We start from the raw sequence: 144,179 nt of genomic DNA on the forward strand, positions 1-144,179 counted from the left end.
TATGTATTCAATTTGTTTCAATAATACCCAGGAGTAGAGAAGAAGATTTTCAAAGAAATAATGCACTTTCACTATATGATCTATATAGCCCCGCCCTAACACCAGAACCCCTGACCCTGGGGCCATGAATTTCACAATTTTGGTAGAGTCACTCTTGCTCATCATAACTATGTATTCAATTTGTTTCAATAATACCAAGGAGTAGAGAAGAAGATTCTCAAAGAAATAATGCACTTTCACTATATGTTCTATATAGCCCCGCCCTAACACCAGAACCCCTGACCCTGGGGCCATGAATTTCACAATTTTGGTAGAGTCACCCTTGCTCATCATAACTATGTATTCAATTTGTTTCAATAATACCAAGGAGTAGAGAAGAAGATTTTCAAAGAAATAATGCACTTTCACTATATGATCTATATATCCCCGCCCTAACACCAGAACCCCTGACCCTGGGGCCATGAATATCACAATTTTGGTAGAGGGTTCAATGCTTATTACAATCATGCCAACAGTTTGACTGCTTGATGTCCAGGAGTAAAGAAGAAGATTTTTAAAGATTGCATTAATTTTGATGGTTTTGGCCCCACCCCTCAGGCTCCAGGGGGGCAGGGGCCACGAATTTCACAATTTTTGTTCCCCTTCACCCATAGATGCTATATGCCAAAATTGGTTGAAATTGGTTCACTGGTTCCAGAGAAGAAGCTGAAAATGTTCAAAAGTTTACGACCGACGAACGACGCACGACGACGGACGAAAAGAGATAGCAATAGGTCACCTGAGTGACTCAGGTGACCTAAAAAATCGATGTTTGACCGCAGAGTGAGATATTGGACTTGTGAACGAGATATTGGACCGCTTACGTCATACTGTGGGCGGGATTAGCTAAATTTTATTTGCATTCGTTGGTATGGAAGCCAGCAAAATATCCATGTATAACAAAATAAATAAATAAATAAATAAATAAATAAATAAATGAAAGGTTTAACGAAACATTTATTGACTGTGTTCTCGGGCAAAATGCGTTTTGTCGACCCCTCGAAACAAACTGTTTGCCTTCAGCCTAACAGCCTCAGGCAAACAGTTGGGTTTTTGGGTCGGACAAAACGCATGCTGCCCTCGAACCCAGTCGATAAATGTGTGATTTACCCTAAAAATCATGTAGTATTACAGCATGTGTTTCTATCTATTGGACCTATTATGTTCCGAACACACAATAAAAATCGTACAATAGATACGTCACAGTGGCTATTAGTTAAAACTGTTATCTTAATCTTTTTTAATCACCTTTTCATATTAGGATATTTTACTGATTATATATAGATGTTTAAGGCCAACTAACAACTTAACTATATGATAAATGGGATGACTTCCGAATCTACTTTTCCATCGTCAACCTCTTACATGTATTCGTACTTATGTAGTAATATTCCACTATCGCCTACTGTTTATTTCTCCCAGGTAATTCGCTCTGCATGAGTACGATCAACTTTTAAACAGAGTTGATGTTGCAGGCTTTCAACGGTCTCAATCAAAGCCAGTGTTTCGAAAAATTCTGGGTCATTGTAATGATCTTCTTAGCAAATAATTTTCATTTTCATTTTTTTTTTGTATTTTTAAGGTTAAACATTTTGTAATTTTAAAAAATCTTGATAACTTAAGGAGGGATTCTCTTCTGCTTTCTGACTAGATGAAATATTTAAAGTATATGTGCTTATATGTCTTATATATTTAGATGTATGAAATTGTACAACTTTAAATAGAAATGGTAAACTGATTTTGAAATCTAGCATGGACTATGTTTTTGGCGGAACGGCGGCGTATGAAAATATCTCCTTTTCTGCTTCTCAAAATTACTATAGAACAATGAATTTAGTTAAAACTTTTAAACAATCAAAGACTTGAAGAAATTTTCAAATGTAGGTAAAATTAATAATAATGGACTAAATTTTTAAAATATATCAAATAAATATGATTTTCCAAACAAACTACAATTTTATTAGGTTTTAAAAGCTTCCAATCTAAGTATACATTTAGAATTGAGCAAAAAATCAATTAAAGTGTTTTTCTCTCTTAGTAAACGGTCAAAACTTTTTGTTTTTGTATCATTTTGTATCTTTATCTAACTTCTTTACCATATGTGAAAATAAGAAAAGTTTAAATATACGACGCATAGAAAAATAACTAATATATCCTAAAAATTTAAGAAAAATAGAGGAAAATCGAATTAGCCAATATCTATTTTAGTTAAATTATTTATGTCAGTATGGTTGTATCATCTGATAGACCCTATACGGTAATATCTTTTTATGCAAAAAGAAAAACATTTAATCTTTTGAAATAGAAGTAGGCATCGAATGATTGGCAACAGTAATTTTTATTCTTAATGTCAAGGAAAAATATAATGACCTTGACCTGACCTTGCTTCTAAAATAAAACGGTCAATTTGAAATTTAATCTAATTGATACCATCACTTGGTGATAATGTCTTCATGAATCTATAAAAATTTCATTAATTTTTAAATACAAGAAATATGAGAAGAATCCCTCCTTAACACACTTAATTTACAAAAATCCACAAAGGTCATAACTTTATAATTACGGAATAGAATGCAATAGTACAATGCCTTTGAAGCCTAGGAAAAAAATAATTTGTTCGGACGATTAGATATACATATGTTTTGACAAATAAAATAATATTTCTGACAAGTTTGTTTCTCGTTCGAACTAACAGAATATTTTTATAGATAAAAAATTTCTTCTTTTGGACGAATTAAATACATTCGCGAGTTAGAGGAAAGTATATTAAATCATTTTAGTCTGGAATTGTTCTGACGGGCTGATATTTTCTAGGATGGACAATTTAGCGAACTACATATTTGTTCGAACAGGCCCCAAGACCATAAACTGAGAACAGACTTAAGTCAAAATTTCAAATCAGTATAACTTTTGAAATAATTTTGATAAGGAAACGGAATTTTCATCATATGTTAATATTTGAAAATTATACAAACCTGCAAATTTTTAAGCACACATGTTAAATAAAACTCAAGTTACTCAAAATCAAGATTTTGACTTAAGTCTGTTCTCAGTTTATGCATGGTCTCGAGGCCAGATTTCATGCTTCTTTGGACAAAATTTATCAAAGACAGCATCCAGAAAATCAAAGATGGTACATGGTATAACACAAGTGCACGCTGGGGACAAAATGGTTATGGATATTTGATAAGTTTCTTGTTGACTCTATTTCTTTGCGGTTTCTGGGGTTTCATGAAAGTTTTACTTGCAGTTCAGTTAAAATTGCTTGCACCCCAACTTTTGTTTGCCTTAATTATACAATGGATAAATAATAATTGCTTGTTTTTTTTTCGGTTTGTGTGAAAATGTAACAAAGTATATAAAACATCAGGTAATTCTTCTTTTCGTGAAATCACAAATTTTCATGGGGGTTTAATTATCGTTGTTTTCAAGGTATGAAGACTCTAACGAAATGTTAAATTTTCCATATACATGTATAACTATTCAACAATTTTTCATCAATGAAATTAAGTCCCCACGAACCAATGTTTTTCCTCAAACCACGAAAATTTGACCCCACGAAAATACATTATTTTACAGTATTTATATTGTGCAATACTTATGCTATAGTCCAAAAAACAACACGAATGTTCACTGTTAAAATCATTGACTTTACATATAATGATACATGCACTCAAACACAACTTGATTAACCGGTAAATAGACACTATACACAACTCTCTCTCGCTCTCTCTCTCTGGAAAATACAAGGAAAATTATTCCAAAAAAAAATTCTTTGAAATGATACGTTTGTAAAATCAACATAGTGTAGATTGAAGTCCATTATAATATTGTCAATTCATCATAAAAGACAGATCATTTTATTCGAAAGATTAAATGAGACCAACATGGGATACATGTAGCTGTTTCCTCAATTTACATTACTGAACATTTCAGCCCACGGGCCTCTTGATTTAAAATTCTTAATCTTTTTGTTTTAAAAAATTTTTATTCATTGCTAACAAAAAAATACCACAGTAAACTATAGTTAACTATAGTTAATCAAAGTTTCAAAAATTTTACTATAGTAAATCAAAGTTTCAAAGTTTTCACTACAGCAAATCAAAGATCAAAGTTTCTTCTATAGTAAATCAAAGTTTCAAAGTTTTTACAATAGTTAATCAAAGTTTCAAAGTTTTTACTATAGTTAATCAAAGTTTCAAAGTTTTTACTATAGTTAATCAAAGTTTCAAAGTTTTTACTATAGTTAATCAAAGTTTCAAAGTTTTTACTATAGTTTATTAACTTATTAAAGTATATTAATAATTTATTGCTTATTGTTTATTTTTTTTTTTTTGGGGGGGGGGGGAGGGGGGGGGTTCGGAGTGGAGTTTGTTGTATATCTTAATTTAAATTTGCAAACTAGTTAATTCAAATGAAATATTTATATTCATAAATTAAGAAAATACATATTTAATGAAGTTGATGGAGCAAGTATTTTGGTTCTAAATGACTCAAATATCATTTTGTAGTATATTAGTTTCCTTTCTTCATAAAAAAAGTTACACTACATCAGCATTAAATTTTAATACATTTGAATAAATGTTGCAGATCTATTTGTCTACCGGCGCGAGAGACAACCTCACATTAAAATTCATTTTTTTATACTTTAATTTTTTAGGGGAGGGGTCTGGTTTATAAAAAGTTCTCAGAAATTTTTTTATGAATTTTGACCGTGAAATATCATAAATTGTCAAGAATGGGAATCCAAAACATAAAATAAATCAAAATTTCAAAGTTTTAGCTACGGTAGATCAAATTTCACAGTTTTTACTAAATTAATCAAAGTTTCAAAGTTTTCTCTATAGTTAATCAAAGTTTAAGACTTTTTACTATAGTGAAGCAAAGTTTCAAAGTTTTCACTATAGTAAGTCAAAGTATAAAAGTTTTTACTATAGTAAATCAAAGTTTCAATGTTTTACTGTAGTAAATCAAAGTTTCAAAGTTGTTATTATAGTAAATCAATTTCAAAAGTTTTTGCTATTAAAATCAAAGTTTTAAAGTTTTTACTTTGATACTATAGTTAACGATAGTAATGTAAATAATATACGATACTAATTTTGTTGTACTACATGCGCATTTCGACAAATTATGTCTCTTCAGTGATGCTCATGCCGAAACGTTGGAAATCCAAAATATTTTTTAAAAAAAACTTTGAAGAGCTGAAAAAGTGGGATGCCAAAGACTGGAGCCAAATATGTCGAAGGATCAGAGCTATGTCTGAGGGAGATAATCCTTAATTTTGAAATAAATTTCTAAATTTTACCACAGCAATTAAAAATATATATCCGTATTTTCAAGCCCGTACCGAAGTATTTAGATACTGGGGTGTAGAGACCCTCGGGGACTAACAGTCCACCAGCAGAGGCCTCGACCCTGGGGTCATAATGTAATAATATACGGTACCAATTTGGATGACCAGATGCAATTTCATACAACTATATTCAATCTTAATTCTTAATCTTTTTCAACCAAAAAGGGAAATACTGTGGAATCATCATTGTCGCCGGGGACCAATGTATGTAGATTTCGTGGGTCATCCTTACCCTCGAATTTATATCCCTACGAACGTTTATTTTGTAAACATAATAATTCAATGAACCTACCGTATAAACGAGTAACCCATGAAATTACGCCTACACGAACAACTAATTTTGCTTGCCCGCGAACATTGACCCCATCGAATTAAAATGATTCCAAACTACATGTATATCCCTAGTGAACTACTCTACAGTGGAGTCATTTTTCTAAGGGGGCCATTTTCCTTCATATAGGGTATGCAGATTTTAAAGATAATGCCACTTTTCCACAGCAAAAGGGGCATATTTCGACGTCGAATAATGCCCTCGGATTCTTTTTTGTTAAATGACCCACAGCCATTATTTTACGGGGGTCATTATTCGACTTTACACCGGCGTAAAATAAGGCTTGGGGTAAAAAGCTGAGTGGAGTTATGTGGACTATATTGGAATGGTGTCTGTATTGTAATAATTCAGAAAGTTGAAAAACAAATCGATTTCTCTTACATGCAGTCTCTCCCCTGCAATTTCATTTTGGATTCGTGTATAAAGAGTGGAACAAGAATCTAAAAGTTACGTGGAGTATATTGGAGTGGTCCATGTAGGCGAAAACCTGTCCACTTCTCTATAAAAGAATACTGTTTATAATTTTTAGCTGTGTGTCGTCTTGCACATTGTTATAAGACCTGAATAAGGCGTACAGGTGAGGAGGACACTCAGCTGAGATTATACGATAGCCAGAACGTAAGGCATGAATAAGGCAGTTGGTTATTGAGAGAAGTTGGCATACCACTGAGTGGGAGAATTGAGAGAAATTTATGGGAAATACCCAGTGACCAGAGTTACTGATTTTCAAATTGAGAAGAAACCTTTTATAATTGTATTAAACTTTTATATATCATATTTTGGTCAACAAAAACCTGAGTTATAACAGGTTAACGAGCCCTGAACGTAACGCCTCTGTGATATAAGACGTATCACCAAACATTAGCTCGGTCTGTATTGCACGGTACAAACTGAATACTGTCATATTTCATACAAACATACCTATTGCATACAAAAGTGTGAAATGCAGTACAGGATTGTACAGTGCTGAATTTAGGAGTTCTTTGAAAGTTTAAGAATTCATGATGTTTTGAAGTTGAATGGAAATCTTGGGTTATTTTAACTTAAGATTATTGCTTACAATATTCACCAGTAGGGAAAAAATAATTTGCAAAGACAAGGATTCTTATGAAATGATTTATAATTTATAAATTTGTTCTTCTGTCTGAAATAAGTGTTTGAGTTTAACATTTTATAAAATGGCGATAAAATCTGGAACCTTTTGGCCTGGAAGGCATGATATAGAAATCTAAATTCTAAAAGTTGCTTTTCTTTAAATAAAATTTCCTTCTTATAATTTTGAGGAAGCGCAAATGCATTTTTTACATAGAAATATCAAATCAATTAAGAACGAATTGGCATTTTAAACAAAATGAAGGGACAAACATCAACATTAACAGGCCAAGAACTAGTTCCGAAATTGAATGAGCTTAAAAAATCTGCAATTCATCCGAGTCATTCGATCAAAGAATTTTAAATTCAATTGAAGATTTTGTTAATTTCTTCAATATGCATTTTAAATAAAAAACATCTGGATAGCTTAATGGTAAAGCGACCGAAATACTTGTGTTTCGGTAGATCTTGGTTCGAATCCTAGTCCAGATTTCTTTTCTGTATATTTCTGTATCAAGTCAATCAGTGAAGGCATTTTGAGGACAAATGATTCTTTATTTTCCAATGTAAATTATAAAAAAGAAAAATGTCTAATACAACGCAACCATTGAAAAAACTTAATGTTTGCTCTACACTGCGTAAAAGCGTATGTAAAATGAGTCATATCTGCAATACATTTTCTTTAAAATTTTAAATGTTAAGATACAAAAGTGATTAGTTAATTTTTCAACAAATAAACAAAACACCAGAAAACAAAACACATTTGGTACAAATATAGTAATAGATGTTTATTGTTCAACCTCTTTATTTTAGATGCTGACAGACACTAGCTCACCAGACGATTAGGGACTTTGCATCTTAGATACAAGGATTTTAGTTGATAGAATTAGTTGACGATTATTCTAACTAAAAAATTAGCCTAAAATCTTATCAATATTTCCACATTTTTTATCCCCGCGTTTGACATGGGAAAAAGTATTAGAACATAAACACGCTAAAGAATGTCTATGTAGTATGATGTAAATTTCATGTAATGAACTTTTAAGTCTTCATGACGTCTTCATAACGTTTCTGGACTCACTCTGACTCTTGACTCATTGTCTGAACCTTGAACTGACATAAATGACCCAACATTTGATCATTCAATGTTTATTCATTTCTTTCTCCGTCAAACACGTGCCTTGAAAATTCCTCGTGCAGAGGAATTTTTAAGGTTAATTTGACCTTGACCTTAGGAACTAAAAAACAACCATCCTCTCTAAAAAGTGGTTCTAATAAATTGTAGATATCCTTTGCTTAGATCCCAGAAGGCGGTATTCTAGACCAAGCATGTCGTCTTGCGTTCTTACATCGCTTTATAGCTAACATTCTGGTATCAGCTACTAACGACAGAAAACAAAGATCAAAATCTTCTTCTGTGATTTTTGATTGGCTAATTCCCACTTGGTACAAAAACTGACGTCACTCCTTCTCTGTCGTTAGTGCACGTCGTACTATACTTGTTACCAGGGGGAAAACTGCATCTAAAATATGAACGATTTTAATTTCAATGGATTTATGAACGTCCTAGACAATAGAAATATTTTTAACAACACAACTAAATACCATAAAGTATACTTGTGTACAACTTGCCTGCAACATAGATTGAATTGATTCTTGGTGTTGAAAATCGTTGCATTGTTACCATTCAATCTCGAATAAACAAGAAAGATCAGCAGCAAAACAAACGTAACAGCGATCGCTACACCTCCAAACATTAGAAGAGACGATTCTATAAAAGTTAATGAAAAAGTTAAAAATGTTCTTATGATTTAACGCATAATTCACATATTCAAGACAAATTAGATTTATACTACCTATACAAATATGTTCGTCTTCTTCCTTTCTTGGTAAAATGTTAGAAGCATTGGTAACACCTTAAATTTAGAACAAATTATTTTGAAATAAATTTAATTCTATAAAGATTCATTTTAATATTTTTAAAAAAAGTATTTTACATACCTCTTTGTCTTTGATACAGTTTACACTGAATTTGGCATTGGTCGGGTGGATTTCTACCGAGACATAAATCTCTCGAGCAATATCCACAGGTTTCATCCTCTGTACAAAATTGCAAAATTCCTTTGCATTCTACAAATCCACATTGGAAAGTGTAACTAATGCCGCTAAAATCAATAGTAGAGATGGATGTATCTGTTTTCTTTGTCACAACCACTGATACACATACAAGAAAATTTGCTGTTGAAAAATGTCCCGCCATTTTCTTGTGGCTTTTGCACAGTCTTCTATAAATAGTAAGCGGACTTCCCGGTTTATTACATATGCACACTTAACTTTTTTTTTCCTTTTTGCCCGTTCTTGACTTTAAATAAAGTTTTGTCACTTTATAGTAGAAGTAGTCTTGATTTTATGCTTCTAATTGAAAAGTATACTACAGCTTAATGCTTACTTCTAGAATATATATATTTATGTATATATCAATGAAATTTCTCAAATCTAAAATTAGCTGATCACCCCATATTTACTGGCTAGTTGCCATACCTTTAACAGTGTTTAATCAATATATTACGCAACTTGTGCAGAATAGAGACACCGTAGTTTGAATCGGTAATGTTCAATTGAAGGGACGATTAAGTAAAAATTTAATATTGTGACTATGAAAATGTAAAAAAAAAAAAATTATAAGGGCCACACTAGTGTATTATCTTGATTTCTAATTACAATTTATTAATTTAAAAGGATGATGTGCCATACGGCCCGCGGTAAATTGACAAAAAATTAAGTATCTAAATTTTACTCTAATTTTTGCATGCACTTAATCACTGATATGTGTACCCTCATGGGATACTACTTTGACGGAAAATAGAAACATTATTTGGAAGATATATGTCTTTATTTTGAGTAGGGATACTATGTTTACATCCAATTCCCATTGAATTTATGCCCCGCCCCATTCTTTGAAGCCCTTAAAATGTACGAGCGCAAGTAGGTACATTTTTCTCCTTTGGCTGGTCACTTTATTTTATTGAAATCTACCTATATGTGAAAGGAGAAAAATGTACCTAACTGCGCTCACATGTTGTGTTTTAAAAATTGTGAAATCTAGGTGGCCTGTCCCATTATAAACAGATCCACGAAACAATTTTTTCTGACGTAAGAATAAATTCATATATGCTAACTGGGGCAACGGCGTGACTTTCTAACCGATCAATCAGCTAAATGAGTTGCATTACGAGTGAGTACCACGATTTTATGCTTGAAAAAAAAAACGGCATTTTTTTACTTGCTTTCCGATTGACACTTTTTATGCATTTCAGTCACAGATTAGACACGAATCAGCAATTTCCCTTCTCATAATTACAAAGAATTGATTTTTAAACTTACATTGTATAATTTCATAGTTTTGTAAGGCGGCATGTATATTCCCGAGTATCAGTGGATACTAGTTTCATGTGCATTTCTTGGCCCAAAACGATAAACACTGAGGTTCCATGTATATTATCATGTATTTAAAAAGCCTTTGCTGACCATTAAAAGTTTTTAAAAGTAGTAGAGATATTGTGTAAATTGACCTAAACCACGTGTCTGTGATAAAATGTAAACAGTAGTAAACCAGCATGTTTGTTGTTCAGTTATCGGACTGGACAATTGTTCTCTGTAAGCGACTATGGGCGAAATAATAACAATAGCCATATATATTTCTCGGACTTGCGTATCCCTCCATTGTACATAAACACGCCTTTTCTCTATTCATAATCAGATCGAGACCACTAGATTTTCTGACGTCAGCATAAATGCATGTAAATTAGCTATCTATTTACTTTACCGATTGTTGAATGAGTCGCAGTGCATTATGGGCTACTACAAGTATCAATACAAACTCAGTTGTGTTGAAAAATGAAGGGCAACTTGAATTGTTCCTTGGGAACTCATTTTCAATTCTTTTTTTGATATTCATGAAAGAAATATTGAAAATGATGTATAATCTTTAATTTCTATGCTCACATTCATAAAATTTGCTTTGTGAAGCCTTATATCAACTTGTACTACATCGGAGTAAACCATTGTTCAAAGAGACGTAGGTGCTATTGTGTAGATAAAGCACTGAGTGTGTTTTTTCACGTGATATACATGAACATAGTTTTAGACAGCAGTATAAAGTGCGCAATTATTATTTTACTCCTCAATATCATCAAAATGTTTTTATGTACACGCAAACGTCAAAGCGTTCGTCCTACGGTATTTGAGGCAACTGTTAATCATCTAAAACAACTCAAATATCAAATGTGAGCATGGAACAGTGTCTTTGGAATAAAATCTTTCAATTTCAGCCTTATAAAGTAAAAAAGAAGCAGCACGGTTTTTTCGGTGACCAAGTAAATATTATGCAGTAAACCGACGAAAACCACATGTCGCTATTGAATCATAAACACGTAGTAGACCGTCATGCTTTGCGACTCATTCAAATGATTGGAGAATGGGTTTGACGAAAACGTTGAAAAGTACCGACCTGCGAAAGGTGGTATATTTTTGACAATATGGAATCCTGATTGGGCCATTCACTATCGCACTGGAGCATTGACTAAAGGGTGGAAGGCGCGATAATGTGATAGTGCGATGAAAATGATGGCGCGAACCTCGATGGTGCAGTGATGTGATAGTGAACTACATATGGCTCTATCTGGATTCCATAAGGACATGCGAATATTTTTTTTTCTGATGTTGGAAAACATGATGTCATTCGCACAAAAGATTGTCCTTTTATTCGTCTCTCTGTACAAAATATATACAAGGAATTCATTTGTAGTTTTATGGTGAATATCATGATGCGGTTAATCGATTTATTCAATGTAGTTTTTTGTCCCTTGCAAGATTATTTTCACGTGTACATACTAGAGGGCAATGGGCCACAAGTCTCAAATGAGTCACTTTGGCCCTGCTGTCCTGCTGTTCTGCATCAGTTTTTTTTCCAAATTAATATACACGTATTCCCATGTAAAATTTCGATCGTTTTTTGTGGCCCCATCCTATATACTTGGGCCGTAATTTGATCAAAAATGAATAAACACTACCAGAGGATGCTTCCACTTTAATATGATTCATCATAGATTTGTTGTTCTTTAGTAGGGGAGTTTTAAAGATTTTTTCCCTCCGTAATCCCTATCGTGGCCCCACCCTACCACCGGGGACCATGATCTGAATAATTAACAATCTACATTACATTAAGAAGCTTCCAATAGTTTCAGCTTTACTGGTCTAGCCATATATTTTAATTTAATAATTTTAATGTAAATTTTGATTCCCAATTGTGGCTCCACTCTACCACCGGGGACTATGATCTGAACAATTAACAATCTACACTACCTTAGAAAGTTTTCACATAACGCAGTACAGTTAAGGTGCCAAATGGAAATATCGGCGAATTTTTTAGATAGAAAATACATTCTTTACAAGGATGGACGTTTCATTTTAGGACTTAACTATTATCGGACAGATGCAATGTGGTTGAAAACTACATGTTGAGGACGATTAGATTTCTTATTCAGACTTGTCACGTGATGTGGCAGTCACGTGATTTGAGCAAATTGAGGTCGTCTATAAATTCTAATATTGCAAGGGCATAACCAAGTTAAAAATCTAAGTTTAACATATAATTATTTTCAACACTCTTTGTAGTCTGTGAAAAGTGCTGCGAACCTATATAGATTCTACTATCTAATTGCTAAAAATACATTTGTTAGACCATATGTTGAATATTTTGCTGGTCAATTACCTTAAATATAGATATAATTAATTCATTTGCAAGATTTCAACAGGTTCGCAGCACTTTTCAAATATCTTCATACTTCTTGAGTTTATGTGCAAAAGCTCGTCATAATTCATTGAGGGTATGCCCTTGCAATATATCGATTTATTACTACCCCTCTATTACCCTTCAATGAATCTGCATACAAATATACGACAGTATCGCTTGTCTAGGGAATGTACGGGAAGTATATGAATAAAATCATAAAATAGACATCGCATCCAAGTTAATGGCCTCTTATATATCTACAATTCATATCTTATTTAATTACAAAATACATTAATATAACTTGATCCGCCTCTCACTGCATACAAACTGCGTCAAATTTTACGATATGACGTCACATTGACAAGTGCATTGCGATCAGTGAATTATTGATATATTGCTGTGTGGGATTTAACCAACGACAAAAATGCATGCACTAGTTAGTATTGATGTAGTTTAAAGCTATTCAACAGTTTAAAATAGCAAATCATTTCATTTTGTGGTAATTTGAAGAACTTGTATTTTTGTGTGATGTCATAGTAAGCATTTCCCGTATAATTTAGGCCCCGCCTCCTTACTGCAGCCTTAACTGTGCTGCGAAGTTTCATCTTTTCTGGTCCAGTGGTTCTTGAGAAGAAGATGCTTAAAAACTTTACCTATATATTTCAATGTAAAGCTTTGATTCCCTGTTGTGGCACCACCCTACCCTCAGTGGACATGATGTGAACAATTTAAGAGCCATTCTCTGTAATGACTTTAACTTTTATATAGGAGCTGTGGCACGCATAGTCTCAGAATTTCTCCAAACTCTCTATGATAAAAGTCTTTGATACTGTAAACTCAAATCAGGCAAAAACTGGTTGCTACGTGTCATGATTACCATAGCAACATGTCCTAAAGTTTGAAAAATGGCATTTTTCAACATGTTCAGAGTCCCACAGTTAACGTTTGCAGCAAAGCAAAAAGCAAAGTGGGAATGACTGTTTCTGAAAATTGAAGGCCTGATGTCTTAAATGCATGATAAACATGTTTGGTAAATCAACTATTACATACGTTACTATGGAAACAAAGTATTCAAAATTAATAATTTGTTCATTTAATTTTATAAAGTCATACACTTAAGAATAAAAACAATTATAGGTTGAAATGCAAGAAATAATAGACAAGAGATCCTTGTAACGTATACCAAGGACGAAATATGATATTTCTTATAAGTTGGCAATGGTTGCCATGGTTTTAATACCACAAAGGGATTTTAAATTTACTCTCTTAGTATTTTAATCTGATCCTATCTTTTTACAAAGCATATTTCTATATAACTGATGATCAATTTTTAAAGGCATTGGTGTGACCCTAATTTTCACATTTCAAAAAATTCAAATTCGGTTCTTTAAATAGAGCGTTGCTATGGAAATAAGCCGAAAAAATATGCATAAAAATCTGAAAAATATTCTGTTTCCTTGGATACGTACCCTTGTATGTAGATTCCCAAAACTTTTATGATTGATATATATGAACAACTAACCTGACTTTCAATTTTGACTACCACCCAATCTCTAACTGGATGCAAAAAGCTGGCAAATAGGATTTAATATTGAAATAAAATTAACGAAATCGAACATTTTCCCTTCTTGGTAACCATAGCAACAGTGTTGTATTTTTCAACAAACTTTATCAATATATGATATTCAACTTTAGTTCTACCAGATAAGTACTATTCAAGGTGAGTCAAATCATATGTTCCTTGATTAAAAGGTAAGTAAATTCCTAAAGCAGTAAGAAAATATCACTTTAAGCAACTGGTACGTTGTTTCCATGGTTCCACTGCAAAGTAACAATTAATCCCAATTTTTCTTATGTTGTCGGTGTTGCAAGGTCCTAAGGATGTATATGTGCCAGTCACGAATTTTATTGTTTTTCCTCAAGCTAGTAGCATTAACCCAATCTTAGCAACGAATTTTGCATCGTTACACTGTGTTACCATGGCAACCATGAAAGTTATTTTTAGAATAATATAGCCAATACCTTTTTACTTAAGGTCAAATATTTTTATCGTTTTTCTTCAATTGTTGATTGAGTTTGATCATGTAACGTCTATCATTAGTGAATATTGAGCGTTTTTCAGCATTTTTCAGCATCTAAAATGTATTCCAAATGTACCCATGGTTACCACTCACTTAGAGATAAATTCTAAATAGTTTCTTCACAGCATAAGTTGCAACAAGGTGTCATGTTTTTGTGAGAATAGTTTGTTTGTTTTTCTTAGTCTTTATTAAGGTAGAACCTATGTCGGAAAAGTCTTTGTCACAAGATTTTCAAACTTTTCAAAATGATAAATTAGCACTCGCTTATCAATCAGTTAAAAACATATGGTATGTTTCCTTGTTATTAAATGTAGTGCAGCCTGTGCAACTTGGAATGATAATTTTACACTGCGACTACACATTTTCAGCCATTTTTATGGGCACTGGTCATAAAAAGAATATAGAAAATCACAAAAATACTTCTTTAAACATCGCCGTTTATAGACTTTATAAACTGAACCGTATTAAGGAATAATATTCAAGAATAAATTCTTTTCTATTCAATTGACACAAAAGATTAAGACCACATTTCAACGAATATAGGCAAATGTGCTCAATATTTTTTTGAATTAATTTACCACATAAATTTGTAAATATTTTTCAAAAGTCTTTGTCAGAATGTTTTCAATTTTTAATATGATGAAGAACATACCCAAATAATTACAAAAAGTGATTAAAATATATACCTTTCACCAAAATCGAATGAGAGATACTCTATTTATCTATAGTTCTTTTGTTGACCCTTTTGCACTTACACAGGATTTAATTTTTAAATGACTGTTTTGGGGTTACGTTCAGATTTACAAAGTGAATATTTATCAAAAAATGTAATTTTTGTTATTTAAAGATAATATTTTAGGAAAACATTATTTTTATACACCAATCATTATGAATAATTAACAAATAATTATGAAAGGGAATGCACGTCATTTCATGATAGACATTACAAAATTTACACACAATTTTTAACAGATCTTTGACACAGTTACATTTCATCAAGATATTGTACTATTTAGATTTCCAAGGATTTTTGATTTCCTTCAAAATAGTTGCTTGCCATTCACATTATCACAGTTGTGTAACTTCATTACATGAGACAGTCTTGGAGAAAGTACGGGAAAAAGTAACATTAAATTAATTATGACGTCATAATGGATCTAGCACCAAGAAGACGGTCTAAACTCATTTACTCGATATGACGTCATACGACGTAGGTTCTACGTTAAGGCTTAATAAAGATTCAAAGTAGCTGAAAATCTCAATTTTTTCAACTTTTCTGGCTGTTACCATGGCAACCAAGACACATAGCAACGAAATTTTATTTGATATATGTTTGTGGTGTTAAGTTGTAATAATGGGCAAAGTTTCATCAAAATCGGTGACCATGCGTGGCAAGAAGTTTAAGTGGTTACAGAGAATCGCTATTAAAATCTACAATACCTCAGAAAGCTAAAAACACATATTTTCTGTATTTCATATTTTGCTAAGAAGTGAACAAAACAGGATTTTACAATGTACCAACACATTGCCAGATCGAGAAGCATGGAGGGCCCGCAGGTTTCATCCCCCTTCCCCCTCTATTTGTAGTTTTTTTCGAATATTATAATGTTTTAGTATTTTATATTAGTATTTAGTATTTATTATTAAAATAGAAATATTATATTTAACAGAAAACCTAGTATTGAACAAAATACATATTATTTTTTTATCATATTACGGTTCAGTCTACGATGGATCGTAGGTCCTCCCCCTCCCACCCCAACCTTTGAAATTGCTCGATCTGTCTCTATAATGTCTGAAAGTATGACGTAGCATTCTGGAAAAAAAACCCACTAAGATCGATAGCCTCTCTAATATATGATCACAAACTCGTTTGTCAAAGTTTTGAGAAACTGTTGCAATTAAAATGCAGTTTTATTTTCTGTCTGGTTTAAGTTCACTATAATGTGAAATCACTGGTCCAAAACTTTGGCAGGCCCACAATGTAAACTGATCAGTGAACAAACAATATATGGAATTTTCTTCACAGTTTGTGAGTTTCCTCTCTACTGCTTTTATTACGTCGGAAAAAACCTTAACTCTGTCCCTAACTCTTAACTCTAGCCCAATCCTGAGCCTTAGCCTCAGTCTAACCCATACCAACCCATTTAATTCTATAATAATTTAATTCTGGTTGTAACGCTGTATTTGATTGGATAAAAAATTTACTTTATATCGTATAAAATGGGTTGCCTACGTCACAATGACTTGCGTCAAAAACATATCGATCCGCCTGACGTTACATTCAAATTTTGTACAAATTAAAATCATTTTTTAAGGACAATCATCTTTTTTTCTTACACTAAATGAATGAAAATTAAATTATAAGGAATGAATTTAATAGCTACCCAATTTATACGGTATAAACTGGGTTGGAACAGTTTACGCTTTTTTATAAACCGCATCGCGGTTTATAAAGCGTAAACTGCCCCAACGCAGTTTATACCGTATAAAATGGGTAGCTATTAAATTCATTCCTTAAGGTCAAGATCTATTAAATGAAAGGTGCCTTCAGATTTCTGAAATTTGAGAAACAAGTTCTTTCAATGATCCTTTACAAATATAGCTTGGCGAAATTAGGTGTATTGGGGCATAATTTTTCGGTAAACTCAACGAAAAATGATACTTTAAACTGTTATTTTCAATGAAAGATGAAGGAAGTCAAGTATAAATATGGGAGTTTCTTTCTTCTCAGAAAAAAATGTATCAATATTGCCTACAGTCTCTCGAAAAAACAGTTTTTCATATCTTCTTGACCTCTTCTTTAAAATGATATTAATTTGAATATAGGTATCGGGGTTAATTTTGACATGATTTCAAATTGAATTCCATGAAAATGTTTCATTTTCTACGTAATTCTATAATAGCCGTAAAGTGCGGGAAAAATTAAGTTTAAATCAATTATGACGTCATAAAGGATCTAGACACCAAAAAGACAGTCTAAACTCATTTACTAGATCTTGACCTTAAATAACAAGGAACGTAAGTCTCAAAGGTTAAACTATGCGTTTTATTTTGACGTCACAAACGTTGAACGCCGTGGAAGTGCAACGTCATAAGCGAAAATCAAAATTCACGCTCACTTTGAAAAGATTGATTGATTGTATGTTGTTTAACGTCCTATTTGAGAATTTTTCACTCATATAAAGACCATATACCGCTGAAGGGCTTCAAATTTTGACCTTTACTCGGCACTCAGGGCCATTGAGCAGTGAGGGATCTTTATCGTACCAACGCCTGCCGTGACAGGGCCTCGGTTTTTAAGGTCTCATCCGAAGGACCCGCAACTTTCACTTCAAAGTGCCGAGCGCATGGCGAAGGAACAGTTGCTATCCATTTTTTTTTATAGAAAAGAAGCTGTTGCAATGGCTCTTCCATTAATTGTAATTCACACGAAGAATAATACAAGGATTTTGAAATAAAAATCACATTTGCAGTCAAGGCAAGGAATTAAAAATGTAAATATAAACATTAAATCATTATTTTTTTACTCAATTTGTTTGCACACACCGTTGCAGTTATGAGACTATATCTTTTCAAAAATAATGATTCAATGCATGTTTACCGGTTACAAATTGCCATTCCTAGAATATAACCTTTATATAAGATGAGGTCAATCTTAGATATTTATAGACCCTAAAAAAACATACCATTAAATAGAAATTTTATATTTAACAGAAAATTTAGTATTGAACAAATAAATATGATTTTTTAAATCTTTTTAGGGTACAGTCCACGATGGATACTAGATCCTCTGTGGGGACCCATCCCCTGTCCCATCCTTGAAATTGCTTGATCTAGTTGTTTCTGTAATATCTGAAAGTATAACGTAGCATTCTAAAAAAACACTCGGGAGTGGAAAGCATATCTACCATCAATAAGGCCATGGGTTAACATCGATAGCCTCTCTTAAATATGGTCAAAACTCAATTGTCAAAGTTTTGAGAGATTGTTGCAAACCTATTTTTGTATTTATATGAATCAGAATTTATTCAAAATCGTGTACATGAGAGAAGAAAACACTTGCTGTGGCCTTTAATTCGACATTTAGATATATCGACGACGTATTTCTCAATAGTTACTTCCACTCATATGTCGACTCTATATATCCCAGTGAGCTTGAAATAAAAGATACCCCAGAGTCTGACACATCTGTTTCATATTTGGATATTCTACTAGAAAAAGACGTTTTGGTAACCTTACAACCAAGCTTTATGATAAATGTGATTTCAACTTTTCTATCGTCAACTTCCCCTACTTATGTAGCAATATACCCTTATCACCTGCATATGGGGTTTATGTCTCCCAGCTGATTCGATACGCAAGAGCATTCTCTACGTACGAACAATTCTTAAAACGAAGCAAGCTACTGACAAACAAGTTGATGAATCAAGAATATCAACTGTCTCGTTTAAAGTCATCATTTGGCATGTTTTGTGGTCGATACAATGACCTTGTCAGCAAATACAATCTATCATGTCAAATGCTGACATTTTTCATACTGATTGATAGGCCATTAATCAAACACTGAATTGTCTACGGATTTTTCCATTTTTTTTCGACCATGACAAGGAGAACACGGCGGGTGTGACAGTTCAGCAGGGGATGCTCCTCCGTGGCACCTGATCCCACCTCTGATGCTTTATAGGTCTGTGTTTGCTCTGCTCCTAATTTGTGTTGTTTGAATGGACTTTTGAGCATGAATACTGTTCGTTATCTCCATATTTCATTGCAACAATATGCAGTGCTTTCCTTTAACAATGGCAGCGAATATATTATTAGGTCTCCATTATGCAAAATCACTGGTCCGGAACTTTTGCAGGCCCACAATGTAAACTGATCAGTGAGCGAACAATAATGTCTGAGGATTTAATTTCAACATTCTTTCTACCACTCTTGTGTATATATATGTAATATTTCCCAACATAAGAAAAACTAGAAATATATTCATAGGACATGAATGCCCCGCCGAGGGTATATTAGTAATACAAAATGAAAAATTGTATAAGTGTATGAAACTTGATGAGGATCTTTAAAGTTGAAATTGAAATCTAAAAGATGCATATAGATAAATTTTTACCAAATTATGTATTAGTGCATAAGCTTACATAAATATATCTTAAATGGTTTCTCTAAAATTAAGCACAATGTAAATTTAAGAAAAGTGAGGTCAAGGTCACAGGAAAGTTCAAGGTCAACCGTTTTTGATGCAGTTGAATATTTCTCACAAATACGTATCAGCATATTAAGTTTGATAAAAATATTTTGAATGGTTTATTTAAAACTGAGCTAAACACTAATTTAAAATAAATGAAGTTAAGGTTAAAATAAAGGTCAAGGTCAAAAAAGTTTGATCCAGTTGAAAAGGTTACATCAGTATGTATAAGCATATGAAGTTTGATAAAAAATATTATGAATGATTTCTTTAAAACTGAGTTAAACACAAATTGAGAGAAGTGAGGTCAAGGTCAAAGGAAAGGTCAAGGTCCGAAAATATTGATGCAGTTGAATAGCTTACACCAGTATGTATCAGCATATGAAGTTTGACTCTAATTTAAGAAAAGTGAGGTCAAAGGAAAGATCAAGGTCAAAAAATGTTGATGCAGTTGAATAGCTATCATCAGTATGTATCACCATATGATGTTGACAACACTATATTGAATGGTTTCTTTAAAACTGAGTAAAACACTAATTTAAGAAAAAGTGAGGTCAAGGTCAGAGGAAAGGTGAAGGTCAAAAAATATTGATGCAGTTGAATAGCTCTCATCAGTATGTATCAGCATATGAAGTTTGATAAAAATATCTTGAATGATTTCATTAAAACTGAGCAAAACACTGATTTAAGAAAAGTGAGGTCAAGGTCAAAAAATGTTGATGCAGTTGAAAAGCTTACATCAGTATGTATCAACATATGAAGTTTGATTTCACTATCTTGAATTGTATCTTAAAAACTGAGCTAAACACTAATTTAAGAAAAGTGAGGTCAAGGTCAAAGGAAAGGTCAAGGTCAAAAATGTTGATGCAGTTGAATAGCTTACATCAATATCTATCAACATAAGAAGTTTGATTACACTATCTTGAATGGTATCTTTAAAACAGATCTAAACACTAATTTAAGAAAAGTGAGGTCAAGGCCAAAGGAAAAGTCAAGGTAAAAAAATGTTGATGCAGCTGCATAGCCCTCATCAATATCTATCAGCATATGAAGTTTGATAAAAATATCTTGGATAGTTTCTTTGAAACTGAGCTTTGAACAGAGCTAAACGCAAAGTTTGACGGAAGGACAGACGGAAGGACGGAAGACGGAATTAAATGATAAACGGCCATATTCATGGCGGGGCATAAAAATAATTATTTGTGTGTCTTAAACATACCGCCATAGGAACGCCTTTAAAATAAAATTCTTTTTTAGAGAAGAGGCAAGATGTTCACGAGAATTGCATTTGTGTAGTTGCAAACAGGGTCAATGTATCGACCATAGAAGTTGCAAAATATTAATTTTAAGGACCCTCTATACACCGATGAAAAATGTTTTTGAACTTTGAGAAAATTATAGAGCGTAAAGGAGGTTATTTTGAAATTAACTAACCCATTTTTAATATAGGGAGCGTGCCTTTTTTATTCAGGAAAAATGTTCAAAGACAATGAAGTAATAATGAAGAAAAATTGCCTTTGCTTACTCAAATGGATAAAATACATGTAAATAAAGTTTTCAAATACTCTATTTTGGTCTAATAAAATGTTTAGAATACTTAGATTTATTTCAAATTATGTAATACAGTTCAGATTACAATTTATTCTATCCATATGTCAAATGTTGGGTCAGTCTAATTACACAAAAGTACCCTGAAAATAGGGTGCAGTGTAGAGAGGGTCCTTAATCGAGATTGTTAATATCTTTTTATCATCGACTTATTTGTCAATAACATGCCTCGTATTAGAAAATGTTCGTGCATGGAACATGCCTTTGCAAATCGAAGCAAAGGAGACATAAAATCTCTATGCAGATGAGAATGATATATTCCTACATAAATTACAGAAGTTGACGATAGAAAAGTTGAATGCTTCGAGTTTATCATTAGGGTCAGACGATACGTTCCTCAAATGTCTGTTTTGTATACCTTTGAATTATTTGGAAAATATTCAAAATTTTAATTACCTTCTGATTTCTAAACTGGTTTCTAATTGTCTTAAAAAAATGAAACACCAAAAACATGTGTTATTGGCTAATTAAGTTTTTTCCCAAGGGATTTTATAGGAAAAACATCCTCTGGTATCTTGCACAAATGCCTGGTAAGGTATCTCAATTTTTTGCGAGTAAACATGTTAAAGTAGCAATACTTCAATGACAAAATCTTAGAAAAAATTATATACTATTGAGGAACGTATCGTCTGTCCTTAAGTTAAGTTGTAAATTTCCAAACAATGTCTTTCTCTACTAAAATATCCAAATATGAATCAGATGTGTCTCCGACTCTGTAGTGTCTTTTATTTCGAGTTCAATTGGATATATCGAATCAAAGCAAGGATGGAAATGAATATTGTCAATTGATAGAACATCGGCGATATTCTAGCTACATGTAATATCGTTAATTGATAGAACATCGTCGATATTCTAGCTACATGTAATATCGTTAATTGATAGAACATCGTCAATATTCTAGCTACATGTAATATCGTTAATTGATAGAACATCGTCGGTATTCTAGCTACATGTAGTATCTACATGCCAATGTAAAAATGAAGGCAAGAAACTTCTTTTCATGTAGAATTTTTCAAATAAACCCTGCTTCATAAGAATACAAATCAGGTAATACCCATGTGAATTCCAACATATTTTAGGAAGACCTAGTCTCCGAAAGCTACATAAATATTGTCAATGAAAACTCAAGCATCATTTTAATATCAAACCGGAGTACTTATTTGTAGAATCAGACTTTTTTAGGACTAAAAAAGTTTGAATATGAAAATGACAAGGTATGCAACTTACGAGTTCCATTTTTATTGAAGAAAAAGTTGTCCATGGTGTCAAAAAGCCTGGTCTATAATTTATCGTGGTGAATGGTTTATCATGTGTTGAAAATTAAACTTGTACGTTTTGATGCTACATGTACCGACTTAGAAAATTGCGGTTTCAAACTTTCTAAAATTTAATTCGAGTTTTTGAGTATCCACATTTGATTAACATATAATTAACGTCTCAAATATGTTATTGTACAGTACTCCTGAAGTTTCTCCTTCGTTGCTGTTAATATTTTCCTGAGGCGTAAAAAAGAGGCTTGATAGAACATTTTGCTAGAATCCGCTATGTCTATGAAGTTTAGGAATCCAGTATACGTATGTAATTTGAATTCAATTTGGTTGTTGAGAATATTTTTAAAATATTTAAAACCGACACATGCTTTTGAAGAGTTTCCTTTTTAGAAAGTGAAACATGGGTACAAGTTATTGCAATAAAGAACCAAACAACTTACAAAGACTATGTTGTCACCGGCTTTGTCAGCTGGGACTAGTACATTTTGATCATGCATGTAATCCATTTTTTTCTCTTCTGAATCATTGAAGACAGAAGAATAGATGGTTTTCATTCTGGCCCTCAACCGTTTAATAAGAAATTTCTACATACCTCTCATACGTTCAATCCATTCTGACAAAATGTCAAGGTCTCTCCATTCATATTTGACAGATCGTCTGGCATAATCTTCGACAAAAAATGTAGTCACCAGTTGAAGGATCGGAATTCTCTAAAATTTGCTTTTTTTTTTTCTTTTTTACATAACAATGTGATTGTAGATCCTCATGTATAATTGACGCTCCACCAGTAATGACGTGTCCAGTAGGACTATAGGGAGAAGAACATGATCACGTAGAAGGATTATTTATCTTTTTAAATATGATTTTATTTTTATTTTTTTTGGGGGGGGGGGGGTATATATTTGGTTTGAAAGCAAAAATCAATGAATATTTGTAAACACAAGGTGTGGGCTTCAACTTAAAGCCTGGACTGCAAGGTAGTCCGAAATAGCTGATATTTTCCGGGCGTTTTTCACGATTTTGATATTCACTGAATATTTGTAAAAAATACAAGATGTGCACTTCAACTTAAAGACTGGACTGCAAGTAGTCCGAAATAGCTGATATTTTCCGGGCGTTTTTCACGATTTTAATATTTTACGTGCCTGGAAAACATCAGATATTTCAAACAAGACTGCAGATTGAAAACTTCAATCAAGATACATTCAAGTTATGACCTGGACATACAGACAGGTAAGGCAAAAAGGTAATCAGGCGAAAATCAAACATCTACTCTTATCAATGATCTGCATTTTTGCGCTCATTATCAAGTTTATAAACAGCTTCAAAGACTTTGATATATACATGTAATAGAATATTCAGTTTAGCAACAGTTTATTTATAAATCATTGAAATATTTAAACAAGTACAAAAAGAATAACAACACTTGTAAATATTGCACAAAATTACAATTAATATACAAATGGAAAAGTAACTATGTATCACAACTTTTCAATAGTTGTATGTGCATTGCATTGTAATAACACCCCTCCCCTCACCCACGTTTGGTTTTGTTCCACCAGTATTTCAGTTCTCCCACGAAGAATATCACATTTTCCCCAATACTCTGTTATAGTGCTGCTTGATTTCACCACTCCCACCCCTATCTTTTTCAAATCTTAACTGTTTAATTTGTAATGACATTTGTCAGCAATGTTATGCATTGATTTGACTTTTAATTTTGTCTGTGTCTCTTTTTCTTGCCTTACTAGAATTATTCAATCTGTTAAATGCAATGTGGATGGCTTGGATAATATTGGGGCGAAAAAAAAGTTATGCATAAAAATAACTGTACAAAAACTACTGATCTATATATATTGTTTTCGTTACCTGTTGATGAATTGGCAGAGCTTTTACATATATGATAAATGTATCAATTATATTATTATAACAAATGTGCATTATCAAATAATGCTTTGCATAAAAGAAAATTATACAAATTCATATGATATACACAGTTACCTGTTCCATTCGTATATGATCAAAAAACTCATATAAAACAATATTCGTTAACAACACTGTCAAGGTTTGCAAAATCTTAAATAAAGTGCAAAATACAGTAATAACACAACCATAACCCAATGAAGAGATATATTTTACAAGGTACTTCTATATTGTTGCTAGTTCAAGAACAGTTTCATTCTGTGCATTAATGGTATGTCTAGAAAGTACCATATTTATATTTCAAACATCTTCCGATTCTCGGTTTGATTGTCGGACTTGAATACAAATATGATATCTCACTTCATTTGAAAAGGCTATAAGCAAAAGCTACAAAGATTCAACATTTTCAAATATAGAAAGTACCAGTAATGTGAAAAATCTCTCATTTTATACTACCTAGCTTGCATTAACATCGCATATTTTAATTCGATCTCTACAGGTTTTATTTTCGCCTCTGAACTGCATAACAAACCTGTGAAATTAACACTTTAGGGAAACCAATTTCAATAAATCATTAAAGAATAAAAATCTGAAGCCTAACGAGGTGAAATCATATTTGGCCATGAAAATGCACAAATAACTGTGAGCAAAATCAAAGGCATATATGGTAATCTGTTATTGTTTGAATGCAAGCTAGTTCAAAACTAGATCATTATAACTCATGAGCTGCTTGGCTTGATTGAATACAATATTCAAATACACAACTTGATTGCACTGTTTAAAATACAAAATTGATTTTATTATAACACAGGTGTAAATGGAAATTGGAATCTAAAAAGTATACTAAGCAAACTCATTGATTTTGATTTTTTTTAAATTCTCTCATTTCTTTCAAACTTTTCTGCACTTTGTAGTACATTGTGTACTAGAATCATATCACAAAATTCATTGGTTTAATGACTGTTACATCAGATGCATCACTTGAATTCTCCGGCAAATGGAATGGGTTGAGAACGGTTTGTCCATCTTTCATTCATTGTTTTGTATGCTGTAGGTAGCTTCTCAAAGTCATAAAAAGCAAGGTTATCAAGCAACTCAAACACACCAGCATTTACAGCCACCTGAAAATACATCAGTTGTTGGTCTATAGTAAAGAAAAATTACTAAATCTTATAGTGAAAGTTAATAAAATTACATTCATCCCTATATTTTCTTGTACAGAGTTTAAAAATTCCAAGTTATCAATTTTAAAATGAATAAAACATCACAAAATAAAATTAATAATATATCATAAAATGTATGCAACGTATGACCCTCCCTTTATTTACAATGAAAAAGATCCAAAGATTGAAAAGAGGAAGTCTGCTTATTGTAGCTAGAAATAATATAAATACTGTATACAGGGTTATTTTCAGCCCATGTTATTTTTGCCCTATCACACTTGCAAACAATTTTTCCACATTTTAAATTTGCCCAAAACAGTTGAGTTTAGAAATAATGCTATCTTCTTTAAATTCACCGTTTCAAATTTGCCCACTTCGACCAAGGCAAAAGGGGCAAAAATAACATGGGGACGAAAATTTCCCTATATATAGTATATGTGTACACCAAACAATATAAAGTTATGTACAAGTAAGTTGGGTACCTCTCTCATCCACTGGGAAAATGTTCGCCGCCATTTGATTTTCTTGTCATATCTTAGATACATGTTAAACAGGATCAGGTAAATATAGCGCTCCAGTGCCTCCAGACTTTGTCTCTTCAACTGTTGCTTTTCTATTTCTGACTTTGCTTTAGTTATCTGGACAAAAGTTTTATAATCTTACTCAATTGAAACTATGTTTGAATGTTTATCCAAAATGTTCAATTATGAAAATTTTCATCCTAATAGGCTTTTTTAAGTGTTGGAAGGAAAAAAATTTAACTCGTTCCTTATTTTTCAAAATAAAAAATTTAGTTTTCAAAAATACCTTATTGTATGTTACAAATATCACTTCTCGAATATGAAAATGCATGGGCGACATGGTTTCAAAACACTCGTCTAAAATGAAGTCCACTTCCCTTTTAACTTGTTGACCATTTGGCAGCAACCGTACAAGCTTTTGAACAATCTGAGAACCAAATTCATGATACATTTTATTACTGTTTAGTCTTAGCTAGACAAAGAAAGATAACTCTTTGATTAAATCTTAAAAGAATCTGGGGGGATAAGACGAGCCATGTGCCCATGCCCATTTTTCGGCTATGCAAGAACATTTATTGGAAAAAATCTCTCAATTGTTCGAATTTACTTAAGCATTTTAATGTTTACCGTAGTTTTCAAAATGATATTTATATACTAAACAAGCTAAACAGTTGACTTTCATTTACTGACACAAATGTCTAACATGGGTAAGGACTTCTATTAATTAATCTGCATATTGAGTGTTTACACTTATTGTGGAGATATTATAATAATGTTAACATCGTATATAATGATAATGGTGATCTAGAAGCGCTTTTATTTAAAATAAATAAAACGGGAATAAAAGTATTCAAATATCTATTATAATTTTTATCCGGCATTTTAAATAATTTACTGTAAATAAGTTCATTACTACATGTATATATTTTATTTCCAGTGAAAAATATGTTATTCCTATAGACATTTTTTATAAAGTAAAACAAAATTAAAACCAAAAAATTCAAAAAAAAAAAAAAAAATCAGAGCATGACTCGAACACTTTCCTCAATAAACGTCCCTTTAAAGAGCTCATCGCTAACCACTAGACCACGGAGTCACACTAACATTTCCATTTAAATAGCATACAGTTCTCTATATTTAGCAAGCGTTTTTGGACTTAGAATTTTTTAAGACCACGGTGAAAATTTAAGTAAGTTAACTTAATTTTTATGTAGAGTGGGTCTTCATACCAAATTTTTGCAAGTGTAAAAAGCAACATCTTTCCATTGCCTTTCATTAATCGTTCTCAAAAAAATGGTACTATGACCCACTCTATTTAAAAAATGTAGTTATATCATCCAATTTATGTCAGTTTCTGTGAAAATTGAGCGTGATGCCATTTTGTTGTGTTAATCAGAATCATTTTCGCTGTTACAGTATTCAGGTTTTGTCAAATTTATATGCAAATGGTAATAAGCATTACATTAATTCAACAAAAAGTGAAATTTTTGTAAAATGAATTTATTGATTTTTTATCGATCGTTATGTAGGCATATGACTCGGCTTATCCCCCCAGTTTCTTTAATACCATAAAGTCTCCTTTGGTATACTGGGCATTTGGACATGAAACTCTCTCTTGCTCTCCAAGATTTGCTCCTTTTGGAAAACCCTGATAATGAAACATTTTGATAAATTCATTAAATATTTTATAAGAGATTATCAACATATATTTTCATAAACATAGAAGTGGATCTGTAGTAAATTTTGTTGATCATGTTCCTTATAATTATTTGAAGTCAAACTGAAAAATACATCTTCTATAACTTGGTTCCAGTAAATTTTGCACTGTAAAGTTACAAAGCTTCTTTTCAATATTTTTCAATATTTCAAATGAGACTTAAGACCATCAGACGAGGCATGATATAGTGCACCTTTGCATTTGCAACTCTCGTTCATCTCATTTTGAGAATTTCCAGCTTCCACGAAATTTTTATATGACTATATATTGAATAGGGTTACTTTCAATTTCAAAGTAATTTCGAAAATGCCCATGAAACTATTTCAGATGGCAGATCAAAGAAATTTTATCCCCACGAAAATTTGTGCTTCTACAGTATTATTAACATATATGACATATTTAATGGTGAATCTTACAAAGTTTGCTTTTATATAGTTTTGGTATATATATTATTGTATTGTTCATTATAATTATGTATTAACTGTGTTAGTGTTGGTATATATGGAAAAAGTTGAACAAACCAAAAGTCTCTGACGAGACTGTAGCTCTACTGGTTTGTACTTAAAGTAGCACGTGGACTTGAAACTTTGCAACAGCAATATACAAAGAATAATGATCCTTGGTGTAGTCTCTTTTTGTTTTATTGAGATTTTTGTATTATTAAGATTTATTGCAATCAGACTAAAACTGTAGAAGGAGTAGCCTTTTAAAAGAATTTTACAGAAATTTCAATTTTAGTAACCATGACATCATTCAACAAAATCAAAAAACAATAAAGACAATTTGGTATCATAGTGTACTCTACTTGTGTGCCAAGTTATACTGAAATCAGAGCAAAACTGTAGGAGGACTAGCATTTTGAAAGTATTTCAAGGAAATTTCTATTTTTAGTAACAATGGCAACACCGTTCATCGAAATCAAAAACCGATATACAGAATTATGTATCTTAGAATAGTCTACTTGTGAGCCAAGTTACACTGAAATCAGACCAAAACTGTAGGAGGAGTAGGGTTTTAAAAGAGTTTCACAGAAATTTCTATATTTATTAACCATGGCAACACCGTTCATCGAAATCAAAAATCGATACACAGAATTATGTATCTTAGTGTAGTCTACTTGTGTGCCAAGTTATACTGAAATCAGAGCAAAACTGTAGGAGGAGTAGCGTTTTGAAAATATTTCAAGGAAATTTCTATTTTTAGTAACCATGGCAACACTGTTCAAAGAAATCAAAAACCAATACACAGAATTATGTATCTTAGTGTAGTCTACTTGTGTGCTAAGTTATATTGAAATCAGACCAAAAATGTAGGAGGACTAGCATTTTGAAAGTACTTCCCAGAAATCTCTATTTCTAGTAACCATGGCAACACCATTCATCGAAATCAAAAACGGATACACAGAATTATGTATCTTAGTGTAGTCTACTTGTGTGCCAAGTTATATTGAAATCAGACTAAAACTGTACGAGGAGTAGCATTTTGAAAAATTGTTTACAGACGGACAGACAGCTAGACAGTTAGACGGACGGACGACGGACACATTACTATCGCATAAGCTCTTCTGGTCTCTGACCAGTAGAGCTAAAAAAGGGGGAAATACTTCACCAATACAGAAAGTCTGAAAAGTTGCAAACTTTATTCTTTATGTATAATTTACTTGATGTTTCACTGACACAAATTTCCTGAATAATAGTATACATGTGTGTTGTTTTACCCTTAGATGACACATGATTAGACCAGTAACAGCCAAGGCCAGGGTGGTGCGGCTTTTCCCTGTCCGACAATAGTACACAATAGCCGTCTTGTTGCATTCCTGATCGTCACTGAAGCCATTTTTATGTATCACAGTCATTAAATCATCAAAGTCCTGGAATACATAAACAAGTACATATTACAATCACAGTTAGTAATCTTTATTGATGGTTATAAGACTACCATCTTGCGCAGTCAATATGCTTCTCAAAGGTCTAGATATATCTTGGATTGACCTCATCAAGAAGTTATATTTTAGGGATAACAATTTGTAACCAGTTAACTGGTTACTCGGTCTGAATGATGGAATTGGTTGGAAAATCTATAATCAGTCAAAAAAAATTAACTGTCGGACTTCACAAATGACCAGGAAATTAACATTCTAAAGGACAAGATAGGCTAAGACCCCTTTTTGGCCCCTGGTTTGGGGTGTCTTTTAGAATAATGCAACAGTTTATCAATAAAAACCTGTTGTCACCCCTGTCATAAAATGAGTATTGGTTCTTAGCTATGGGATACACAGAGGTCACAGGAAGGTCAGAAAATATGTCAATTTTCAAATTTTCTCATTGTTTGCAAATTTTTATCGATTTTATAGCACATTTTGTTTCAGAAAACATAGAGCACAAGATTGCCTCACGCCTCTACCAAATTTATATGTTTCATACACTAGTATCAGATGCATCTTGTGTATAAAAATCTCAGATAGGCAAGCTTGTGCTCTATGTTTCCCAAAGTGAAAATTTGATGAAATTCCACCAAAATTGAGGAAATTCGGGAAAATGTCCTACTTCTGCACCCTCTTGTGCCCTCCATGTAAGCTTTGAATCAAAATTAGTGCTGGTTTTAAAAGAAGCATCATTTTAAATTCTTAACTACAAACTACAGCAATTTTAACTGTGTTCTGTTCAAATAAGGGGCCAGATTTGGCAGTTACCATACCTTGTCCTTTTCAAATCATTAGACTTTTACACTTAACAGTATTTCCTACACTATATATCTCGTATACACTAGTTCATAGAATGTTTCATTTCCTGGTCTTTTGTGACATCATGCTGACAGTTAGCCTCACTGACCTGTTCTGTTGGTGTGGTATCATATTGTAGAGGCACTCTAAAGTACTGCATGTCCAGAGTCTGCAGTTTCTGATTCTCTGCCAGCTCCGACGATGTCAGCACACTGTTAAATTCCCGCTCCACAGGCTCGTCAGATAACTCATTGTATATCTGTCAGAATTTCGTCAGATAACCATTTGTATATTTGTCAGAATATCGTAAGATAACTCATAATTATATCTGTCAGAATATCATTAGAAACTCATTGTATATCTGTCATAATATTGTCAGATAACTCTTTGTACATCTGCCAGAATATTGTCAATGATTGTAACTAGATGTGTCAGGGTATGTGACACGAATGCCCCCCCCCCCCCCCCCCCCCCCCCAAAGTTTTAAATATGTGGAAATCCTAGAGTGTAAAAATAACAAGAGGCCATGGGCCACATTGTTCACCTGAGCACTGTGGCTAGGAAAAAAGCAATAAATCAGTTCAATATTGAAAAGCTTTAATACATAGGGGTCCCGAACTATCCCTAAAAGGGGGGGGGGTATGATTTCATAATTTGAAAAAAATTGAACCCACACTAATTAAAGATGCTTACATATTTCTTTGACTAACTGTGACTTTATTCCGACAAGTTTGAACTTTCATTATGGTCCCTACCTACACGCAGGGGTCATGATTTGAACAAATGTGAATCTACAATATCTGAGGATGCCTCCATATAAATATGACCAATCATGCCTTTGCTGTTCTTGAGAAGAAGATTTTTAAAAAAATTTCCTATGTATTCCTATGTATATAATAGCTTCAATCATAAATTGTGGCCCCACCCTATCCCCAGGGGGTCATGCTTTGAACAAACATGAATCTACACTTCCTTAGGATACTTCAGAATAGTATTTACCAATCACGGCTTTGCTGTTATTGAGAAGAAGATTTTTCTTATATACTCTGATGGTCCATTGTTGCCCTTTCCTACCCCCGGGGGTCATGATTTGACCAAACATGAATCTAAATTACTAGAGAATATGACCAATCATGGCTTTGCCGTTATTCAGAAAATTTTTAAAGATTTTTCCTATATATTCTTAAGTATAACTTTGACCTTCCATTGTGGCCCCACCCTACTCCCGGGGGTCATGATTTGAACAAAGTTGAATCTTCACCACCTGAGGATGCTTCTATATAAATATGACCAATCATGCCTTTGCTGTTTCTTGAGAAGAAGATTTTTAAAGATTTTTCCTATATATTCCTATGTAAAATTTTGATCGTTCATTGTGGCCCCACCCTACCCTCTGAGGTCATGATTTGAACAAACTTTAATCTACACTACCTGAGGATGATTCCACATGAGTTTCATCTTTCCTGGCCCAGTGGTTCTCGAGAAGATTTTAAAAGATGCCATTAATTTTTCACTAATTTGTAATTATCTCCCCTTGGAAGAGGGCATGACCCTTCATTTGAACAAACTTGAATCCCCTTTACCCAAGGATGCTCTGTGCCAAATTTGTTTGAAATTGGCCCAGTAGTTCTGGAGAAGAAGATGAAATTGTGAAAAGTTTACAACTACAGAAAACAGACAAATTTCAGAAAAGCTCACTTTAGCCTTCGGCTCAGGTGAGCTAAAAATGGGTCAATCAGCCAAATACTTATATTTGATCTGTAAGTCATCAATATCAAGAGATCTGACATACAAACAAGAGGCCCAAGGGCCTTAACAGTCACCTAAGTATAATACAACAATTTAGAAGTTAAATACACTGATAGATGAAGCTTTGTTGCCCTAAAGCAAGAGAAGTAGGAAGATCAGGATCAACAAAATAATTAGTCTAGTATTCAGTATCAACTCATAAATTAAGTTCTAATCTGTCCCCCACTTAACACTATCACCATGCAGACTATTAACAAACTATTAGTGCTTCTGTACTATTTTTAAACCCATATTAAGACCTCTAGCATTGACCTCTCTTATGGTCTTTGAAGAACTTTTAATAAGATAAGTTATTTTTGTCTCGTTTTTATTTATCTATTACTTACAGGTCTGCCTGATTGTTAAAACTAAGAAAGTACTTTTTGAATTATACGATAAACATTCTTGCATAATTATCTTATTCTATTAACCTTTCAAATACATTATTTACAGTGATTAATTATCAAAGGTGAATGGAAAAGGGGAATAACTTCTCTCAGTAGAATACAAATTAATAGAGCCCTGTCCAGGACCAGAATGCTTAGACAAATGGTCCAGATGTTCAAAAATCTGGTAGAAATACGCTTACTTATATCATTTAAACTTTTACTCAGTTTGCTTCTGATATGCCCAGAAGCAGAGAAGAATTTCACATGTACAATGCATTTTCACTACAGATTCAACAAAGCCTTACCCTAACACCAGAACCCAAGACCAAAGGTCAAGAAATTTAAAAATTTGGAAGAGTTATCCTCATCATCATAACTATGGACTACAAAGAATTAACGCTTTTCCACTATATTATCAAAAGCCCCCCCCCCCCTCCTCGTTATGCCAGAACCCCTGACCCTAGGACCACAAGATTTAAAAATTCTGTTCGAAGCTCCCATTTTCATCATAGCTAAGCAATTTATTAATCAGCTCAACACTAAGGAGCAGACAGGATTAATTAATGATTAATTAATAGAATTAATGCATTTTCACTATATAATCAATAGAGCCCCCCCCCCCCCCTTCAAGAACCCCAAAAACTGAGGCCATATATTTAAAAATTTTGGAAGAGGCATCCTTGCCTATCATAATCATGCACTTAGTTTGTTTAAATAATCTCCAGTAGCAAAGAAGAAGATTTTCATAGAATCAATGCATTTTCACTATATAATGAATAGAGCCCCGCCCTAACACCAGACCTGACCCTGGGGCCATGAAATTAACAATTTTTAAAAAGGCATCCTTATGCATCATAACCATGCACTTAGTTTGTTTAAATAATCTCCAGTAGCAGAGAAGAAGAATTTCAAAGAATCAATGCATTTTCACAATATAATCAATAGAGCCCCACCCTAACACAAGAACCCCTGACCCTGGGGCCATGAAATTCACAATTTTAAAAAAGGCATCCTTATGCATCATAACCATGCACTTAGTTTGTTTAAATAATACCCAGGAGCAGAGAAGATTTTCAAAGAATTAATGCATTTTCACTATATAATCAATAGAGCCCCGCTCTAACACCAGAACTCCTGACCCTGGGGCCATGGCTTTCACAATTCTGGAAGGGGCCCACCTCCTCATCATAACTATGTACTTAGTTTATCACCTTAATGCCCAGGAGCAGAGGAGAAGATTTTCAAAGAATTAATGCATTTACTATATAGTCAAAAGAGCCCCGCCCTAACACCAGAACCTCTGACCCTGGGGTCATGAATTTCACAATTTTGGAAGAGGCTCTCTTGCTCATCATAACTATGTACTTAGTTACTTAATTTAATACCCAGGAGCAGAGAAGATTTTCAAAGAATTAATGCATTTTCACTATATAATCTATAGAGCCCCGCCCTAACACCAGAACCCCTGACCCTGGGGCAATGAATTTCACAATTTTGGAAGAGGTACTCTTGTTCATCATAACTATGTACTTAGTTACTTTATTTAATACCCAGGAGCAGAGAAGAAGATTTTCAAAGAATAAATGCATTTTCACTATTTAATCAATAGAGGCCCGCCCTAACTACTTTATTTAATACCCAGGCGCAGAAAAGAAGATTTTCAAAGAATTAATGCTTTTTCACTATATAATCTATAGAGCCCCGCCCTAACACCAGAACCCCTGACCCTGGGGTCATGAATTTCACAATTTTGGAAGAGGCACTCTTGCTCTTCATAACAATGTACTTAGTTACCTTATTTAATACCCAGGAGCAGAGGAGAAGATTTTCAAAGAAATAATGCACTTTCACTATATGATCTATATAGCCCCATCCTGGGGCCAGAACCCCTGACCCTGGGGCCATGAATTTCACAATTTTGGAAGAGGTACTCTTGCTCATCATAACTATGTACTTAGTTACTTTATTTAATACCCAGGAGCAGAGAAGATTTTCAAAGAATAAATGCATTTTCACTATATAATCTATAGAACCCCGCCCTAACACCAGAACCCCTGACCCTGGGGCCATGAATTTCACAATTTTGGAAGAGGCACTCTTGTTCTTCATAACTATGTACTTAGTTACTTTATTTAATACCCAGGAGCAGAGAAGAAGATTTTCAAAGAAATAATGCACTTTCACTATATGATCTACATAGCCCCACCCTGGGGCCAGAACCTCTGACCCTGGGGCCATGAATTTCACAATTTTGGTAGAGGGCTCAATGCTTATTACAATGATGCCAACAGTTTGACTGCTTGATGTCCAGGAGTAAAGAAGAAGATTTTTAAAGATTGCATTATTTTTGGTGGTTTTAGCCCCACCCCTCAGGCCCCAGGGGGCAGGGACCATGAAATTCACAATTTTTGTTCCTCTTCACCCATAGATGCTATATGCCAAATTTGGTTGAAATTGGTTAAGGGGTTTCAGAGAAGAAGCTAAAAATGTTCAAATGTTAATGCACGACACACTCTGACGGACAAGAACGGATAGCAATAGGTCACCTGAGTGACTCAGGTGACCTAAAAATCACCTCATTATCTACAAGCACAACAAAAACAGTAAATTATCAGAGATATTCAAACTCTACAAGGCATAATTTTTGTAAAAATGGGTCAATTAGTATAAAACTTGAACTTGTTCTGCAAGTCATCAATATCAAGATGTAGATCGACATACCAATATTCAGCTCATTATCCTATGTTGCAAAGATAAAAAGTCCAGAAAACTAAAGTTCGATGACAGAATAAGGGGGGAAAAGGGATATATATACACCCCAGGCATTTCAATATTCATATCTGTGCACGTTTCTGGATATTTAAAGTTTTATCATCCCTGATCAGATCAATCATATCAAGTTTTGATTTATGCACACAATTTCAGCATACCTTGCAGGGCTCGTTGATCAACTTGATAGAAATGGCCTTTTAATTTGATAACTTTAGAAAGGAAGAATATTTATTTATCTCAGTATGAGTTATCTCTTTTATAAAAGGGTCAATGAACCTTAAGATCTACAATCACAACAAAGTGCCATTAAATCTGCTTTGAACCCATTTGCTGATCATCTTTCCATTGTCAATGAAAGTAAAATTAATACCTTGATTTTGTTGGTTTTGATTATCTTTGTTAAGGTTTCTTCTTTATCCTGAAATTATAATGATCATCTCTACATTTTTCTTTAAGATATATCAAAATTCAGATTTCTAATGGATTTTCACATGTATTGTCAAAGAAATTGGACACATGGCAGTTATCACACAATCACACAAAGTATTTTCAATAACGAAAAGAATGAATGTACATAATAACATGGGTAGTGGTGCATGGGAGAATATTCATACTTTTTGCCAATAATTCCTTATTTTCAATAATTAAAATACTTTTTATTCATGTATTGATGTTTATCTCTTTCAAAGTGTGTACATGAATTTTACAATATTTTTACAAATTCAATGCCTTCAATTCTCCAATGACCTTGGGTCAAAATCATGAAATAAACTCAGGTCATGACCAATCTTTATACCAAGTATGTTTCTCCATAACAAGATACGCCAAAGACAAGAATTATTCATTTTTCAAAGTGACCTCGAACTTATACAAATGACATTGTGTCAAAGTCATGACACATCCTCTGGTCACAAGTAATCATTGCAAGAAATATGAATTTTAATTTTTATCCATTGGATCTTCAGTCAACATCATGAAACATCTACCGGATACTGTCAAAAGCTAACTGTGTGTCAAGTAAGTGCTTTTAAAGTTTCCCGATTACAGAACACAACAAGGACAAAAAAATACATTTTTCTGCAAATGACCTTGAACCTTGGATCAATGTCAAGACACACATTTAAGTGATATCTTTCTATGAAATATTAACTTACCATGTTTGTCTATCCTAGGTTACAAATTATACACTCTTTCTGCCAGTGACCTTAAACTTACCCAAATTGTCATGTTTCTGAGGTCATGACATACCTCAGATCATAAGCAACCTTTGTGCCAAGTATGAGCTCACAAGTCACAAGTAGATTTTATTAATGAGGCCCCGATGGATAACTAGTTTTTTAACTAGCAGTGTTGAGTCTTGTACACTGAATGTCTTACCTCTCGTTCTTCCTTTGTGAGGATTGGATGGAACTAGCAGCCTGAAGTCTCACACAGTACAGGTCTTACCTCTAATTCTTACTCCCACAGTTAGGTTGTTTTATGTAGCAGCTTGGAGTACTATAATTTTTTCTTTGTGAGGACTGGATGGATGTTGTTTGTATTTGTACACTATATATAGGTCTTACCTCTAGCTCTTCCACTGTGAGGCCTGGATGAATGATTGGTTCGTCTAGCAGTGTGGAGTCTCGTACACTGTAAGTCTGCCCATCACATTCCACAGCCACGTCATTCCTCAGATTCACCAGTACCACCAGTTTATGTCCTTGTTTCTTACTCAGTAAGTAGTTGGATATTTTTGTCACACCCTATAAAACCAAATATGAGAGAATTCTTTCATTCTGGTTTTTTGAAAATCTATAAACTGTATTTCATGGTGTAATAATATACTTATAATTATGAAAGACTTGTATTTGAACTAATTTTGTTCTAATAATGGTGCCCCAAACAGTCAGGTGACTCACTAATCTTCCTTTTATTTTCTTCCAATTATGAATTTGTCTGCAGTTTTTGCAGATGGCTTGAAAAATCTCCTTGACCTTGTTGTGTATGAAGTATTTAAATTTTCAAAGTGACAACTGTTGCCATGGAAACAGAAAAAACATAAATATAAACAGAAGAAATATAAACATTTTAAATTTCTTTTAATTTAGTGATAACTTTGCCAACTTTTTTTTTAAATTAAAAAGGTAATTTTTGGTCTTAAATCACTGTTGTTTTTTTTCGTGTTTTTTTTTGTTTGTTTGTTTTGCATCAGTTGGACAGATTTTGACAGGGAACAAAGAAGGGGGTTTCAAAATTTGATTTATACCTTTCAATTAAGAAATAAGATATTTTTTTAGAGTTTCATTAGGATATGACATGAAGTTGGTCACCTGATCAAATTCCATAATGCCCAAACGGCGTTACAGTAGATTTGATCACGTACCGACTTCATGTCATATCCCAATGAAACTCTAACAAGAGGTCCAAGGGCCACATCACTCACCTGAGCACTGTGGCTAGGAAAAAAGCAAAAATCAGTTTAGTATTGCAATGCTTATATGCATAAGTGGTCCTGACCTACCCCTAAAAGGGAGGAGGGGGGGGGGGGTATGATTTGAACAAAATTGAATCTACATTAACTAAGGATGCTTACATATTTTTTTTTGACTCTGACTTTTTTCCTACAAGTTTACACTTTCATTGTGGCCCCTACCTACCCCTGAGGGTCATGACTTGATCAAACTAATGAATCTACACTATCTGAGGATGTTCCCATATAAATTTGACCAATCATGGCTTTGCTGTTCTTGAGAAGAAGATTTTGAAAGATTTTCCCTATGTAAAACTTTGATCACCTACTGTGGCCCCACCCTACCCATGGGGGTCATTATTTGAACAAACTTGAATCTACACTTAGGATGCTTCTATGTAAATATGACCAATCAAGGCTTTGCTGTTCTTGAGAAGAAGGTTTTTAAAGATGCACCCTATGTATTCCTATGTAAAACATTGATTGCCCACTGTGGCCCCACCCTACCCCAGGGGTCATGATTTGAACAAACTTGAATCTACTCTATCTGAGGATGCTTCCATAAAAACATGACCAATCATGGCTTTGTTGTTCTTGAGAAGAAGGTTTTTAAAGATTTTCCCTATGTATTCCTATGTAAAACTTTGATAACCCACTGTGGTCCCACCCTACCCCCGGGGGTCATGATTTGAACAAACTTGAATCTACACTACCTTAGGATGCTTCTATGTAAATATGACCAATCAAGGCTTTGCTGTTCTTGAGAAGAAGGTTTTTAAAGATGCACCCTATGTATTCCTATGTAAAACAGTGATTGCCCACTGAGGCCCCACCCTACCACCGGGGGTCATGATTTGAACAAACTTAAATCTTCACTACCTGAAGATGCTTCCACATAAATAACCAATCAAGGCTTTGCTGTTCTTGAGAAGAAGATTTTTAAAGATTTTCCCTATACATTCCTATGTAAAACTTTGAATGCCCATTGTGGCCCCACCCGACCCCCAGGGGTCATGATTTGAACAAACTTAAATCTTCACTACCTGAAGATGCTTCCATATAAATGACCAATCAAGGCTTTGCTGTTCTTGAGAAGAAGATTTTTAAAGATTTTTCCTATATATTCCTATGTAAAACTTTGATCGCCCATTGTGGCCCCACCCGACTCCCCGGGGTCATGATTTGAATAAACTTGAATCCACACTACCCGAGTATGCTACCATATAAATATGACCAATTATGGCTTTGCTGTTCTTGAGAAGAAGACTTTTAAAGATTTGTACTATGTGATCCTATGTAAAACTTTGATCGCCCATTGTGGCCCCACCCGACCCCCCGGGGTCATGATTTGAACAAACTTGAATCTACACTACCCGAGTATGCTACCATATAAATATGACCAATTATGGCTTTGCTGTTCTTGAGAAGAAGATTTTTAAAGATTTGTACTATGTGTTCCTATGTAAAACTTTGATCGCCCATTGTGGCCCCACCCGACCCCCGGGGGTCATGATTTGAACAAACTTGAATCTACACTATCTGAGGATGCTTCCACATAAGTTTCATATTTTCAAGCACAGTGGTTCTTGAGAAGAAGATTTTTTAATGATGCCATTCATTTTTCACGAATTCTTAATTATCTCCCCTTGGAAGAAGGCGTGGCCCTTCATTTGAACAAACTTGAATCCCCTTTACCCAAGGATACTTTGTGGCAAGTTTGGTTGAAATTGGCCCAGTGGTTCTGGAGAAGAAGTCGAAAATGTGAAAAGTTTACAGACGGACAGACGGACTACAGACAAAATGTGATCAGAAAAGCTCACTTGAGCCTTCGGCTCAGGTGAGCTAACAAAACAAATTTGTCTCATGAGAGTAATATATTCAATATCCAAAAACAATACATGAATTTTCTGTTTTGCCCCTTGTACTAATAACTATACTTCATCATAATGCAGTGATGTAGGCTTTGACATCATATTAGGTAAATGGTTGTGATTGAAAATTGTAATCATAAACTGACTCAGGATTATAATAACAATTTGGAGAAACTTTGATTGTTTTAATCGGAGTGTCAGGATGGTTATTCACTCTATCTTCTTAAACACTTTTTCTGAAGGAAATGAAAATAGATGATAAATTGCTCAGAAATTAATTTCAGACTTTGAAATTATCAATTTTATACCATGCATAAATTACAGTATTTCACTGTTGAAAAATGTAAAAAAAGAATGAAAAAGTGCTTATATCATATGACACATTATATCTTTCATGCAACAGTAATCTCCTAATGCAACAAGTTGCAGAGGCGATATAGCTATGCTTATGAGAGAGTGTACATGAAGGTCATTTACATACATGTGATATGTAACGGCTGTACACAAAATGTCATGTATTTTTGACACCACTGAAGGGCTCACGGCGGTACACCAAAATTCACAGGAAAAGAAAATTTGTTCCTTATTTTGAATTATGTTTACCGGAAACCGCCATTTTTTGTTCATTCTCGCTCTCACAACACTGGAAATCTTGTTTGATGCCCGACTCATTTTGCTTGGTTAATGTACACAAAATATATCATGATTGAAGGTGTAAAACATTCTCTTATAATTACATTGTAATTAAAACGTATCAAAGCTTTTTCTTTGGCAGAATATTGTTTTCATAGGGGGTTTTCAACTATAATTTGTTACAGTTTTGTCAGTAGGAAGAATGTTTCAAAGAGAAAACAACAAGAATCAGAGCACTCTTTGTGACAATAACATGAAATTTAATCCATGATTTTGCTCTGCTTAGGCATAAGTATTATCCATTCTAACACAGCTTAAGTAAGAGAAATGTTTTTGTATCATCAAAAAAAAAAAAACACAGATGACTGGAGATGATCAGACTCTTGCATTAAACAGTGTATTATGAAAGTCTTTTTACAGAGTTCTAATATTGTTTTTAGTAATATATAGAAACCTATATATCCCTGATGATCCTGATCATCCTATTTCTCTTGCTTTTGGGCAACAAAGCTGCTTCTATCAGTTTATTTTATACTCTATGTAGTAGTACCTTACCCAGTCCCTGTCTCTAGATAAGAGAAAATTTAAGTACTGTATGATATACCCTCAAACAGAGATGTTTTAATAATCATTCCAGTCATTAACTCAGACAGAGTAAAAGAAAACCTATATATCCCTTGTAATATCCTGATCATACACGTTACATATATAGGAAATATCTTTAAAATCTTCTTCTCAAGAACAACTACCAGTAAGCCCCAGTGTTTGGGGGCACAACAGAGGGTCAAAGTTTTGCTTAAGAATACGTAGGAACCATCTTGAAAAAATCTTCTGCTCAAGAACAGCAAAGTCATGATTAGTCATATTATTATAGAAGCATCCCCCCCTCCCTTGTTCAATACTGAACTAATTTCTGCTTCTTTCTAGTCAATGTGCTCAGGTGAGCGATGTGGCCCATGGGCCTCTTGTTTCAGATTATCTTATCCAAAAATACTTTCAGAATGATTGTATATTTACATCTCTTGCAGGCTGAGCCATTCCATAAACTGAGAATCCTTTGAGGTTGAGCTTTCTAAAGTTAGGCACTCTGACATCCATTTGTGTACTCATCACGTCCAATCCTATGTATACATCTGCCACCTGATAGGATAAACATTTTCTGTAAATTTCAATCTTTTAAATTATAAACAGTATACATATAGATACTTAAAGTTTTGAGATCAAATGCAAGTAAATGTTGAAATTCTGAAAGGAAACCACTGAACTGGAGCAGTAACACATTGTCTTCTTTTTTTTTTTACCTCACAACTGCAGAATTAAACAAGGCAATTGAATATTACATATTGCAGCTTTTGTAGCTAAATCACAAAAGGTTTTTTTTCTCTCTCTCTCCCCCCCCCCCTTTCTTCAATAATTCCAGACAAATCATAATTCAATTTTATTTTTTAATGTCAAAAGTATAAAAAAAATATTAAACCATGTTTCTCATGCATAATAGTCATTCTGTCATTCTGGTTTGGGTTTTGAAGTTCTAAATGTTTGGAACCTTAAAAAAGATCTACACCATTTCTAGAATTCTCTCAAGATGCAGGATATAGAACAAGGGGAAAAATCCTTTGTGTTAAACTCAGAAAATCGTTAAATTTATATTTCATTTTAAATACTTAATTAAAAGCATCTCATAAAGTTTGACCTGTAGCTCAGGGCAGAGTTTGCGAATTTAATAACAGCAAAAGCAACAAAAAAAAAACCACAGTCAAAATACAGTATCAAAATTTGTGATATTCCCGAGCGCATTCTTCAGTAGATTGTACGTACTTCACATTGAAAACAATACCATACAGAATCTTAACCCAATACACAGATGAATTACAAAACATTCATTTTCAGTAAAGAACAGATCTGCATTAAATCTATCAGAGAGTATCTTGATTGATTATCTGTCTACAGCCCCTAAGTGCATATGATATGAATTCCTGTCTCTTGAGAAGTTCAATGCTTTTAGGAGCACTCCGAAAGATTCAAAGGAGACATACACTTCTAAAAGTAGTAAATAAATAAAATTAATGGATTTAATACATTTAGGCTCATCATTATTTGAGGCAAGTTTAACATATTGGCCCATTTTATAGAGAATATGCCTTCAGCTTAAGTGAAGTAAACTGAAAGTTTACCAAATTGCATCTTTATATTATACCAGTAGTTTGCTATGGTATAGAAATGATATCTCTCCAAAAAAGTAATGAATAAGCAATAATGACCGAATTAGGGGTATTTTTACATTATATTTTTTGATTGTGTACTGCAGAAAAAAAAAATCTTGTTCATTGCTGCCTTCACAACTGACATCGCACAGACTTACACTCTCTAATTAAATGTATTTATTTACTGAATGATTCATTGATTGCATTGCTTTAGACATTGTACAATGATACTGAGTCTTGACAAGAGTTCAAAATCATAAAAATTAATTGACTTGAAATTCCTTCATTTAATCAATGAAAGTGGGAAAATACCTTGCATTCTCTAATGTCACAGTGAATTACTGCCACCATAATTATTTCAACTTTTTCTTGATACAAACTCTATGGCATATTACTTTATGCAAAGGATGATGTGCCAATAAAATTATACAGCCCCCGGTAAATTGACAAAAAAATAAAATATCTAAATTTTACTCTAATTTTTGCATCCACTTAATCACTGATATGTGTACCTGCATGGAATACTACTTTTACCAAAAATAGAAACATAATTTGGAAGATATTTATCTTTATTTTGAGTAGGGGTACCATGTTTACATCCAATTCCCATTGAATTTAGGCCCCGCCCCACTCTTTAAAGCCCTTAAAATATACGAGCGCAAGTAGGTACATTTTTCTCCTTTGGATGGTCGCTGTATTTTATTGAAATCTACCTATATGTGAAAGGAGAAAATTGTACCTAACTGTGCTCAAATGTTGTGTTTAAAACATCGTAAAACAGATCGACGAAACAATTTTTTCTGACGTAAGAATAAATTCATATGCTAATCGAGGCACCGGCCTGACTTTCAAACCAACCAATCAGCTAAATGAGTTGCATTACGAGTGAGTCCTACAAAAATTCTAAGGAAATATAACGCTTGTAAAAAAGGCATATTTTTTCTTGTTTTCCGATAAACATTTTTTTTTTCATTTGAGATTAGTCACGAATCTAAAATTTCCATGCTCATAATTACAAACATTTTTTTTAAATAAATATACATCCTATAATTTCTTAGTTTTCTAAAGCGCCGATGGGCAATTGGCTATACATATTCCCGAGAATCTGTGAATACATGTACATGTTTCATTGTGAATTTCTCGACCCAAAACGGTAAACACTGATGTTCCATACGTATTATCATGTAAAAAAAAAAAAAAAAAAAAATTGCTGACCATTAAAAGTTTGAAATGTAGTAGAGATAATGTGTAACTTGACCTAATACACGTGTTTGTGATAAAATGTAAACATTTAGTAAACCAGCATGTTTTGTCATTCAGTCATCCGATTGGACAACTGTTCACGGTAAGCAACTATGTGCGAAATAATAACAATAGTCATATAAGGTAGATTCTTCGGACATGCATACCCCTCTATTGTACTAAGACCTGCCTATTTCTTTTCATAGAAGATCCTATTGTCACAAACCAGGCCGAATTTTGCTCTCATGGTGTCAAAAAAATCATAGATAATGCGGTAATCCTTTTAATTAACATGTGTTGGAACTACTGAAACTATTCAAAAGGTGTCGCATTTATTCACTTTTGTTTGAAAACTATCAAAATCGTTATAGAATAAATATAATTCATCTTTAAAAAAGGGGCCGCAGAAAGTAGTTTTGTCACATCATCCTTTTGAAAAAACATATAAATGTATAATTTATATAATTTTTTTCTGTGTGCAGGTGATCCAGGTAACATAATGCCAAATTGAAATACAGTGGTTTTGCCGAATTTGTGGAATTGTCGCCTTTTTTTGCTGAAAGGTAATATAAATTTGCAGAAATTGCCAAGATTTGTCAAAGCTCTACAATGATTCCCCTAGTTTACAAGTAGAAAAAATTCTTTTATTATAACACATAACAGATACCATAGCTTATAGTCCTTCAGAGAGACTACACATTAAACACGTTCTAGATACATAAAACAGTGGCGGATTTAAGGGGGGGCGCACCCAGCGCATGCCCCCCCTAAAACTGTCAAAGTTAGCGTAAATCATAGTTTCGTCAAGAAAATGTAAAAATGTCTACTTGGTAGATCTCATTTTTACCCTACAAAATGTCTAGAATCCAGGAGCTTCCGGGGGCTTCGCCCCCTGGACCCCCACCAGGGCTTCGCCCTGGACCCACTGGGGGCCTCAAGGTGGCCCCCAGACCCCCTGCCTACTTTCTGCGCCCCCCCCTAACTTCAATTCCTGGATCCGCACCTGTAAAAACAATTTAACCACCATCGACACTATGTTACCCTTCATATCCAAATGAAATTTACCGGTACTCTAGACATTTCTTCGTCACATATATTTAGTTTGTAAAATCTTTACAGTGAACAAAGAGAACCATGAACAAGTATATATAAATCAGATGTAGTACTAGAAATGACCAAAATCAGATCTTAAATATGCTTCTAAAGTTGTTTTCCAAGTAATTCCATCATTTCCAGAAAAAGAGGAGTTTTCATTTAAGTCTTATTTGAACTAAAGGAACTTTTTATGCAATTACAAATTATATATCAGTAATGCTCCATGCACAAGAAACATGCTTGACAGCTGCTATTTAACAAAATGGATTATAAGCAATCCCATTATCTCTAGACTACAGAAACCTAATTCACAAAGTTTACTGGTTTTTGCAGAACATTTTTTTTTCTAAATAAAAAGGTGCAGAGTTTCCTGTGCAATATAGTTACATTCATAACTGTAGATATCAGAATTCTTTTAAAGAGGCTTACTACATAATATCTTACCACTTTTCTTCAAATAATAGCTTGTTAACAATTTTGTCTTATTGTCATGCTGATTAATTCACATGACTTATTACAGACAAGCAGCACTTACTAGGAACTGTCTCTCTGTCAGCACCAAATTCAGTGGGGCATGAGAATTAGGGTGATGGACATTTTCCAATAGTCTGATCATCTCTGGATGTTGTCTCTTCCATTTTGAATATGACTTGAGAAATCGCTGGGAAAACTGTCAAATCAAAGAAAATTTTGTCAGGTAGTATTTATGATGCTATTACTCAAACTTCTTATTAATTTGATTTGCAAACACTAATGAAAAGTTACTTAAAATCTTACAGCTGTTGTCTATCCTTAATGCTCAAATTAGTTACTCGCACTTATATACAACAAAATAAATAATACATTCTTTGGATCTCTTAATTCTGGCATCATATCAGTATTTCATTTCATATCAGTATTTCATTTCATATCAGTATTTCATTTGTGGTTCATGTTAAAACATGACTCAAGCAAAATAATACCTAACCAACCCCCTCCCTCTTTTCCAATTTGGGCATTTCTGCACTAGACTGGGATTGAATCTTTTAAGAAGATAAAATACAAGAGGCCCATGGGCCACAATGCTCACTTTAATCACTAATAGTCCCTGCTGTTAAGTTGATCAGCTCATTTTTATCCTGTTATGTAAATGTTTGATCACATATGGTGTCCCCACCCTATCCCAAGGGGTCATGATTTGAACAAACTTTAATCTACATTACCTGTGGATGCTTCCATATTAATATGATTAATCATGACTTTGCTGTTCTTGAGAGAAGATCTTTTCCCCCATATATTCCTACGTAATAAATGTTTGATCCCCCAATTTTGGTTCCACCCTACCTGCTGGGTCATGAGTTGAACAAACTTGAATCTACATTACCTGTGGATGCCTCCCTATCAATATTACTATTCATCTCTTTGTTCCTCTTTAGAAAGATATTTTTTAAAGATTTTTCCCTATACAATTCTTTGTAAAACTCTGATCACTTATTGTGGACCCATCCTACCCCCACAGTTTATGATTTGAACAAACTTGAATCTACATTACCTTGGATGCTTCCAAATCATGCCTTTGCAATATTGAGAAGATTTTTAAAGATCCCTATCTAAATGTTCATCATCCTATTGTGCCCCCCCCCCACCCCGGGATTCATGATTTAAAGAAATTTGAATCTACAGTACTCGAGGATGCTACCATACTTATATGACTAATCATGGTATTGCTGTGTTGAGAAGATTTTTAAAGATTTTTCCCTATATATATATATATATATATATATATAAAAGTTTGATCACCTGTTATGTCCCCATCCTGTCCCCATGGGTTGTGATTTGAACAAAATTGAACCTACACTTTAATAAACCTTTCACATAACTTTCATTTTCTTTTTTTTTGGCCCAGTGATTCTTGAGAATATTTTTAAAATATGCCTTCAATTTTTCCAAATTCTTTATTTTCTTGCCTTGAAAGAGGGTGTGGCCCTTCATTTCAAGAAACTTGAATCTCCTTCACCCAAGGGTGCTCTGACTGCCAAGATTATTTAAAACTGGCCAAGTGGTTCTGGTGAAAAATATGAAATTGTAAAAAGTTCACAATGACAACGACGACAGACAATGCACAAATTTCGATCAGAAAAGCTCACTTGAGCCTAAATTTGGCTCAGGTGAGCTACATGTATGTGTAAACTTTTTGATTTTACCAGATTCATGAAAAAATTGGACATGCTGAGTTTTTGGTGTGCTGTATTTGAGGAGGGGAGGAATTAGGCCTTGCACTTGATTTTCAAGCACCTGCTCTTGACTACAATGGAAAAGCTGTCAATGGGACAGCAAAATTGGGTTTTCTTTGGTGTGTTGAGTATTTCTCAAATAAATTATAAAATTTCTGTTCTGAAAACTGTAGGAGCTAGGTAAGCATGACACCGCAGCAATATTAATGCACCCATGCTCATATTTTGCATAAAAATGAGTAAGTTCAACAACTTGTATTTTCACCACAAATGATTAAAAAAAAATTCAAAATCAAGGGACTATGCACATCTACGACATAATTGTACAATTAAACTTCCCATCTTGAAAACTGTAAGAAGAGTTAACTGGACAAATGATGTACCCCTTTTTGGCAGCCGCCAGCCCGCTTAAAAACAAACTAGTGTGCCTTGCTGGATGCCTACATGTATTTTTGGAACTAAAATGCATGTAAATTGCTATACAAGATCTGAAAATGTTGTCTTGAATCAATACCACCCACTTTATGTTCAGTGAAATTCTTAAAATAATTTAGTGCAACTTTATATGTCCTAAATTCTGCAACTAATTTAATCTGGCTATTGATTAGCATGAAACAGCAAAAATTGGCATTGTTCAAAGAATTGATTTATTAAATTCATTAAACTGACAAAACTGTAATTTTCTTGAAAAAGAAAGATCTTAAATTGTGTTTGAATTTTTCCCCAAACACCTTTGAATTGTCAATAATCTTAGTAATTTGTTATTTGTGATTCTAAAAACAATTTTTCAAGGATCTCATCAGTATTTCTCCAGATTTTAATACCATTCTTTATTTAACCAATTCTAAATTCAATCCCTTTACCTATGAATGCTTTAATTAAACATTATTTCATTAATTTTTTTAATTCAGTTTTGGACAATCAACAGAGAAAACTTCAGTCAGAATGCTCACTATAAAAGTTTATCCTCTACAGCATGACAACATTTAAGTTTGTTATTCTTTTTTTTTCTTTATTTCACACAATTTAAAATTTTCCAATTATTTGCTGACTAAAAATGTAATATGAAAAGCTAAAGAGACTGAAAAAAAACCTGTTCTGTTAGGTAACTGTTGAAACAAATGAGGAATAAATAGCGTTGTAGAAAATGGCAGCATCTTTTGTACAGCATCTCCTGAGCATTCTTTCCCTACAAAAACAACAATATGCTTGATTCAGATAAAACTGTAAATATTTCATTACTGTAAAAAGGAAATGCCTGAGTTATCAGGCCAGTCATCTCCCAAGGAGTGGGAACTTTGATCAGCTCATCTGTGTGAGAGTGAATGATCAACTCTCTAAAGAGGCTTCCATCACGATACCTAGCAGAATGAAGTAAAATACTAGCAACTAAGTATTGAACAATCTACTGCAGTACCTCTTTATTCCATTTTTAAATTAACTAACTTATATATAAGCATTATAATAAATAAAATATAAAACTCCTTCTCCAGTGTTGCATTATAAGCAAAGTTTCTCTCTTGAACATTTGAGCCAGAAAAAAATAATTGCCACTTGTATAACAAGTCCTCATTGAATGTTAATTTGAGCTTCAATATCTTCTCTGATCAACACAGATCAAAGATTTATAGGAAAGTATAAAATTGATACTTTGGTAATAATTGAGTTCTCCTAGACTAATATTTCAAATTAATAAGAAAAGAGGTAGATAATGACCTTTTGATCTTCAGCATTGATTGTATTTACAGGAAGGTAATGTCAGTGATCCCTGTACTCTTAGTAATAACTTCTAATGAGAATATTCATAATTGATCACAACAGACCTGCTACGTACATTTCATGTGCTTTGTTGCTATGCAATTGACAATGCAATGGTCATAAACAAGAAATTTATCTTGAAAGTTACACTGAAACCTTAGACAATATTCATACCTTTTATAGCTTAGAGGGAAAATTTTAACAGCTATTAAACACAGAATCACTTATTTACAACATAAAAATAAAGTGTTGCTTTGGCATTCAAAGGTTAATTACAAAAAGATGACTCTTTTTGTGTAAAATATTTTGCCTATTATTACTACATGTACTAAGAGAAAGCATTAAATTATTCAGAAACAACTAAATACTAAAGCCTTAAAGGACTTATTGCATGTTTCTAAATTATTTGAAATTAAAAGCGTAAAACGTTCCTTATGACCACAGTTTATAAATTTTGTGTTTTTACTGCGGATAAACCGCGGTAATTAACCATTTATTGACTCAAATGAAAACCCCTGAATTAAAAATCTAAGTTAATTAGATAGCGATCACGTGACCCTGTGACGTCAAAGGCGACAATGGCTGATCAGCTCTTCACGTAAATCTTACTAAGATATACGCGATACAACCTGAATTTTCTGCGTTATGGACGACCAAATCACTGATTTTATCGATATGATTTTTAATATCCAACCTTATATTTTAGAATTGTCTTCAAGAAATAATCTGAAAAATCCGTTAACATTGTAAAAATAGCAGTGACGATAGCGAGGGAGACGCGGCGAAGACGAAGAAACTCGCCATAACAATACAATTTGATTTGTCATTTTATCACATGTGTGAACTTATTTGATTCACAAATTTAAATTACATAACTTTGTTATTCTTCGTTTTTAACATAATATTAATTTATGCAAGTATGCCTTCATATATTTTGTAAAGGATGGCGGTCTTGAAAAATAATTTTCCGATCACGAAACATTGCCGTAATCAGACCTACAGATTCTAAATGTTTCGAATAAAAAACGAAAATATCTCAAAATTCTTACACCTTAGAACTAGTTAATGTTTCTATAGTAATTGAAAATCACATTAGGAATTAATTTTTTTCAGCATTTTTTCATAATAAGCTGCATTTGTAGTTGATAACTCCGTAAATAGTGTGCAACTTTTCATCTCTCTATCACTGAATTGTCGCCTATGACGTCAGAGCAGTATTTCGCCGAAATCCGACTGAAATATGCATATTGCCGTATTTGAATTTCAACTCTCAATATCTCTTAAAATACGCTTTCAACAACGTTTATTGTATTCAGAATTTTAATAAACAAGGTTGTAGATAATATTTTTCATAAAATTAAGATTTTTGAAAAATCATGCGATAAGTCCTTTAAATTTGCTACAGCCTGTTTGTCTGAAAAAAAAAGCAATTAAGCAAATGAAAATTTATTCAACCAATATATATATTAATAATAAGAAATGCATGACTGCATACATATATATAGTTTTTGTTTCCAAAATTCTGAGCTCTAAACCAATAGAGAATCTGCCTTCAAAATATATAACCTAAATTTCTGATTTCAACTGAAATATCCCATAGAAATCTTGCTGATTTTTAAAGCATTTATTTCAGCCCAAATCATTTTAAAGTAATTGCAGAGAAACCTAAATTGCACACTCACCAAAATCTATTGCAAGAACACAAGGACAATGCCATTGGTTAAATATATATGCATGCTAGCTGTTAAATACATTAAAAATATTCAAATATTACATATCTGTTCTTAATAAATGTATCTTTGAAGTTGAAACTTTGTAATAAAAGACTGTTCAATATTTTAGTGATATGATTTATATTGGGCTTTGAGTTAATTATCTTGGAAAAAAGAAGTGTTTGAAGTAAGACAAAAACCAAGCATTCTTTAATGATCATCGTCTTTATAATTTAATTAAGAACACTTAAATCAGTATGCATCTCAGGATGCAATATCACGGAAAATTAATAATAAATGTCCTGGTAAGGCTCAAATAGTTACTAAAGAATGGAACTGCTCTTAAAACTTAATCTATTGCCATTCATTTAGAAAACAAAGTTACGTTTGCATTAGTGTGTATTATTCACATACATTATATATAATTAGGTTTAGGACCTGGTATAGTCCTGAGAACTACTGACTAAACCTATTGCATAAACTTCATCCTGGACTCTCATTCAGAAATACGTTCAAACTCGATATCTCAAACTCGATGGGACCGAGAAAAAGCTATGAGATATCCAAAGATTTGAGATATCAAGGGTAAAATACATAAAGAATAAGTGGTTGGGACCTCCAAATCACTTCGACATATCCATGGTATTCAAGATATTAGTGTTCGAGATAATGAAGTTCAACTGTATCTATGTCAGATACAGCATGTCAAGCATGACAAGTAGCAATATCTATCAAAAGATGCTTCATTTAAGCAGTATTTGTTTCACTTTGGCAGTGTTTCCCTTAACGCATATTTTTGTGTAATTTACACATAAAAAATACTTTTTACCCCCTAAAACATCACCCAAAGGGTCATCATGATGCAGAAAAAATATAAAAACAAATTTTAAAAATCGAGTTCAATATTGTTGCTTTGATGGAAACATGCAATTAATTAATTGATCATTCCAACTTTCTAGGAATAAATTGTTGCTTTAATTTCAAAGTGAAGTGATTGAAATCAGCATTTCAACATCAACAGTCTATTTTAAAAATATTTGAACAATCTATCTAATTCTTACAGCTATATATGGTGTATCTGAGCTAAAAAAATAAAAATACGAGATTGAGTGTAGATGAACAGGATATTTGTTACTTATGTTCAAATTAAAATTTTCACTGATTTTGAACTTAAATAATCCCACATTTCTATAGTTAAATTGACTTTAAACTGTGTCTGATATTTAAATGCGGAGTCGGTAAATAAATTGGTTATTGTTTTAAATTTCTAATATCTATGAAACGCAATTGATTTAAATTGTGTAATTTACAGGAAAGTCCTATCTTTATATAAAGTAATAAAACAAATAGAAAGATCTTTTTAATTTTAGTTAGTCTGAACTTATCAAAAATATGCCATACATGAATTTGACAAAACCCGAAGTCTGAATAAAAAATATTGCATCTGACATTAAAACATATTATTTCAGCTTTGCTTTGTCAAAAAGGCTAATGATGGTAATAAAAAGGTGAGCAAAGCTCGAATCATCAACAGTTTTGCAAAACTTTCAAACAACTTTCAGATGTTCTCTTTTGATTGACATGTATCCCGTGAACCCAAATGACAGAATCAGTATAATGTGTAAATAAAAGAAGTACAATAATATTTTACCTTCATTCTTTAAACATCAAATCACGATTTTAGAAAGCATAGCTAATATAAGTACTGAAAGCAAAACCAGGATATATTTTGGTAACAGGACGTTTCCCACCTATTGACGATTCCCCCGAGACCATTCGCCCTTAAAGACCTTTCGCGCCGAGTAGTGTCCTGACGCATAATAATTAATCTAAAAGAATATTATCTATAAATATTATCAATGTTTATATATATCTATTTACAATAAAGTTAATATTGACTTTCTCTAAAAAAAAAAAAATTAGAATAAAAAAATTTATCAAAGTTTATTTTTTGCTTACAGATTATTTCAAGTTAAATTAATAAAAAATTATCCTCATGCAGATATAATTAATATGTTTATTCAGCAATCATAATTAATCGACTAATTAAGTTTTCTAAGGTGTTAAAACTAATTTGGTGACTCTCAATTAAAGATGATATTTAAAATTTGAGATGAGCATTAATTATGAATCGATATATCAAAATCAACTAGGGATGTATTAATTAGGCCTAAATAAAAATAATAATTTGAATAGTGTGTTTAATATGTAGACTTTGTGTAAATTATATTTATGTTGCCCCCCCCCCCTCCCCCACCCCCGAAAAAAAATGGAAATATGTTATAAAGGGCCTGAGAATATGTTTCAATAATTTTTAAGTAGTTTATATCCAATTTAGAAAGTACTTCTTTTAATCGAAAAACATCCAACTGCTGTTTTTAATAATGAAAAAACTTTGTGCGTATCATATGTGTATGGGTCGGTTAATTTGAATAAAATATAAGTGTACAGTCACAATCAAATATCATTTGCTCAAAACAGACATGTATCTCAGATCAGTAGATTCTTCAAACAAAATATAAAAAATGCATTGTGTGGCATGGTAATACTTTATTCAACAAAGACAATACAAAAATAGTAGGGCTGTATCAATATATCATTACATATCGATATTTAAGAATGTATTGTATTGAAAAAATAACTTCCATTACATATCGGACAGGCAGAATTTCTTATAATTGTCTGAAAAAGTTGGCAATTTCAATCAACAAAGGTTATATTTTCACTGTTTTGAATTAAATATATTGTAAAATTGATCAATAATAATATAATCATTAAGGAGATAACACAAATAAATATTACAGAATACACAGACAACTTTATTTTAACATGTTAGTTTTTACAGTCATTAAAAGTCTGAATTTGAAAGGTAATTTGTAACGGCAGTGAGACAAGAACTTCAAAATGGGTTATAAAACAATTAGTTTTTAAAAAATGCATGCATAAAATGATTTATAAGACTTTTTTGATAGACTTGTTAAAGAATCCAATATCTCGGATATCACATTATAAAATATCGTATGGTATCGAATTTTTTGCTCAATACACAGCCCTACAAAATAGTAATAGTCATTAAAATAATAAAGATAATGCAAAGTCACTAGAAAGGTAATAATTACTACTAACAAGGGATAATTACAATTTAATTAAAAGAAATCATTGGATACATCTGGCGCGAATCGTCTTGGAGCGAAACGTCTCAGCACGAATGGTCAAGGGCAAACCGGTTTGCATTCTATATTTTGACCCTCAAAAATTCTCTTTGACTCCCAAAAGTTTACTTCAAAGGGTCATAATGACCCTTGGTTTTCAAGGTTAGCGGAAACACTGCTTTGGGCTTATGGCTACTTCAGAATTGGTGGCTTCCTTCTTCATCCAGATGAGATGAAACATCATCAGTGTGTTCAAAAGATGTATATAATGACTCACTAGTTCAGCATTTTTACTATCATTTTTAGGGTTCACCTTTGTTTTTGTGTTTATATATATATTTTTTAATAATGAAATTCAGGTTATAATTTGGTGACTAGGTTGTTCTTGACCCCTTTGCAGATTTAGTATATGTTTAAGTTCTGAAGCACTGACTCTTTGGTGGATCCAGTAAGGTCAATATGTTGCTAGGTGAAATTAATTCTGAGGAAAAAGCATGTGGATAATATGATTAAGTGTGAGTATATGAAGCTAATGTCCTCTATGTCAGTTAATTAAGGCCCAACATGGAAATTCAGAGTCCAACTAATATGACAGAATAAGGGTCAGTGAGCAGAAATCATACCAATGAATAGTCCAACATTGTCATCTCAAGCTTGATAGCACCTGGATTAAACTCCGAGATATCCGATTATGCAATAAATGGGGGGGGGGGGGGTGAATAAGTGGTTGGATTTCCAAATCACTTTGAAATATGTATCCCTGATATTTGAGATATCACCTGGCTCAAAATAAGGAAGTTCAACTGTATATTTAATTAATTACATATCTTGTAAAGACACAATTTTGTCACAACTGAATTAATTTTAACACCCTTCAAGACTTTTTTTTTTTTAATTCAAATCTATTTGTGAATGCAAGTAGATATCTTAATATAAAATTACATGTAAGCTTCATAAATTCCAAATGAACAAAAGAAGAATTTTCAATATGCTAAATCATAATGAAAGCTCATTCACATTCATAGAGTGTGGTACTCTGTCAAATCCCATCTTTTAATTCTGGATGCTATTGATTTTTGAAGGTGTTGACATGAGATTTTCCTAGATGGAAACTCTGTATAGAATAATAATAATACTTTGAGTTTCAGCTTCTTTAATCGAGATTTTATTGCTGTAAAATTCGGATAATACAAATTTAAAACCAGTAGTAAAGAAAGGCATCTGTGTCTTGGGGAAAGATTTAATGGCAATTCTGCTCACCCTTAAACCTCTTAAAGTGATAGATCAAGTCGGAAGCACATGCATCTTTAAAATAACTTACATTTGTTGTATAAAACACACGAGAAGCCAAAGTACGCAAGACAGTATATTCTAACATATAACTGACCATAAACAATATTCAATTTCACATTTAAATATGTCTTCTTTCTTCATTTTCTTAATTTTTTTTTTTATCAATTTATTTATATTTTTGTAATATTTAGCTAGTATTCAATAAATCTAACTCTTTCATTATATCCTTGCCATGGAAACCAATTTGTTTAATATTTGATAACCACCTGAATCTAGCCAACATAACAGCATTAACTTAAAACATGCAGTATAATTATATCAGTATATATCTTAAATACAAGTCAAAGCAATTAAAAACATTCAACAAGAGGCCCATGGGCCACATCGCTCACCTGAGTAACTTTGGTCATGCTGTTCTTTACCAGATTTCCCCCCCCCCTTGTAATACCTATTGTGGCCCCGCCCTACCCCGGGGGGTCCTGTTTGAACAATTTAGAATCTACACTACCCAAGGATGCTTCCACATAGGTTTCAGTTTTTCTGGCCCAGTGGTTCTTGAGAAGAAGATTTTTAAAGATTTTTCCTATATATTTCACTGTAAAACTTGGATTCCCTATTGTGCCCCGCCCTACCCCCGGGGGTCATGATTTTAACAATTTAGAATCTACACTACCCAAGGATGCTTCCACATAAGTTTCAGCTTTTCTGGCCCAGTGGTTCTTGAGAAGAAGATTTTTAAAGATTTTTTCCAATATATTTCAATGTAAAATTTGGATTCCCTATTGTGGCCCCGCCCTACCCCCGGGGGTCATGATTTTAACAATTTAGAATCTACACTACCCAAGGATGCTTCCACATAAGTTTCAGCTTTTCTGGCTCAGTGGTTCTTGAGAAGAAGATTTTTAAAGATTTTTTCCTATACATTCCAATGTAAAACTTGGATTCCCTATTGTAGGCCCGCCCTACCCCCGGGGGTCATGATTTTAACAATTTAGAATCTACACTACCCAAGGATGCTTCCACATAAGTTTCAGCTTTTCTAGCCCAGTGGTTCTTGAGAAGAAGATTTTTAAAGATTTTGTCCAATATATTTCAATGTAAAACTTGGATTCCCTATTGTGGCCCCGCCCTACCCCCGGGGGTCATGACTTTCACAATTTAGAATCTACACTATCCCAGGATGCTTCAATATAAGTTGCAGCTTTTCTGGCCCAGTGGTTCTTGAGAAGAAGATGTTTTAATGACCCCACCCTATTTTTGTCTTCTCTTGATTATCTCCCCTTGTGAGGGGACTTGGTCCTTCATTTTAACAATTTAAATTCCCCTTCACCCAAGGATGCTTTGTACCAAGTGTGGTCAAAATTGGCCCAGTGGTTCTTGAGAAGAAGTCAAAAATGTGAAAAGTTTACAGACGGACGGACAGACAGACGGACAGACAGACGGACGGACGGACGACGGACAAAATGTGATCAGAAAAGCTCACTTGAGCCTTCGACTCAGGTGAGCTAAAAACCTTTCTCCATCTCAATGAAATTTCAATATCCTTCAATAGTTTAATGAACCTAGTTTTAACCAAAATAGAAAGCCAAATATGGCCATTATCCTATCTTGTTCATTTTATCCTATCTACAAGATGTGAAACAAATCTATTATAAACTAGAGGCCCATGGGCCACAACGCTCACCTGAGTAATGAAGGCCCTTCTTATTCTTCTTCAGCAGATTCTTTTTTCCCCAACTGTGGCACCATCCTTCCTCTGGGAATCAGGATTTGAACAAACTAACTACCTGTAGATGCTTCCATTTAAATATGATTAATCATGGCTTTGCTGTTCTTGAGAAGAAAATTTTACAAATTCTTCCTATATATTTTTATGTAAAACTTCGACTATCTATAGTGGCCCCTCCCAAACTCTTGGGGGTCATCATTTGAACAAACCTAAACATTAACTACCGTGGATGCATACATATAAATATGACTGATCCTTGCTTTGCTGTTCTTCATTAGATGATTTATTAACGATTTCTCCAATGTATTCCTATGGAAAACTTTGATCCCCATTGTAGCCCCACCCTACCCCAAGGGCAATGATTTGAACAAAATTGAATCTACACTACCTGAGGATGCTTCCATATAAATATGACTGATCATGGCTTTGCTGTTCTTGAGAAGAAGATTTTTAAAGTTTTTTTTCCTATATATACCCTTGTATTTAATGTAAAACTGTTATCACCATCCTACCCCTGGGGGCCATGCTTTGAATCTTTACACTATGTCAGGAAGCTTTCACATAAGTTCCATCTTTTCTGATGCATTGGTTCTTGAGAACATTTTTTAAATGACCCTGACCATATTTACTTGTTCTTAATTATCTTTCCTTGCAAGCAGGAGTGGCCCTTCATTTGAACAAATCTGAATCCCCTTTACTCAAGGATACTCTGTGCCAAGTTTGGTTGAATTGACGGTCCAGTGGTTCTGGGGAAGAATATGAAATTGTAAAAGTTTACAACAACGTTAACTACAGCAGCAACTACAAACAACAGACAAATTTTGATCAGAAAAGCTCATATGAGCCTTAGGATCAGGGGAGCTAAAAAGTGTGGGGTCAAACATGTGCAACTGTCAGCTGGGTTTGATCATTGGTGGCTAGATAGCTCAGTTGGTAGAGCAGAATTGATCTAAAACTGAAACTCATAATTTTTTTTCAACTTCAAATATTTTATCAATTAGAATTAGTAAATAGTTTCTTGTGCATATGTGTCCCTAATAAGGATATTATTCATATGTTCATAATGTCATATGTGCTTATCAAATATACTAAGGCAAAACTGTGCATTACATATCCATATAAAGCTGAAAAGGAACTAAATGTAATTCAAAGATGCAGCACTTAATATCAGAGTCAGGATCTAAAATTAAATATGCATTAATATACCAAATATTGATGAAGTAAGCACTTATATTAATTCTAAACTTTACAGGAAAAACCCATCACATCCATTAATTCCAAGAAAAGATATAAATTATTCACATCCATAAATCTGTTGGTGCTTTATCTAAGCACTCTACTAATGCCATTACCAGATTTATAGTTCCTCATGGGTCATTGTGAAATTACAATGTGTACCCATATCAAAACAACTACTCTGTTAGAAAAAGCAATGCAATATACTTTGGTTAGAGCAATTAACTCTCAAGTCTGAAAGATCAACAAGGGATAAAAAATATTAAATGAATTGAAACACAAGATAGCCAGATTTTGTGCACTTACATCAATTTCTTGGTCAAATGTTGTTCCTTCTAAAAGATGTTTTGCTGCCGAAATTTCACTGTGTAAATTGTATAGCTCCCCACACATATCTATCACAGCATCTATCTATCAAGAAAATTACAGATTTATTTACAGTACTGGATCAAATAATTTTTTTTATCATATACTTAGTAGTAAAAGACCTAACACTTGCTCTATTAGATTTGAAAGAAAAAGGTCATATACATGCATGAAACATTAAATGACTTTATGTGTATAATACTCACATCTTAAATATACGATAAACAGAATACTACATACTAAAATTCATATCGTATGTCACATCAGCCCTCGGGCCCCAATAAAAATAAAATTTTTGCATCAAAATAATGAAACTCAAATTTTGGAACGAAATATGTACAGCTTGTAATTTTGACTTAGGTAGATTACCTACAGCAGGGTTCTCCACAGGGAATTTACCATGGCAGCCCTCCATGGTTAAATTAAAATTTAGGTGTGCCATGGTTAAAAGAGCTGCTCCAGGGTCAAATCTGTGGCCTCCATGATTAAATTTTTCTTGCATTTCAGTATATCTACACCTACTTGAACCTCCCTCTTGAAGAGAGATTGTACTTAATAAGCACACTGTCACTGAATGGTGAATTGTTGTGAAGCATGAGGTGATCAGCTTTTGATCAATATGATTATTAAGATATCTCCAAGTAGGAGTTAATCTTTCTGTGTTCAATTTTGGGGAATTATTTACAAAAAAAAAAGATTCAGCGTATAATCAACATTCATTCTAAACAGGTCCCCATTCTAATAAAATGTTGATCACCAAGTCAGAGTTTTAGACCTCCCATTTGTAATTAATTAAAGTCGCATGGTGCTATTTTTAGCATTAATTGTCAAAACCACATGAGCATAGAAAAAAAGATAGTACAAACAGAAGAGAACAAAATTAGATATACCAGATTTATGCCTCTGATTATTTTAAGTTTTAATACATATACTGTCAGTAAGTTTTCAAAGATCAAGCAGTAAAAAGTTTATAGGCATTGTTAAGATGTTGGCATTCATCCATCTGTTCATTTGTGTGTCTGTAATTTTTTTTTTTTCAGCTATCCTACTCCTTCATCAGTTTTGGTCCAATTTCAGTAAAACGTGTCATACAAAAAGCAACATTAATTAAATGTAGCAGTTTTTTTTTTCAAATTACTTTGGTGAGATTTCTTAAAAACAATCATCCTCATACAGTTTTGTTCTGATTTTAATAAAATTTTGAACATTCATAGAGTACACTAATCTATAAAATCTTGCAAAATTTTTTTTCATTTCAACCTGTGGTGTTGCCATGGTAAATTAAAACTAGATGTGTCGTAAAGCCATGAATGCCCCCACATTTGTAGCCGAGATAATGATTTTTAAGGTGGTATGGGATACCAAACGAAACTTCTCCTACATATTTATGTACCCAAATTAGAAGGATTTGAAATACCCCCACCTTTCAGCATATTAAAGTGTAATTTTAATTTTTTTTTTTATTATTTTAATGAGAAATACAAAAACGATTTTTTTTCTTGCATAATTCTTTTTTCATAAGCTTAATATTATAGGCAGGCGTTTGCTGATGTAAAGTGTTTATAAAAACAAAAATGACAAGAAATATGTCTTAGTATTTTTTTAATTTTCAACAAAAAATAAGCGTAAAAAACTGGGAAAACTTTATTTCTTGAAAACAGACGGATAACATTTCATGAAAGTCTACAATAAGAATGTATCTTAATATGTTAGCAAAGTGAAATAAACAAATTGAAAATATATATATAAATGGAAAATATAAAATGCATTTAAAATTTTTTGAATTAAAAGATGCGAGCGGAAGAGTTATCCTTCTTTATTTTCCAAGGGTTGAAAAAACCTGGGTGCTATTTTAGAAATGATGAGCATTTTTTCCCAACCATAAAAAAATCGCACTTTGTAGTTTTCAACTTTGAGCGGTTTTGAAAACAATGCATGGACAATCGCTTTCCAGGACGTGTCTTGTTCAGAGCAATTGCATTCATCTGAACGTTTTGGGACTATATACAACAGCTAGCTGATATGTGACCAAACAGTTACTTCTTGAATTAAATAACAAAAAAGTCCAGCTCTGGTTAACGTGATAATTGATTGGTGATAATTCAGCACAATGTGAAGTAATCGCACTTATCCATGCCTCACCGCACACAAGGTGCTGTACAGTTACTCAAACAATTGAAATACAGCTTTTGCTTAAAAGTGTTCAAAAGCAGCAATGTTGAAACTACCTTTTACAGGGGTTTGCTTTTTTAAATGTCCGTTGTACAATTATAAGTAAATTTATATACTTGCGATTTTTTTGTCTGTTTTTACTTAAAATGCCGACTTGTGAGAACTTGCATTGAAATAGGCTTCAGAGTGTTCTTTTCAATGGTGTATCTACAAATTTTGACCCGATAATAAGCACTCATGCAAATCAAAACAATACTTCAAACGGAAATACGTCATAACGTAGAGGTATCCCATACTACCTTAAATCTTTTCACTTCAAGTTCAAGGGGGATAACTATGTCCAAAATCATTGGACCACAACCAAATTCAAACTTGACCTGTATTTTCTGGTAAAATACCTGCACATGCAATTTCAACCTTATACATACATCCCTACAAAAGTTAGAGAGCAGAAACTGAAAATTTATTTTTTCTCAGTTCAAGAGGGATTGTTACTCTGTAAAAATCATCAGACCATGACCAAATTTGAACTTAACCTGTATTTTATGGTAAAATACCTGTATCTTAACATAGATCCCTAGAGAGCAGAAACTGAAAATTTTAATTTTTCCCCTTAAGTTCAAGAGGGAAAACTCTGTCAAAAATCATCGGACCATGACCAAATTCAAACATTATTTGTGTATTCCTATGACATATCCTGTGTCAAATTTGAGTTGAATGTGTGCAACTGTTGCCAAGATAATGAAGGAAAGTCAATGATGACGGAATGACAGAATGATGAAACAGGGTAACACTATATGCCCTCCACCATTTTATGGCGGGGGCATAAAAACATTTGTGAATAAGCCATTGACTAAGTGAGGCCTAGAAGCTTGAACAAACTTTGTGCTTTCTATCACATTTCACTTGTGATCGAAAGCACAAAAAAAGCTTCCTGGATGGCTAACTTTTCAGATGTGGAGAACCCTGCCTACTGTTTTCATACTTTGTCTGTTATTACACAGTGCATGAAATGTTGTTGCAGTTCCCTTAATATGTAGTATTTAGCTGTTGAAACACTTCATGAAGTAATTCTTAGGGATGGTAACAATTTTTGAGCATTTCCCGTACGAACAAGTGAGGCGTAAACCAGCTGGATGAGACATGGAAACCAGCTGGTTTCTAGACGGAATTCAGAATTACGTGTCTTTACCAGGCGTACTTGAGCAGGACACGTATTCCTGCTCTTTGCACACACGGAATACGTGTCATTTTCCGCCTCTTGGGCCAGGCGTAATTCTTGTATCAGGCGTAACTTTTTAAAACCAGGCGTAACGCTGAACTTAGTAAAATTGGTAAGGCGTAATGTTGGACTTAGAAAAATTGGTGAGGCGTAATGTTGGACTTAGAAAAATTGGTGAGGCATAATGTTGGTCTTAGAAAAAAATAGAAAAGGTACAATGTAGGCAAAACATTATATTTCACTTTTCTTTTGTGAACAATAAATCCATTTGCAATATTTACAGTGAAATACTTTATAGATTAAAAAACTTTAAGATAAATATTTCAGCATTTGTGTTTGTCCTTCCCAACATCATTGTTGAGCAAAGATAATTTCTAGCTGAAATTACAGTCCCATCACAGATGCCCTTATAAGTTCCACCAGCTATATTTCTGTTAAACCACACTTGCATTTTGCTTTAAAAAAATCCATCTGGAAAAATAATAGATTGTGGAGTAGATTTATAACAGGTATTTCCAGAAAGAAGTTTTTGGTTTCTTGAATGGTGTTTGAAAAAATTCCTTTAGACAGATGACACAATCAACATTTTATTGGCCCCCAAACAACGATGACAATAAAAGTGGTAAACACCGTCACAAAGGTTCCTTAGTTTTTTTTTGTTTTTTTTTGGACAACTGTTAAATGCATATATGTCAAATGGTATATAAAATGTGTTCTGCTAGCATCACATCTGAAATTATGTTCAAAAGTCGTTGGATTCATCATCTATTATTAGTGCAAATCACAGCAAGCACTAACATGAATACTCTTATTGAAATACGGATGTTACAGAGCAAAGAATGAAGTTGGAAGTCTTGATCATCATGCTCCGTAACATTGCAATTTCTTCAGTGATATCATCCAAAATGTATTCCTCTTCATCAGATAAATCAGAAAAGAGAATACTTCCTCTTCATTATCAGAAAAATCCTCATCACTAAATTTTATGTATTTTTTTGGCAGTTGGGGTTCTTTGTTTCTTAAATGTTGTCATGTTACTCATCAAATCGTCCAGCTCAGACTCTTCATGGTCAGACATCTAATTCAAGAATAAAACACTACTATTATCCAGTTAATCAAATGCATGCAAGTGAACATTAATTTAATCGACTAAGATATATATATTAATTTTTTAAAAACCAGAAATTGGTGTGTAGGTTGTATTGTTACAAGCTATTCAATATGAACAAAAAAATAATTAATTTTCTTTAAACATATTGAGAAAAAAAAAATCGATGAGAACTCATTCGTATTTTTTTTTTCTCTTGCTTTACATGTACTGTATGATCATCAACAGCTGATCAAGTAGCAGGGATCTATATACGTCCCTGCAACTTGCAAAAAGTAAATAATTTTTAATCTAATAGTAAAGCGATACAAACAAAACAAAACAATGTTATTTAAGGTGACCTACCTCGCTCATGATGATTATTTCTGCGCCTTCGTCTTCTAACTTCAGAGTCGATTTGTTTCGAGATAATTCGGGTTGCAATCTGTAAAACGGAAGTAACATTCTATTAAATTGATTGTCGATCCCGATATATGTAGGTCGATCTTTTTTTTTTAAACTGTAAAATACTTACCGATAACAGTTTCCTAGAATCTTCTACAGTTTTCTCGCAATCAAAGATTCCTGTTCTTGTTATTTGCTAAATTTTACAAACGCTTTCCGTAAGTAACCTTCTTTTATTTTGTTTGGTTATTCCGTGATTTTCCAATGTGCCGAGAACAACTGTAAACTAAGGTGTTTTCTCAGAGGCCAAGGGGAATCGCCTTACAAAATGATCTCAGTGAAATTTATTGATCTACACATTGATTTTGCATCTTAAAAAAAAAATTCGACAAATTAATACTAAAAGAACGCATTTTATTATTTTGAGAGACGTTTTTGGGGGAAAGTTTGTAATAGCTTTTGTATCGATCCCGTTGTGAACCTCAACAGTAGAGCATCTTCGAACCGGGGCTGCAGAAACTTGATATCCCACGCTATCAAAATCCCGCCCGCATGGTCATTTCAAATTCTGTTGCTTTGAAAGAAACATTGCCCTGCCGATTTCTACTTGTTTCTGACAACTTGGTTTTACTTGAAAGTGAAAATACTTCGATGAGGATTGCAGTTTGACTGTCGTGGGAGAAAAAGACAAAACGTTGACAATAAGGACGGAATTCGAAGTGAGATACCATCATTCATGGCCCCATCATCAATGGTAAGAATTTTTTAGATTTTCATACTCCAGCGAGGTTAACACTTTGAAATATACCATATAGTATTATCTATAAAAATTTAAGAAATGTGCTTTTAAAATCATTCTGTTAACATGGTTAATGATTAGATTACATGTAGCATGCGTGTTTGTTTACACATGGAGACCTGTCGAATTTGTAAACTACTGCTGTTGTATACCCCATGATTTTTTTTTTAATTATCTTTCTATCGCATAATTATCATTTTTAGTATTTATCATTTCGAAAAAATATATACAAAACAAAAAATATACGAGGCATTTTCCACCTTTTTTTTTCTTCTAAAAAGTCGGGTTCAAGATGAGGGAAATATAAAGTCGCATGGATCACAACATGGTATGTCACCGTATGATGGTATGAATTATAAATTTGCCACACGGCGCGGTGGCTGTCTTAAAAATTTTACTAGACAAAATAATTACAGTAATTTTAATCAAAAGCTGTCGTGATAACAAATAGAGTGCACTTTCTGATAAGCTGACCATGTTAACATGGTTAAGGTGATGTTTAATGGGTTGCTACAATGCATAGGTGGATCGGAAACTTTTCATACCCAATATATATATATTCATAACTTTCTTGTATTTGTTCCTTCCTACTGACTTACAAGGGGTCTGTTTTGTGTTTCTTAAAAGGGGGGGGGGGGGGTCAAGCTCAGATATGCTACACAAAGCTCACATTTCTTGGTGATAATTTTGTTATATGTGTGTGTATTTGTAGATGATGAAGAGGAACTAACAAAGTTTGCTATTCGGCATGCAGCAAATTATTAGGAAACTTGCAGGAGAAAGCAAAAGATATTCCAGAGAGACTGTTTAATTTCTCAATCTAAACACAGAGAAAGCAAATGGGAAGAGAACAAGGGCTCCAACAGACAAAATAAAAGAAATTAAGGGACATGATGAAGAGTTTATCCCAAATAAAAAGAAGAAAAACACTGAGGATACAAGAGAGAAGAAACAGGAGCTAAGTCCCAAGGAATAGAAGATACCAAGTCACAAAACTCCTCCCTTGAGAAAACACTCTACTACCGACATTCTTTCATTGGTAGTAGTAGTAGTTATTAGCATTTCATCCCATGGAGGATTGTGTTGAGGTTAGATAATAATGAAAAAAATAAAAACCTAAATAAAGTATTTGTAAAATACACATTCAATATTTGATATATTTAACTATATGCACGGCTGTAATATATTTCTATTCCTATCATCCAGATAATCAAGAAGCAGGCTTCCTGTGTCCAAATCCTCCTTCTTCAGAAAAACCAAGGGAGAATGACCAGGATATTTCACCCCCTGGAATATCTGAAGGGGTAAGATTTTCATGCCCCCAATTGAAGGATTGGGGATATATTGTGTTTGGTCTGTCTGTTTGTTTTCCTGTCAACCCATTATGTAATACAACAATTTTTTTTCTCTAATTGTAAATACTGATCTTGTTGGACATAATGCATGTGATTTCAGACCTACATTAAAGCATGGCTACAATTTTCCTTCAGGTTATGCCCTTTAGTGGTGTGGAGAAAAAGAAGAAAAAAAGTGAACCAAGAACTGAACAATGCCATCACAGAGCAAGTCTCATTGCAGGACAAAAATTTAAAAAGGAACATGGGAAAGAAAAATATGAGAATGCTAAGAAGAGCTCAGTGCACGATACAAGATAAGCTAATGTAAAACACACTTATTGCGAAGTACAATGAATGAACAATTTTGATTAGGCGTAGTTCATTGTATCCATTAAGTTCACAGCAATATTCTAAAATTTAAGGAAATGAAAATCACTATAACCATGAATTCATTATAAGCATCTCTGCTGTAATACAAAGTCATCAGAGATTGGTATTTTCAAGATAATTTATATATTTTTGTATAATACAAATTTTGAATTTTCCTTAAATGGGAAGATTTATTAATGTAAAGTTTATTTGAATGACATTTTGTTGTCCATCAAAATGTTAAGAAAAACTGCCTTTGAATGTTATTTAAATTGATACTAAGATATGGATGTTTTGATAAAATAAATACTTAGTTTTCAAAACATGTAATGTATTTTGTATATATCATTGTGTACTGTACGCCTGGACTTTTTTACGCCTGGACATTTTTACGCCTGGACAGTACGATCTTTTACGCCTGGTCTATTGAAGAGGCGTAAAATTTGCATATTACGCCTCTTTTTACGCCTGGTTTCCGTCTCATTTGACGCCTGGTTTACTTATATGGTATTGAGTCAAAATCCGCCTGGTTTTTGCAGAGCATGACGCCTGGTTTACGTGTTATTACCAGGCGTACAATTTCGTACAGGTAATTTGCTCATGATAAATTTATATACAATTATCTACCAAATACAATAATTTTGTCTTGGAAGTAAAGAAAATTGTTCCCTGAATTACAGTATGACAAATGTGCCTGTCATTTTACTGTTTAACTGTTGCTTAATATTTTGATATATTTGAAATATTGTTTTAAGTTTGCCTTTTACTTTTAATTTTGATGTTTTTACTGTTTTGCTCCATTTTAACTGTCAGTTTTTAACAGTTATATATGGAATATTTAATCTGATAAACATTTTTGGTACTTCCACCCTGTTGTCCTGATATTTATACCATTGATATTTTACTTATTTTTTACCTGTTTTATTATTTTACCTGGTGTTTGATTTTTTGCCCATCAGGAATGAGTGAGACAAGTCTATGTACAGCACCACAGTCTATTTCCTCTCCACTACTTTTATGGGTTTTACTGAAAGCACAAACTACAATCATTAACAATGGCTACATATATCCACTTAATTGTATTGCAATTATTATGAATAATTCACTATGAACTATAATTATATCATGTCTTGAAACATAAAATTGTGTAATGTTGATGGTATTATCTAATTCATCTCGGAACAAATACAGAGGATGATATGCTCCATGTCTTGTTTACAGAAAATCGCTGTTATGAGGAAGTCGGCTCAATAAAACACAATTAATTTTCCTCAGGGGAAAAGGAAAAAATCCTCTATCATAATATGTTAACTGAATCAACAAGTAAATTGATTGGTATGTACCAATTGTTCACATAACAAAAGAAGCTCAATATTTTTCTGCACCTTAACACTTATATACATGACAATGGACATCCCACTTTTCAAGCTAGATTTTATTTAACCTCATGTCTGCTATTCTGCATCTATTTCACACTGCTTTTCCGTGACTGGTTTTAACTATAAGTTCTGTGTTATCTTCTTTATTTGATACCTCGACTTTCCATGATTTTTCAATGCCACAGACAGTGCTTAGCATCAAACAGTAGCAGATTATTTTCCTCAGAGTTCAAGTCACTAGTAGTGAGTATGAAGTGTGTATGAACTCATGGTGCATTAAAAATTTAATAGAATGAATTTCACATAGTGTTGGTGATATGTTTCAGAAGTCATGGAAATTATTCATATAAATGATACAAATTGTCGTAACCAAAATATAATATACATGTCATACAGAAAACTCAATGTTTTCAATAATGCAATAATCAATCTGTTTCTTAAATTCTGATGCAGCATAGAAAAAGTATGCAAAAGCTTTCATTACAACTAATGCAAAAAGAGTTGCTATGATAAGATTACCTTGCTAACAAAAGAGGTCCATTTTAAAATAAGTTGCGAAAAAGCAAAAAATTCAATCATTGAATAGCAGTATGATTTGTCCCTGAAAAGTAGAATTTTTTGTGGATAAAGCTGTGTTGAATCACAGAAAAGTAAAACAGCTATGAAGATATTCTTCAAATTCCTAGCTATCACCAAATTTACCTAAAATTAATCAACAGCTCTATGTAAACCAAAAAACTACATAGAAATGTGTAATGTCTGTATGAACAAGAGGCCCATGGGTCACAACGCTCATCTGAGTAACTTTGGCCTTGCTGTTTTTCACCTGATTCCCCCCCCCCCCCAGTACTAATTGTGGCCTCGCCCTACCCCAAGGGGTCATGATTTGAACAATTAGAATCTACACTACCCCAGGATACTTCCACTTAAGTTTCAGCTTTTCTGGCCCAATGGTTCTTGAGAAGAAGATTTTTAAAGATTTTTACTACATATTTCAATGTAAAACTTGGATTCCCTATTGTGGCCCCCCTACCCCCGGAGGTCATGATTTGAACAATTTAAAATCTACACTACCCCAGAATGCTTCCACATAAGTTTCAGCTTTTCTGGCCCAGTGGTTCTTGAGAAGAAGATTTTTACTACATATTTCAATGTAAAACTTGCATTCCCTATTGTGGCCACACCCTACCCCCAGGGGTCATGATTTGAATAATTTAGAATCTGCACTACCCCACAATGCTTTCACGTTAGTTTAAGCTTTTCTGGCCCAGTGGTTCTTGCGAAGAAGATTTTTTAATGACCCCAACCAATTTTTGTCTCTTCTTGATTATCTCCCCTTTGAAGGGGGCTTGGCCCTTCATTTTAACAATTTAAACTACCCTTCACCCAAGGATGCTTTGTACAAAGTTTGGTTAAAATTGGTCCTGTGATTCTTGAGAAGAAGTTGAAAATGTGAAAAGCTTACAGACGGACAGATGGACGACGGACAACAGGTGATCAGAAAAGCTCACTTGAGCTTTCAGCTCAGGTGAGCTAAAAAAGAAGCACCTAATTTATTACCTACCTAAGGATGCTACTAAAGCCATTGCGATGAGCTAAAAGTAGTGACCCCATTACCATTCCTAATGTGGTTCTACCATAACCCACATGGCAGGTAAACAACATCGCCATACTGGAACCATGTGTTTTGTCAAATCCACTTGGACATTCCTGTTTGCAGGATTTAAAAACAAGAATATATCAAGGGATGTAATCATAAATATATGGTTGGACTGTACAGATTATTACAAAAAGGTTACAATAGGCTCATTAAATCTATTACTTTCTCGGGACTTAATTTATAGTAGCCCACAGACTACAAACTTCCTCGATATATAAATTTTAGGACATATCTTTACATGCACACATATAATCCTGCTCTGCATGGTTATTACTTTTATATGAAAATATGGTGGATTCAAAGTATCACAAAAGTAAAAAATTTTACTTTTCATCAACATGTAAGGTTAAAAGTAGCATCTAAGTTTTGTAACTTGTCATCTACAGACTATGGTTAGCACTTAAAGTTTATCTTATACAGTTATGGACTCTTTCGGTGGTGAATATGGTTTGTTATTCGCCAGAAAAATATCAATATTGACCGAAGTCAAATTCCAACATCAAGTCAAGAGATCAAAATTGTTGGTTCCCACAGAAAGGTCTTGTCACAAGGAATACACCTGTGAAATATGAAAGCCCTTGCAGCAACCATTCAGAAATTATTATCAAGGTTAAAGTTTTTCAAAAGTTGCAGAGATAATGAACGGAAAGTGAATGATGACGGAATGACGGAACAGGGTAACACTATATAAAAAATACAAAAATATCTGTACTAAGGGAAGGTCTCATCACAAGAGTTACACATTTGAAGTATGAAAGCCATAGCACCAACAATTCCCAAGTTATGGCCAAGCTTAAAGCTTGGTGAAATTTTGCAAAAGTAGGTCAAACTCCTAGGTCAAGAGATAAAATATGTTTGTACCCAAAGATGTACCTTGTCATAAGGAATTCACAGTGAAATATGAAAACCCTAGCTCCAACAGTTCAAAAGTTATGGGCAAGGTTAAAGTATTAGCAGCCAAACAGAATAACAGACAGACGTACCGGCAGAGCAAAACTATATATGCCCTGAATCTTCGCTAAAAGGGCTGTAAAAATACATGTACCTATAAAGATGAAACAACTAAATGAATGAACAACCTCTAGAAAATACATTCACAGAATAAATATGTAATTCAACATTCTGTTTTATAAAAGGAGCAGATTTTACCTTGTAAACATCTATAAAGGAATCTACATCCATGTCACTAGGTGCAGACTCCTGAGGAAAGCACAGTCTTCTGTACCTAAAATAACAAGAATATACAATAACTAGACATCATTGAGATGGGTACTGTAGGACTGTATTTGGAATTTGAACTTGACTCCTGACTTACTTTACCCATAAACACTTTTTGGATGAGGAATGAGCCAAATGGGGCCAAGGGGATAGAAAATAAGCTCATGATAAAGATTTCACATAGAGATCTGTTATGACCCAGAAACTCAGTTAAAGGTCATTACACACTCTTAATTTATGAGCACTCTATGGGTAAAGGATGAGTCTTTTAAGGCCAAAGGAAACTTTGCTTTCAACAAGAATTGGCTTTGACTGAAATTTTAAGGTCAATGCACATCCTTTATCTACAGACACTTTATGAAGTTTGAGCAAAATTGGGCCAAGGGGAGACACAATATGCACTAGACAAGGATTTCACACAAAGCTCATCCTTAAATATTTACCAAGAGGCCTGGGTTCAATTGTCATTTGCCGCATTGCATCAAACACAAGATTTAAACATAGGTAGTCACTGTTCATTTGCCAAACACCCAGCATCAGATGTGAAAGTCATGGGTCTTTTTGATGAGACCTTAAAAACCGAAGCCCCACTTACGGTAGGCGTTAGCACAATAGAGAACCCTCATTGACCAATGACCCTGAGTGCCAAGTATAGGTCTAAATTTGTAGCCCTTCACCAGCATACGGTGATATCTTTATGAGTGAAAAATTCTTGAAGGAGACATTGAACGACATACACTCATTCAATCAATCCTCTTCTATGAGCACTTTATCTATGGGTGCATGAAGAATGAGCCAGACTGGGCCAAGGGGAGAGAAAGTAATCTCCAGACAAATATCAGATGGACAGACAGACAGACTTACAGATGGAGACAGAATGTAATCAGAAAAGCTAGCTCACTTAATCTTCAGTTTCTGCCCCCCCCCCCCAAAAAAAATAACGAAAGAACAAAAATCAAAGTTTAGTTAAGGTTGAAAAATACTAATAATGTTGCTATTAAATGAATTTGTAAACTTCTGGTGTCAGTGTTACACTATAAAATGAAATTACCTGCAACCTTAAACAAAATCAAACTGAAGTTGTTTTCTTTTAAGAAAATGATACAGACCTGACACAGTGAGAGCAGAGAATGTGCCTTGAGTAGACTTCCTCGGACACTAACAGGTGGTCCTCGTACTGTACATAAAACTCATGTGGTTCTCGATGAAGATTCTCCAAGTCCTTGTAAAAATAAAACTTGTTCTCCTCTTTTAGTGTTGCCAAGTCTATCACCTGTAATTATGAACAATCCAACTAAAGCAGTAATCTCTGATATGAAACAGTACTAGATCCACTTAAGTTATAGTACATGTACTTATAATGGTGGAAATGAGTCGCACCTCTCTGATACGAGACGGTACACTAGTTATAGTACAGTTAAACCTCGTTATCTCGAACTAGATCCACTAGTTATATTACTTATAATAGAGGAAGATAAGAGTTGTACCTCATTAAATGACAATACTTGTGTTCATGTGCATACAGATACACATACAATTTAGTCAATATAACCTTACCATCATAGCATTTACAGAAAATTGTATTTACACTTCTTGCGAGTTTCATGCAAGCAGTGGTAAGCTGTGAAAATGTTCATCTGTCTTTACATTTTTCTTCCCCCTTGATATTTTAAACATAATTATATGATATAGTCACACTCTCAAAGTTCTGTCTGTATAAAAGTCACTCCAGTATCTCTTTTCTTTCCACTCCATCACTTTTAATATTTGAAAAAAAAAAATTAAAGATGAATTCAGAAAATCTTAATTTCAAAGCAATGTCAAAAGTCAACAGGGGATGCTTACTCCTCCAAGGCACTTGATCCCCCCCCCCCCACCTGAACACACTCACAGTCATGCAACTGTTAAATAATATATCATGTAAAGCTTATCATTGACAGCTTAAAAAGATATCTCATCATTTAGATTAAACAAGAGGCCCAAGGGCCTTAACGGTCACCTGAGTATAATACAACAATTTAGAAGTTAAATACACTGATAGATGAAGCTTTGTTGCCCTAAAGCAAGAGAAGTAGGAAGATCAGGATCAACAAAATAATTAGTCTAGTATTCATTATCAACTCATAAATAAAGTTCTAATCTGTCCCCCACTTAACACTATCACATGCAGACTATTAACAAACTATTAGTGCATCTGTACTATTTTTAAACCCATATTAAGACCTCTAGCATTGACCTTTCTTATGGTCTTCGAAGAACTTTTAATAAGATAAGTTATTTTTGTCTCATTTTTATTTATCTATTACTTACAGGTTTACTGATTATTAAAACTAAGAAAATATTTTTGAATTATATGATAAACATTCTTGCATAATTATCTTATTCTATTAACCTTTCAAATACATTATTTACAGTGATTAATTATCAAAGGTGAATGGAAAAGGGGAATAACTTCTCTCAGTAGAATACAAATTAATAGAGCCCTGCCCAGGACTAGAATGCTGAGGCAAATGGTCCAGATGTTCAAAAATCTGGTAGAAATACGCTTACTTATATCATTTATACTTTTACTCAGTTTTCTTCCGATATGCCAAAAAGCAGAGAAGAATTTCACAGGTACAATGCATTTTCACTACAGATTCAACAAAGCCTTAACCTAACACCAGAACCCAAGACCAAGGGTCAAGAAATTTACAAATTTGGAAGAGTTACCCTCATCATCATAACTATGGACTTCAAAGAATTAACACTTTTCCACTATATTATCAAAAGCTCCCCCCCCCCCCCCCTCGTTATGCCAGAACCCCTGACCCTAGGACCACAAGATTTAAAAATTCTGTTCGAAGCTCCCATTTTCATCGTACCTAAGCAATTTATTTATCAGCTCAACGCTAAGGAGCAGACAGGATTAATTAACAGAATTAATGCTTTTTCACTATATAATCAATAGAGCCTCCCCCCCTTTCCTCAAGAACCCCAAAAACTGAGGCCATATATTTAAAAATTTTGGAAGAGGCATCCTTGCTTATCATAATCATGAACTTAGTTTGTTTAAATAATCTCCAGTAGCAGAGAAGAAGATTTTCAAAGAATCAATGCATTTTCACTATATAATCAATAGAGCCCCACCCTAGCACCAGAACCCCTGACCCTGGGGCCATGAAATTCACAATTTTTGAAAAAAGGCATACTTATGCATCATAACCATGCACTTAGTTTGTTTAAATAATACCCAGGAGCAGAGAAGAAGATTTTCAAAGAATTAATGCATTTTCACTAAATAATAAATAGAGCCCCTCCCTAACATCAGAACCCCTGACCCAGGGGCCATGGCTTTCACAATTCTGGAAGAGGCCCACCTCTTCATCATAACTATGTACTTAGTTTATCACCTTAATGCCCAGGAGCAGAGGAGAAGATTTTCAAAGAATTAATGCATTTTCACTATATAGTCGATAGAGCCCCACCCTAAAACCAGAACCCCTGACCCTGGGGCCATGAATTTCAAAATTTTGGAAGAGATACTCTTGCTCATCATATCTATGTACTTAGTTACTTTATAAAATATCCAGGAGCAGAGAAGAAGATTTTCAAAGAATTAATGCATTTTCATTATATAATCAATAGAGCCTCGCCCTAACATCAGAACCCCTGACCCAGGGGCCATGAATTTCACAATTTTGTAAGAGGCACTCTTGCTCATCATAACTATGTACTTAGTTACTTTATTCAATACCCAGGAGCAGAGAAGAAGATTTTCAAAGAATTAATGCATTTTCACTATATAATCAATAGAGCCCCGCCCTAACATCAGAACCCCTGACCCTGGGGCCATGAAATTCACAATTTTGGTAGAAGCACTCTTGCTCATCATAACTATGTACTTAGTTACTTTATTTAATACCCAGGAGCAGAGAAGAAGATTTTCAAAGAATTAATGCATTTTCATTATATAATCAATAGAGCCCCGCCCTTACACCAGAACCCCTGACCCTGGGGCCATGAATTTCACAATTTTGGAAGAGATACTCTTGCTCATCATAACTATTGTACTTAGTTACTTTATTTAATACCCAGGAGCAGAGAAGAAGATTTTCAAATAATTAATGCATCTTCTCTAAATAATTAATAGAGCCCCGCCCTAACACAAGAAACCCTGACCCAGGGGCCATGAATTTCACAATTTTGGAAGAGGCACTCTTGCTCATCATAACTATGTACTTAGTTACTTTATTTAATACCCAGGAGCAGGGAAGAAGATTTTCAAAGAATTAATGCATTTTCATTATATAATCAATAGAGCCCCGCCCTAACACAAGAACCTCTGACCCTGGGGCCATGAATTTCACAATTTTGGAAGAGGCACTCTTGCTCTTCATAAGTATGTACCTAGTTTCTTTATTTAATACCCAGGAGCAGAGAAGAAGATTTTCAAAGAAATAATGCACTTTCACTATATGATCTATATAGCCTCACCCTAGGGCCAGAACCCCTGACCCTGGGGCCATGAATTTCACAATTTTGGAAGAGGCACTCTTGCTCATCATAACTATGTACTTAGTTACTTTATTTAATACCCAGGAGCAGAGAAGAAGATTTTCAAAGAAATAATGCACTTTCACTATATGATCTATATAGTCCCAACCCGGGGGACAGAACCCCTGACCCTGGGGCCATGAATTTCACAATTCTGGTAGAGAGCTCAATGCTTATTACAATCATGCCAACAGTTTGACTGCTTGATATTATAATCCTTGAGTAAAGAAGAAGATTTTTAAACATTGCATTATTTTTGGTGGTTTTAGCCCCACCCCTCAGGCCCCAGGGGGGCAGGGACCATGAAATTCATAATTTTTGTTCCCCTTCACCCATAGATGCTATATGCCAAATTTGGTTGAAATTGGTTAAGCGGTTTCAGAGAAGAAGCTAATAATGTTCAAATGTTAACACACGATGCACGACGCACGCCGACGGACGAGAACGGATAGCAATAGGTCACCTGAGTGACTCAGGTGACCTTAAAATTCAGAAATACCAAATAACAAAGAAAGACAACTCTAAGACTTAAAATTTTGTCAATATTCTGAAAATAGATTTTACACATCTTTACTAATTCAAAGTAATTCCTGATCTAACTCTTGAAATTTTATTCTAAAAAGTGAGATAACCTATTATAATCTTGCTTGATGAAACAGAAATTCTTTGACCTAGCATAAACAACAATTTTACAGCATTTTTAAATGCAGCAATTGAGCCATAAAAATGAGCCAAACAGTGCTCAATGACAACCTTCTAAAAGTTAATAATGTGACAGTTGCTGGTTGTCTATGGGGGTTTTCAAGCCCATCAAAATTAACTTTAACTAACAGTACAATCCAGAAAGTATTATACTATGTCATGTTGGCTAAAATGCTTGAATTTATGTATTTTATGTAGTATATTCATTGTTCTGAATTGATCAGTTCATCCTTCGATCACATCCACATTAAAACTATCTAAAGCTTTCTCGTTTTCACTATGAAATTTAAGAAGTGTAAGTTAACGTAAAAAAAAAAAAATATAGAGGTAGAGAAGAAACTTTATTTAATTGGTAATTTCTAGTGGGAAATCAGACAGACTAATTAAGGTTTACTTGTAAAGCTCATGTCGACAGTTACTGAGGCAATTTAATTAAAGGATGACACCTTTGAATGAAGTAATGTTACTTTGATGAGGCTGTGTCCTTAGTGTATTCAGCAAGTCAAAAGTAACATTGTATCTATCAAAATATTCACCTTACAACACCAGCCAGAATTTGTCCCATTACACTAAAATACGCCTATTGAAAGTACACCTGTCCAGAATATATATATGCAGATCACTTTTATTTGTATGATTCCCTTTTATATTTCATGACTACTTTTAAAGACGATATAGTAGCAATCAGACAGTAAAACATATTTTCTTAAACATATATTTCCCTCCGTACTTTTCCTCACTGAAGTTGGCAGATGTATTTTGGTATGGCCCATTGCTGTCTGCAAAAAATCTAGATTCCAATCAAATTTATGCCGTGTTTTTCTAAATGTATTAATACATGCGTTTTATTCAATTCAAAAGAATTACACAAGAGTCAAAGAATTCCTTTTACACATGAAATCACCTAAAATATATATTTATATTTTAAAAAATAAACATTTTTAAAAGAAAAGGTTTGGAAAGGATTTTTAAAATGCTCGATCCTACACCAAACAGGCAAACAAAGGTATCAGATATAATAAATACAACTTATTTTCAAATAAAAATAAAGAGCTAGGTTCACTTTATCCATAAAATGGCCCTGCCCATATATAAGTTAACTCAGCAGCGACGGACCAAGTCCCAGTGTCCTTTTTCAAACATCAATATAAAGACTCAGTGCTTTCATTTCCTACAAAAAAGTTTCCTCTGAGAGTCCAGGTATTGAAAACAGGCTTTTTGAAATTGCAATGTTCTTGAACTTTGAAGAAAATGGATGTTTTTGAGTACCTAACTAATCCACTTTACAAGTATATTACGTACAGGTTTTTTTTTTTAGTATGTAAAATGTCATTTTCTTACAGTCAATCATCCTCAAATAGGTTTACAAAATGTTTTTATCCAATTCAGTTGCACAGATGGCTCCATTACCATCACAGACATTGTTTATGTTACCTGAGATTTTCTATGTGATGTGACAATCATCAGCAATGTCCTATTATGTTAATACCATTTTAGAACCAGTGAGATTTTACAATTATGGACATTTTTAATGGTTAATAATTGTTTGATATTGAATAGGTCAAGATTGATATTTTTCTGTAATACATACTTATACTGCATGTCCACATATTATTGCATGGAGTACTCTAATCTGTCAACAATCACTCAGAGTGTTAATATCAAGTTTCAAGTTTTGAAAATTCAATTAGGTGTGTTGAAAGCTGCATGACCTAAATACAGTCCACATCAATAACCAAATTTAGAACAGTTAGCTTTCAAGTAGAACAAAACCCCTGGGTGTTGTTTCAACTGTATATCAGCACCTCAAACAAATCAATAGAAAATTTGTCATGTCTTTTAACTCGCATACTTCAGATATTGTGATGATTTATTATAACAGGACCATGGACCTTGACCTTGTTATTCTTCATCATAAGATTTTTTAAAAGATTTTTCCCCCTTTACTCTCATAAAAAAATTTTAAATCCCAAATTGCAGCCCCATCTGATATATACAGACCCAACGTCTAGATCTACTCTGGAAATTCATATGTCTTATCATGGACTTGCTAATACAAAAAAGGTGAAGATAACAAGCTGTGATCTCAAAAAAATCTACAAAAAATACAAATCTGTAAACAGGGCCTAAAACACAGACCCCTTTAAATTGTGGAGGTGGGATAAGGTGCCTAGGAGGAGTGAGCCCTATGTATTGATCATGTAGAGGCAATAATCTGTACTCAAATTTAGTATAAAAACAAAGGCCTAACAATTGGTATGAAATATGTCAGTCAAAATACAACCCAATGATAGACTGTATTTGCTAACAGGATCATTATAACTACTATGGAATATGAAATGCTAACTTTATATGAAGTTGAAATCCCTGTAATATAAACTTCTTCATCAGTAGCCTGCCTCTGTTTAAAAATTGATCATACTCAGAGCAAGCTCTTGAGTTGAAATAAGTTGAGCGACATAAACATCATATGTAGGTGATAGTGAAATACTACAGTAACTACATAAATAAGAAAAGTTGATGATGGAAATGCTGTGGTCATCTTTTTCTTATACAGTTTAGTTGGCAGTTCGCCCTTATTGTCTCTAGTCAGTAAAACACCCATATATAAAACAGATATCACAGCCTCTGTGTTTCTTTTATTTCCAGTTCACTTGGATACATCAAGTCGACATATGAATGGTAGTAACAATTGTTAATTGATAAAATGTTGTCAATATATATGAATGTCAAGTTCAAGACCACAGCAAGCATATTAGTTGTGATATGCAAGCATCTGACCAAATGTTTCAATAACAAGGCCGGGTTCTAGAAAACATTTGGATGCTGTTCTATCAGGGACATATAATATAGGTCCCTAGTTCCATCAAACTTTGTATAAGTAGTCACTATTATAGCATGCTGTCATAACATTACGTGATCTAAGTCCTAAATGCAGCACTTTATAAAGATAATTAAAGTGCATGTTTTCAAACATTTTCTGGATAGAGAATCTTCATAAACGTAAATCTCGATCCCAACCTTAAAAATGGACATCACCAGCCCAAATTTTCTCAGTAGCAAAAATAAAAGTTAATTTTAATTTCTAGTCCCAAAATCCATTTATTGGTCACAAATGCGACAATTTTAGCTGCAACTTAGAGCACTGTTAAGTCTTCTGCGATTTATAAAATATTCATTATAACCAAGATTTCTTTATGAGTTCTCTAATTCATTATTATCTAGTTTTACTGTAAAGATATATACGTATGTACTTTTCAGTAATGGAATGGTCTTCTGAAATTTAATTTACCTTTTTTACCAGTTATCTCAATACCCTTACTTAATTTCCTAAAATAAATTGACAATTTTAGATATGAATAGAGATACATGATTTCTAATTATGTTCCCCAAACGGAGTTTGGGAACATATTGTTTTTACTCTGTTTCTTATTATTATTAAGGTCTTCCGTTTTCACGGAAGACCTTATAGTGATTCTACTGTTTCTTATTATTATTATTATTTTTTTTTTTTTTTGACCAAATTTTGTGCAGGCGTTTTCTCGAAAACTATTCAGTGGTTTTTCATGAAACTTTCAGGAAAAATTAGTCATTGTATGAACTTGTTTCATCACAAGGAAAATTTGGAAAATTCCATTTTGGTTCCAAGTTACGGGCAATTTCCTGATTTTAAAATGAAATTTTGTCCCCGAGTGTTCTCAAGAATGACTAAAGATATGAACTGGAGACTTATTGGAGAGCATAGATCGTGACTTGTAAATTTGTGGAATCGCATTTTCGTTCGTCGTCGGCACTTCCGGTCGTTTACGGAAGTGATCAAAGAAATCATAAAATTTCAACTTTCTTTTTTTAAATCAATACTTACATGAGATTATTGCATCTCTTTTGTAGTTTCGAAATATGTTGGTCCCACCGGAAACAAAAACGTTAACTTCCGGTTATAAGAGAAAAACTACATAATTTTAGTATTTTTCTTTCCCATTAATATCCTTTGTAGATAAAGTATTTGAAATGAATTTTAAATATGTTATTCAAACTGCAGATATCTAGAGTAACATCAAATATCTTTGTAAAATTCACTTCCGGTCGCGTGTTTTCCTGTCCTCAAAATGAGAAGTTCTCTGAGCAAGATCTCGGAAACAGCGAGAGATTAAGACACCAAACTTATATGAGCAACAGACCTTAAGATGTAGGCAAAACCATTTGGGTACAGAGCGTCAGTCGTCACTTCCGGTCGTCACAGGAAGTGATCAAAGAAATCGAAAATTTCAACTTTTCTTTTTTTAATTAAAAATTGCATCACTTTATTGCATCTTTTTCGCAGATTCGAAAGATGTTGGTCTCACCGAAAACAAAAGTGACAACTTCCGGTTATAAGAGAAAAACTACATAATTTGAGTATTTTACTTTTCCATCAATATTTTTTCTAGAAAAAGTATTTGAAATGAATTTTAAATATGTTCAAACTGCAAATGTCTAGAGTAATCGTAAATATCTTTCAAAAATTCACTTCCGGTCGCATGTTTTCCTGTCCTCAAAATGTGAAGTTATCTGAGCGAGATCTCAAAACCAGGTAAAAGATTAAAACACCAAACTTTTATGAGTAATAGACCTTGAGGAGTAGGCAAAACCATTTGGGTTAAACGCGTCAGTCGTCACTTCCGCTTGTCACAGTAAGTGATCAAAGAAATCAAAAAAAAATTAACTTTTCTTTTTTAAATTAATGCTTGCATCACTTTATTGCATCTCTTTTGCTGTTTGGAAATATGTTAGATTCCACCGGAAACAAAAACGTCAACTTCCGGTTTTAGGAGATAAACTACTTTACTTTGATATTTAACTTTCTCATAAATATTGCTCATCGATAAAGTACTTGAAATGACTTTATGTATGTTGTATATACTGCAAATGTCTAGAGAAAAGTCAAAGATTTTTATAAAATTCACTTCCGGTCTCGTGTTTACCTGTCCTCAAAATTAGAATTTGATCTCACAATATTGCTCGGCAACAGTAAACGACTGAAGTCTAAAACTTTCAGGACTGATGGTCAGTCATCAGTTATATGAATCGTGAGAAAATCTTGTATCGCCGTTACTTCCGGTACTTTCGGTCGTGACCGGAATGATGTAAAAAATGAATGGTTTCACGCTGACGACCATGGTTAAATTCCCAGATTGTCTGAATTTCTTTTATCTCTTTTTCAGCTTGAATTTTCGTTTTTATTTTCAGAATCGGACGGAAGACCTCTCATTGCTCGCAATGAGTTTCTAGTTATTATGTTCCCCAAACGAAGTTTGGGAACATATTGTTTTTACTCTGTTTCTTATTATGTTCCCCAAACGAAGTTTGGGAACATATTGTTTTTACTCTGTTTCTTATTATTATTATTATTATTATTATTATTATTCTTTTTTTCTACTTTCTTCTCCGGTTCTTTTTTGTCCGGGAGTGTTCTCATAGAACCACTCATCCGATTGACATGAAACCTTTTTAGGGTTAATAGGCATGTTGTGTAGGTGTTCGGAACGAAGGTCATTTTGCGCGCACATGCATGCACGTGCGCGCGCGTGCAATGAGTGAAATGACTGATATACTTGATGAAGCCGTAACTTTTATATTTCTTGATGAATTGCTTTGAAACTCAAGATATAAAGATATATTAGTAGTCTAGACAAGATAACATGGTCAAATTAGCGTGAACTCACGCGCATGCACGTGCGCTCTTCTCTGATTGGCTGATACAAAAATCTCAATAATTTCCTTGTTTTTTGACAAAATACTTTGAAATTTAGAATATAAGTATATATTATAAGGTGCTACAACATGTTATATAGGAAATTACTTGAAAACACGCGCATGCAGGTGTGCTGCAATCTGATTGGTTGAAACTTTAAATGTCTATAACTCCCTTGGTTTTCAACAAAACAGGATGAAATTTACGACATGGATAGGCACATGGAGCTTCTACATTATGATACTATCAAAATTGAATGCAAGGCCATGCATGCGTGTATGCTGAATTCTGATTGGCTAATACTTAAAGGGTTACATCTCTCTTATTTTTCAATGAAATTCTTTAATATTTAACACAAATGTTTGTATTGTGAGACACTATAAGAAAATTAATGTGAAAAATGTAGAAAACATGTGCAAGCACATGCACTGAAATTTGATTGGCTAATACCCATATGGCTATATCGGAGTAGTTTTCCAATGAAATACCCTTAAAAATAAAGTGTCCATCTATATTACAAAAGTATTGTCTAATTTATTGAAGCTTTTGGGGAATGGGGCATCATAAGGGATTGGGGAGCCGTTTGGGGAACATCTGTAACGGTTCCCGTTACAATTAGCACTAGTTATTATTATTATTATTATTATTTTTTTCTACTTTCTTCTCCGGTACTTTTTTGTCCGGGAGTGTTCTCATAGAACCACTCATCCGATTGACATGAAACCTTTTTAGGGTTAATAGACATGTTGTGTAGGTGTTCGGAACGAAGGTCATTTTGCGTGCACATGCATGCACGTGCGCGCGCGTGCAATGAGTGAAATGACTGATATACTTGATGAAGCCGTAACTTTTATATTTCTTGATGAATTGCTTTGAAACTCAAGATATAAAGATATATTAGTAGTCTAGACAAGATGACATGGTCAAATTAGCGTGAACTCACGCGCATGCATGTGCGCTCTTCTCTGATTGGCTGATACAAAAATCTCAATAATTTCCTTATTTTTTGGCAAAATACTTTGAAATTTAGAATATAAGTATATATTATAAGGTGCTACAACATGTTATATAGGAAATTTCTTGAAAACATGTGCATGCAGGTGTGCTGCAATCTGATTGGTTGAAACTTTAAATGTCTATAACTCCCTTGGTTTTCAACAAAACAGGATGAAATTTATGACATGGATAAGCACATAGAACTCCTACATTATGATACCATCAAAATTGAATGCAAGGCCATGCATGCGCATATGCTGAATTCTGATTGGCTAATACTTAAATGGTCACATCTCTCTTATTTATCAATGAAATTCTTTAATATTTAAAACAAATGTATGTATTGTGAGACACTATAAGAAAATAAATTAATGTGAAAAATGTAGAAAACATGTGCAAGCACATGCACTGAAATTTGATTGGCTAATACCCATATGGCTATATCGGAGTAGTTTTCCAATAAAATACCCTTAAAAATAAAGTGTCCATCTATATTACAAAAGTATTGTCTAATTTATTGAAGCTTGTAGGGAATGGGGCATCATAAGGGATTGGGGAGCCGTTTGGGGAACATCTGTAACGGTTCCCGTTACAATTAGCACTAGTTATTATTATTATTCTTTTTTCTTCTTATTTCTTCTCCGGTACTTTTTTGTTTGCGAGTGTTCTCGGAAACTGCTCATCCAATTGAGTTAAAACCTTTTTAGGGTTAATAGGCATGTTATGTAGATTTGCGGAACAAAGGTCATTTTGCGCGCACGTGCATGCACGTGCGTGCGCGTGCAATGGGTAAAATGACCAATATACTTGATATAGCTGTAATTTTTATATTTTTTGGTGAAATGCTTTGATACTCAGAATATAAGGATATATTAAAAGTGTGAACAAGATGACATGGTCAACATGCACATGCATGCGCGTGCGCGCACGCGCAAAGCATAAAATGACCAATTTACTTGATAATATCGTAACTTTTATACTTTTTGATGAAATGCTTTGATACTCAAAATATTTATATATATAGAAAGAGTAGACAAGATGACATGGTCATCATGCACATGCATGCATATGCATGCACGTGCGCGCGCGTGCAATGTGTTAAATGACTAATATAATTAATATAGCCGATATTTTTATATTTTTTGATGAAAAGCTTTGATATTAAGAATATATAGATATATTAAAAGTGTAGACAAGATGATTTGGCCATCATGCACATGCATGGATATGCGCGTGCGTGCAATGTGTTAAATGACCAATATACTTAATATAGCCGTAACTTTTATATTTTTTTATGAAAAGCTTTGATACTATGAATTAACAGACATATTATAAGTGTACACAAAATGGCATGGTCATTATGAACATACATGCATGTGCGCGTGTGCGCAATGCTAAGATGATCGACCAATATGCTTGATTTAGCCGGAACTTATATATTTTTTGATGAAATGTTTTGATACTGAGAATATAAAGATGCATATATAGTATAGACGGGATGACATGGTCATCCTGCACGTGCATGCACGTGCGCGCGCGTGAAATGCAAAAAATGACCAATATACTTCATTGCCTTATTTAATGAAGCTTACAGGAAAAAAGTCACCAAAAGGGAGTTTGGGAGCATTTGGGGAACATCTGTAACGGTCCCCGTTACAATTATAACTAGTTATTACTTTATCTTCTGTTTTGTCAACATGCATTATATTTATGAAAATCGGTGTCTATATCTTTCACTAAATTATCATACCTGAAGCATTTATACAATATAAATAAATCAAATTTGGGGTATAAATTAAAAGCATATAATTTTCTGAGAAAAATCCATGATCCATATTTTGAAATTATTACTGTAAACCAACTTTTATTTGTGTGCAAGAAATATCCGCAAGTTTTGCAACCTACTTTATCTCGCAAATATTAATCACCACAAACCATTTCTTTTGCTTTGTATTCGAAGAGAATGTTTCCACAGGCTCAATTAATCATCGCAAATTGATTTCAAACTGATGAATCACGAATAAAAAATGACACGAATAACAGTTGGTTTTAAATTACAGTATCTGGGAGAGATACAGAATTTCCACAATAGTATTTAACAGCTCTGGTAAACATAAACATGATTTAAGAAAAGATTTTCTATTTAAAACCAAAACATGCTGCATTATAACTAGAAGCAATATTATACCAGGCCAAAGTACCTGTATTAATTCTACTCAATTGATTTAATGCTGCAATCAGCAGATGATCACTTCAAGCTTTAGTCTGTAAACAAAAGCAGCAGGAATTACCAGATTAGTACTTGCACAAACTGCTTAAATTGAATTTCAGCAAATCAATAGAAATACATTCAACTGACTAGAGAAAATCTGGACATTTTATTGAAGGCATATTGGGAATGATGGACAATAATCACAAATAAGGAAGCACAAGAGTGACATACTGCCTCACAAGGATACTCAAACTGTTGCCCTAATCTGACCTGGTAGACCTCAGTGTCTAGAAAACAGTTTGACATAATCTGGCAGTTATTAAGTTTGTTCAAGCAATGTTGGGAATCATAAAACTACTAATCTTCTGCTAGAAGTTATCTTGACATTTCTTCTGCTTCCAATCATCAATGCTGGTTCTCCCTTCAACCAGGAAGCCAAACACTTACATAAAAGAAACTGAACAAACTTCTTAGACCTAAGAAAAAAAAATATTTGTTTATGGCTACCCGACAGATCCTAATTTTATGCACCAACTCGATTTTTTTCATCAGGAAATTGCATGTCTGTACACTTCTTTCAAACATTATAGTTTATAGGTCATAAGGACACTTTTCTAGAAGCCAATTTAGGGCTGTACATCATAAAGATGTTTAAAAATATAATTTAAAAAATAATAATAAACATAGGTAATCAGAGATTACAGAGCTCACCTCAACGAATGTTGTCTTTAAGTAAGGCAAAGTCCCACACTAAACTAATAATCTAGGAGTGTGCATCCCTAGATGCAACATTTATGCAATTTTGGTCTGATAGGGCTTGCAGTTACTTGGGAATAGACTTATCTGAAAACTTTAAACTAGTCACTCATCCAGAAAATGTAAGTCAAATCCAGCATCCGAAGCAAGTTTTGAGATTGTTTGTCCCTTGATGCATCATCCATGCAAGTTTGGTTCAGATAGGCCTTATAGTTACTTGGAAATGAGATCTGCTCCAAAAATTTTAACCTGGTTACTCATCCGGAAAATGTAGGTCAGATACAGCATCCGAAGCGAGTCCAGTAGTGTGAATCCTTAGATGTATCATCCAAGCACGTTTGGTCAATATAGGGTTTATAGTTACTTGGAAATGAGATCTGCTCCAAAAACTTTAACCTGGTTACTCATCCGGAAAATGTAGGTCAGATCCAGCATCAAAAGCAAGTCCAGTAGTGTGAATCCTTAGATGTATCATCCATGCAAGTTTGGTCAATATAGGGTTTATAGTTACTTGGAAATGAGATCTGCTCCAAAAACTTTAACCTGGTCACTCATCCGGAAAATATAAGTCAAATCCAGCATCCGAAGCAAGTTCAGTAGGGAACATCCTTAGATATATCATCCCTGCAAGTTTAGTCAATATAGGGCTTATAGTTACTTGGAAATGACATCTGCTCCAAAAACTTTAACCTGGTCACTCATCCCAGAAATTTAGGTCAGATCCAGCATCAGAAGCAAGTCCAGTAGTGTGAATCCTTAGATGCATCATCCATGCAAGTTTAGTCAATATAGGGCTTATAGTTACTTGGAAATGACATCTGCTCCAAAAACTTTAACCTGGTCACTCATCCATAAAATATAGGTCAGATTCAGCATCCGAAGCAAGTCCAGTAGTGTGCATCCTTAGATGCATCATCCATGCAAGTTTGGTCAATATAGGGCTTATAGTTACTTGGAATTGAGATCTGCTCCAAAAACCTTAAGCTGGTCATTCATCCGGAAAATATAGGTCAGATCCAGCATCCGAAGCAAGTTCAGTAGTGTGCATCCTTAGATGTATCATCCATGCAAGTTTGGTCAATATAGGGCTTCTAGTTACTTGGAAATGAGATCTACTCCAAAAACTTTAACCTGGTCACTCATCCGGAAAATGTAGGTCAGATCCAGCATCCGAAGCAAGTTCAGTAGTGTGCATCCTTAGATGTATCATCCATGCAAGTTTGGTCAATATAGGGCTTATAGTTACTTGGAAATGAGACCTGCTCCAAAAACTTTAACCTGCTCCAAAAACATAAACCTGGTCATTCTTTAGCTGAAATTGCAGCATCTGAAACCTTGACTGGTACAATAAAACACACTAGAAGCATCCTCCATGCATCTCTGACTAATATAGGCCATAGAAGTACTTGAAAAGAAAACTGCTCCAAAAACCTTAACCTGGGACACCGACGCCGAGGGTTTTACATAAGCTCCCCCAACTTTGTTGAGGTGAGCTAAAAACGAAAAATAAAATCCTATCTACCATCTATAATTTTTTTTAACATGTGATACTAAATAAGCATATTTTTTTCTTAGGCCTTATATGCTGTACACACTTAATTTACTTAAATTACATCTTTTGCACAGTTTGTCTCACGTTGCTCTTTTGTCAGATGCAATACAAATTCTTTGACAGGTTTGTAAAAGTAACCCCCCCCCCCTTTAAAAAAAATGATTCTGTATAGTGGAAAATAACTTGCACTTCACACTCTCAAAAGTCACAAGTTCAAGAAATTCTGACTAAAATATAAGACATACCGTATATACTCGCCTATAAGTCGGTTTTTTGGGAGTTAACTTTTGGTCCAAAACTCTATGTCCGACTTATAGGCAAGTCATCGAAAGCTTGGTGTTTTTCTGGACGACGAAATGTAGTATTTTTTTATACATAACTTCGACGATTATCGTTGAGAAATGTCTGGACGTATTATATTATTTATGTATTCTAAGATTATATATAAAGTAAAAGTATTTACACGTTTTAATGATTTTATTTTGATCTTAAGTGTTTATTATTTATTTGATTAATTATTAACAAAAATATTTCTTTAATTTTAACTTGTGACTTACTGTAAATCTATCGTTTATCGGTAAAATGGAATTGCGAACCCGATATAATACGTTTAGCATTAATGTATAATTATATGTACCGTCTGCAATGTTTTTGACAACAGATATGATATTCTTAAAAAAATAATTCAGAATATTATTCTGGAGTCTATTAAAACTCGATTGTTTATGAAAATGCTTCCCATGTGTGGTACACAATTTTCTTGGGGCGCGTGCCACTAAATAAACGTGGTGTCAGGTAAGGGATACAGGTGATTAAGAGACGATAATTGCTAATAAAAGATCAAACATAGCGTTATTAAGAACTATAGATATGGCTTGGGCATTGAGCACCTCCTAATTAAATATCATCAAAATGTTGGTAGACTCGTTACATAGTTCATCACCATGCCAAAGAAACAGAGATATGCCAATGATCGAGATCGATGTATAAATTATACAAGACAAGGGATTTAACGCTTAAACAAAACAGTATAGAAAGAAACTAAAATGGTAGTGGTTTGGTTTGTTGAAAAATAAAAATATTAATTACCAATGTCATATCCTAACATATTATTTGAACCCAGGTAAATACATTAGAATATTGATATGAAATTTATAAGAGAAGAAAAAAGAGAGATAAAATATCGGCGTAATTTCTCAAAATATTATTTGAAACACGTTAAAACATTAGAGCATTGATTTGAAATTGTCCACCGATCCTGGCAAAAAGTTGTATCGACTTATAGGCGGGTCAATGGCAAATCCCTCCAAAATAACCTCAAAAATCACAACCGACTTATAGGCGGACCGACTTATAGGCGAGTATATACGGTTATTAATATTTATGCAAATTCAAAATTTCTGCAATTAGGTTCCAGGGAGAAAAAAACCACTTAATCATACACTAGTTGGCCAATTTTAACTCTTACATTTAGTGTTGTTTATATTACCTTCTTCTCTATCTAACTGATGAAAATTGACAAAATATACTGCAACATTTGAAGTGCACCTACATACATTATCATTATGAAAAACAAGAATGTTTAAGAATTAGTTGTCTCTGCAGCCAGAGTAAGCATAAATAAATTTGACATTGTTGAGCTGGTGACCATCAAAGGACCCCATATTTAGCAAAGAACATATATGTATATATATAAGACCCATATCCAAGGGCACTCTTTGTGTGAAGTTTTAAGTCAGATGGGGTCAATGGGAAAAGAAACAAATTTGCTCCAGAAACAAATTTTACAGGGATTTGCTATAATCTTGGCCTCTGTTTTAAAAACCTGAGTAAAGAACACTGCACATCCTGTACCCATGGGCACTATTATGTGTAAAGTTTGAGCCAGATAGGGCCATTAGGGGAGTACAAAAATATGCTCTGAACAAGGATTAACAACAAAGATGTTTTCTGACCTTGGCCAATTCTGACCTTGACCTTTCATCTAAAAAATTGGTTCACCCTCTACCCACAGGCACTCTATTGGTGAAATATTAGCCCAACTGGGCAAAGGGAAGATAAAGTATACTCTGGACAAGTATTTTACAAGAGAGGGTATTCAACTTTGACCTTTAATCAAGAAAATTGGTTCAAGGTCACTGCACATCCTCTATCCATGGGCACTGTATGGGTGAAGTTTGAGCCCTTTTGAGAGAAATTATATGCTCTGGACAAAAGGAAGCAGACAGAGACTGACCACTATAGGGCAACTGCAGAGCAGGTCCTTAAGGCCTGAGTTTTTTTATTTTCTGTTTAACGGGAAGCGCCGACCCAATTTTTTCAAAATACCGAAAAAAAATAAAAGAGGTCAATATCACTTTTATTTTTAAAATACCCGCCGACTGTGTCATTTATTGATGGTTTGAAATAAAATCGGGTTTGTTGTACACCATATTTTAATAAATCATGTAAACGTTTGACATAGCTTGTGTTAATCAAATTCTTGTACTAGCGTCTTGCTGATTATGATATCATAACCAGTTTAAAGAACTAGTTTAACGCACTTTTCGCGGGTTCTATCAACAGATCAACAAGCAAAAATGCCATTTCAAGACATTTATAGATAAAAATGATGAGATTGTAATATTAAATCCATTGACGATAAAGAGAAAAAAGATCCTGAAATCGGAATGAAGGCATCAACAACCTAAATACACTAGATGCACACTGAACCATGTGAACTGTTGAACTTGTGTCTAAAGAGTTGGGGGTAAGTTTTTTGACGTCTTAATAAACTTTCTGTTACAATTGTTCGATGGTTAACATTTTTTGATACGTTTTTTGTTTCTTTTAAAGATGTTTACATTGTATATTTAATTTGATCACATAACAAATTGAGGTAAAATTCGCGGTAAAATTTAATTTTACAATGAATTATGTTTAACTCTATCTGAGGGACATAAAATTACGATTAAAATATTTTAGATACAAGTCCATGTCTGCTTGGTTGAATTAAATGAGATCAGGATTCCAACAAAATTACGATTGGAAAAGAATATTTAAAACTAACACTGACAAGTGACAGCTAATTGGAGTTGCACACATTACCCTGTGGAAAGGTAGAGATAGAAAGAATAAAGTCAACTAAATGTCCAATTTAATATTTTAAATGCAAATTGAACAAAGAACAAAATTATTATATTTATAATATAAGAAATGTGTTATTATCACAAACTCTTAAAAATGTTTTGTATCTTCATTAAGGAAAGAAAATAATCTCATATAAATACTGTTTTTTATCTTCTACTTTCTAACTACTACTTGTATTTGGTTATATTAATAAAGTATCTTAAAGGAACAATGCATTTTTTGTGCAGTTTGATTTCTTGGTGAAGACCCAACCATTTGTGAAGAGTTCAGAAGACTTCCAAGATGACTGCTGTTGTTCGTCAAATAATTTCAGCTGACAAATTTCCATTCTGAACCTCAAGAATGTGTTAGTCCTATACTAGGAATGCATTGTCAAGTTAGCTATCAACCCCATATTTTTCTCCAAACTTCTGTTTAATCAAAATATATGTAGCTTAAAACATTTCTTATCATTACTTTTATAAATTTTATACAGTAGGAGATGACCAAAAGAAGACATCTATAAATTTTTAAGCAGTGTGGATTTTTCTGTTATCCGTGTATCCAACATTATTGTTGCTATATAATAATTTGACACATGCATATAGTTAGGAGGTGTATCTTTTTATCCATATTTGAAATCCAAATAAATGATAAACAAAATTTTATTGTGTTTTCTTTCATTTTTCAACATTCTATAAAAAAAAAAATTCATACCATTTTTGGGTTTTATTTTTTTTTATGGTCTCGACTCGACAAATTTTGAACTTTTTATTTTTATTTTATTTCGTCCCCTCGACCCGACTTTTTCTTAAAAATTCCCGTTAAACAGAAAATAAAAAAACTCTGGCCTAATTAATACATCATCAACAACAACTGCCTAATGTAACAAAAGCCTAAAAAAAGCTAATAGGATACATTTATTCCCAGCAGAATTCAATTATTTAGTGCCTGATCAATAAAAAAAAAATTTCATGAACATTTTATATGCATTGATCATTCATATCAAATTTAAATCTTTGTCTGAAATTACATAATTAGAGTGAACATATTTTGAAGAACTTTCTTTATAAATCTGGAGTAATTAGTGTCATATCAATAAACTGCTCAATAATATATTATTTATCTCAATCATGCATCCCTGCTTAATTGATGTTTGAAGAGCTTAATTAGTTGCTTTTAGTGTTAATGAAATACTTGTGATTAAGCTTGCTTAATTACTTTACAAATTAATAAACTAATACAAATTGTAATTCACAATACCACTGTGCAATGTAAGTTGATCAATTACTGGCACTGGAGATGCAAATTACACGTCAAGCATCTGCATATGGTAAAAATAGGTTAAGATTAATGGCAATTCCATAAACAATAATGAAAGAAGCTTCTTTTGAAGTTGGAATAAATGTTCACCATTATCAGTAAATCATAGATGCCTTCACTCCTGAGAGTTGATCTGGGTGTGAGGTATTTGTGATATACTTAAGTACTACAAGTGCCAGCACAAAGGGACAATCTGTCACCTAAAGGACTTGGAATCAAAAACAGATACCAGTAACCCAAGATTCTGAATTGTCTATATAATCTCTGTTCATTTACCCAGACGAGTGATAAATCCTGTGCATGTACATGACTGGGTAAAATATGGTTCTGAAAGCAAAGGCAATTCTGCTCTTTCACCAGAGCTACTTTCATCTCAATGAATGTTTTTTTTTTTTTGAAACTACAGATGAGAGCCTTAAAGAACTGCATGGTTTTGCTCAAAGTTAATGTTATTTAATAAATTTCCAATATAAAACCTGGAACCCAGGCAACCAAGGCCAGAAATTTTTTTTAAACCCTGCCTCATGCAGGTGTTTGGTGACTGTTTATAAAACCTTGCCATGTTCCTATGAATACCATGGTATACCTCTTTTCTGATCCTGGCTTCTGCTTCATCTGCTTCATATGAGGATCTGCCCAGGTTGACTAGTTCCTTTAAGCTTTCTTTTTCTCTGATGGAGTAAGGTAGCATATCAGACGCACTCTCCACAAACAATACGGGCTCCTCTCTCAAATTAAACAGTAAAACCTCCTGAAATTTAAAATACACTGTAAAAGAACTCGTGCAATTTCATTATCTAAGGAATATTTAAGGTTCCTCTCTGGGGAACAATTAAGGTTCCTCTCTGGGGAATATTTTTAAGGTTCCTCTCTGAGGAATATTTAATGTTCCTCTATAGGGAATATTTTTAAGGTTCCTCTCTGAGGAATATTTAATGTCCCTCTATAGGGAATATTAAAGGTTCCTCTCTAAGGAATATTTAAGGTATCTGGAGAATATTGAAGGTTCCTGGTCTCCCTGTTCACTCATGAAAAAAAAAATTGCTCATGAAAAGAAAATTTGCTGTAATGTTAACAATTTTCCAAAAGAGATCTAATTTATATTTATTGAAATACAGTTAAAAAAAAAAGTTAAGTAAACTTGCAGGCCAAAATTGGACATCAATGGCCTTTTAACCTGAACAATTTTTATTAAGGAATAATAGTTATTTATCCAAATGAGAATTATCTCCCTTATCAAAGAGTAAATGAACATAAAAATAGAGGAGAATTGTGCTTTCATAAATCTTCTGTCAAGACATAGCCTTATTATTATTATATTATATCATATGTGTACATTTTGTATCATTTACATGATTTCAATACTTCGTACACTCATGGGCTGTTGGGCTGTCATTGTCAAGACAACAATTTTATTTTCTTATTAAAAGTGATGTGTTGACCTCTTAACCTTAATCAATTACCTCATTTGAAATACACCAAAAAGGTCATTTGCAAAGTACTGTTGAACCTTGATATCTCCAACATGAAAGGCTTTCAAAAACCTGAGATATCAGTGTGTTCACGATACAAATATAATCTTACTGAATGAATAAAGACAAGAGCCACTTGGACAGATTACTGGAATTCATTTCAAGCTAATGAAGTTCATGATACACATAAAGTTACTCCAAGTATGAGAACACATCATCTCTTTTTAAAATAGTTTGATTTTACACCAAGGACTCCACTAATAACTGTGTGATTTTATATTAACAATGTAGTCATAATTAACAGGAATAGCTCTGTTTAATACAGGGTGTTTCATAATATATGTTACATTTTGAATCTTTAATTTGACAAACACAAGAAAAAGATTCAGACAAGTGTTTTTATCAATTTGATGCATGTATCCATAAGATTCATTATGTATAATTACCAACCAAAATATTATGCATTTATTGTCTTCTCCTTATAAAAATGTGTTTGGCATGCTCTTCAAGAGAAAAGTGAATTAATTTCCTCCAGAAACAGCTCAGTTAGATATGGACCTGTACAAAAAATGAAAATTTTGTGCCTAGACAGAATTTAAAGAAATAAAATTCAGTGCTTCTGGGTGTCTAGCTCTAGTAAGCTGAAATAACTTCAATGGCTTCAGCTACATGCTATAACCTAAAGCAATTCAGAAAGCATATTCCAATTATACAAGATTTTTTGTTGGGTAAGCTTCATTATAAACGAATGATCAGCTCTATTGATCATTAAGTTTGATGATAAACTGAACAATACCACTTGATATCATCTCTCCTAAAGGCCTATGAAACCATACTTTATTCCATGAATACAATATTCCTCCTAATAAGCACCTTGGGCATATAGAGAAAACAGCTTGACTACCAATAAAACATATTAGCTATGAAGTGATGAGAGAGAAGTCATGTAATATTGCTGCATCAATCAAAATTCACTTACTGGTATTAACTAAAAGTTAAACAGAATTTTTTTTACCTGTATGGCCATGGAATTGCTGCTTGGGGGATTTCAGACCCAGGAGGGAGGGAGAAAATTTATCCCCCCCCCCTGCCCCAAATTTAAGTTAATTAAAAATTGGTGATAAAATATCAACAAGAGGCTAACTGGACACAATGCTCACTTGAGTCACTATAGCCCCTCTGTTCCTCATTCCTATCTAAAATTTTGAATGCCCACTGTGGCCCCACCCTATAACGAGAGGTTATGATTTGAATCTACACTACCTGAAGATGCTTCCATATAAATATGACAAATCATGGCTTTGCTGTTCTTGAGAAAATTTTTCCTATATATTCCTATGTAACACTTTGATCTTCGATTGTGACCCCACCCTACAACCAGGAGACATGACTTGAACAAACTTGAATCTACACTACCTGAGGATGCTTCCAAATAAATAAAACTATTAATGACTTAGCTGTTCTTGGGAAGATTTTTCCTATGTATTTCTAATTGGCCATTGTGGCCCCATCCTTCCCCCAGGGGTCATGATTGAACAAAATTGAAAATACACTACCTGAAGATGCTTAAATATGAATATGACTTATAATGACTTTGATGTTCTTAAAGAAGATTTTTAAAGATTTTCCTATATATTCCTATGTAAAACTTTGATCCTCAATTGTCGCCACACCCTGTCCCCAAGGATCATGATTTGAACAAACTTAAATCTACACACTATGTCAGGAAGCTTATTCACGTGTTTAATTTTTTCTGGTGGTTTTTGAGAATTTTTTTTATATAACCCCAAGCAATTTTCACTTTTTCTTAATGAATTCCCCTTGAAGAGGATGTGGCCATTCATTTGAAAAGAACTTGAATCTCCTTCACTCAAAAATACTCTTTGCCAAGTTTGGTTGAAATTAGCTCAGTGGTTCTGGAGAAGAAGATGAAAATGTGAAACGTTTGCAATAACAACAATGGACAAATTTTGATCAAGAAAACTCACTTGAGCCTTTGGCTCAGGTAAGCTAATAAACAGTGAACACATTATTTTCTTACTTTTTGCAAAAAGTATTTCCCATCTGATCAAGCCAGGAACCCTGTTATTGCTCTAAGATTTGATGTTAATTAAGTGTTTCAGTAGTGCATACAAGCCAGGAAATGATTAAATAAAAAAAAATCTTATTTTGGGGTAATAACTTTTTTTAGGAGGTTATTTCAATTAGATTGGAGGCTATTCCAAACAAACAATAATTTTAATTTCATTCAAGTAATGGGCAAAATATTACAAGGCTTGATCAAACTGCTGCAGATATTACTTAGATAAACGTACATTCATGAAAAAACAATTGCACAATTCCAAAGACTACAAAAGATCTTTTCCAAGAAAGCACCATCAATGTCAACACAGCATCAAAGGTTCTTTGCCTGGTTGAGGGTTTATTAAACTAAGTGAGGCAGCTAGAGCAAAAATTATTTCTTTTTACTTGGCCCTGGAGTCAAACTAACTCAAATCTTTCAGCCACTATCTGAAAGAGATTCAATATTGCTAAAATGAGTACACTCTGTCTCTACCATTAACTTGGATTTTATTTGTAAGAATATCTTCCACAATAGCATATTCAAACATGAAAAACAAAACTTGGTAAATATAATATAACTAGGACAATCTCTTATCCCTGACACTAAATATAATGATCTAGCCTTGCATGGTGTACCAGTTTTATTGAAAAACCACAAATCTCTGACAAAAATGTAACTCTACTGGTTTGTCCTTACAAAAGGGGAAGGAAAAAATTGCACCAAGAATTGAAACACTTGTTTTAAATTAATTTTAACATTTATCAATTACATGTATAACACGACATAATTGCACAACAGATGTAAATTATATCTACAGTTTACTAATTTGCAACAGTGTTTTCCCAAAGAACCAGCTACCAGCCAAATTGATTGCTTCAATTGATAAAAATGCTTAGAAATCAAAAATTTTAAAAAATTAATTGTTGTAAGGTCCATACAGATTTTGTTCATAAAGCTCTTTTTCCGTATGAACAAGAGTCAAACCCCGCTCCACACAACACAGAGTGATAATTTGGTGCGCCGCATTATTGCTCGACGTCGTCATTTTTGGCAATATCTAAATACATGTAATATTTTTTGTGTATATAACATCATATTTTTGTTATTTATGATGTCAGAGTATTGATTTTTTACACATGAGTACTTTATATCATAAAAATTTTAATGATATAATTTTTGTCACATTATTTTTCTGTAGAGTCTGGTGATAAAGAAAACATCGCTGTCAATGCTATTTTTGAAAGTCAAGAAATTGCTGTGTGCCGACCATCAATACTTAACACTCTTTAAATGTTGTTTATAAATGCAAATGGCATTGGAACCTTAGATCATATAGTCAATATGTCAAAAATATCATTTTCCAACATTATGCCAAAAATGAATAATTTTGGTCACATACAGTTTATGAAATATTTAAAAAGTTTGCGTTTCTCTGGGACAACCCTCGTATATATATATATATATATATATATATATATATATATATATATATATATATATATATATATATATATATATTACTTACTGTGTGACCTTCATCCACTAGATGGTCTATAAGATAAATAAGTCCTTTTTCCGTTGGTTGGCCTGCACCGTAAACAGGCAATCCTTTTGAAGCCTGGTGAAAATTGGGAGCTTTATATTGGGCATAAGTTTTCTTGATGTCAGATTTATCTGAAGCATCACGAACCAAGAAGTACTTTCCCTGATGAAAAAGAAAAACAGGATTTCATTTAAAAATACATTTTGTGGAAAAATAGTAACATTTAAATATCTATTCACAATTTTCATTATATTTATTGCACTTTTAAGCATAATTTGTAATATATTACATCAGTCTACATGTTTTGATTTAAAAATGTCTAAAATTATCAAATATTACTTTTTTTTTTATATAGAGCTATATTATTTGTTTTACTTCTTGAATGACATTTGTTATGTACAAAAATAAAAAATACTAAATTTAATTGTCATTTCTTATGGAATTTCTCTCCAAGTTAAATGACAATGACCTGCAGACACTTAATTTTAATTTCCAACTGAGAAATCTATGATCCACAGACTGCACTGAAGATGATACATTACCTACCAATTTTACTTCGCTCTCGACTCCTCTCTACTAATCATTATTGATGTGGGGCTTGTCGTGATCCTTGATGATACTGATTTTGAGGGTAATTCAATATGTCTGAAGAAAGTCTACTGAAGAAAGTCTACTGAACCCATCTTTAACTGTCTACCTTTCAAATGTCTTTGCGTAACAACTTAAAGAACAACTCTATAATCAACTGGTTATATTTGAATATCTAATAAAACTACTAAAAGAACAAACCTATTAGTTAAATTAAACTCTTTAAATTTCAAATGTCTAATAGAGTAATTTTAAGAACTTCTAACAAGAAGTCAGAATAAATGCATGGTGCTTCAGCTTTATAATATTACAACTAGGTGCCTCATAACATGCTATTCAGTAGATATCAATAGATATAGGCACATTATAATTGGAATTTTCAACAGTCAGTGGTTAAAAGCAGTTTTCTAAGAAATTGCAGGAACCTGACTTCAAGCCACTGTCCCCAATAGTCAGGATCAATGAAAATATAGTGCTTTATCAGAGAGAAAAAGAGATTGTCATATAATTTATGTTTAACATTGAACTCTGATAGTTTATGGGGAAAAGAGGTGTACAAATTATCAAATAACTTCTAAAAAATTTATTCACACCAGATATAATTTGTTCAAATATTCAAATATGATGTTGCAAGTATTGGAGAGGTCTATGAGATTTAGGGTTATATATGTATCTCAATCAAAAAAAGTAGTTTTACTTCAAGAACATTTTTTTTCCCTATGGTCTAGTCAACTTGTCTTGGGGAATTAAGGGGATCCAAAGACATTTTCAGAGAGTGGGGATCCGAAATCATTTTCACACAGTTTACTTCATAAAATTACTGAAATTGAAAATTATTGTGGGTGGGTGGGGGTGTCCCCCTCCCCATCCCATTCCCAACTAGATCCTCTTTTAAGTAAAGGTTATAGGCCAAAAACTGTCCATTCTGTGAGGAGAAAGAACTGTTGGAGGGTGTTAGGCCCAACAATAGTTCTTTCTTCTCACAGAATGGACAGTTTGAGGCCTATAACCTACTTGAAACATTTACTCTATTGTGTTCATAATGTACTCTCTTAGAATTGTTTCTCATCCATTGTATTACGTAAGCATTGTCTACTTATTGGACTGTCTCAGGTAAAGGTTGCTCACAATCAAAAGAAACTTACATTCATTGTAATTGTTAACTTAGTGGACAGTTACAGGTAAGTGCTAATTTTACAAAAACGAATTAAGAATATTTAACCACAATGTCATGATATTCCAAAATCATTTTCTTGTGATTGTCAGTGTTGGAAGCACGTCTTCTTCCGAGGGAGAAAGCATATTTCTGATGCAAATCAAATTGAGATATGATGAACAATCTACTTATAATACAGATGTCATTTTTCAGGTGATTTTTGAATTTTGAGTTAGGATTGTCAAGATAATGTACTTTGAACGCAAAGTGGATGTTTTGTTCAAATATTTCTCAACCTTTGGCCAAGGCTATTCAAGGATACAGCAGAAACAAAAGGAACTTAGAGATTTCCACAATTAAATCAACAATATTTAGATGATTTAGAAAAGGCTTTTCACAGAAAAATGTAAATGGGCAGTGACTGTGTTCTTTAACTGTCAGGGAGAATGTTGAACAGTACCCAACGTTGATGTTTTCATGCTTAAGGATGTTGAGTGATAAAGAATTCAAATCAACAAAATTATTATTTTTTTAAGGCTGAAGTCAGAAACGAATTGGAAAAAGACTTATGACCAAATACCCTTGCGTTCCTATAACAGAGGAAAATATGTGCTCCTGTAGAAAGTGAGCAAAATTATTCGGAGTTCTAGTGAGAAAGAAGTAGCGATTGATACTTGCCAGTAAGGCACTGAAAAAGGAGAAGTGATATTCCCGCGTGTGTTGTTGGTGCAAGTTACATAGAATTCGGAGATATTTCCTTCAAATTTAAGTTTTGACATTCATTGTGATTTGGATATACATTTCATTATTTCAATTTTTGTTTCTGTGACTTGCAATATACATTTCATTACATTGTGAAACATTTTGGATTCATTACTTCAAATATTTATTTGTGTCTTTGTTGTGTTTTCTTAGTCCGTTAACTTACCTGTAGACGTCCAATAAGTTATTAAATACTGTCCATTATTTTTTATTAATGGACATATTTTTTAACCTATTGGACGGTTACAGGTAACTTATTGGACTGTCTTGGGTCTTTCAAGGAATAGAAAGTATTAAAAGAACAAAGGATGATGTCATACTTATGTTTTAAAGGATGATAATAAACTTCAGAGCAATCTTCTTTACAGTTTGTTTCTGAATTTTCCTCATAAAAGTTACTATCCTTATGGTGGGTGTTCATTCATTTATCAGTTTTAAAACTTATAATCTTTTAAGTTAATTGTTTCTTAAAACTCGAAGTTCAACAAAAGACATGTTTGCTTTTGTTGCCATTGACTGAATGCAAGCAATGTTCTTGGGAAAAAAATTAAACATATTTCAATATAATATATCTATATGTGCTTCAGGCTTCTTCAAATGAGTATGGTCAATTTTTTTAAATTTTCAGACCACAAGAATCTGTCAACAGAAGGCTTATTTTCTTTTTCTTTTCTCCCCAATAAAAATCTCACAGTGAACCATACATATTTAATTGGCACTTATAAGGAACTTGGCATAAGGTTTGGTTTGGCATTGCCTTATAAGGGATTATCCAATACAGCAGACCTTATATCAGTTCTGTAAAATATACAAACACAGAAGTCACTTACAGACCCAATAAACCAGCCCTCCTATGACCATATGGTGAAGGACCCTATATATCAAACAGATAAACGCCTTTAGGTCTTTGGAGAGCCAAAGGAAAAGTGTCAGGAGCATTGATCTCCTACAATTGGATCAAGCTTCCATCTCGTTTATGGTATATCCGAACTTGATCAGCCATACACAGCATTAGTGTCAAGCTTAAATTCAAAGCAATTTTCCCCCCAAAGTTCAAATCCCCTCCTTCCCGAGAGATTTCTACAATCCAATATCTTGGAATTATCCCGCAACAATTTAAGCTAATTTTCCAAGATATATATGTTTGATTTAACTCAATTGACAGGTTTATAGTTGTTTTTATCAAGAGCGATATCAAAAATCAAAACATAATTCAATTTGAATCTCATGTTTACACATAATATGGTAGAACTGCAGGAAAATGGGGAGAATTAATAAAAACCTATACCTCTTAGTCTTTGTCATTATCTAGATAAACACTTTGCTTATTCTTCCAATTCAGATTTATGTATTCATGTGTATAATGGACATTTCTACATCTCTAGTCATTAATAAGGAGATGAAACTTTGGATATGGAGTTTATAAAACATGTTAAATATAAAACAAAGAATGTGACTGATGTCTAAATGGATGTTCAACAAAAAGTAACTAAGAGGAAAGCCATTTTCATGGAGGATATGTTGAAATGCTAAAATTAAGTGTTAAAAATAAAAAGAAATCAATGAACTGAGCTATCAAAACTCATTCCCTATAAATGCGTTAAATGGAGAATGCAATAATGGTAAAACAAATCAATTGGTTGGCATGAGGCACAATAAAAAAATTTAAAATCAATTTCATATTCAAATATATTTCATTCTTTCACAACTTTAACATGAAAACATGATAAAACGAAAATGGAAGACATGATTATAGATCTATTAATTAATGTATGAACCGTTTCATCATCTGAAACATTTCCTTGATTATTTTCTGGGGGGAAAACTTTCCTTTAGTAGAACAACTCCAGACGGATTATGCTTTCACTTCCCTTTCTGTAAGTCATCCATTCCATCACTCAAATAATCAATTTTAAACAAGGACCTTTATTTCCAAACTTGTGCATTTACTAGATTTGATGTAGGCTAGATGTTTTAAATATTCATAAAAGTTCAGTGCAGAGGGTAACAATATACATAAATGAGTCAAAACCACAGAACATTTTGGTGAAGAAATCTTCCTCCATTACATAATAATTGTGGAATTTTTCTTCCATATACATACATCTTTTTGGGAAAACCCCATGAAAAAGAGGAAATAATTCAATTTCCTATCTCTCTACCATTGATCACTATCCATGGGGATTATGATGCTAAAATCTGTTTTTACAAAATAAATCGTGCTTAGATCAATTCAAGAGACTACTTTGCCATTAAATCTCACTAAGGAGAAGAGAATAAACAAATCAAATTTCACCTTCACTAGTGGGTGTCTAGGCATGTTTTCTGTAATGCTTCCATAAATAATAGGATCTTTGAAATCTGTAACATGCTGAAATTCTTCTTTGCAATCCCTGATTATGATTGGGGCAACATCATTTCCAGCTCTCACAAAATTTCTGCTTTTTTGTTTTTCTGGAAGAGAAGAATATGCCCATATCAAAACACGTATATTACACTTTTTTCGAAACATTTATGCATAAAACAAGAAACTGTTTGATTACTGCATGACTAGTTACAGTGCTCAATCTGGGAAGGGGGGAGGACAAAAATTCATGGGCCACATTGCTCACCTGTGCACACTGGCTAGAAAAAAAGCAGAAATCAGTTTAGTATTGAAAAGGTTATAAATACAATACAAATATATATATATATATATATATATATATATATATATATATATATATATATATATATATATATATATATATATATATATATCACAAATACTCCCCTCTCCCCAGGAAAGGGGGGCCTGATTTATTCAACTTGAATCTACACTGAAGATAACTTATCATGGCTTTAGATTTTTTTTTCTGTATGTTTGATCTTCTATTTTGGCACCACTCTACCCCCAGGGGACATATGAACAAATTTGAAAATGCCTTACCTGCATGAGGATGCTTCAAAATTAATATGACTATTCATGGATTTACTATTCTTGAGATGATTTTAACAATTTATCCTACGTATTCTCATGTTTAACTTTGATCACCAATTATGGCCCCTCGACCCTACCCTCCAGGATCATGATTAGAACAATCCTGAATGTAAACTACCTGAGGATGCTTCCATTTAAATATGTCTAATAATTGCTTAAATTAAAATTTTGCCAGTTCTCTTACAAGTACTCAGCTGCCCTGGCACAACAGTTCCTCCTTCACGGCTAACAAAGGGAATCAGTATACTGACTCTAGCCCTTATAATTGCTAATTTGATAACTATGATGTATCATGATTAGTCAAAAACTCATGGCAAAAGTTAAAAGAACTATATTTAGTAATGACCAGTATATGTCCCGAAAATCAAACTTTGCCAGAGAAATACAGGTAACTCTCGATACCTCGAAGTCCACGGGACCGAGGAAAAACTTCAAGAGATCAAGAGTTCGAGTTTTCAAGCGTCCGGAATTTTCTGGGTTTGTTGACCGGTTTTAAAGTTAGTCTTACCGGATGTAATGATTTTCATGCAGTGCTAACCTTTTACACGTGTTTTTTTTTTTTAAGACAACAATATTTTTTTTTTTCATTATTTAGATGTATATTTCATTAAACTGAGTAAAGCAAAAAATGCATATCGTCATTTCATGTATATTTTTTTATTCTTTGTTATACGGACATCATACTACGCATTCGTTACATGAAAACAACATTTTACAGCGTCGTACATAGCATTGACTATTCCAAACATGCATGATCAGTGAACGCAGTTCTGTAAGTATTTGTCCAATAATGGTCGTCATATTGACATTGAGACTGTTTCTGCTTTTTCATATTTCGTTTAATAAAAATTAAAATTAGTGTTTGGTCTTTTAATCAATTATTACTTTTCACTAACACTGCGTAAATTATCGTAAGACAGTCAATGATAATTATTTTAATAGCATATAGGCAAAATATGATCAATTATAAATCAATTATCACCTTGCAGCATAAGTGTCATCTGAATAAACATCCCGTTCCTCGAAAACCGCGTCTTCTGCCTGGGGTCATTTAAACGTCCAGGTAAACAGGTGCTAATTATATAACCTTGTATACAATAGCCACTTCGAGGTATCGAGGGTAAATTTTAATAGCTTATGCATAGCGGGACTGCATTTTGACTTCGAGGGATCAAGGGTTTCGAGAGATCAAGAGTTCGAGAAATCAAGAGTAAATTTCCTTAGTTATATAGGGGGAAAATTCAGGACCGGAGACTCACTTCGAGCGATCAAGAACTTCGAGAGATCGAAGTTCGAGCCATCAAGAATTACCTGTATATAATTATGTTCTGAAACAGGGGGATCTCTTCAAACATCAAAGCATTAGATATTTTCATCAGCCATGACATCATACAATAGATATGACATCAGGAAAATGACTTAAATTCAAAATTTCCATGATTTGTAGAGAAAAAGGTGTATATAACATCAATATTTTGAGTAAAAGTCACCAAGCCCAGGTCTGCTCCAACTCAGTTTTTGATATATTGTGTAGAATGATAGTATCAATGAAATATGTGAATATTGTAATGGCACGAGCAAGGCTGCGAAATTAAATTGTAAAAATTGAACAAATTTTGTCCATTTTGTCCTCTTTCTGAAAAATGACATAAATCCAAATAGTTTGTGATGTCATAGAAACAAAAATTTCCAATATCATACTTCGAATCTATAATATTTTTTGTTCATTCATAATTTTCAGACAATATACACAATTTAGCACATTTGAAATTTTCAAAATTTGACTTTTGTGAGGTAAAAATATGCATAAACCACATATAGCTCTTTGTTAAACAGATATAAGTTACATCAGAATCTATATATTAACCATTCAAATATTTAGATAATAGCATTTTAGAAATAAGAATTTCCATTGGCATTTATGGTCACCTGGGTATCACTAAGTTTCTCCACATGTATAATCTCATATTTAACATTACCTACATATGGCATGAAAGCTTCTCAAGTTATTTATTGTAGAACACTGAACTACATAATTGTGCAGGATGATTTTTACTGCAAGTTCTATGAAGGAAGAATTTCAAAGATTAAATAAATTTTAAAACTTAGCCTCTTCCTTTGACCTGAACCCTATGCCAAGGGAACATATATTTCACAATTTATTCTTGAAAGGGAGTCAATTGACATCTCATCACGAATCAGATAAACAGTTTCTATTAGATACCCAGAGAATTTAAGGAGGAAGCTTTTTTTAAAAAAAAAAAAAACATAACACATTTTCGGTATTAGCTAATCCTAAGAACATTAAAGCTTGAGCCAGGGGGACCTAGATTTCACAATTTTATACACAGTTTAGAGTTGATTGATGCTGTAGAAAAAAGGATCACATGGAATTTTTGCACTTTTCAGGAAGCAATAAAATCTTATCGAAGAATGCGTTTTATGACTGTGAACATCAAGTTGCTTGATTATTGAAGGACATTAAAAAAAGACATATCTTTAACACAATGAAAAATTAAAAATAAACAATACAAAGTGTACAAGCAGAAATCTTTCAGATATGACTTTTTAGTATACATGTAATATCAAACTTGGTATGAATTGTTCAAACTGCCATGTTGAAATAATTAATATTAGGTCGCAAATGCCACTTATGACAGTTCAAAATCTTTTAAACATTTAGGCCTTATATGGGATTCAAACTCGTGATGTAAGGATCAACTCTTTACTCCGCAACTCTACAGCAAATGCTCTAACCACTGCACCACGCGGGTGACGCATGTTTGGTCAACATAGGACTAATGGTTACTTGGAAATGGAAATGAGACCTGCTCCTAAAACATTAACAACTGGTCATTCTTCAGTCAGAATTCCAGCATCTGAAACCTTGACTGGTACAAATATACTAGAAGCATCTAATCCATGCATTTCTAATTAAGGAGGAATGCCACACCAAAGTTTTATTTCATAGATCTTCAAGAAATCACTGTTAAATTATGGTTTCAGCATTGAAAGGCAAATATTAGCTCTTAATCATTTTACAAGAATTTTTTTTCCAGTTTTTAGAAAATAAAAAAAGAAGTTTTATTTGCAAATAAGATGCTTTATGGTTTAATTTTTTTTTTTTTTCATTTTTTGAGGGATGATGAGGTCAAGGTCATAGTGGAGGTAAAGGATAAACTTTTTTTTACATTTTGAATAATTTGTATCAGTATTTGAGTTTTAGTAAAAATATCTTGAATAGTTTCTTTGAAACTGGGCAAAAAGCAAAATGATGAATAGTAAGGCCAGGGTCAGAAAATTATGATATACTTGAATAGCTCTCACTAATATGTATCAGTGTATGAATTTTGATAAACAGTGTCTTTCAAACTGACAGATGAACAGACAGACAGCTAAACAGATGAAAACAATGTGACAAACCCAATATGCCCTGGTTACTGTAAATTGGCAAATAATCACGATGATTTTAATTTCACTATGTTCATGATTCATCATTTTTCCGCGAAAACAAACCCATAGTGAATGCTATCATTAGTTTTTACAAACGTTTAAATGCTTATACGAAATTTAAATTAATTTCTTGCAGCGTGAAATTAAAACCATTGCGATTGGTACTTTTTGAGAAATCATGAATTTTTAACGCCGTGGAATTAAAACAACTTACAGTATATTCATGAAGGGGCATAAAAATATTGTACTATTGTCTTAACAGGCTTTTCTGTATTGAAATAAGTGGTTTTTGTTCAGAATAGTCTCTCCATTCATATCTTTTGGAGACAAAAGATGAAACACATTCTTTAAAACTCACAATTATAGTTAGAATGTTTTATTTCAAAGACATATTCTTAATTTTTGTGTCTCCTTCCATCTGTGAATGCTCTCTAACAAAAAAATTATCAAATTCAAGGCTTAATTGATCCTTTTTGTAATTAGGGTCCTGTACCCTTTTTAAAATTTTAAAATGTCCACTAAAATGACACCTGTTTTTATATTTCCCATCATGTTTTAACAAATTTCCATCACTTGAACAATGCCATAGATATCATAAGAAGATCTGTCTGTACAAGTCTTTTCACCATAACATCCTTTATTTTCTTGAGCATGACAAAAGGAACTGGCTGAGACTGAAGGCCTGCAGGGGAGGAATTATTTGCTTGTGGGATTAGTTGAATGTGAGAGATAAATAAATCAATGTGATCTGAGGACCATGAATGCTACCAGGCCATTTAGGCTCTCTACCCTCATCATTATAAGGATAATTCTCTTCAGATTTGTCCACTTAAATGATGATAGATATCATTTTCTTTCTAATGTAGCATGTCCTTTTCCTACCAGTCAGTGAAATGCGACTTACCACTGGTATGTGATATACCGTATTAATGCCCTGGGCATGTGCAAAATTGCGAAAAGGTGGTTATTTGGGATATATAGTCATGTTGATATCTTTTCTGTAAAATTTCTCAAAATATTCAATTTAAAATTGATATCAAATTCAAACTACTGTAAAATAATGTACTTTTTTCCAGGGGGTCATAGTTCCCCACAATCACAATTTTTTGTTTAATCTGTGGGAAAAAAAATTGTGCTCAATTTCTTAGATTGTCCATTTTAAGCTTTTATATAATGCGTTTTAATTGTGCTGTGACCAATTTTGGCAGAAAACTTCCCTGTAACAAAAATATACATCCTGGTATTCTGGTTTAAAAAAATGGAATTACTTAGCATACAAAAAATACTTTCCTCAAGTTAAAACCAAAATTACATAAATCTCATGCAAACAAGAAATATTTGAGAAATTCACAGAAAAAAAGAGAAATCAAGCAATTTTTAAAATGCAGTGTTGTAATGTCCCCAACTCAGGCTATACATGGGATCAAAACAATGCATGGGCAGAACACTATTTGCCAAATAAAGTCCATCAATAGAATTTAAAACAGGTAACATGGCTCTGAATTCACTCTTGAGTGCATCTGGGAAGACAAATAAAGAATTCTGTAGACACGTTTTTTCCCTTAGATTTCTTTATGTGTATTTGAAGTTTTGACTCTAAATAGGACAAAAAAAATGTTTGAATAGATAGTTATGTCAAAAATAAACATTTTATTAATGTTTGAAATGTGTCACGTAACGCATGACAGACATATAACGTAACATGACAGACCTATAATAAAACGTGACATGATTAAATTACATTTCTGATGCTTAGCAACACAAATAATCTGTAAAAAATAAAATTAAACAATTCCTTAAACAATGCAAAAAATTTTTTTCACTCTTACGTAGAAGAAAAAAGATTTTTAAGCTACTTTTGATGCACAAACTGATGATCGTAACACTAACAGACTCCTCTACTTAGCCAGCCAAATAAACCATAAACTTTCATTATTTTATCAAAAAGATAATGTTGCTGTAAGAAATGGACATAATTCAAATTTTGATTCCTTACAGATTTTAAATTTGAATTTTTGAAAAATAAATCTCTGCTATATGCTTTGTAACATACAAAATTTCCACCATGTCTGTCAAGTTATGATATTTCTTGAGCAATACCTGTTTGAAACGAGCGAATAAAATTTATCATTCAAAGCTTATCTTTTATTCTTGGAAATTATAATACACAAGATATTATTATTTATGAAAATACTAATGAAATTTAAAAAAATAAATTATTTCATATAGATCGAACCTATATCGTAACACGTACGGATGCACGTAACCCTGACAGACTCATTTTCAAAACTGCAAGAAAACAACTACAAAATTGTATTGTTTAAGTTATAAAGACAAATTCTGCCTTATGATACATTAATATTCTTAAATAAAAATACTATTTGGTTTAATTCACTGAGTCACATAACGTGAACAGACATTCATTTCGTCCATCACCGCTATGATAGTGTTCAGGCAATGTCTGTCAATCGGTACGTTATGTAAGAAATGTCAAATTTTAAGTGTTTATGTAGTGATGAAGAGCGTGCAAGTTCATAATTTTAAAAAAAAAATCCAAAATACACCTAATAGTTGACAATATTTTATGACATGTGTTTAAAATCTAGGATAAAGACAACTTATATTTTTATGAAAGTAACATACTTTGTGTAACGTAACACTTGACAGACAAACGTTCGTGGCTTCTTGGGCTCTCTTGGTAGCTCTTCTTATCGAAATGTAAACACATTTGTATAGAACACTGGAGAAAATTTAAATATTCATAACCTTTAAGTCAAATGTATAAGAAGAAGCATCTCCAAGCTCCATTCTTAAAATAGAACGTAATGCCCACTTGCCATGACAGACATAGGAAGCATCCAACAAATTTGTTAATTTCTAAGCACACATGCTCTTCTGTTGAATCTGCGATCACTTAATTGATAAATACGTAAATTTTCTATCAGTAGACAAGAAAGATAAAATAGTTTGCATAAACAATGGCCCATTTTATAACAATGTACCTGGTGTATAATTGAGACTGACAGACGTTACGTTCAAAATATGAGAAGAAATTAATTCCAATTTTTCTTTTATTTGAGACATAATGTGCATTAAAATATTTCTGTATGTTAATTTTATCCTTCCTAAACAATAGTGAATGAAGATACTCTGTGTAAAAGGTATTATCGCCGTATATTTGTCTTTTATTTTGACATGGTTCAAAATGTCCCCCTACATATGCGTAATTCTAGTGGAATTATCAAATTCATTTCAAGAAAAAAAAAGTAAGTTGATGAAAAAATCTGCTTATTTTATCTTTTTTATATATTTGCAATATACATTTCAATATAAAACATTTCTCATTTCAATTTTTTAAATAATTTATTTTAAATTCCTCTTATTAAAATCATAGGTCAAGATGTACTCAAGAGCGAATTTAGAGCCACATGTGAAACAACAAGTGTGGTTGTTCAGCAGCAAGATTCACCCGTTTTATTAGAGGGGTGACTTAATCGTGATTATTGTAAACATCCATAAATTAACACACATAAAATATAGCGCAATCTTCAACATCAACTGATTATCATAAATTAACACACATAAAATATAGCGCAATCTTCAAAATCAAACGATTATCATAAATTAACACACATAAAATATAGCGCAATCTTCAAAATCAAACGATTATCATAAATTAACACACATAAAATATAGCGCAATCTTCAAAATCAAACGATTATCATAAATTAACACACATAAAATATAGCGCAATCTTCAACATCAACCGATTATCATAAATTAACACACATAAAATATAGCGCAATCTTCAAAATCAAATGATTATCATAAATTAACACACATAAAATATAGCGCAATCTTCAAAATCAAACGATTATCATAAATTAACACACATAAAATATAGCGCAATCTTCAAAATCAAACGATTATCATAAATTAACACACATAAAATATAGCGCAATCTTCAAAATCAAACGATTATCATAAATTAACACACATAAAATATAGCGCAATCTTCAAAATCAAACGATTATCATAAATTAACGCTTTTGGAGCCAAGCCTCTATAGGATTTGTTTTTATCACATATTAGCATATACTTAAAATAGCTGACATAAGGAGAAAGAAAGGTGCTAAAATAAGATTACCACTAATCTAAGTATGTTAACAGTATTTCAGCATTATCAGAAATAATAGTGTTCATGTAATCTTTTTTACCTTCATGTTCCTGAAATACATATTCTGTAATGTGTTGAAATTAATGTGAATTTTTCTTCAGAGGAAATCTTTTTAACACATTTTATTCAACCAGATTAAAGTTAACTTCAATCACATTTCCAAAAGTGCTTAAAATTACCGACCGTAACAATTTAGGATAAGTAGTTTGCTTTAAAATGAACAAAACTGTCATCTTACAAAAGATTACAACATCATAAAACATAAGTAATCAAAGATAACAATTTAATCTCACATCAGTGAATATTATCAATAAATGAAGGCACCAAATGAGTATTCTGGTAATGTGCATTCCTAGATGCACATCCATGAAATTTTGGTCTCACTAGGAACTATACTTTCTTGGGAATGGACCTGCTAAAAATATATGTTTGGATCACCTGAAAAATGTAGGTCAGATCATCCAGGTACGGAAGATTCTGCATCCTAAACAAATCTGGTAATGTAAATCCCTAGATGCATCATCCATGCAGATTCGGTCCAAGTTGACTTTGTGTTACTTTGGATGACCTAGCTGCTCCAAAACCTTTAATTTGGTCACTCATCTGGAAATGTAGGTCTGATACAGACTGGTACTAAGCATGACATCTGATGCATCATTCATGCTAGTTCAGTCATCATAAGGCTTGTAGTTATTTATGAATGGATCTGTTCCAAAAACTTAAACCTGCAGCTTATTTATATCAGATCCAGCATCTGAAGCAAGTCTGGTAGGATGCATCCCTAGTTGCATCACCATTGCAAGTTTGGTCATCGTAGGTATTTAAATCAGTACTTGGAAAACCTGCTCTGAAAACTTTAATCTGGTCACTCATGGGTCCAAAAACGTAGGTTGACTTATCCAGCATCTGAAACATGACTGGCCGAGTACATACCTATATGCATCATCCATTGCAAGTTTGGTCACCATACAGTAACTTAGGAATGGACCTGTTACTGAAACTTATCCAGAAATGTAGGTCAGATCCAGCATCCCAAGCATGCCTGGTAGTCTGCATCCCTAAATGCATCATCAATTCAAATTTGGTTACTATTGGGCTTATAGTAACTTGGGAAGGGATCTCCTCAGAAAAACTGTAGCCTCAGTCTCTCAACCAAAAAAACTTACATCAAATCTATTCATCCAAAAACTTTTGAACTCCAAAGTAAATTTTGTATTTTATACTTCCCTAAATACATTTGGTAGTCATACTTGATGGAAACTAGAAATATGTCCATAGGACATGAATGCCCCGCCGAGGGTATATTAGTAATGCAATGTTTTAACACAAATTGAGAAAAGTGAGGTCAAGGTCAAAGGAAAGGTCAAGGTGAAAAAATATTGTTGCAGTTGAATAGCTTACATCAGTATGTATCAGCATATGAAGTTTGACACTAATTTAAGAAAAGTGAGGTCAAGGTCAAAGGAAAGGTCAAGGTCAAAAATTGTTGATGCAGTTGAAAAGGTTACATCAGTATGTATCAGCATATGAAGTTTGATAAAAATATTATGAATGGTTTCTTTAAAACTGAGCTAAACACTAATTTAAAAAAAGTGAGGTCATGGTCAAAGGAAAGGTCAAGGTCAAAAAATATTGATGCAGTTGAATAGCTCTCATCAGTATGTATCAGCATATGAAGTTTGACACTAATTTAAAAAAAGTGAGGTCAAGGTCAAAGGAAAGGTCAAGGTCAAAACATGTTGATACAGTTGAATAGTTCTCATCAGTATGTATCAGCATTTGATGTTTGATAACACTATCTTGAATGGTATCTTTAAAACTGAGCTAAACATTAATTTAAGAAAAGTGAGGTCAAGGTCAAAAGAAAGGTCAAGGTCAAAAAATGTTTATGCAGTTAAATAGTTTACATCAGTATGTATCAACATGTGAAGTTTGATTAGACTATCTTGAATGGTATCTTGAAAACTGAGCTAAACACTACTTTAAGAAAAGTGAGGTCAAGGTCAAAGGTAAGGTCAAGGTCAAAACATGTTGATGCAGTTGAATAGTTCTCATGAGTATGTATCAGCATTTGAAGTTTGATAACACTATCTTGAATGGTATCTTTAAAACTGAGCTAAACATTAATTTAAGAAAAGTGAGGTCAAGGTCAAAAGAAAGGTCAAGGTCAAAAAAAGTTGATGCAGTTGCATAGCTCTCATCAATATCTATCAGCATATGAAGTTTGATAAAAATATCTTGGATAGTTTCTTTGAAACTGAGCTTTGAACAGAGCTTAACGCAAAGTGTGACGGAAGGACAGACGGAAGGACAGAAGGATGGAAGGACGGAAGACGGACATGACAAACACTATATGCCCCGGCCATATTCATGGCGGGGCATAAAAATGTATATTGCGAATTCCCTATGTAATACTTTAACAAATTTGTTATATAGATGTAACACATTATGGATATATAGTAAATTAAATTTTCAGGTCCCCAGAACTTTGCTATAATGCTTTAACTGAGTTTTATTGTGTTGTAATCAGCACCACAATTTATATAGATCAGTATCACACCTAAATCATTTACACTGTCTTGTTATTCACTATACTGTGCTTCTATTATCAGCAAAGTAATTGCTCAATTCCCTTTTCGCCTTCATGTTGCATTTTTATTTTCAATCAAAAATTGGTTTCATTTTTAATGCACTTGAGCAGGGTAAGATTTCACTTTGTCTTGATCTTGTAAATGTTTTATTCATCAAAATGCCCTCTTATGGCACTTGTATAAAAAGCTATGACTAGAGCAGTATTCCTAAGGTGGAACAATTAAACTAAAACTTATACCAACTCAGATTGGATACGATCAAAGTTAAAAATGGTAGCAAAACTATGATTTAACATATCAAATAAAAGTACAAGTATTATGACACATATTTTTGACAACGTATGGCTCTTAGCTCATATTGAAGCCACTTTAAGGCTTTTCATTTCCTTTCCCACTAAAAAGTGATAGAAGAAAGTAATCTTCAGGATTTGTTTACTTTTCTTCTTTCATTTCTTAATGGATTTTTCCCCTTTGTCTTGTTTCTCAACTGAACAGTAACTTCTAAAAACCTTAAAAAATTCTCTGCTCCGCTACTCAGACTCAATCGTATCATGATTTTGTTAAATTAAAAAATAATCATGCTGGAACAAGAAAATGTTTGCATCAGGGCTAATTAGTGGTAAATTTCAAATGAGAAATGGCTGATTATCGCTATGAATACAATCAATGAATGGGTTTATTGCAATTATGTCAATGAAATTCTACAAGATTCAACAGTAAATATTTGACCTGGCATCAATTTACTCAATGTCAAAAATTAAGGCACATTCAAAGTATTATGTGTATATAATTATATGCCAGCTTACATGCATGCAGCTTATAAAATAATCAATGCATAGGCTGCTGTATAGGTATGATTTTTTTTTTTAATGGAGTTACTGTGAAAGAAAGCATGCATACTTGAGCAACAAATATGATTTCATCCTCACTAATTGGCATTTCTGCTTTGTTATAAAGAAATAAAATGCCAAAACCAGTAGTAAGATTTACAGAGCAGTCACTAAGAAATCATTAACAGCATCTTGAACTGTCACAAAATCTTTATATAAATGTTCCAACGAAATGTCATGCTGGTGAATTTGCTGTCAATAACCTCTTGAATAACTCAGTGCAATGTGGAAGATTTGCATGGCTTTACTAGTACTTTTTTTCATCATGCAAGATACTTATCAATGTGCGTTGCTTTCTTGCACAGATGGTATTAAAAAAAATCCCCTTTCTTGCACTGCTGGCATAAAAGTATCCTTGTCTCATACTCAAAAAGTAAGATAAATGTTTATCTTCACAATGAAAAGGCCCATGGCTGTCTGGCTCAGTGGTAAATGTACAAACCTGGTGATAGGGCCCATTGAGACAGTATTGGGCTGTCTGGCTCAGTGGAACAGGTACATACCTGGTGATGGGGTCCGGTGAGTCAGTATTGGGCTGTCTGGCTCAGTGGACAGGTACATACTTGGTGATGGGGCCCGGTGAGACAGTATTGGGCTGTCTGGCTCAGTGGTACATGTACATACCTGGTGAGAAGTCCCGGTGAGACAGTATTGGGCTGTCTGGCTCAGTGGTACATGTACATACCTGGCGATAGGGCCCGGTGAGACAGTATTGGGTTGTCTGGCTCAGTGGTACATGTACATACCTGGTGATACAGCCCGGTGAGACAGTATTAGGCTGTCTGGCTCAGTGGTACATGTACATACCTGGTGATAGGGCCCGGTGAGACAGTATTGGGTTGTCTGGCTCAGTGGTACATGTACATACCTGGTGATAGGGCCCGGTGAGACAGTATTGGGCTGTCTGGCTCAGGGGAAGATGGAGGAGTCAGAGTACTAGAACCAGATCCCATCTTTCCAACTTTACACTGTCATTTTATTGACCCCTGCAAAATTTCACAACTGTTTTAAAATTTGTTATCAAACTGTGATAAGTCCTTCCAATTTTAAAAGAATGTTTGCCATTAGTTTGTTTATTAATATTCATGCAGTTTCCTGAATTCAGATATTTTATGCTCCCAAAGGTAAAGTTTAAAAAGCCCACTCGTTAATTTAATTTTTTAATCAGCCTGACAATGTCCACCGAGTCTACTCGTGTTCTGGGACTCGACAAACTTCATCAATTTTTAATTCTCTCAATGAGAAGCACCAATCAAATTCAGGCTTTCATAAGTTGACATTTAAAAGTAAACATAATAAGTGGTGAAACTTCAATGCACGACTGCTACAAGTTGTTTGTCACTGAAAGGCTTGATGTGATTGGTCTATAGTGATAGGAAAAATAATCAGAATTTGTAATTTCCCCAAAAGACATTGCTGCAGACAGCTCACAAAACATCGAATGAAGTTTGTCAGGGGTCCAACAACCACTAGTGTACTTAGGACCCCTCATGTTGCGATGATGATTTTTATGGTTAAAAATATTAACAATATCCATATCCAGATCTTCAATAGGTCAACCTTCAGTTTGATACTGTAAAATAAACATGTTTTGTAGCACACAAACTTATAAAACATACTTTTATAGCTAAAAATTCTTTTGGCACCAAGAAGACATAAATGACCTTGGGCCAAGATCATGACACACCCCTAGGTACTGGTTTCTAATGTGTCTCTATTACAAAGTTATAAGCAATATTTGATTGATGTTCAGGCATCCAATGTTACAAAGTGATAGGAACAGGTCAATTTGGACTTTTTCTGCAAATGACCTTGAACACCAACTGACCTGGGTCAAGGTCACACGTTTGTTTTCAATAAGCTCCAATCTTCCTGTGACAGGAAAGGAAAAATCCCTTTTTTTTTTGCTTGCCAGTGACTTTGAACTTATAAAAATGACCTTGGGTCAAAGTCATGACACACTCTCAGGTCATTATTTTTTTTTAAAGCATAAACTTCCATTGTTTTTCCATTAAAAAGTTATGCATCAGACAAAAATTATACACTTTCCTGCCAGTGACCTTGAACTTGTTCAACTGGCCTTCAGGTAAGGTCATGTCACACACTATGATCATAAGCAGAAGTTCCTTTAACTTCTCTATTTCAAAGTTACCTCCAATGTTCAGTCTCAATTACAAAGTTTAAATAAATTGCATGGTTAGACAGGAACAGCATGACAGATATAGACATGATGATTTTTGTATACCCCAAAATATGGTTTCTGGGAGTATATAACAAATTAATATACAATTAAAATAGAGGATATAGTGATACAAATTTTTTGAAATGGCACTTCAAAAAAAAAAATACTCAAAATTTGATATTTTGCAAAAAGATTTGCTCTAGTATACAACTAAACACTTTAAAAGAAATATATTATTGTTCAAAAAGATTACAATTAATCTGAGAAATGTGTAATATTGGTTTTATAAGTAAAGTTAATGCATGCTCTGTTCAGAAAACCAGTACTGCTCTACTGTGGCTATTCAAAACAAAATGAAATTGAAAAAAAGTGATGATTTCATAATTTGTATTTAAAAACTAGATCCCCTTTCAAAACCATTTTTTCAGTGAATTTGTAATTTTTTTTAACTGCATGAACAGAATAATTAAAGAATGAATAAAAATTAACATGTTTATAGAGCATGCATAATCAGTTACCTGAAATTTAATATGCAACAAATTTATAACTTACTGTATGTTTCAAAAAAACGTACCAAAGTGTCATTATCATTGATTTTTCTTCCTATTTCATGCTTATTTCTGTTGCTAGGGTATATACTATTAATTATTACCAGGTAGATCACATTGCAAGATTGAAAAGAGTGATGGGTGTCAAATCATAAATAAACATAACATGTACAGCTATTCTGATCTTTGTAATGTAATCACAGTTTGTCGTTCTAGTGTGAAAATCAGACATTTCAGATTTGTCTCATATACCCACACAGACAATGGTTTATGTCAACTATAGTGCCATATATAGAATAAGAGTGGTAAGTCATTGATCAAAATCAAATATGCAAAATAATGTCCACTCACGGATGTACAGGGGCCCAACCAGGCTTTATAGATAGTACACAACAGGTGAGAGCAAAACCAAAGCTTTTACCAGTAAGTGGCCACGGATGAACAGATGTCCCAATTAGTACAAATCAATTTTGAGAAATTTCAGAATGCAATTACAATGCTTTTTATTTCTAGGCTATTGAATTTAAAGTGAATTTAGTCTTTTATACTTGAAAAATTAAATTTTTGTATGAAAAAAAAACATGCACATGTAAATTTTTAATTGTTTACAGTACCATATATATAATCACTTCCATCAATTTTGAAGAGAGTCATTAATTGATGCTCACATCAAAGATACAGAGTATGTGTCCTAAATAGTTTGTTATAGTAACCCATGCTAGTTCTGGTGATTACAAAAAAACAAAACAAAAAAACAAAACAAAAAAAAAACACACAATCGCAGGTCTTCCCCAAATGTCAGAAAAAAATAATTCAATTAGGATTTCAAAAAATATTCACTAAAGTATACAAGATCAAAGCAAAGTTAAAGTTTGCAATTATTTACAGCTTTGGGGAAAAATCTGTTGTTGTTCATTGCTTTTGAATGGGAACTGTTTGTAGGATAAATTGTTATTGCATTTTGGGCCCCCTGTCTTTGATCACAAACAATTCCACAGAAGTGTAAAACGAGCCATTTCTCTTTCAAAAGAGCCTTCATGTACACACACCTGAAGGAAATTTCATGCAAGGATAGACAGAAATTTTATGTTTGCAGCCTCTGCTTTTAACTCTAAAAATGTTCATGGCTATCAGATGCTTTGATTCATGCTGCATTTGTATAAATTAATATAAGGAATGAAAGTATACTACAGTGTATTTAATAAAAATATTAAAACTGAAACATCTCCCATTGACTATATCAGATATATATATATTATATATATATGTATCTGATTCAGATCAAGAAAACCTAGCTGTTTAATATCAGGATTTCATACAAAAATTCAAAACAAGAGGCCCAAGGGCCTTAATGGTCACCTGAGTATAATACAACACCGTAAAGGATCCATAGAAGCATAAAATGAAACAGATAGATGAAGCTATGTTGCCCAAAGGAAAGAGAAGTAGGATGATCAGGGATCAACAAAATTAGTCTAGTACTCAGTAACAAATGTTTAAGTAGATCTGTTTACCTGCCTTACTTACCCCCCATTTGTCACATTATCATGCAGACTAAACAAAGTATTAGTGCTCGAGCATTATTAATAATTCAACAATGGTTATTGCAAAGATCAAAGAAATGCTGCAGCCATTATTCTCCAATAAATCACAAATGTCATCAACAAATTATCAATAGCTTAATATCGGTTTCCTCTAATTTTGACAGCTCTTACTAGGAAAAGGACCGAGGCCTCTTCTGATTGTGAAACAAATTAGTGAGAAAAAAGTTAACTTGGAATTCAGATTACATCGTACTTTTTCCAATTCCTGAAGTGCAAATGAATGAGAAGCAGTGTTCATTTTTGACGTAAAAATGCACCTATGTTGAAATCTAGCTTCTCCGTTTCTCTATACCGGAGTATAAAAATTAGTCATAGCAGAATAGAATTAATTCCCTTGTCTTCGGTGTTGTTGGAGAATATAATCCTCAGTATATAAAAACCATGCCCTTCCTGTACAACTCACTTCTTCTCTTGATCTTCCAATTACATTATTTACAGTGACTAAAATTATCATCGGTGAACAACAAAGGGAAATAACTTCTCTCAGTAGAATACAAATTCATAGAGAGCCCTGTCCAGCACCAGAACAATTCACCAAGTAGTCCAGAATTTCAAAAATCTAGTAAAAATACTCTTGCTTATTACAACTTTGTACCCTGTCTTCTAGATGCCCAGGATCAAAGAAGAAGATTTTCAAAGAATGAATGCATTTTCAGATTCAACAACACATTTTCTCTATATGATCTATGGAGCCCTGTCTAACACCAGAACCTCTGACCAAGGAACCATGAAATTCATAATTTTTGGAAGAGGCATCCTTGCTCATCATAATCATGCACTTAGTTTATTTGCTAAATACCCAGCACCAGAGTTTTTCTTTTTCAAAGAATTAATGCATTTTCACAAAATAATCAATTAGAGCCCCACCCAAACACCAGAACCCCTGACCTTAGGGCTATGAAATTCACAATTTTGGAAGAGGCACCCTTGCTCATCAAAACTTTACATTAGTTTGTTTTCTTAATACCAGCAAAGAAAAAATTCAAAGAAATAATGCATTTTCAATATAATATCAATAGGTTCTCCAACAGCAGTTCTCCTAATCCTGGGACCACAAATTTCACAATTTTGAAAGAGGCACCCTTGCTCATCATATCCATGCACCTGGCTTATCTGCTAAATTAATACAGGGGGAGAGAGGGAGATTTTTAAAGAATTTACTTATTTTCACTTTATGATCACTACTCCAGAACCCCTGACCCTGGAGCCATGAATTTAATAATTTTGACAGAGGGCTCCATTTTTATTACAATTATGCTGACAGTTCGACTGCTTTAAATGTCCAGGAATTAAAAAAGAATTTTTTAAAGATAGCACTATTTTTTTAGGGGGACCATGAAATTCACAATTTTTGTTCCCCTTCACCAATTGATGCTATATGCCAAAATTGGTTGAAATTGATTCAGTGGCTCAAGAAAGGATATGCTGAAAATGTTCAAAAGTTTATGACCTTAACTCACATGACACATGACAACTGACAAAAATGGATAGCAATAGGTCACCTAAGTCTCTCAGGTGATCTAAAATATAAGATACCACAATGACAGCCTTATATTTTAAAGAGTTTTTCCCTACCCGATATACATATCAATAACAAGAAAAGCTTAGAAAAATGTTCCTCCTCTCCATGCTTACTTTGATCTTTAAACACATATATCTGCATGTTAATTAATTAGAAATTATCTAGGTTTATGACACATCCCTAATAAGTCATAAGCAAAGATGTTGCATGCACAGGAACTATTTTTTCACCTTGAAAAACAAGGAAGATATATATGCTTTCACCCATGTTCATGACTGCCTGTTTGTCTGTCACAATATATGCCTCAAAAACTTGTTAAAAATAGAGATTTAAAGGAGGAAAATGTGTATTCTGGAGCCAAGATGAATCATTTAGATGTTAAACGCAGATTCTTCTTTTTTTTCAGTTAAATTCTCTTTGCACTGTCTCTTTGTTTGTTTGAATATTGCAATTTAAGGAAACAGTTATCTCAGCTCCAGGAAAAATCAAATTAGAGCTGTAAATGCTGTCAGAGAAAGAAAACAAGAGGCCCATGGGCCACAACGCTCACCTGAGCAACTTTGGCCTTGCTGTTTTTCACCCGATTTCCCCCTTGTAATACCTATTGTGGCCCCGCCCTACCCCAGGGGTCATGATTTGAACAATTTAGAATCTACACTACCCCAGGATGCTTCCACATAAGTTTCAGCTTTTCTGGCCCAGTGGTTCTTGAGAAGAAGATTTTTCAAGATATTTTCTACATATTTCAATGTAAAACTTGGATTCCCTATTGTGGCCCCGCCCTACCCCTGGGGGTCATGGTTTTTACAATTTAGAATCTACACTACCCCAGGATGCTTCCACATAAGTTTCAGCTTTTCTGGCCCAGTGGTTCTTGAGAACAAGATTTTTAAAGATTTTTTCTACATATTTCAATGTAAAACTTGGATTCCCTATTGTGGCCCCGCCCTACCCCAGGGGTCATGATTTGAACAATTTAGAATCTACACTACCCAAGGATGCTTCCACATAAGTTTCAGCTTTTCTGGCCCAGTGGTTCTTGAGAAGAAGATTTTTAAAGATATTTTCTACATATTTCAATGTAAAACTTGGATTCCCTATTGTGGCCCCACCCTACCCCTGGGGGTCATGGTTTTTACAATTTAGAATCTACACTACCCCAGGATGCTTCCACATAAGTTTTAGCTTTTCTGGCCCAGTGGTTCTTGAGAAGAAAATTTTTAAAGATTTTTTCTACATATTTCAATGTAAAACTTGGATTCCCTGTTGTTGCCCCGCCCTACCCCCGGGGGTCATGATTTGAACAATTTAGAATCTACACTACCCCAGGATGCTTCCACATAAGTTTCAGCTTTTCTGGCCCAGTGGTTCTTGAGAAGAAGATTTTTAAAGATTTTTTTCTACATTTTTCAATGTAAAACTTGGATTCCCTATTGTGGCCCCGCCCTACCCCCGGGGGTCATGATTTTTACAATTTAGAATCTACACTACCCCAGGATGCTTCCACATAAGTTTCAGCTTTTCTGGCCCAGTGGTTCTTGAGAAGAAGATTTTTAAAGATTTTTTCTACATATTTCAATGTAAAACTTGGATTCCCTATTGTGGCTTGCCCTACCCCTGGGGGTCATGATTTGAACAATTTAGAATCTACACTACCTCAGGATGCTTCAACATAAGTTTCAGCTTTTCTGACCCAGTGGTTCTTGAGAAGAAAATTTTTAAAGATATTTTCTACATATTTCAATGTAAAACTTGGATTCCCTATTGTGGCCCCGCCCTACCCCCGGGGGTCATGATTTTTACAATTTAGAATCTACACTACCCCAGGATGCTTCCACATAAGTTTCAGCTTTTCTGGCCCAGTGGTTCTTGAGAAGAAGATTTTTAAAGATTTTTTCTACATTTTTCAATGTAAAACTTGGATTCCCTATTGTGGCCCCGCCCTACTCCCGGGGGTCATGATTTAACAATTTAGAATCTACACTACCCCAGGATGCTTTCACATAAGTTTCAGCTTTTCTGGCCCAGTGGTTCTTGAGAAGAAGATTTTTTAATGACCCCACCCTATTTTTGTCTTTTCTTGATTATCTCCCCTTGGAAGGGGGCTTGGCCCTTTATTTTAACAATTTAAACTCCCCTTCACCCAAGGATGCTTTGTACCAAGTTTGGTTAAAATTGGCCCAGTGGTTCTTGAGAAGAAGTTGAAAATGTGAAAAGTTTACAGACGGACGGAGGGACAGACAGACGGACGGACGGACAGACGGACGACGGACAACGGGTGATCAGAAAAGCTCACTTGAGCTTTCAGCTCAGGTGAGCTAAAAATGTTTACTTCCACTGTTGCAGAATTTCTGATTTTGTTAGATAAAAGAAAAATCTGCCATAATTTTAATCACAATTTGATAATATATATCTTGAGGCAAGAGAAACAAGACTGAGCATAGGTCTCTGACAAGGACTTAAACAAAACTCTGCAATATTGGGTACCTTTATTTGCAGTAAGCTGAATGCTGGATTGGTTAAATTGCTATAAATCTTTGTTTCACATTTACCTTTGCATCTGAAAAAAAACTGCCCAAATTCAATAACTTTAATCACCGACTCGCTGTTTGATTATTACAACCTTTTTTACTTCAAAACCTGAGTAAAAAAAAAACTGATACACTAAACTAAATAATTTCCTTGACAACTTTACATACATAAAACATTGATTTGATTACAGTTCATGAGAAAGACTTAAAATTTTCAATTGTTTCGTGTTGGCTTCATTAAATAGTAGCAAACCAAAACTTCTCTTTTGTTGTCATATTACTTCAAAAATCTGAATTTAGAGAGTATGCACTTTAAACTTTCATAGCATTATTTGACAAATTGAAAACCTATGCTGATTTTAATCAATAATTTTGCTCATGTTAATCTGAAACTTACCACACTGACGGCCATTTCAATTAATCATGAATGGGACAGACTGATAATTAATTGCTTCATAATAAAATTATTAAAACTAAATTAATAAATATATATAAACATGAATATTCATTACTGCTATCCTATCAAATTTTCTGTCTACAGCCTTCCCATCACAAAATAATTTCTTAAAATTAGAAAAAAATATTTTGTTTAGGCCTTAGAAAATAATACTGTACGTATACTTAAAAAAGCGGGCTTCATATTTTAGCGGCTTTGGTGCAGACAACATTGCACTAATTCATGAATACCGCTAAGAAATCATTTATAAATACAATATATGGCACGGACATGTATAGCACTAATTCATGATTTTGCCAACTCCATATCCAGTGATTAAATGTGCTAAATTTTGAATATGTCAATGTATGTACACGTACAGTACGTTTGTTTACAGTTACCTGAACCAAAGATTTTTACACTGACCCAATTTTTCTTTTTTTCTGGCTGTCTTGGAAAACCAAGGATTAAATTGAAATAAAAATTAGCCTAAATGTTCCACTAAAGACTCTCGGTGCAATACCGGTATGTACTTGAAGAAGGAATAAAAACTGTTTAACTTGTGAAAGATGAAAATAAAAAGAATTTGCTAAAGGAAATAAAGGCTTATAAAGCTTTAATGGTCAAACGGTTTTTGTATTTCTACTTGTTCCTTTTGAAACAAAATAAAGTAATAATCCTACCTACCTACCCTACCTCAATTTATTGGCATGTAATAGTGAAACAAATATTATTTTTCTTCCACTTTAGACTAATTAACTTCTATCATCCTATCAAAAAAATATTATCCAGTTAAACTATACAGTCCCTAATGAATGTAATAAATAAATGTACTTGTCCAGAATGATATATACAATACACAAATTAGAATTATAATTTAATTATAATGTAACAGAAAAAAAATTACCTGTACAAATGGAACATGAATCTTATCCACCAAAATAAAATCTTGTTTCCAAAAGGTCCACAGAAAAAAAGTAACTATTTTTCAGCAGCAGAGAAAAACAATCCTTGTCCGTTTCCTGCTGCAGGGCTCTGCTAAAATATCACCAGCAGTTAGTGAACTTGGTGCAACTTGCTTCTTCAGAATTTGTGCAGGGCTATTGAGTTGTAAAGGTCTCAAACAAGAAATGTCTCTCCACAACTTCAGAGTCCAAAATCTGAATCAAATGACAAGATGGCTAGAGCTCCTCTGAAAAATCACACAACAAACTGACAGTCTTGTATCAGCACTGGTCCTTTATAATGTAAAAATCAATAAGATGTATATATATACCAGAGCAGAGGATCACTAGCAGCTCTTCACTGCTTTATTACCACTATACATATGTCCGTCTTTTGTTACACTACATGTATCTCCTCACTGCTGACTTGTGAAGGTCTCTATTTTATCATCACTTGTTATAAATAAGTTCACAGTTTTCAAAGAATGCAACCAGAAATAATTGATTTGCCATATATATAACGGAGGCGCAATCTCAAAAAAGGAAATTTTTTCTTTCACTTAGCGACTTCATCCTCCTGCCATTTCATTCCCACACTTTCATTTATTTATTAAATATATGTTTAATTTATTTCCACATACTGACTGAAGATTTGATTAATTTTGTTAAATTAATTACATTCTGTTTTCAAACCTCATAATCATCATGTGATAATAATCATATTTAATAATGTCAGTTCAGGTGCTAGCTACTGATTGTAACATCATAAACATGCAGTTTGGTTGATAAATATCCTATGATATAAAGAAGCTTTTTGAAGATTTAATGCATTCTCATACTTAAGTCTCCCCTCAAAAAGTACATAAATCCTGCATTAGAGGACATGAAAAAAAAAAATAAAGGTAGATCTTGAGGACTTGATGAGCACAAAGTTTGCATGATTCTCATCTGTCAGTAAAGAAGATAATGCATTTTTGTCTCCCACTTTTGCAAAAGCGGGGAGACATTGAATCTGGTTCATCTGTCAGTCGATCTGTCTGTCTGCCAGTCTGTCACAAAAACCTTGGTCATATTGAACTTTTAAATGAGAAGAGATAAGGCTTTTATATTTCACATTTAGTCATTACCTTGTGACCAGTAGGGCTGGGACGATATATCGAGATATCAATTCAATGTGAGGATGATATGCATATCGATACATGTGAAGAAGTATCGAAATATCGCAAAAAAAAAAATCTAACTTATGTTTTTCTTTGTTTACTTAACATTTTGGGTTAAATATATTAAAAAAATATGCTAAATATAAATATGAAATACATAATAATTAATACCACTTAGGTAATACGATTTTGTTTTACAACAAATAAACAACTTCTTTGAATAAATTTTTCTTATTTGTGAAGAAATGTTTTGTTCATTTTAATACAAAAAACATTTTATAACCAATTCAACATATCGTGATACATATCGTATCGTGGCTCAAATATCATGATACGTATCGATATAGAAAAGGTTGTATCATCTCAGTCCTAGTGACCAGACGTTTTCAAACATACTATGATTTTTGACCTGGTGACCTTGACCTTGAAGTCTGACCTACTTTAACTTTAACACCCAATTTTACGTTAACGCCCCCAAAATCTACCTGCTTCAAGATCAATAATATATCGCCTGTCAATCATAAATAAAACAATTATAGCTACTGATCTGATTGACAGGCCAGCTACCAGTGCTACCTGAGGCCTGTTCAACAGCGCGAATGTTCGCGAGCGCTCGCCAACATTTCTATTGAAAGGATAAGGAATTTAGGCGAGCGCTCGCGGATGTTCGCTTTGTTGAACAGGCCTCTGATGTTCTGAGATTGAATGTTTCGATAGCAATTAGCTGACCACATGACAAACTCTTTTATGTACCCCGCTTGATTTGTCGCTTGGGTCCACAGAAACTCAATTCACCGTCATTGGTAACAATATAGCGACCCCTAACCAATAAAATGAATCAACACAAAATGGAATAAAATAATTAAAAGAAGATAATTAGACACTGATGGCATGAAAAAATTTGAAAATTATGAAGATTCCTTTATCACAAGTTTTATCTGTGAAAGCAGATGTTTAAAAAAAACTCACAAATGGTACACATGTTACGTAAATATTGTATTTCGTGTACAATGAATTGGGGATTACATGTATTTTTAAATTGCACTATCTTTGTATGGCATTTATTTTTATTTAAGAAATTTAGATTACAAAAATTGTCAATAATTTTTCACCACGTAGTGGAAGAAATGTCAAAATCATAGTTCGAATTTCCTCTAAATTCCTCATTCGTAAATGAACATCATGGGCACCAGTGTCGGCCAGGGAAATTAATAATTTCTAGATTGTTAATGTACTGAAGACAAATGGAACTTTTTTTTTCAATATTTACACGTACAATATACCTTGTAATTATTTTTTACTGCCAATTAAAAAATCATTGATATGATTGCTTTGTAGCTTACACTCGATTTTTTAATATATATATATATATATATATATATATATATATATATATATATATATATATATATATATATATATATATATATATATATATATATATATAATTTTTATTAAAAGGATATTTCTTTATACATATTTTTTTTATCAAAAATATCGATGAAAATGTTGAGATTATCAAGTTTGTGCAAAAGTATTATTTGGTTCTACCACCGTTTCACTCAGAATTAGACAAGAAACGTGTGTTAAATGTTGACCATGATCACCATAAAGACTTACTGTACAATGCAATGTGTATATGAATTTTTAGCATCTTGAGACGTATTAGGGTAAGGGCACTCCAGGTAAATAACACTTGTACTAATAAGACTACTTCCTCTTCTCAGGTAACCCTACCGTAAAAAAATTGGGTCTTTAACTTTAACTTGATTTAACCTTGGTCATAACTTTTGAATGAGAAGAAAGGGCTTTATTTCATCAATACATTACCTGTGACAAGACCTTTCCAAATATACTATGACTTTTGACTGGTGAACTTGACCTTGAAGCATGATGTACTTTTCCAACGTGTTAACATTGGTTAAAACTTTTGAATGAGAAAAAATTTGGGCTTTCATATTTAACATGTGTATTACCTGTGACACTTTGTTTCCAACATGCTAATATTTTTTACCCTGTGACTTTGTTTTTCAAGTATGACCTAATTTTCAAAACTTTTAACATTGGTGATACCTTTTGAACGAGAGATGACAGGGTGTTCATATTTGACAAGTGTGTCAAAGTTTCTGAGTGTGCTATAATATTTGAACCCATCCCCTGCGAGATGAAATTCATAATTTCAGGAACTTTGATGAATCGTTCATGAAAATTCATGATGTATTCATGACTGGTTCATGACTGGTTCATAAAGATAGTTCATGAATTTTATTCATGAATATATTCATAAAATGTAGTTCATGAACAAATGATGAATATATATGAATATAGGTAATTTTCAGTTTAAAAACAGAAAAAAAACGTTTAGTTCAAGGTAATGAATGTTCATGAATTTTCATGAAGACTTAATTGACACAAGCGATTGCCAGAAAACACTCATAACTCCCATAATACAACTTTTGCATGCAAATGCAGTGTTGAACAAGCCCATGGTATAATCAGGTCCAGTCCAAAGACTATTTCTACCTACGTAGCTATTAATAGTAATTAATGCAAAATTGTTAATTTACGACGTAATCAATTTGTGGCCAAAATTTTGTTGTATTCATCATCAGTGTGACTGCATTTAGAAATTTGGTACTCACCATGTTGCGCCATTCAGCCATTTGCCCACAAAATGCAAGTAATGCAAAAAGTAGGTAAAAATAGCTACTTTGGGTAGGTTTAAATACCTACGTAGCTATTAGTTAATAGACTTTGTACTGGACCTGATAATTTTTCATTTATCTACTATCTAAAAAATATAAATCATGAAATCTGTATACATTTCGTGTTTTGATTATAATTAAACAAACACTGCATCATGATAGCCAGCAATTTTTTTTTTATTAAATTACCTATGTTCCTTTATTATTTTAATTAACCAGTTACATTGAAAATGTGCTTTAAATAATCTTATTTTTCACGACGCAACGTACTTTGTTCGACCGAATTTTCTCTAATGTCAAAATTAAAGCAAGTTGTGAGAAACTGAAACAATTAAGAAAAAACTTCGTAATCTTCGTTAAAACACGTCATATATTTATTTACAACTAAAAAATTATATGTCTTATCCGTACTGTACCGTACTATTCGTGGGTCGAAACGTTAAACGCTTTATCCCCATACAAAAATATTGATGTAGTTAAAAAGTCATACTTTTTCCATGCATCGTGTCTAAATGATACAACACAGATTGCATGGTTGTGAAGTATCTATGACATGATCCACATTCGTATTTTTTTCGTCTATTCTCCCATACGTCTTCATAGTTGTTGTCCTCCCGTTCCCTCGTCCGCCATATTTGTTATGATAATACGAAACGAAGACACTCATTGATGACGTAAAAATTTTCTTTGATTTCATTAATTGATAAAAATTATATTCATTTTTAAAATTTAATTCCAGTGAAAAAATATTCAGATAGTCTTTGTTATTTTTTTAAAATAAAAATATTGGGAATTCGAAACTATATCCTAGCTCTGCCTTACATTTTTAAGAACCCAAGTTTCCATTGGTCAAGACGAAAGGCGCAAACTTGAAACGCGCAAGACGTTGGAAATGTGAATGATAGAGTAGGAGGATCGATGTTAAAGTATTATAATTAGCGTAGTCATTCTTTGTCAGCCTCTTAAGGAAATATCAGAATACGAAGAAGGAAGAATATATATATTCAGAGGATAAATCTACTTTGCAGCCATAACTTCAGAGATTAGTGGTGAGTTACAAAAAACGGTAGGCAATCACTGATTTAATCATTTAATCAGATATCTGTCGGTAGATGTTACTCTATTTGTTAAATTATTATGCCTTTTTTTAAATGAAGACTTTGCCAAACTTTGCTTTGAGTGGGGATCCAACCAAAGTAACATACATTAATTATAGATAAGCTAGTTTATCAAAAAATTCATAGGCCTATTGACCTACAACATGACAGCCGAGGGAAATAAGCAAACTTCCTCTCAGACTGCTCTATGGAAGAACTGCTACCCCTTCTAGATCTGCTTATGATGCATAAAACTAAAATTAATAAAACTTGCAAGAAAAATATGTTTTTTTCTGTATCTTTAGCTAATGGCAGGGAAGGGGATAAAACCTAATTTTGGTAAATTTACAATAAGAATTCAAACTTTTTAAATTTAGAGTATGATTTTTTTTTGAAAGGGGGGGTGGGGGGGTGGGGTTCCTGACCACTTTTACACTTGTAATCTAATGGTGCTTTAATTGATTAGATAAGGCACATACAAAGTGTTTTGACCCAAGACTGGATGCTAATAAGAGTTGTGTAAAATGAAAATTCTAAGTTAAAAGTCATATAATTGTTTTATTGTAAATTTCTAGATGACAAGAAACATCTTGAGAAAATAAAAGAAGGAACTGGAGAACTTAACCATACATTTCAGGATGCATCAGTACGTATGAAAAGTTTCTTTTAAAGTGTAAGCCAAACAGTTCAGCTCTCTTAAGTTAATCTATTAGAATAATTATACTTTCACAAATTAAAATGATTACACAGACACAAATAGTCTATCATTGAAAATGAAATATTTTTTTTCTAAATAGCATCCTGTTCGAGCAAATATTTTCAAGGCAAACAAATTTGCTCCTTAAAAAAAGCGCCAGCTTCATCATCTGATTCAGCAACAGAAAGGCAGTCACCACCTGCCACATCACTAAATACTACAGGTAAATCAAGCAGGTTAATGTACAATAGTAACCTTTGAACTGTTTGCAGCATCTCTCTGCACTTACCTTTTTAATATCTTTTTTTTTTTAAGGGAAAAAAAATCTTATTTTTGTTATAAATTGCCTGAAAATTTCTTTTAATTCTGTTTTAATAGGACACTTTCTTCAGAAAGTGACACTGAAGATTTAAACCATAAATTTAGGTCCAGGGAATCTTTAGACAAAGACAAATTAGTACTTTTCATATTTAATTATGTTATAGTGTTTAAGCCATGATAAACTTTTAAGAATCATTGTTTTAATATTGGATGACCTGTAGTCCTAGGTAAATTTATGATCCCCTTTGCAGTTTCCCCTTTGCAGTTTCGTTTGCAACTTTATGTCAATCTGTTTTGGTAAATGTAACTTTTTAGCATTACACACCAAAAGTTGCTTTTAATACTACACTTTTCAGCTAAATAAAGAGTATACTATATATTTATAGATGAATTTTTTTAGGTGAATGTTCTTGGCAAACTTCATTATAATACCATGTTCAAGTGTAAAAATGTTAAAGTTTAAGATTTGTTGATTCTCATTAGTTAAGAAATGTAACAGAAATCTTCATGGACATTTTCAGAAAATCTTTGTTCTTGTAGGGAAAAGGGAAGCAGTTCATAAGCGATGTTGATGAGTTGAGATCAGAAGATAAGAAACTCTGCAAAAAAATCTGGGCTCTTGAAAAAACAAAAGAAAGAAATGAAAATATGAATGATATTCGATCAAAGGATCCGAATGATGAAATTCTGGAAATTCCAAATGGAGAACCAAGAAGAATCTTGGAATTGACCATTTCTGCTCGAAAATGCTTGAAAGCCCTCAAAGCTGTTGCCCTATTGCTAAACAGACTTTTCTCCTACACTGGAATTAAAAACTGTTCCATTTCTGGCGAAAAAAAAAAAAACTTTGAATTATGCTGAGGAAGGACCCCGCCCTCCTCTTGACCAAGTAAGGTTTAGGATTCTACAAAGAGTCGTGTTTGAAATTTTTCATAATTTTACCAGGAATAAACTACATGTACACGAGAAATTCATAACATTCAAAAAGTTGCAAGTAAGTGGTAAGGCAATTGTAAAGCCTTCAATTCTATGAAAATGTGTTGCCATTTGAATGCTGTTTTTTTTTAATTGTTATTAAAAGAAGAGGGAGCTCAAATTCAGCTAATATCAGTTCTTTATGTCTGTCTGTAAACAGTGTTTCAAGATACTTCAACTCTTTCTAGTTTGTCACTTTAAATATTAAATAAGAGTAAAATAAGATATACATGTATATATAATTATGGATATCAACTTATCAGAGTTGTTTACTTTAAAAAAAAAAAAACATTTAAAGACATTTTGTTGCCATTGTTGGAAAACAAACAGAAATTTTGTGAAATCTTTCAAGATGCTGTATTATAAAATATCTTCTTTTACAGTTTTTTGCTTGATTAGACTTCTTGCATTTTCATGAATAAAAGTGAATAGTACAATTGCATTTTTGTATACAAATAAACAAGAATATTCATGAATAGTTCATGAATTTTATTCATTCATGAACATTCCTGAATAAATTTTAAAAATTATTCATGAACAGTTCATGAAGATGCAATGAACTTATTATTGGACAATTCTTAAAATGATGAATCTTCATGAATATGACTCTTCATGAATTATTCATGAAAAAATATATTCATGAATATTCATCAACTTTCTTTCATGAATAAAAATTCATGATTTGAAAATGTCCAATAATAAGTTCATAGGATCTTCATGAACATTTCATGAACATTTCATGAATAAAATTCATGAATAATTCAAGGAAAATCATGAATTATTCATGATCATCTCGCAGGGGTTGACCTTTATCATTGCTGCTTACTTTTGTAGGAGCAAAGATAGGGAATTAATTTTGACACATGCATTACTTATATGACAAACATCTCCAAATGTACTATGATTTTTTACCCTTAGACCTTGGCCTTAAAGTTTGACTTAATTTTCAAAAAATTTTTGAATAGGGATGTCAATTTTGTCAATAATTCATATTCGAATATTCAATGAAAGTATTCAAATATTCGATAAAATAAATAAAATCTGGTTTATTTTAAATATGCATCATCCTACTCTCATGAAAGGTTTAGCATAGGTATTCTTATATTGGAAGTAAAATTGTATGAAGATTTTTGTAGATGTACAATAAGGAATCCCATTTGATATTTGTCAATGTTTGAAATAAATAATTGATTTAAATGTAGAAAAATATCAACTTAACAAATAATACATGTGTATTTATATATTAGTAGCTCCAACAGATTTCAATACATGTAATTAATTACAATTATCAGCCTAATAAGAGATATGATTATAATCTTCGATACAATGTTTTTAAAATATAAACAAATATTTCCATAGACAATTTTCCTAGGTAATTAACTAATTTCCCGATAATGAATATAAAATTCAGGATTATGTACAACCCGAGATAATCAAGTAATTTACACATTTATTCTGAAATTGAGCCCTTTACAATATTAATTACAGACTAATTCTATCGGACATTCATTCATTGATCAATTAAATTTATTTTGATAAGTATACTCTTCAGTCTTTAAGACATTCTAAGAAGGTTTTCGTTTTGTTGTCCTCAATCCTAGATCCGATAGTATTTATTTAATAAAAAACTATGAAAGTATGTTTTTTATCATACATAAAGCATTATCATATAATTCTTAAACACATTACTCAAAACATTATAATCTAGTAGATACATAAGATAAGAAAGTAGTGAAAAAAATCAGGTGATCGAAAGTGATTGCTAGTAAATTACACAGGGATAATTCCAGCACTGTTTTAATCAAAATTTATTAATCACAGTACTTTTTTATGAAATCTGAAAAAAACACACCGAATATTCGAATCTTAAATTCATATTCGAATATCAACTTATCGAATGAATATTCGAATGTTCGAATATTCGTTGACATCCCTACTTTTGAGAGAAGATAGAGTATTTACAATTGACCTGTGCATTACCTGTTTCAAGGCCTTTCTGGATGTACTCTGGTTTTTACCTCATGACCTTGTAGTTCAACCTAAAGTCTTTTTCAAATTTTACACTGGTATAAACTTTTGAATAAGAGAAGACAAGACTTTCATATTTTTACATATAGTTTACCTATGACAACACCTTTCAGAAAGATATATCATATTTGACTTCATGACCTTGACCTAGAAATTTGACCTACTTATCACAAATTTTAACTTTGTCCATAACTTTTCTCCAAAAGAGATTAATAGGCTTAAATTCATGTATTTTTTCACATGTGCATTACTTGTGACAAGAATTTACAGACTGTTTTATGATATTTGACCTCATGACCTTGAATCTTGAAGTTTGATGCAGTTTTGAGAAGCTTTAATTTTTGCTATAACTACATGTTGTTAATTCAATATTTTATGTCTTTTCTGTATGATGTACAGACAAGACAGGAAACACAAACAAGACAATTACAACATGCCATAAATAATTACATCCTAACAACTAAGACACTGAAAGTGGGGGGCCACAATTCTATTTGCTTGTAGGTATGCAATGGTCTTAACCACACCCAAACCCCTGACCTAACTCCAGAACTGTAGCGTTATTGTTTTATATATTTAGTTTTTGACGATAACACTATAGATTCCGTAATACAAATAAGGTGCAATTTACGGCGCAAGATTTTTCTGTGCACTGTTGGGGAGAATTTCTCCACTTTCCAGCACTGGTCAATCAACTACCTTTCACTCCCTAATTCTAGACACATTTTTTAATCAACCTGTATATTCTATATATATATATCCACCTTCCAACCCTTTACAGTCATCTCTATAGACCTATAAACTCGCTTGTTTAGAATTTTTTGTCAGATGGCAGAAAATTCAAAACAAGCAAGTTTATTGGTCTATATAAAACCATAGTGTTATAGTTCTGAGCCATCCCCTAATCCTAAGGAAGATGATTTTAAGAATTCTGGTAGAGAGCTCAGAGTTCACAATATACTATGGTTTCATCATATTGTAAATATAGTATATTGTGATGAAATGAGATGTTTGTGAAACACTTATGCCCCCCCCCCCTCTTGTAGGGTTTGCTCGATCGTACCCAAAACAGAACTTGACCTAGATGTTCTTGTGATAAATCTGTATACCAAATTCCATTTCAGTATGTGCAACCTCTGCAAAGAAAATGAATGGAAACTGTAAATAAAAGGAATTTTCTAAGTCTAAGGGGCATCATCGTCATCACTGTCCTTTACACCCTGTGGTGTGTAGGGCAGCAACAAACTTCCTCCACTCTTATCTATCCTGGGCCAGCCTCATCAATGATCCCCAGGTCTGATGCATGGCTTTCATCTCGCCTTCAACTGTTCTTCGCCATGATGTCCTTGGCCTTCCTCTCTTTCTTTTGCCCTCTGGTGTCCAGTGCAGTGCTATTCTTGTCAACTGGGGGCTTTTCTTAGAACATGCCAAGGGGCATAACTGTCAAAAATTGCTCAATCGTACCCAAAACAGAACTTGACCTAGATATTCTTATTATAAATCTGTATACCAAATTTCATTTCAGTACTTGCAACCTCTGTGAAGAAAATGAACGGAAACTGTTGGTGGACTGACAGACTGACAGACAAACCAAAGCAATATGCCCTTCCTTCTTCAAAGGGGGCATAAAAATAGAACACACATAGCCCTGGAATTGAAAATTCACATGTAAGTATGCTAGACCTAAGTTCTCTGATGAGAAAATAATAATGTATTTATAATTCAATTTTGACAAAAAAAAATCAACAGAATGATTGAATTGGAACCCAGATTAAAATGTGTCAAAATGAGGGAAATTGAACTGAGGCGATTAAAAAAATATTCAATGCATAAAACTGAAAGAATCACTAGATGATATCATAATATTTGACCTTCAACCTCTTAATATGACCTTGACCTTAATTATTTATAAAGGATGGAGACTCATTATAATATGTCCAAATATCAGGTCCTTACTATAAATGGATCAAAAGTAACTTTGCATTCAATGAAAGAAAAAGTGAGCAAGCTCACATACTCCACGCTCCCCCAAAACTTGACAATGCAACGCATGATGAATGGCACGGTGCACTTTAAATACACAGTATAATTTAACAAGAGGCCCAAGGGCCACATCGCTCACCTGAGCACTGTGGCTAGGAAAAAAGGAAAAATCAGTTTAGTATTGAAAAGCTTAAATGCATAAGTGGTCTCAACCTATTCCTAAAAAGGGAGTGGGGGGGGGGGGGGGGGGGTGTCATGATTTGAACAAACTTGAATCTACACTATCTGAGGATGCTTCCACATAAATATGACAAACCGTGGCTTTGCTGTTCTTGAGATTTTTAAAGATTTTCCTATATATTCCTATGTAAAACTTTGATCGTTCATTGTGGCCCCACCCTACCCCTGGGGGTCATGATTTGAACAAACTTGAATCTACACCACCTGAGGATGCTTCCACATAAATATGACCAATCATAGCTTTGCTGTTCTTGAGAAGAAGATTTTTGAAGATTTTTCCTATATATTCCTATGTAAAACTTTGATCGTCCATTGTGGCCCCACCCAACCCCCAGGGGTCATGATTTGTACAAACTTGAATCTACACCACCTGAGGATGCTTCCATGTAAATATGACCAATCATAGCTTTGCTGTTCTTGAGAAGAAGATTTTTGAAGATTTTTCCTATATATTCCTATGTAAAACTTTGATCGTCCATTGTGGCCCCACCCTACCCCTGGGGGTCATGATTTGTACAAACTTGAATCTACATCACCTGAGGATGCTTCCAAATAAATATGACCAATCATAGCTTTGCTGTTCTTGAGAAGAAGATTTTTGAAGATTTTTCCTATATATTCCTATGTAAAACTTTGATCGTCCATTGTGGCCCCACCCTATCCCTAGGGGTCATGATTCGAACAAACTTGAATCTACACTACCTGACAATAGTTCCACATGAGTTTCATCTTTCCTGGCCCACTGGTTCTTAATAAGAAGATTTTTCAATAATGCCATTAATTTTTTGCTATTTCGTAATTATCTCCCCTTGGAGGAGGGCGTGGCCCTTCATTTGAACAAACTTGAAACCCCTTCACCCAAGGATACTTTGTGCCAAGTTTGATTGAAATTGGCCCAGTAGTTCTGGAGAAGAAGATGAAAATGTGAAAAGTTTACGACAACAACGACGCTGACGACGCCGACGACAACAGACAACGGACAAATTTTGATCAGAAAAGCTCACTTGAGCCTTTGGCTCAGGTGAGCTAAAAAGGGGCATAACTTGCAAAAAATCATCACATCAAATCTTCCTGCATATAATGACATTCATATCTTTGTATGTTACAAATTTGATTGGGCTGAAGTTTCTAGATAAATAATGGAATCAAAATTTCTTGGTAATATACAAATCTACACATCATGTCTGAAATACCTACAAAGTATCAGGAAATTCAGTGCAGGAGTTATGCTGACAAACTGTTTTTTAATTCCTCAGTGATTTCAATTTATAATGAGTGTAAGTCCATGTCCAACACATGACAACTTACACATTTAAATGATTGATGGTAACAATATTATGTTGTAGTCATATAAATTTGTTTATATAGTCTGTACTAATGAAATTATTTAAGGCATTAAGCACTAATTTGAGGTGTGGGGGGGGGGGGGGGGGGGCTTTTTGTGTACTTCTATCCAAGATTTTTGTGTGTGTGTGTTGAATCATTAATATTTTTTATCTCAAAATCAAAAGGGGTCTTTTAAGGTCATAAAATATTTCACACAAAATTTCATTACAAAAGCTGATTCAAGTGGATTTCCTTATTACCTAGCTGGAAAATTTTCTTCAATACTGTGTCCTAAATATCTGCAAAGTTTGATGAAATTCTGTGCAGTGGTTTAAGAGGAGTTGCTCTGACAAACTGTTAATCTCAATATTCAAGATATGGCCAAAAATCTAAGTTGAAAAGTGCAAAAATTCCCAGAAAAATAAGGGAATCAGAATTTCCTGGCAATATGCACATCTACACACTGTGTCCTAAATATCTGCAAAGTTTGACGATATTCTGTAGGGCTGGGTATTGGCTGGGAATTTCGTATTGCGATATTTTAAACTGTATTGCGATATGTATTGCAATATTTTTTATAACAGTAAAAATGCTCTTTTCTAACTATTTTATTAACCTCCTTTTATAAACAGAGTGAATAAAACTCTATGTGTATTATAAATTCTTTGTAGCAAAAAAAGGTCTTGTCGTTTTCACTTCAGTTCTGCAACGAAATACAACCATACAACAGCAACCTTATTGTTTGGCATGATTGAAAGCTTTTCTGGCATCTTAAATTTCATATTTTACTTTAGAAATCCCAAGCATTTTACCAATATATCAGTAATGGAAAAACATATCGCAATAGGATATTTTTTTAACGAATCGCAATATACCGGAATATCGATATTATTGCACAGCCCTAATATTCTGTGCAGCGGTTTAAGAGGAGTTGCGCTGATGAAAAAACAGGACTGACGGACTGATCGACTGTTTGTCTGCTTGATACCAAGGGACAGAGAAGAGAAAATTTTCAAAAAATTGATGCAATTTCACTATATGAACAAAATTAAGCCCCATCCTAACACCAGAAGCTGACCCAGAGCCATAAATTTCACTTAGCCCCACCACAACACCAAAACCCCTGACCCAGGGTCAAGATTTTTAAAAATTGCACTAATTTTGATGTTTTTAGCCCCATCCTCAGGCCCCATGGAAGGGGGGGGGGGAAAGGACCATGAAATTCATAAATTTTGTTTCTCTTTACCAATGCATAGACCTTAAATGCCAAAATTCGTTGAAATTGCATGATACTGTGGTTCTAGAGAAGTTGAAAATGTCCACATGTTAACGCACAATGGACAAATGACAAAGGATGTCACACGACGATGGACGAAAAAACAGACTGAGTGACTCAGGTGACCTAAAAAGTTGTAAAATACATTGATCTTTCTCTGGTGTAATTTCCCTTCCAAATTAAATCTTCTGTTTCAATACAGCCACTGCAAGGGCTGCTGTATTCAGCAAATAATTTTGTTACGATGAATATTTTATAAAGCGATGTGCGATACATTGGATTCTTCAACTAGTCTATCAAAATGAGTTTTTTAATAACCTTTTTTGAAGTTCTTATCTCACTGTCATTACAAAATATACTTCAAATTCAAACTTTTAAGGACTGTTATATACGAGGGGGGGATCAAAAAGTTAGCGAACTATCTCTATATTTACAAAACTACAATTCAGATCAGAATGAAATTTGGCACACATATACTCATACACATATTTTATAAATAGAAGGTGTTATATAATGTTTTGCTCCGTGTTTGTGACATCACAGTGTGAAAATGACCTCATTATGTATGTGACTTGTGACAAAAAATGGTTGACTCAGTCGTACTTGAGCAACGAACGGCTGTAAAGTTTAATGTATATCTTGAACATTCCTTTGCAGTAGAATATGATAATTTGTACCAGGTTTATGAAGACAAAAGACTTACCAGAAGTTCAATCATTAAATGGATTAATTGTTTTAGTGAAGGCAGGGAGATGGTTAAAAATGATGTTTGTTCTGTTGCCCAGCTAAAGCAAGCCATGGAAAAGATGTGTCCTTAGTTGAGCAACTTGTTATGAAAGATTGCCAAGTTACAATTAGAAATATAGTTGAATATCTTAACAATAATATAATTATTAAATCCCTAAAATATCGTTTAATTTAGACTTTAAACATGAGAGATATGATAAAAAGAGGTCGCCCATACTTTATCCACATTGGATAAACGACGCTCCTGAGACAGAGGACTCGGGTTTTGATGATCATCATGCTAATTCTAGGAAGGGATATCATTATCCACCCATCCTATTGCCAAAATTTGGCCATTTCTGACAGATGGACTGTTTTTGTTATAAAAAATAACTTGCATGGTAAGAAATACAAGATTCGGAGTAATCTTTTAGCTTCTGTGAACAGACCGCTACGGAACATGTCACGTGACTGCCTAGACCAAGTGATTAGCGCATGGGCAGAACAATGAGAGATGTGCATTAAAATCGGAGAGGACTACTTTAAAAAATAATGAGCACTAAAACCTCATTTTATTTCTTTTAAAGAAGTAATTCAAGTAGTTCGTGAACTTTTTGATCATCCCTCGTACCATCATTATACAGTTGTTGACTGGGATAGAGGGAAACAGTCGATCTGTTGGACTGGAGTGCCAACTGTTGCCCAATGCCGTAGGCCACGGGCAACAGCTTGCACTCCGGTCCAACAGATCGACTGTTTCCCGAGACTCCAGTCAACAACTGTTTTGATATAAATTTAACAGAAAATAAACTACTTTGGGAGAGAGAGACTTTACGTGTATTAATCAACAATCATGAAAGGGATTGCCTTCGCACTTGAACAAAGGTTTTACAAATATTACATGTTAAACAAGAATCATAACAAACAGAGGCAATAAGCTAGAACATGTAGAAGAATAAAATTTACATTTCAATTCAACAATAAATTTGAACAAATCTACACATTTTAATTGTTAATGGTAACGTTACATCCATGAAAAGAAAACATTGATTTTGTGGAATTCACGTTAGGGATACTGATGCTCGTGTCCTGAAGATTTCCAAACATTGGGTTGTCAAGAAGGAGAGCAAGTTCTTGGTCGTTAACATCAACAATATCTGAAAGTACATGTGATTGGTCTGTGGCTGTGGAGGCAGGAACACTTGTCTGGACGTTAGTGATAGACTTCAGGGCTTCTCTATGTACAGTGACAGGTGCTAACTTCTTTGCCAGGGCGTCAGACATACTACACTTCTTGGCATCACTTAGCTTGGTTGATTAATGTTTAAGCTATTTTCTGATCTATGCTCAGATATGCCATTAATTTACAAAATCTGTATTTTTTCATATTTCTGAGGTTTTTTGAGTCCGCAATTGCAGAAATACAACATAATTTCGAAGAAAACCTTGTTTAGGAGTGTTTTTGGCAAGTTAACATTAAATACAGTGGCAGCTGTGTTTATCTGGACGCCATTTATCCAGACGCTTCACCATCCAGGCGATATTTTTTGGGAACCAATTTTTTCCACATTGTTTTGTCTTGTTAATCTGGAAAATCGCGTTCCGCATACGGACGGTCGATTTGTACTACAAAACGTAATAGTTCATTGAAAAATGACTCGTTTATCCGAACGGTAATTTTTCAAGAAACGACTTTTTCACAGTTATCTTGTAGTAGTGTTAATTGATGTAAAAACATTGGCCATGCAGTCAGTTTGAAGGCGGTTACCTGTGACCTACAAACAATAGCATCTATAATTAGTGTGTATTTACCCCAATTAAATCACACCTTAATGAAGCTCTAAAAATTAAGCTTACACTGTGCATTAATTAAATAATAATCCGTTCAAAATAATATTGCTAACCGTATATACATTGGTAAATTCATGAGAATTTTGGAGAGTTGTAAATAAAATGAACAATAAATTATGAGCAATTTTGTACTGCTATTCAGTGTTCGAAATTAGCGTCGGTCCGTCAGTCCTGCGCCGATGTACAAATGGAAGGACTCATGAATACTATTACTAAATCACCAGGGTCCTTGAAATAATTTTGGGCTGACGATGATTTACCGGGAAACAAGATAACGTCGATTGCATCTTCTCAGACCTTTCTGACAAGCTTGGAAAAACGCAGTTTTTTAACTGCTTGTCAGAAAGGACCAAGAAGCTGCGATTGAAATTGACGTATGTTGGTTTATGCATTTACATTAATTAACTTTTTTATCTTTCATGCATTTTGATTGGATATCTTAAACAAATTGACCAATGAGTGTCTTTAAAAAAAATTAGATTTGAGATGGGTAAAACTAGCTATTTTTATCAGATTGTATCATTTCTTCTTTTCATGTGCTTTTTAATTAAATACTGAAGATTTTTTTTTTTGCAATAGTATAAATTTACGCTTTATGTATACGGTTACAAACTTTCTGCGGAAATTTGTCCCAGTGTACTTAAAGCACATTTTATCAACACATATTGGCAATCTAAAAAACCTGCTTAATTTTCTACCCGCAGATTTTACGAACAGAAATTGTAATTCCGTAAAAGTTTGAGCCCGTGGAAAAATGTACTTTTACAGTAATATAAACACATTTTAAACTCGTTAGGTGTAACATATGACCAAGTTGGACTGAGTGACTTTTAATGTTTTACTGTTTCATATTGTTAATATAGTGTACTTTTGAGTTGTAGATACCCTTTGTTAACATGGTTAAATTGACATGTTTTATATGAACTGATAAACTTACCAAGATCATCAATAAAAGTTTATTTTTACAAAATATTTTAGGGTATTATTTTTGGGCCTACGCTGTCCTGGAAGGACTTGTGTAGTCCCTTTATCTGTTGGTCCTTTGGACCCCTAGAAAATAATTCTGAATTTCGAACACTGCTGCTATTTATCATGTTGATTGCGTTAGTTAAAACACGTTTCCATTTCTAGAAACGTAAAGGTATTTGAATCGCTTTTTTACCCAGAAGACAGTTTAGAAAGGTACATAAATAAAGAAATATCTTTCTTTTAAATGTACAACTGTATATAAACGTACATTACTTTAGAAAAGAAATATGAAACTGGCGTTACGTAAGGAAGTTGAATACGTTTTTCAAGGTATTGTTAAATTCAAACTTAAGAGTCTGTAGAAAAAATATTGATAATCATGAAGATATGGCTTGTGTTTACGTTGATTTTTTTAATACTTTCATTGACTGCACTCGTTTGAGTTATCTTGCAGCTTTCAGAATTTTATTGTAACCCTGTGTAATGAATATATGGGGTTAGTTTTAGTGATGGGACATCAGTTAATTTTCATAAACGATCATCGGTTGGAATCGGTTACCACTTCCGATGCGATTTACCGATTATAATCGGATTTCATAGTTTTGTATACAAAAAGCAGACTATTACAATTATTTCATATTATTTCTTTAACATGAATATATAAAATATATAATATATTATTTTCTTTGTTGTTTTGCTTCTTTTATACTTTCTAGGCCTAAAAAATTATGTTCGTTTCCTGTAACATTCCCAAAAAATCAAAGGTCCGTAGGTCGGGATTTTTTTTTTTTTGCTTATGAATAATGGGGTCAAACATCCCGGAACTGAATTATCCAGGTGTTATATTTTCAGTGGACACCCAACATGGCTGCCTAGCGGCAGAAAACGAACCTCAAAAGTTGTGGGGGGAATTGATTACTCTTTATATTTAAGGTAAATGTTGACTAAGTTGCATATATTACTGTATATCTCAAATAAAAGATACAATTTAATATTTTTGGAATAAAAAGAATCAGCTGATTGATCAAACCAAAGAGCAAATACAGATTTGGCAGAAAAAAAATCCACCCAGGGGTAAATTGAATGGGTCGGTTGGGTTACAGGAAACAAAATAATTTTTTTTAGGCCCTGTATATGCACCTTTCGGTTCTTAATCACCTCTGCTTCGTGCTAGTTGGCTAGTATCAGGTGCAAACGCCATTTTCTTTCATTAAGAAGAAATAAATTTTAAACCAGAAATGGATAATTCCGGAATGCATTGTATTAGAAGTATGTTTCTGATGATCGATTATGAAAAATATAATTGATCATTGGAATCTGTAGCATTTTCGATGTTTTATGATTATTGGTACAACACTAGTTAGTTTATATTTGAACATTTTCAATGATGATGTTGAACAGTTCTGTCATATCATATGAACTTCAATAATTTTAATATATGGCGAAATAAAAAAAACGGTAGATCAAAATTTGCTCAGCCCATGAAGTCACATACCAAGGAAAAGGTGAATAAAATTCAATGTGTTTAAAAAGGAGGTCTCTGCATAAAATTGTCTATCCATTTTTTATTGTGTAAATTACGTCATTTTAATACATTTTTTCCTTCTTTTAAAACTATAAAATAAAAAGCAATAAACCAAAATATTAAAGTCTCTTTGCTTTGCCGTCACATTTAATACAAGAATTCAATGTGCATATATATATATATACACATGCTTGGAGAGAGTTTTTTGAGAGGTGATTCAATTATCTGGATGATTCATTTATCCAGATGATTTCGTTGGGGAAAGAGGTGTCTGGATAAACGAAGCGCCACTGTACACTGCTGGAGTACAAAGTCTCCAAGTTCTTTTCACTGATAACTTCTTTGTGTTTAACTTCTCCCAACCCTTCCCTTTTTATCTGCACCATAGCAGCAAAAAAGACATCGTTTGCAGTCTTAAATCGAGGATCATTGATTATATCAATGCCGTGAGACTTTTCAAATGATTTCTGCAAACCATATTGGATAGAAATCATGGTTGTTTTTTTTTTTGGCGATCATGCTCCCATCCTTCTTCCGAGTGGTACAATAGAATTTCCTCAATATGTCTATCAATTCTTCGGATGATTTATCCCGAAGAAGAGGTAGCGATAAGTCCAGAGTCACCAGATATTCGCTTCAAGAATATTTTCAGCCAAATTTCACAACATTTTTTGTATTTTTACTGTCTCTACTTTCAAGTATCGCCTGGATCGGCACTCCTCGGCTGATTACATTTAACTCAAGGTTACCTGAATCAGCCGAGGTATGCTGAATGAGGAAAAGATAACTCAATTTAGTGCCATTTGATGTCAACGGGCAAAAGTCTTTTTTAACAGTCTATTTTAACAGTTCCTGGACCGACAGTCGGGGAAAACAGTCCAACTGTTGGACTTTTTAAAGTAAGAAATTATATAGGGACTGTTTATTAGGGGTATAACAAGTTAAAATATAGTTATCCATGAATGTAGTATTTATGTACTGAAAGAATTGGTACTGAAAGAAGTTCGATCCCCCCCCACCCCCACCCCACCCCCAATGAAATAGGATTTTCGGCTTTGGACAATTTTCAATTCAATTTTCCTTTTTTTTTTCCTTGGTTGTCAAGATTTTTACAAGTTTGAATTTTTTTTCCTCTTTCAATTAGCCCCCCCCCCTTTCAATTTGCTTCCGACATCTATGTTGGAAGTTTTCTTTTGATATGATACATTCTTGAATATGGGTACGTATTGATATATGAATATTTTATATCATAATAACAATAGTCTTGTGCATTTGACTCAGATGAGCTATTTATACTTACCAATGGTCAGAATTCCAGGGTTTTTTTAGGGGTTGTAGGGGGCCTGTAATAGGCCCCATTCCCAATGGTAAAAAGTGTGTGTTTTTCCCAATTTCATTGAAGAAAATTTCCAAAAGACAATTTGAAACATGACATTAATGTTATTCTAAATATGATAGAAAAAAATTAAACTTAAAATTAAATAAAACTTCATACCAGCAAACAATTAAGTGAAGCTGATTTTCAGTAAAGATTTATTGAATGTAAATTAGTCAATAAATGCATTGCAAATCAAAAAATGGCTCCTATTTGAATTTATCTCGAAAAATGTGAATTATGATATTTTTCCCAATTTTAACTAAATGACGCTATTTTTTCCCAAATGGAAAGGCCCAGGCCCTTGATTTTAAGACCTAAAAAAAAAACCCTGGAATTTTAATGGTTTGCAGGTCATCATTCACACATTAACAAGAGGCCCAAGGGCCTTAACGGTCACCTGAGTACAATACAACAATTTAGAAGATCCATAAACTGATAAATGAAGCTTTGTTGCCCAAAAGCAAAAAAATTGAATGATAAGCATTAACAAAACTAGAACTGTCCAAAAGGGACAAATACCCCCCGCTGGGTTTTTCAGAGAAAGTACCAAATCACTAATGTTTTCTAGATGTGAGAGGTGTTCACAATTTCCTTAAACATTTACAGTGAAAATTTAATTACTCATTATATATTTTTATACGTCCGTCTTACGACGGGACGTATTATGTTATAGCGTTCATGTTTGTCCATCCGTTAGCTTTTTCATGTCCGGCTCATAACTTTAATACTATTAGGCCTAGAATTATCAAACTTTGTCAGCTGATACATCTAGGGTAGAAGGTGTGTTGCACATTAAAACTAGGTCACTCTGACCTTTAATAAAGACGCTATGGCCAGATATGGAAAAATCATAACTAGAAAACCATTAGACTTAGAATCAAAAAACTATGTCTTTTAACTTTTAAATTACACAGTCCCAAAAGATGTCAGAGTATTGCAGTATCTTTATTAAAAAAGTGTTAAATCAAGAAAATACTAGTCTTATTTTTTTTCATTATGTTCTTTACAGCAATCTGTAACAACAAAAATTCCACTTCTCCCATGGGTGTAATGATCAGGCACTGGTCAAGGAAAATTTTGATAGCAGAAAATTGCATGTCAAATTAGAGAGAAATTAATGAGTTTTGTGTGAGGAGATAACTGGTAGAGCATCTCTGATCAAGCAGGTGTTATCTACATCTCTTGGGAATTGGGCAA

The 144,179-nt window shown here is 33.3% G+C and overlaps 2 protein-coding genes and 2 long non-coding RNA genes across 4 annotated transcripts; 1 reads left to right on the forward strand and 3 right to left on the reverse strand.

Moving 5' to 3' along the window:
• Nucleotides 1-7,443: 7,443 nt before the first annotated feature.
• On the reverse strand, nucleotides 7,444-9,121 carry LOC133199631 (uncharacterized). The gene is made up of 4 exons (XM_061335486.1): nucleotides 8,817-9,121; nucleotides 8,672-8,731; nucleotides 8,448-8,586; nucleotides 7,444-8,338 (listed from the first exon to the last, which is right to left on the reverse strand). Exons 1-4 carry the CDS (start codon nucleotides 9,073-9,075, stop codon nucleotides 8,248-8,250), a joined length of 549 nt encoding a protein of 182 aa, XP_061191470.1. The 5' UTR covers nucleotides 9,076-9,121; the 3' UTR covers nucleotides 7,444-8,247.
• Nucleotides 9,122-24,120: 14,999 nt separating this feature from the next.
• Nucleotides 24,121-113,920, reverse strand: LOC133206229 (paladin-like). Its single transcript, XM_061342180.1, has 20 exons — nucleotides 113,827-113,920; nucleotides 101,164-101,321; nucleotides 96,344-96,523; nucleotides 91,868-92,032; nucleotides 71,472-71,635; nucleotides 70,294-70,369; nucleotides 69,049-69,194; nucleotides 67,039-67,132; nucleotides 58,655-58,759; nucleotides 48,562-48,657; nucleotides 45,791-45,925; nucleotides 41,732-41,854; nucleotides 37,324-37,503; nucleotides 36,129-36,176; nucleotides 30,919-31,068; nucleotides 29,805-29,957; nucleotides 27,938-28,018; nucleotides 26,657-26,797; nucleotides 26,332-26,487; nucleotides 24,121-25,807 (listed from the first exon to the last, which is right to left on the reverse strand). The coding sequence occupies exons 1-20, from the start codon at nucleotides 113,909-113,911 to the stop codon at nucleotides 25,664-25,666; spliced, it is 2,580 nt and encodes an 859-aa protein (XP_061198164.1). The 5' UTR covers nucleotides 113,912-113,920; the 3' UTR covers nucleotides 24,121-25,663.
• On the forward strand, nucleotides 64,101-66,360 carry LOC133206238 (uncharacterized). The gene is made up of 4 exons (XR_009723722.1): nucleotides 64,101-64,354; nucleotides 65,112-65,487; nucleotides 65,606-65,703; nucleotides 65,890-66,360. It is a non-coding gene; the product is annotated as an uncharacterized LOC133206238 (long non-coding RNA).
• A 24,160-nt stretch (nucleotides 113,921-138,080) lies between the features above and the next one.
• Nucleotides 138,081-141,279, reverse strand: LOC133199639 (uncharacterized). The gene is made up of 2 exons (XR_009722808.1): nucleotides 141,220-141,279; nucleotides 138,081-139,034 (listed from the first exon to the last, which is right to left on the reverse strand). It is a non-coding gene; the product is annotated as an uncharacterized LOC133199639 (long non-coding RNA).
• Nucleotides 141,280-144,179: the final 2,900 nt, after the last annotated feature.

This window comes from Saccostrea echinata, unplaced genomic scaffold (assembly GCF_033153115.1).
Source record: "Saccostrea echinata isolate AGI-Se365-2 ecotype Australia unplaced genomic scaffold, CSIRO_AGI_Sech_v1 ptg000002l, whole genome shotgun sequence".
In the NCBI taxonomy this organism is placed as follows: Eukaryota; Metazoa; Mollusca; class Bivalvia; order Ostreida; family Ostreidae; genus Saccostrea; species Saccostrea echinata.

Bases quoted from the DNA above. Each gene is read 5' to 3' on its own strand.
- LOC133199631 (XM_061335486.1), bottom strand. From the start codon at position 9,075: ATGGCGGGACATTTTTCAACAGCAAATTTTCTTGTATGTGTATCAGTG. The intron at 8,732-8,816 runs GTATGTAAAATA...TCTAAATTTAAG, and splicing joins ACTGTATCAAAGACAAAGAG to GTGTTACCAATGCTTCTAAC. The intron at 8,339-8,447 runs GCAAGTTGTACA...TTCATATTTTAG, and splicing joins CAATTCAATCTATGTTGCAG to ATGCAGTTTTCCCCCTGGTA.
- LOC133206229 (XM_061342180.1), bottom strand. From the start codon at position 113,911: ATGGGATCTGGTTCTAGTACTCTGACTCCTCCATCTTCCCCTGAGCCA. The intron at 45,926-48,561 runs GTTTTTTTTCAG...TTGATTTGACAG, and splicing joins ACAGTTACCTAACAGAACAG to TTTTCCCAGCGATTTCTCAA. The intron at 29,958-30,918 runs GTCAGTGAGGCT...TATGTATTCCAG, and splicing joins ATACCACACCAACAGAACAG to GACTTTGATGATTTAATGAC.